The 144,179-nt window shown below is 39.0% G+C and overlaps 3 protein-coding genes across 4 annotated transcripts in view; 1 reads left to right on the top strand and 2 right to left on the bottom strand.

Annotated features, from left to right (window-relative positions):
• Nucleotides 1-55,115: 55,115 nt before the first annotated feature.
• znrf2b (zinc and ring finger 2b) lies at nt 55,116-119,639 on the top strand. The gene is made up of 5 exons (XM_042489765.2): nt 55,116-56,126; nt 91,013-91,108; nt 108,575-108,680; nt 113,344-113,416; nt 114,250-119,639. Exons 1-4 carry the CDS (start codon nt 55,706-55,708, stop codon nt 113,399-113,401), a joined length of 681 nt encoding a protein of 226 aa, XP_042345699.1. The 5' UTR covers nt 55,116-55,705; the 3' UTR covers nt 113,402-113,416; nt 114,250-119,639.
• Nucleotides 119,640-122,464: 2,825 nt separating this feature from the next.
• Nucleotides 122,465-124,928, bottom strand: LOC148188184 (uncharacterized). Its single transcript, XM_088084956.1, has 3 exons — nt 124,678-124,928; nt 124,420-124,486; nt 122,465-124,102 (listed from the first exon to the last, which is right to left on the bottom strand). The coding sequence occupies exons 1-3, from the start codon at nt 124,704-124,706 to the stop codon at nt 123,704-123,706; spliced, it is 495 nt and encodes a 164-aa protein (XP_087941082.1). The 5' UTR covers nt 124,707-124,928; the 3' UTR covers nt 122,465-123,703.
• Nucleotides 124,929-129,709: 4,781 nt separating this feature from the next.
• Nucleotides 129,710-144,179, bottom strand: part of cyb5r4 (cytochrome b5 reductase 4) — a 17,085-nt gene continuing 2,615 nt past the window's right edge. The window contains exons 3-17 of one of the 2 annotated variants that reach the window (XR_015778077.1): nt 141,191-141,344; nt 140,697-140,797; nt 140,222-140,306; nt 139,290-139,371; nt 139,119-139,176; nt 138,665-138,758; nt 137,917-137,949; nt 137,689-137,811; nt 136,792-136,932; nt 136,266-136,412; nt 133,547-133,697; nt 132,057-132,143; nt 130,508-130,669; nt 130,039-130,147; nt 129,710-129,951 (exon numbers count right to left, since the gene is read on the bottom strand). Coding sequence is in view for 1 of the 2 variants with exons in the window: in XM_042490280.2 (XP_042346214.2) it covers nt 130,093-130,147; nt 130,508-130,669; nt 132,057-132,143; nt 133,547-133,697; nt 136,266-136,412; nt 136,792-136,932; nt 137,689-137,811; nt 137,917-137,949; nt 138,665-138,758; nt 139,119-139,176; nt 139,290-139,371; nt 140,222-140,306; nt 140,697-140,797; nt 141,191-141,344 (1,473 nt within the window). In the remaining variant the exon portion in view is untranslated. Of the gene's footprint in view, nt 130,148-130,507; nt 130,670-132,056; nt 132,144-133,546; nt 133,698-136,265; nt 136,413-136,791; nt 136,933-137,688; nt 137,812-137,916; nt 137,950-138,664; nt 138,759-139,118; nt 139,177-139,289; nt 139,372-140,221; nt 140,307-140,696; nt 140,798-141,190; nt 141,345-144,179 lie in introns of both variants that reach the window. The other variant, XM_042490280.2, reaches the window with a different exon arrangement.

Genomic DNA, 144,179 nt, shown 5'->3' with positions numbered 1-144,179 from the left:
TTTACATCAGGTGTTAAATTTTCATCCACACTTTTGGTACATTTATTCGGATTCAATGAAATTATGTAACAAAACTTAGTTTAAAACAACTTAAGCTGCAAAGTGCCAGATATTGGAAGTGATTTGGATGTTTGAAACCAGGCTTCCTTCATTGTTTTCCAATTTGTGTTATTAGCCAAGGTGATGTTTTTGTTGACCAGTTGGGATGTGATTGGTATTAAGGTCCGTTTGAATAATTGCAATGTTCAGCTGAGACACTGCACAGTAATTGTTTTTACCTTTTGAATCTTTGTGTGCACCATCATGGAAAAATGTGGTCCAGGTGACACTTACTGTAGCGGGAACTACAACAGAAGCAGTTCAGAGTGTATTTTTCCTGGTGTCTTTATGTCTGTTTGTAGACATATTTTGTCACTGTGCAAGATGAAATTACAAAACTTTACAGGTCTGCAGTTGAGATCCAAATTAAGGCCAAATTGAAGATAGGCGTTGTCCAAGCAAAGGTGCCAGAAGTAGAGGGGTAGGAAGAATAGAAGGGGCCATTGGCCACCCACTTTACGCCCATGCTGCCAGTCGTTTTAAGTAGCGGATTTCTGCAGTTGGAGTGATCACATTGGTCTCTGGTTACACATTGTCATCAGTCATGACATAAAAGTGATTTCGGCAGTCAGTGCTAACCCATGAAAACAATGCAACACTTGAAACCTTCACATCTGATTGTTATTACAAAACTTTAGCCTTTAACAGTCTGAAAATAAAACATTGTTCATACCTGTTTTCTTTGGCAAGTTATAAAGCCAGTGTGCTGAAGGCCTGTCATATTTACACCCGAGGCCATCAACACCAACACTTCCTCACAGACACATGGATACATGCAACCACAGTGCAGCTTTGTGTTAAGTCACCTCTAGCTGTATTGCAACTGGTGTGATCCCAGTGCAAGACACGCTTGCTAACTTAAAGGCCTGGAACACACTGACTGTGTAAGCAGCGTGTGAGTGTTGCCAAACTTTTTTTTTTTTTTTTGTCAGGGGGAGGGTTCTGCTCCCATGTTAGCAGCTACACTGCCTGCATGTGCAGCGATCCTCAGGTGCATCTCAGTTGCCTGCCAGCCACTGCACATCTAGAGAAACGGTGGCTTATCGATTTTTTCCACTTGCTGTGCATGGTTGTCAGTAGAAATAGACAGTGAAAATAGTGTTTTGACAATTATATTAACTTTATACCAACTTGTATTACAGTTTCAGTGTCTTTATCTGTAATATTTGCAGGACTGTGTTGTTGATATTGCAGGAACTTGCTTCATAAATGAGTGGAACATTTTATTTTAAATGTGGAAACACAGTACTCATAGCAGCAGGCAGCCCTGTAGAAGTGTCACAGCAACAACGCTGTGTTTGTGAACACCGCGAAGGTGCAAGATGCTGCAGTTTGGCGAGGTTACCATAACGCGCTGCTCAGGCATGCAGTTTGTGCCGGGCGTGAGGAAATTGGCTGGATTTCTTTCAACAACACAAAAAGTTATTTTCAAGACATCTTCTTATCACCTTTTCCAAATTTCTTGCAATTTGTGGGACATCTCTTTGTCAGTGCATATTTAGCCAAGTTTTCAAAAGAAATCAAACCAGGTTGCTGAGGTTTCAAAGGTTTAAATGCATGTGAAAGGTGAACACAGCACAAGAAAACAGATCCAGTCGGTTGTTGTTCACGGTTTCAGATGCTTTACAGGAGCGCTGCCCCCCGTGGAGAAAACACAACAGTGCCATACAGTGCCCTGCGCTATAGAAGACCTCCTGCTCACACTGGTGGCCCCCTACATGCAGCTGGTGCCTTTTTTTAACACCCTGATCCCACCACTGACAGTTGCAAGAAAACTGGGTTCACAGAACAATTGATCCCAATTCAATTACTTTTGGTTAGTATAATGTGTATGGACTATGTTTGTGTATGAGGTTGGGATATGTGTGTATGTGCACATGTATATTGTCATGGTTCCCGCTAATGATAACGAAACAATCAATCACCGATGGAGGCTTCTGCTTCTAATCTATAATTCATAGGCATCCTCACAACATTTTGACTTGCGTGCAGATTTTTGTGCACGTGTTGCTGTGGCAGCACACACTTTCCAGTCGAACTCATCAGTCAACAGATCAGAGGAAAACAATGCCCGTTTGAGCTACTGTAACCATTTCCTCTACCGAAATGAAAATAAGTGGCTGGAAAATACTCAGCACATTATTGAATATGATTGAAAATGCCATTCTCACTATGACTCTCCTGTCTGGCAAACACACAATGAAGCTATTACTATTGACCCAGACTGTAAAATCTGACAAGTTGATTTTACTTTAAAAAGAAACCGATTGCCTTGAAAAATGTCAATAAACAACCCATTCTGCAAACTGTAATGTAACTAAACCAAAGAAATCAACACTTTATTTGTTTTCATGTCTATTATTTGTTTTACTTCTTGTTTTTTTTTTAAGTATCTTTATATTCATTATTGTTATTGCTGTCACACTTTTTTCTAATACCCAATCCCATACTATCACTTTGTTCACTCACTTTGTTGATTTTGTATTTGTATGTACTTCATACTTCAGATTTTACAGTGCACGATCATTTTAATCCCACAATCCCTCACAACAGTGCATGTTCACTGTTATTGTACAAATCAAGTTTCATTACACCCTCCATTTGTCCCAATCAAATCTCCCTTTGATCCTTAAGGAGATGAATGTGTGTTCACCTGTAATCGATCCCATTTTGGAAATCTGACCACATGATGCAACGCTTGAAAAATTAATGATGCGATTTGTATACAATCCAAGACTTTTCTCTCCAGGCCTTCTTTGATCAAACTCACCGACAAAAGGAAACATTTACTCCTCTGCACTGAGTCCAAACGTTTCTGGGTCCTCCCAGGCCCAGCTGCATATGTAAAGACAATGCTGACTTAATGATCCGGCCTTCCTGTCTGTCTGGCAGCAGATCTGTTAGTTCAGCTGCTCGGTTGACTTGGATGGATGACATGCTGGCTCCCCTCTCCACCTTTGAGCCTTTCTCATTCTGTACAGACATCAGGACATCTGGAAGCAGCCTTGAACCAGGGCTACAACAGACACCTGACCTCAACATTGGACAGGAAAGACATGTCTAATAAAGGCATATAATTGCGACTATGAGATGAGAAAGAGTATATATGACAGGGGATTATATGCAGTGACTGTATGTTTCAACCCGAGAACTATAATGGAAGTCAATCTTGGCTGTCACTCAACGTTAACCTTGAGGTATGTATGCATAGGTCACCTTCTGTCAGAGATACTTCAGACTAATATGACATTAATAGTAAAAGATAAGAAGAAGGGCCACAGAATAAAAATCTTAAAGCCCCAACTGAGCCCCATAGAGGCTGCACTGTTCACTGCTGGCCAGTCATGATACAACAGTTTTGATGTTACTATCAACATATTACTTGGTTATTCTTTTGGCATACCAGCTGTAAGGCTAAAAATGTAATGTTTATCCAAAAAATCTAGGAGCATGACTCAGATACTCAGAATCAATTATTTTTCCTTTTTTCTCAAATTGTTTGCAGTGTGTCTGTGCAAGCTATTGTTCAGCTGCATGAAAACAAAGTTCACAGTCAACTTGCACTCGAGGAAATCTTAAGAGAAAGGGAAAACTTCAAAGGGCTCATCCTCTGGGGAGTATTCATAATACAATTCTAAGTAGTCTGCCCATTAGCTTCTGCTATTTCTTGTGGAAATTTAGAAGAAACTTTGTCCTAATAGTTTAGTTTGAGGAAATGTCAACACCACTAGGATTCATCCTCATGGCACCATGATCCAAAGAGGGCTTAAGGGCCATTTCCACTGCAACATTTCTTACATGAGACTAATGAGCAACAGTTCTTGCATCAGATGAGAGGCACTAGATAAAAATCTCTAGGGAAAAAGAGAATGTTGCAATATTATTATAATTTGTTGAGCACCATTTCTAGGTATTTTCTGTTTATCAAATAATGTTTTATTTATTTATTTATTTATTTTACAATTTTTTTTGCTATTTTTGGGTAATTTCCAGGCTGTCGTTTCTTCTTCCATTTCTCATTGCCCTCTCCCTATGTTTTTTGAACGATTTAAAGCCAATGTGCTCAGGTTTTAAAGGGTTAAGACAGAGCTGAAGAGCAAAGTTTTTGTGGTTTTCACTTTACAAGCGCAGTCAAACCCACTTAAGGACATCAGTCCTAAAATCATATTTGCTTGATGGTTTTCATCTCTCTTTTATATGAACACAAGAAAAAGAATTCAGTTCCTTTGAGTGAACCATCTGGTGCCTTCTGTGTGAACTCTGGCGTGGCTTGCTATTCATTTCTTTAAGAGACAGTCTATATTTATATCTCTTATCAGCAACTCTGAAAAGAATCACATGCTCGTGAGATTTTATCAGCCCGCCGCAAACTCTGGAGTAACCTAAGTACATACACAATGAATCCGATATGATTTATCACGACAGCAATCGAAATTTTCACAAACAATGATAAGGAACTTGAGTTCCACATATCTGAATTGATTTTAGTATTTAAATATGTCTTTTCACTGTTTTAACAAAAGGAGCTCCATAAGTAGAGTGACTCATCATTTTATTTTTCATACAATAAATTTATGGCATTGGGAGAAAAAAAAACAATGTAATGCCACAGCTCGGACATGAAAATTCTATGCTGCAAACCTGAGCACCATGATTTATTTACCAGTTTTCTCAGCTCAGGTCTCATTAGTGTTATTCAAATTGTCAGTCACTGAGTTCATGTTAGGTTGAAGTGAAGCAGATTAGCCAACAGTAAAAAATACTCTGTTCTCGCAGAGTTCCCTGGAGTTTGCAGTATTTCTTCAAGGAGAAATACACTATATAACATGAAAACATAACTGGTATATATTACATGCTGTGTTGGTCCTGGGTTGCATTGTGAAGAGGAGGGGGACTAATTAGCTGTTAGTTACTTAGTTAGTTTTTTTTTTCATGGTTGCAGTTGTGTTGATGTCAAATGAACCAACTGTCAAAACTCAAAGTGGGGGGTATATCAGTGTGGTGTTATGGGTAATAAGCACTATCAAAATTGTTCTTTCCTTAATGAAATTCTTTTTAGATAATGTGGAAAACTTCATCAGATCAAATTAGCTTTTACAGGTTATCAACTTAAAAGCTTGTTTTCATAATTCTGATAAGTATTTAATCACCATATTTATGAACACACTTTTTTTAGTTGTAGTAGTTTTTCATATTATTTAAAAGGAGTTGGAAGTGTTAAGTGCTTCTACCACAATTATAAACACAGGTTTTTAAGTTGATTACTAGCAAAAATTGAATTGTTCCATCAAATTTTTCCACCTTGTTTAAAAATTTCAAAGTCTGTTTTTACTTTTAAAACAAGTTAATTAAATTATGTATTTGTTCTTTGAATTTGTTCCTCTGTTTCATGTAAGCATCTTTCATTATTTATTAGTTTGTATTTTCTTTGAGTACTTAGAAAAGCACTATATTTAAGTCTTATCAATAATAATAATAATAATAATAATAATAATAATACAACTAATACTATTATTATCATTCATGCTATCCTTTAATGGTGGATGAATATAATGATGAATTCAGAATAGTGTTCCAGAGTTTGATGTGATAAAATGTTAGGTGTGATAGTTTTGATATTTCCGCTGTCAGCCTGTCACTGTGTGTGCTCCTGTTTTCAAAGCGTCCTTGTGACAATGGCAGCAGTGCACAGTACTGGAAATAGCATTGAGGCCATGACTGGTATCCTTGTGGAGCTGACAGGTATGTGCTAATTCATCCGACCTTCGCAGGGCAGCAGAAGGACAAAAACAGAGTCGGTGGAGGGGCAAGGGTGCCAAACTGATCTGGCAGCAGTTCAGAGAGACTCAATCCCTGCTACAAAGCAGGCCAACGGAAACCAATTTAGCCCACCCAAGGTCATGGCTCCTGGGCAGCTGGAGCAAAGACAGCTTTGGGGCTTTCTTCTGCTATGAAACCTCCATTAACATCGATATTAATCCCCACCAGCCACCATACCATGGAGGAAAAAGATCGCTGACTGTACATTTTTACATAACATACAACGCTGCACAGTATATACTCGAAAAGGAACTGTAACACCTGCAAACGTAACAACAGCCCACAAATATAATAAAACATGTAGTAGTAATAAACATAATCAATTTCCACAGCACGTAATAGCAGTCGCCTACAACAAACGTAAAACGAAATTTCCTGCAAATATCCAGAAAAAACATCTACTGTATTTTCATACAGAAAAGACATCTATGTCCAGAGAAGACATATATACTATATCCAGAAAAAACGTGTGATATCCAGAAAAGACATCTATATGACGTCCAGAAAAGACATCTACATGACATCCAGAAAAGACATCTATATGACGTCCAGATAAATATTTTATACTACGTCCAGAAAAAACATCTATATGAGGTCCACAAAAAAACATCTATATGAGGTCCACAAAAAAACATCTATATGAGGTCCACAAAAAAACATCTATATGACGTCAAGAAAAAAATATGTATATGACGTCAAGAAAAAAACATCTATATGACGTCCAGAGAGAACATCTATACTATGTCCAGAAAAAACATCTATATGAGGTCCAGAAAAAACATGTATACTTTATGTATACTTTTCTGGACGTAGTATAGATGTCTTTTCTGGACATTTGCAGGAAATTTTGTACTGTTTGTTCTAGGCAACTGCTATTAGCAGCACAATGGTTACTCATTAGTCTCAGTTTCTGCTTCCATATGCTCTGACTTGTATGCTGGGCAGTGGAGCTGCTGGTCAGTGGAGATGGTCTTTGATGTGCGCTATGGCTCATGAGTGATGATGTGAGATGGAGAGTGAAGCAGCAGTTTCCCAGACATACATACACCACATCAGACCTACTGGGATTAGCAGACAGCAGGGTGACATGTAACTGATGGCCCAGTCAGTCAGCTGAAAGCCCTGCAAGCTGCTGTGAGTGCTCTTCTCAGGGTGGCTGGAGAAAAATGAGGTCATTATTATAAACCAACTTACCAAACAGAGACTTGATACTGGTTAGAGGGTAACTTTAGTATTTTTTCAACCTGGTGCATATTTCACCATTTTTTTTGTGTCTATTTTGATATCAGTCTAGTATTGAGCAAGAGTGCTGCAGAAAGCAGCAGCAAATTAGGCTGCAATGTAACTTGGGGCATTTTCAAACACACACACACACACACACACACACACACACACACACACACACACACACACGCACATTAGAAAATTATTGTTCGTTTATTCACTTCCCTTCTTGTTTTTTTTTGTTTTTGTTTTGCTAGTTTTGTTTTTGCTTTGTTTTGGGTTTTTTTGTCAGGTTTTGTTTGTGTATTTTAACTAATTTTTACATAATTTTCTTTTTACTAATTTCTTGCAAACATTTGTGTTTTTTCTTCTGATTGCCTTTCTTCCATGTTTTTAAAGAAATCAAGCCAATATGCAATTTCAGATGGCTAAAGCCTTCGAGCCAGGTTGTGACTGCAGTATCCAAGCTAGCAGGTAACGTTCTCACAACATTGGCTTATGTTACCAACAAGTTGCAATCATGTTTTAAAGAAAACATTGCAATCTACTGTTCAAAGAACATTTTAGGGATGTTTAACATTTCCATTAATGTTCCTTTAAGGTTAAATGCTGACTAAGATGTAACATTACAACTGATGTTTGAGAGGTGACAGATCATAGAATGTTCTTTTTTAAAAAGTTCTCAAAATGTTACCTTTTCTATAAAATGAAAATGTAATGTAATGTGATATCTTAATAACAAAACAAAAAAAGAATAACATTCTGGGAATATAAAGAAAACTTGCCACTGAAAAGGTTACTAAAACATTTAGTGATTGCTTTTAAATGTTCTCAGAACATTTTTAGAAAAAAAAAATGCTAGCTGAGATGGTTGAGATTAGCAAACTGAGCTAAAGGCAGAGTAAGACTGTTAGTTGTTGAATAGTTGACCAATGACAAAAAGCCAACATTAATTGTTGTTCTGAGATGTAAATAAAAATTAGTAAAAGCTGAGAAGCTGTTAATGGTCCAGATGGAAATGAATGGTGGAAACTGCAGCTAAAAAACAATGTTGTATGAATATAAACATTCAAAAACTAATTTGGAGTTTTCAAGACGTTTGTTTTTTTTATGTACAGTGTAAATTCTGGCTTGACAATGTTAGAAGAGAGTGTCACTAAAATAAAGTGAAAAACTCTTCTGCAGACAATCTATATCCATACCACATTTCAGGGTAATATGATACGACTGCTTGTGGAGCCAAAACATGCATTTTTGCTTCACTGCCTGTGTGGTATACTGGGCACTGGGAACAGAACTGTCTTTAGTTGTTCATGCTTCCAAGTCAAAGCACAATCTACTTAAATCCCTGGTTTAAAAAAAATAATCTTGGCCACATACATGCTTGCTTGTGAATGTTTGGAGGGTAATATGTTTTAATATGACATTACTAAAATACCCATTGGGGATAGGGTGGAAAATGCCAAATTAGGTGTGTTTGCTATTGCTAAGTTTGGCTCTGCTATTAAGGAAAAGATAATGAATTGACAAGAACAATGTGGTTAGATGATGTTAGAAAAAGTCAAATTATAGTCTTAGTCTGACTAAAACTGGACTAAAATACATGTTTAAAATAAACATCACAATCTGACTGAAATGGGACTAAATTGAATTTCTCTAATTCAGACAAACACACCCAGAAAATTCAATTGGAAGTTGAGCAATACCGTCATGTAAACATCTCAGTCGGACCTTGACTGGACTCAGGGTTTTGTGGGTGCTCATAGTCACTGCACCGGCCTCCCTCAGTGTTTACGGATAGAGACTGCTTGTTACTTATAAGGAGGGAAGGGGTGCTGCGAAACAGGTCAGGCATTTGTAAAAAATGTAATCGCTGAAAAGAGACTAATTTTGGCTCAGGTGAGGGACATACAACAAAAAAGGTAGCATTTTATATTTGCTTTAAATAAATAAAAGTCACATCCCAGCCCAAGTACAGTCCTACAACGCCGGCATAAAAGCTTAGCGATGTCCCCCTGTAGATGGGGCAGCAAAGCATATTTTAGCCACCTAAAAAACTTCAATATCAGTGTAAGTGTTCACTATATTTGAATCTTGCCTCCTCTTTACCTTCCACAACAGCTGGTGGAGACAGTGGCAGAGCAGCAGCTTTGCCATTCGGTGGAGTGAAATGGAGTCTGGTGTTTTGTAAATCAACTGTTGTAATTGTGATTGGGCCATAAATAATATAGGTCTATTAGCTGAAAGAGGGTATATCTCCACCTGCTGTGGAGGTGACTGTCAGTAAATCCATTCTGCCCTGCTGCTTGTATACAGGGACAAGGACAGTAGTCCAAATAAGTGAGCTATAACTGTAGCCCCACTAAACTGTGCATGTAAATGAGCGAGTTTGACGAACAACTGCAGTGGTGGATGGAAACTTTACCACAGACATGCAAGATGTTAGGAAGACAGATTTTTTTTAGGACTTCAGGCATTCCCAGTAAAACAAAGGTCATATTACATAGATCAGAATCAGAATCAGAATACTTTATTGATCCCCGAGGGGAAATTGCTATGATATATATCTCATCTATAAATACAAACAAGAAAACCCCCTCTGCTACCAAACTACTCACTAAATCATGTTTGGCAACTTTTGTGAAAGACACTATACAGAGGAATCGGGGCCAGACGGATCCGCTGTTGTTCGGTTTCCTTTGAAGTGAAAACTGATACAGCCATTATTCTGTTTCAGTATTAAAATTAAAAATAGGCACTGTCCAGCTTGTTGAATCAGCGAAATTGGGAAACACCAGGAGCATATTAAATGTATAATTAATTTGTGGCAGAATATTCATTCCAACTGCTGCAATGGGACCCAAAAGAGAGAGGGGCGGTCTGTTCCAGTTGTCCAATCTGAGAAGCTGCTAGCTATCAGACTGATAATGATTTAGCTTCTGAGGGAAACAGTCGATATTTCAGGAGTTCTGGTGCAGCCAGGAATGGATATCTCAATGAAGGATAACAGAAATCCAGACCAAGACTTTCTGTTCTGTGCACAAGCCATTGTTTGTAATCCAATCGGCAGCTTGAAATGCAAGAATGGAGTTAATTTTAGAAAAGCTAAATTGTCTCCAGATGACAATCAGTGGGTTCTGAGATTACACTTCAGCCAGTGCATTGCACCTTTTCTGCTTTCCACCGATCTGAATTTGCATTAAACCAAAGCCTGCTCATACAAGATTTGTCAATACTCCTCAGACTACAAGCAGACGGAAAACAGAGACCAGAGGGCTGAATACCAGATTAAGCCAGCGCTTTCCAGGAATCCAGGCTGAATTTAGCTGTGACTTGGTTGCACGTTTAGACAACAACAGCCCTTCTGAAAACATAAAAGTCTTCCCTTTGCTTTTTAAAAAATAAATCTGCTTTTATATGTTTACATTGTGAAAACAGTTCTCGTGTACATGGATCTGCAAAAACAACCAAAACTACTATAGTATGCCAGTAGGTAGCGCTGTAACTTTGTAATGACACACCATAGAAGATCACCGCGCGCATGTGTAAAGCGCAGTTGTGACGTCACCGTTCTCACAGGATCCACGCATGGCCAGTTTATACGGCAACAGAAGAAGAACAGAAGAACTCTGGAACCTGATTTCAAAAGTTTGCATTTTCAGGCCCTCAAAACTCTGCTGTCGTGCGAACGAACAAAAGTTTAACGCATCACGCAAGAACTTTCGCTGTGTAAACAGCCCTGAACTTTACGGTGCAGACCCACTATAAGCAATCAATTCGCCTTAATTCGCATCCGCCCTGCCCCACTGGTCGCTTGTATCCATCTACAATTGGCAGACCCCCCCCCACTTCTCTACCACAGAAAGTTTCACAGAAGTTATTTCCTGAATTTATGCAGAGCTGTTCAGAAAGTCACTGGAGCTGCAGCTTGAGTGGCCGTTTTGATGTGAGATACATTAGAATTTTTGAAATTGTCATGCCCTCTAGTCACGCCACCAGCTTTCTCCACGTTGCAGGTATCTAAGCATGCTTTGTACAGGAAAGCAGTCGCTTTCCCAATGAATAGGAGTGGATTTCTGAACACATGAAGTGGTGTATAGTGGGGCTGTACCGTTAGGTGTCCACCTTAAAACTCTGTTGATTGGATAGATCATCTGTGTGGCCCTGCAAACCATCTCTGTGGCTCTGTACAAGCTTTTCCACAGAACTATAAATTATACTTTATTCTTGTTTCCTGTAAATCTTACACATGGAATTGTGCTACAAAGGGATTTTCAGTGTATAAAGAGCAGCAATGATTACTGAAAATTCTTTTGACATGCATATGGACATATGAGTATTGTACTGGGGGAGATAAACTCCAGCTGATTCAGAGCAGCAACATTAGCCATTCCTTGAGCACAGATTTTCCATGCCAGCTAATTACAAACAGCATAATAGGAAACAGGTGACATTACAGGTTACACAGCAAGCTATTAGAAAGACTGGTCACCAGATGGCTACAGTGCTGAAGGTTATAAATGTACTCCACCTGGAAAAGATAACTACATATACTGACTCATAGTTTTTAACATAAACACATAAACAACAGGCTTGTTTTTATTTTAAAATAATGACCAAGATACACTCTGAGCAAGATATTCTACATTGTAAAAATCTCTTTTTCAGTGCTTTCTGCTGGAGAAACTATGTGCAGGACTCACACAGACAGGGTCAAGTCACATAAAAAAATACATTCAAGGTCTTTTTCAAGCGCTCATTTTCAAATTCAAAATTTTCTCCACAACCATCAATCTCACTGTAAGAGGCAGAAAAAGAACTTATTCCAGCCTGAATTATTTCTAAATCTGCAGCATGTTAATCTAGAGGTTTGAACTCATGTCTTCTCACAGAGGACATGGTTAAGAATGGAATTTTTGGTTTATTAGAGACAACTTTGTCAGGTGTTTACCTGCATTTACCAACCTGTTGGCACTCTGAGTCCATACCACCAACAGTATTTTGAAATTACCGCATGCATGGTTCTCCATTGTTTAAAACATTTTTTCTAATATGTTTTCATAAAAAAAAATCATTCTGCTCTCCCCTCAGTCTAATTCAATATTGTTTTCAAGGAACAAGGATAGAAAAGTCTGATTTATAGGGTATTAAAGTTGCCACATTCAGGAACTTCAAGCACCTAGTATGTAATGATGTCACTGATTCTAAATAACGTCAAACTTTATACACCAATACCAGTGGTGGACAGTAACAAAGTACATCTATATAATATATACATTTATATTTTTTGTTTAACTGTGAAGTTAAGTTAAGTTTCAACAGTCTCTTCAGTTAGTGTTGCAGATTTATTCTTTACATTTGGGACTTCTTGTCTTTCTTCAACATATATAACTTGTACAGTATGAATAGTACGCAGCCTGACCTCGTAAACATTTTCACGTTTGGCATGTACTCAGCCTGCTGCATGTACCCCGAGCTGGAAAAAGTCATAAAGTGCACCACACAAGGAGGTCAAGCTTTGTGCTTGTTGTTGTTCCAGCTCTAACTTCAACACACAAATGCACGTTTTCACAGTTTTTCCTTTGACAACATTTTTTCCTTTGATATGATTCGGGGTCACCCCCCCACCCCACCCCCCACCCCCCGCTGCTATTAAGACCCTATAAAGCAGCGGTGCTGGTGCCAGTTTGGCACGCCATATCCCCCTGAAACCAAAGCCTGAGCGCCGCGGCCTCAGTTGCAGCAATGCTCACTAGTGAAGCGCGTGATTATGCAAAGCAGGCTGTTTACCTTGGATTACAATCAATATCGAGGTGCCCTGTGAGATTTGTATTAAAGCGAGCGGCAGCAGGCGGCTTTACCCTGTGAAGTGGGCAACGGCTGTGTGGAACAGCGAGCAGGACTGTGAGTGCCAGATAAAAGATGAATTATAGATATCCAGCCCCAGGGCTAAACGTGGAGGTAGGTGGGGTGGAGCGGGGAGGAGAGGGGAGGCGGGGGGGAGGCAGTGCATGTCTTGAGTAATGACTCTCAGTGGTAGCGCTGGAAAAGGTGAAAAGGTGGGCATATGTGTAGAAGGCAGATAAATTACAGGATGTATTTTGTTGGTGAGAGGGAGAAATGCAGGCACATGGCTCACTTCTCATGCTGTGAATTATAAAAAAAAAGGTTCAAGAGACTGTTAAAGATGTGTCAGGGACAAGGATTTTCTCCGGTAGAACAGAATTACAATTTGGAGCTGCTCAACTTCAAACACATCGCAATACCTCCGAGAGTGACGGGCATGTAATTTCAACACTGTGTTAGATGTGCTGGCTCCAGCTCTGATGCTGCAGCTGTGCAAAAGTTGTTAAATGTATACCAGCTATTAGAATGACACGAGTTTCAGTGAGCTCTGCACAGGATGGTGCAGGCCAAATTCCCAGGTGAGCTTCCAGAGCTGCTCTATGAGGCTTTGATTTTTCCAGCAGCCTCACATAAGAGATAGTCATTTAGTCAGAGTCGTCAGAAAGCCTCAGTACTGATGTGTTACCACTGCAGGATCAGAGTTCATGCAATAATACTACAGATAACTGCTGTTAGATTAGTAATAGTGTTGTTTGTGAGAGTATCTTTCGGATTTGAATGCTGTTGGTTTTGTTGGAAGGGTAATGACCACCGACTGAGTAAAACAAGTGCAAGTAGCCATCCTGACGTCACCCACTGCTTTGTAAACTACAGTTTTCAAGGCTCAAGTCTGGCCATTTTTTTTGGGGGGGGGGGCAAGAAAGTGAGGTGTAGAGGAGCGAGAGGTGGACTGGACTTAGAACCACAGGGCACCACTGAGGTAGCAACTTGTCAATGCTCTCAAGCAAACTCTGCTTTGTTTTCTAAATGGGGCCATCATTTACAGAATAAACATCATGCTTTATTTAACCCTTTGAAACCTGAAAATGGCTTGATTTCTTTCAAAAACATAGGCAATAAACAACTTAAACTCTCTCTCTCTCTCTCTCTCTCTCTCTATATATATATATATATATATATATATATATATATTTATATATATATATATATATATATGGACATTAATATGGCGTTGGCCCCCCCTTTGCAGCTAAAGCAGCTTCCACTCTTCTGAGAAGGAAGGTGAGAATTTTTGCCCACCCATCCAGAAAAGCATTTGTGAGGTCAGACACTGATGTTTGACGAGAGGGCCTGGCTCGCAATCACCTGAATTCAGTGAGGCCCAATACTTTTGTCCATGTAGTTTATATATATATATATATATATATATATATATATACTATATATAAACCTTTATTTAATCAGAAAAATATTTTGAAAACGAAAGAAAAAGAAAGAAAAAACACAAAATTTAAGAAATTAAGGAATTTTTAACATTGAAATTTTTGTTTATTCACTGTTCATTCACTAAGTAAAAAGATACATTGAATAAAACTTTCTATTTTCAATCATGTTTATTTGTGCCAAAAGCAAAACTTATTTATGTCTTTGTACAAGATGGGCTTGGATTTTTTGCCTTTATTATGAGTGTACAGGTGAGAGAGACATGGGTGACATGTTCTTTTTTCTTTCTTTTGAATGCATTAGTGTCCCTTTGTATCAGTCTGTGTCCCCTCTCTTTCTGGGTCTGTGAATGCAGCACAGGTTGAGCTCTCTTAAAATGCTAAATGACAGTTACTATTTGAGTTCCAAAAAATGCTATGTTCATTCGTTGATCTTAAGCAAAATCATGCCTTTAACTCGCCACTTGGCAATGTTTCTAGATTAATCACGCTAGTTTCATTAAAAACCTCCTGTGGCCATCTTTTTTCGAATAGCCTGTAGATGGATATATCACCTCACCCCCAGTCATGCATTTTTCTCTAACACAAATATATCTCACTGTTACAAATATATCCCTCTCACTCTTTTTTTCTCTTTGGATTTGAACACTCACATCTATATGTTGCTCTATTCCCTGTGTCACCATACACTTGTGCAAGCGTTCCCTTTATAACTACATATTTGCATGTTATCCTTCCTTCAACCTCCCCATCTGTATTTGCATATTCACCTTACATCAACATCAAACATGCATTCATTCATTTAACTCCATACGTCACTGTAAATATGCACAAGCCTCTTCCCCACGGTCTCCTTACATTACTGATTATTTATATGCATAAGGTCCCAACATCACTATAAATCTGAATCTCATGTCTCATTCTTCTAACACCATACTGTATAGCTTTTACATATATTAAGAAAATTGTGGATATTTCATGAAACCTCCCTGTCACCTTTAAATTGCAAATTAATGGCGTCACTATACATTTGCACAAATTCCACCACATCACCATACTTGTAAGACAACTTTGTAAAGTATTAGTCATGTTTCCCTGCATGCACAAGCTCAACGTGTCTCATCTTTGCATGCTACACCATACAGAGAAAACAAAAGCTAATGTCAGAGTGTTTCTTCATGTTAGCGAACCATTGCATAGCAACCCAATAGTTTGGAGTGTACCTTGTGACTCTGTTAGTGGTAAAGAAAGCACTTTACAGTTGAAAGGGAGAACATGATGTCCTATTTGATCATGTCAATTTCTGTTAGGTATTTTAGGTGTTTCACTGTTTAAACAATATACTGCTGAATATTTCAAACTCTGACAATGCATCATGATTTTTTTTAACTCATATCTTTTTATGTAAAACCTGTGAGCATTTTAACATATGCATTAGCTGCTATAGATGTGTTATTTCAAAAACCTTGAGGAAAACTGTTTATGACGAGTTGACTTTCTGCTTCTGAGGCTGCCTGGTGTGACATATATATCACCTCTACGGAATATATGTACAGTCATTTTTAAAGAAGTATTTCACCACTGGAAAAGTTGTTTTTTTTTTTTTCTCTCCACAAAACCAGGCTGTCTAAGCAACAGAGAGACAAAATACTTGTCTGTGAGACTCCTCAACTCCTTCAACGCCAAAAAGATGTAGCAAGATTTAGGGTCAACTATAATTTAATTTCTTCTCAATACACGTTTAAGAAAAATGACAAAATAAATCTGTACCTTGTACATTTGCGACTCGTGATAACATTCCAAGAAGCATGGCAATAGATGTTGAAAACATTAGCAGCTTTATTTCTATTACAACCACCACACTAGCTGCCATTATTTCCAATCGAAGGTGACGTAGGCGTGTTATGCAAGTGATAATGGAAAGGCGAGCCCCTTATATGTGGGAGTGGCCTCGTGCAAAGGATTTCTGGGAGATGATAGTCCACGATTTCACAAAGGAATTGTGGATTCAAAACTTCCGGATGATCCGCTCAACTTTTGAAGAGTTATGCGATGCAATAACACCTCTTGTAGCTCCTGCTGCATCTTGTTAAAAGCCAAAAAAGTGTTTCCATTGCAGTTTTGTGAAACAATGGCTTTTTCAAATTGCATGAAATACTACCTCATGCTAGCTTAAAAACATTTTTGCAATAAATGGGAGTTTTTTAGAAATTGACATGTTTCGATTAGGCATATTTCATATTTGCAATTTCAATTTGTGCACTTTGAGGGTTAATGGAAACTTGCCTAATGAGGCTGCATCTGTCAGGTTGTTCAATCCCCAGGAGCATGCACATCAAGTTTATGCTGGTTCCCTCACTTGGTCTGAATCCTGCTGTCTTCATGTGAACACAGAGTAGATATTAATCCACCACTCACTGCTGCTATTAATTCTGAGGCAGACAAACACCACAAAATAACTGGAGTCTTTAGATAAATGGAGCAGTGCTGAAGCTCTGACTGGAGACGCCGTGTTGTAGATGGATAATAACACGCAATGATTAAACATGCACAGCAGAGTGAGCCGCTGCAGGATTAATGTGTCTCACATGTGCAGAGCAACACTCATCGCTGTTTCACTTCCCACTACGCCTTTGTGAGGCCTGCATGGGGAGACAGTGTGATGATTGCTGCTGTGTTCTGCTGCGCACAGATGAGATATGATGTGTGTGTGTGTGTGTGTGTGTGTGTGTGTGTGTGTGTGTGTGAGAGAGAGAGAGAGAGAGAGAGAGAGAGAGGCTGGGATATTTTCCAGTAGTGAGGAAAGAGCTGAGCTCAGACTTCAAAGTTGTGTCAGGGCATGCAGCGCTCCACCAGCTCTGTGTGGCCATTTAAATTTCATGACAAGAATCTATCAAGCTATCTACTTATCAATCTAGCTGCTTGCACATGCATCATTTTTTTACTCTTGCATGCAACCCTCTCTGAGTTTGTTGTAACAAACACTGGCTCACAAGCACAAACACTCATTAAAGTGCACTTCACACCCGTACATGTGCATTCACACGTTCCTTTCCCTCTGTGGTCTTCTTGTCGGTGTATTGTGTTTCTCCTCAGCTTGCCAGCTGTCAAATGCGAGCCAAAGCTTTCCTACACCTCTTTATTTTACCCCTCCTCTCCGACTCCTTCACCCTGTTGGCCCAGTGTCTTCCACACCTCTGAAACGTTCGCCTCTCCAGCTCTCTGAACCCAGATCCTCTCTCTGGGGCCGGGCTGTCAAGGTGAACTGAGCCCCGGCTCCACTTCTTTTTGCTTGAGAAAGCTGGAAGCTCACTGAACACAGACAGCAGGGCCAGGGAAGTCTAAAAACATTGTTAGTGAAATGCAAGTCCTGCTTTATGTTCACTGAAGTAGAAGTCAAACTAAGCTCAAAGAAGATGCAAGCACAACGAACCCTTTAAATGTGTTTTATCCTAAATTTTTACTCTTTTTTTCACAAGCTTTTGTCTTCCAAACAACATTTTTTTGCAATGATGGGTTTCACTCTAAATGCACTCAGAAATTACTAGCTTTTTTTGTTGATTGGGATGGGATGTGATTTTTCAGCTGCAGGATCTTGATTGAATGTTCCATTGTGTATTTTTTAATCAAATAGTGAATGAACTAAGAACCAGGTGCAATAGGGATATATATACACATATTTACATATGTATTTCGTGAGTGATTATGTAGTTTTTGTGATTGGTCATATGACTATTAACATACGTATTTAACATATGTTAGCGTCTCACAGTGTAAATCTAGTCTGATCGAGAGCGGTTGTGAATAAGTGATAACTTGAGCCCTGCAGCATGTGAGCCATTTTCTGCCTTTTTACTTTTCACTCATGCTTCAGCACCTGCTCCAAGGTTGGATTGGATGTGCGTGCATACTTTTGCCTCTGTATGCCTTTTTTATGTCCAGATTTGGGTGTATGTAAACTGGAAGGAAAATAATGTTGTAAAGTGAGTTAACTGTAGGCTTGAGTGAAGCTGCGTAAGTGATTAGCAGTACACCTTTCACTGTAAGCATGGATGCACACAAGCAAACAGTGGATTACATTGAAGAGAAAGTCCAAATTTGTTTGTTCTTAAGTTGGGTTTATTTATCTTTGACGGACATACTTATATCCCTGGAGAGAAAAATCATGTCAGTCAAAATCTTGTTTTGATTCCACACAGTGCTCAGTCTGTGTATTTTCAGGGGTAAATCCATAACATCTGCTGTTACTTTTTCTGTATGTATGAACATAAACACAGTACTTGTCAACAGTACTGTGGTTTCATGGTAAGCTTAGCTATTTAAAGTGCAGTTATTACTCTGTCCTATCAGATGGAATTACATTTCTGGATGCACTTCAGCATTTGCCCTTGTTGTTTGCAGCAGATTATATAAACTGAAACAAAGCACAGTTATAGGAATGGTTATAATATTAGTGGTCTTGTGGCATACATGTGCAGGGTGGTCTGAGCCACAGAGTTCCCATATTGAGCCCTTTGGAGAGCCCGCAAAATATGTGCCGTTTAATGGAAGAAATTCTTAATGTCAGTGTTACATTATTATTATTATTATTATTATTATTATTATTATTATTATTATTATTATTTATTTTTATTTATTTTATTTGCCTATGTAGCAGTAGTGCAAAATAAAGGTAGTATTTGTTTAGTCAATGTGTTTATCCCGTAGTCTTTCTGTCCAACCCATTGGTTTACAGCTTGACAGGCCCATAATTTGCACTAGATATTTACAGTCTTGAGTGGATGATCCCTTATGATTTAGGTTAATACTTTAATTCAACCTGGTCTTACTCCTAATTCATCAAATACCGATGCTTGGGAAGTGATCCTCATATATATAAGGTATAGGTATAAGACGTACCAGCCGGTATCATTTTTTGATGCTTTGAGCAATTGCCAAAGTGGGTAGGTGATATGGGAACCAGATGGGTCAAAAAAACTCAGGACTTTCACCTAATGTTTTTGAAACCAAAAGACAGTGCCTTAAATTAACATTAATTATATCTCAATTAATGACAATGTAGCATAATAATAAATCCATATTAGTGAATGGACATAGGCCAAACTAAAAACTCCAAGTACATGCCAAACATTTTTCGCAAAGATTGTGTCTGTCATTGAAGGTGATTCTCATCACTCTGATGTGAATGAAAAGTTTGGTTTTATTGAGTTATTAAATTATACAAAATGGGGCTTTTCCGCCATGATTATTGACAGCTGTGGCAGCCAGTCCATGCACTTGCACTCAATGAAACTGTTTGCGATTGGTCGGACAGGTGTTTTGGTGGGAACCCCCCCGCCACGGATATCGCTACTGCACAGAATCTGGTTGTCAATGACATCACCCTAGCAAGATGGCAACGCCCGTATCTCGGATATTTTAACCTACCTTCAGTATAGCAGGGGTAAGTGGGGGCGTATCGTCTATCTATGGTGCATCTATGTCCACATCTCATTACCTATGCTAATGCTAAGTTAGCAGTTCGCTAGCTTTTACATTGAAAGAAATGCAGTTAAGGTTAGGGTAAGAGTATTGGGAAGGCTACATTGCTACATTTGGTCTCATATTTATGCATTACTGTGGAGCGCTGTTGCAAGGTCCACAATCGTGTTGGAGGATTTGTCTTTTACTCATGGTGGACATGGTTTGTAGGGCGTGTCTTGTATACTACAAATGGAATGTGTCTGCATCGTTGCATGTCTCCTACATAGAGTCAGCTGCTTCTAGTTTAAGCTAAGATGCTAGGTCACTGCTGGCCATGCATCCATGATGACAGACAGCTGATGTTAGCAACTGACTAATCTTAATTGCTTTTGCAGAGAGGCGAGGGGGGAAAGATCACCTCACCACATTGATGTCAAGCGTGTCAGTTTAGTGTTCTTCCGTCAGCAGTGTCTCTCCTGAGGTCTTGGGCTGAGCAATCATGGTCTGATAATTAGAAATGACTGCATAGCAACATTTGCAAATTTACACCCATGGTACAGATATTCCTGTGAAACTACTTAGAATGTGTTTTATCATTGTGTTGCCATAAATCCCTTTGCCCTATAATGTGCAGTCTGACTATCCCTACAGCCTTTATGAGGCTTTACAGTTGAACAATAAAACACAGCAGGTTTCCAGACACATTGCTTCATGCTTCTAATAGGTAGCCTTTAGAGGGGAGTCAGAGTGTATGTGTGTCGCTCCATATATTTAGTATTAGCACCATATCCACATGTCTGCTCATTAGCAGGCTGTGAGAGCACTCTCGGCCAGTTCTCATATAAACAAAGTTGGAGGGTTTTCAAGAAGTGTGTAATTACATGCAGAGCCAGGGACTGAGATGTTATGTTCCTGTCAACACAGTCTACTGAGCGTGTGTGTCTGCCTTATCAGTGATGTTAAAGATGCTATGTCTAGCATTTTAGGTTTCTCAAAAGATACTGTGTTCCCTGTAAACAAAGCTGTGACCTGCCATGGTGACGGGTTGTGAATAAACTGTTCCTTACACCGAATGTACAGTGTGATGCTGCGTTAATGCACTGAAGCACAGTGTTCCCGACTGAAAGCCCAGTGCCTCCTGTTTCAAAGAGGATGCTGAAATCTGCTAACAGCATTTGATAACAGACGATATGCATTCAGATTATTTCATCAAGTTGATCTGCAGTTAGAAAGGGAAAAGTGTAATAAAGTTTGTGAATTACCTGGAATGTCAAAATCGTTTCAGCTTTAAAGCAAAAGCTGGGACAGTCTGCCTTGCTTACAATATCCCATTGGCCAAAAAGTGATGCAGATGCTGCCAACTTTCATAGAAATTGTCACTTTTGTCTACACTGCAGCCTGGAGAAAAAAACAAAACTATTTTTCTAGGAGAATATAGCAAAGTCAAGTCAACTTTTTTGATATGGCGCCAAATCACAACAGAAGTTTTCTCAAGACACTTTTCATATAAAGCAGGTCAAGATCACACTCTTTAACAATCAGGGGCCCAACAATTGCCCCATGAGCAAGCAAGGCAACATCAACAAGGAAAACGTTTCATCTAACGGGAAGATACTGCAAGCAAAGGATACTATATAAGAATATATCTTGTGTTACAAGATCATCCTAACTCTGTGGTCACTTATTAGAAAAATATGTAATATTATAAAAATGCCAAAATATACTCTGAGTCATTTCCTGACAGTAATGTTGATTAGTCGACAAATAACTTCATTTTGTACTCAAAAAAAAAAAAGAAAAAAATGATTATTGCTAAAATAGGAAGATGACTTATGACTATAGAAGCTGCAAGTACATGGATGTATAAAGAGAATTGATACAGTGTTGGAGGTGGGATTTGATCATTCCTATGAAATCTGCTCAAGTACTCATGAAGTTAAAATGGTTTAATTGCCGCATACTACAGTACTTTGATCGTCACTCTGGTCTGGTCTGGTCCATACAAGAGGTGCACAAGAGACTTTCCTTGGCTGAGGTGACCATATCTGGTTTAGCACACTGTCAACTTGAATGGCGATGAAATCATTTTATCATGTGGCTCTTCTTGACTTTCTAATTGCAAATGGATCAGTTGGATGAAATCCCAAAAGTAAAACCAGACATTTTCAGGGGGCTGTGATGCTCAAAATATTGTAACCATTCATTTACAAACATATCTTGCCATGTAAGTCAATCGGAAAAAACAAAACTTATAAACATTGTGTGTTTGCTGGTCAACTTGTATTTCAGCTATGCTGAAGACATAACAGACCATTCACGAAGCAGATGTATTCCGAATTGTATCATTTTACTGGCTACACTTAATGTGCACATAAAATGTAGCTGTGTATGAGTCACGGGGAAAACAAGGCCTTTCATTTTGGCATCATGTGGGGTTGTTTCTTCAGTTTTTGGACCCAGCAGGGCATCGTGAAACTTCAACTCTTTATCACTGAGTTTGTATAATATGGATAAGTTCACATCTGCAGACTATAGGCTACATAGTTGTTGCTTGATACAAAGTCAAGTCAAGTCAAGTCAATTTTATTTATAGAGCCCATTATCACAAAACATGGTTTGCCTCAGAGGGCTTTACAGTGTACGACATCCCTCTGCCCTTAGACCCTCACATCACCCAAGGAAAAACTCCCGAAAAAGAACCCCTGTAATGGGGAAAAAAAGGAAGAAACCTCAGGAAGAGCGGTAGAGGATGATGAGGGATCCTCTTCCAGGACGGACAGACGTGCATTAGATGTCGTAAATAACAAATGAAATACAATCATGGCAAAAAGGAAAGAGAAAGAGAGAGGGGGAGAGAGGCAAAGTAATAACAGAAACAGATGCATGTCATGTTACAATAACGATAGGTGTGAAATTATTAATTGCACTCTATGATGATGCTGAGGGTGATGATAAGAGTCTCATGCCCATATTGATAGGGAGGTGTCCAGAGGCAAGATCACAGCATTGGCGCAACCAGGACCAGACCACGATCAACCGAGTCACCAATATAAAGTATTGCTAACTTACTTATCAAAGACAAGTATAAATTGGCAAGGAATACTGACTTAAAATTGGGGTATTTAATTATTTTTTGGAACTTATTTTTGGAATTGACTGTCAGTTAAACAGTTTCATTAAGTAGTCATCATTCAGAAGTGAATTCCTTCACCCAGAGGACACAAATGTCAAATTTTCATTAGTTTTCTCTGGGTGAAGGAGGTGGAGAAAATGTTAGCTTGACCACTATCACTATCCATACTAATATCCATGCCATCAGTTTTTCACATACACTAGACAGATATCAGATTGCTATGGTTATGGATTTTGGTCGACTTTTACTTCATTCTTACATTCTTACTTTTTCTCTTGTAAGAAAGTAAATTAACTGAAAAACAAGGAAACTAAAAACAGGAAGTAACACTGGCTGGAGTGGTAAATGCAGGTATACAGGGTATACCCACCTCTTTCTATGGCCATTTACAGTATACCCATCTATTAACATAGGAGAGTATTCCCATTTCCTCCTTGCTAACTTACCCTTCTACCTAGTAGTACACCCACCTTATAAACTACCGCAACACCACTGCTTAATTGTGATTTTATTGAAAGAAAAAAACTCGAAAACCTGTTTCATACTGAGTTTGTTAGAACCCAAAGGAGAATTAAATTGTCTTTGCCAGAAAACAGGACCTTTAGTTTGTGTGAGCTGCTTGTTTTTCTGGCTCTATTACATTGCAGCTTCTACTTTCTCAAGTGTCTTCACTGACTTTGCAAGCTCGAAATCCTTCAAAACAATATGCACCTTTGAGTTGGTTTAAATTACTCTGCATGCAAAAGTCCTTGCAAGCAGATTTAAAGCTAAAGAGCGAATGAAACCACTGAGTCTAACTTTTCCCATATGAAATTTCAGTCCTCTGACATTGAGCTGAAACAGATCTGAGTTGGTAGCCTCAGCACATCCAGTTGAAGCAGCTCTCTTTTGACAGGAGTGAAAAGTAAAAGACAAGGAAATGGTAATATGATATGCAGACTCTCCAGCCCAGTAATCCCAGATGACTGCATCCCTCAGGGCGTTTCTCTGTCTTCTGAGTGTCACTTTCAGCTTGGGCTTTGTGTAACTCTGGACCTTTAGGGTTGCAAAACAAACCAACCTTGGTTGGCATTGAGGGCACTTAGAAGGAGGTCGTGTTTTTCCCATATGTTTTGACTCAGCGTTGCATAGTCTAACCCACTTCATGTCACAATCATACATGGGGTGCATTTCAGCTGTCCTCTTTTTGCAATCTATGGGAAATTCAATATCCTCTTTATCCATTTAAATACAATTTTCATGCGTAAAAGAAGAACTATGAGACAATTATTCATCTGATTTGTGCAGAACTGTTCACACAAATCCTGACCTTGAGAAAATATCATCTGAATTAGTGGTATACCCAGGTTACTCATTCAGAACTGGGGTCATATATGGGCTCCATACAAGTGATACAAATTGGTCATTTTCTTTAGGTTGAATATTGTAGTATGTAGGTAAAGAGGTATAAATCGCTTAAAAGGGGCCCCAGCCCATTTAGTTTTGTGTGTATACAAAGCCCATTCTCATTTTGCAGTCGTAAAATACCACTGTTTTGACACTGACACCAAAAGTCCCCTTACACATTGGTATGATATGCTGCCAGGCAACATAAATTTGTAATGCTGCACCTTTCACAGTGCAATGACATGACGACAGCTGGCTGGATTATACACAGAAAGTTCATTGGTCACCAACCTGGACTTTCACTTGGAAGCCCGGTGGTCGCTTACCATAAGAATGTAGAGCCAAACCATGATAGTTTTTTCTCTAAACCTAACTACCACACTTTTATGTTGGCATTCCAGTTTTGGTTGCTGCCTGCTTTTATTTTTTTATGTTCTGGCGTTGGTTGCTACATTCTTTTGTTTCCTGAATCTAACCACCTGCTTTTGTTGCTTAAACCTAATTACATGCTTTTGTCAACAGTCATTGGTTGTGGTGTCCCAGAAGGTCAACAGCAAATGTGAATACCGGCCCATTCCCATTCCAAACTCATAAAATAGTGTCACTTCGACAGTGCTTTTGGCTTAAGTTTGCAACGCCACCTTTCGTGTGCACATGAAACGCCGCTGGATGGCGTCAAGTGAGAACAGAGCCGGGAAGAACTGGTTGCATTGTTATTATACACCAGCGTACACTACCTGCTGCATCCACATGATAAATGCATGGGTGAGAACACTGGAACAGATGGAACCTGTTGCATGAGACACCGCAGGACAGCATCAGGTTGAAACGGTGCTGGTAAAAAGGTAATATATGAAGTGCAAGGGTGCCTATAGGGCATGCAAGAGGGGTGGTGGATGGGTCCCACACACAATGTCCCACAAACAAAGGATTTCCATGGGGGAGTGCTTCCCATCTGAATGCGATGTTTTTGTTTTTTTTTCTACACCTTACCATGTGCTTCCCTCCTCTAAACCTAAACATTCATGCCCTTGTTACGTTCTGTGTCAGGATGTGCATTTCTTGACATTCTGGTATTGTTTGCCATGTGCTTGTGTTGTCTTAACAACCATGTGCCACATTATTCCACCAGGTGCATTTGTTGACATCACTATAGTGGCATCCTGGAACATAAAAAGCAGATGCAGGATACCTAAAATGTAATATGTAGATGCAGGAGTCCACTGCAAAGTAGCAGTATGTGGCAAGTTAGTATATATTATTTAAATAATGATGATACATATGTCAATTTGTAATAGCACAAAGATAATCATCACATACATGTCCTTTTTAAATATCCACTTATGAATCTATATAAAATACTAACATCCAGCACTTACTGTAATTGTGTATTCGGTACAACCTACACATACACGCAGCACTCTGTATGCACAGGTTTGTGTGTGCGCACATACATATACAGAAGATTACAACAGAGTGGAAAATAGATCTACAGTTGCAATCCATACTGTAAATTACAGCTTGCTGTGATGAGGTGCAACAGGCCTAAGGAAAACAAGGAGACACTCTTAGAAACAGATGGAAGCTCCCTTGGCTCTCTCTCTCTCACACACACACACTTCTCCAAAGACTCAGCTTTAATCCCTTGAAGATCATGAACTCATGATTTCCTTCTCCGCAGGCCGACCGCAGCCGGACCTTCGTCTCCCGGCTAATTGTGAACATGTGACAGTGAGATGCCAAAGCCCAGCATTAGATAAAAATATGGTCTGTTCCTAATCATTCAGCAATCTCGAAACAGCAGTGGAAGACCAAATATCTTATTGTTTATTTAACTGACATGTTTTCATGTGAGACAGGCTGAAAGAGCAATGCAGAAATTTACTGGAAAATACATTTAACCAATTCAAGGGATCTGTATCTTTCTGTCTCAATATAAATTTGTTGAGCATTTGTGTCTTAGTTGCCTACTATAGTATCTAAGAGTGCAGAACAAAAAAAACATTTTTTTTTCAACTATTTCTTTTCTATACACTCTTTCCAGTGTTTGAGAGATGGCAATCAAGACTAGTTATTGATATCAGAATGCACTGATCCACACATTCTATCCAGTCCGGTCCTTAGAAGAAAATGTTGGCATAGTGTGTTTCCGCAAAACCATAGATACATTAAATTTGTACATTTCATACGCAACATACATATCAGTATTTCTGAAGTGATGTATTATATGAGCTGACTTTGTCATTGAGAGGTTAAGATGATGGTAGAGGCCTTATTACTTCGTAAAATCAGCGCATGTAGATGCAGCAACCTGTAGCTCCACAAATCCTTGCTACTTTTTTGCTGCACGTTTCTATTTTTTTTGACTCCATGCCCCCTTCCGCTGAAGCACGACTTTTCTATGATAGAGAGGCACTTATCGACATCAGGAAAAGTTGTGTGTTGTGGACTGAATGCAGCAGACCACGACAGGATCCCCACCAATGGCATACGCCAAGCAGCCAGTCAGACCAGAGAGGAGAAATGAAACCGCAAAGAGACGGACAAAGAGAGGAAGGAGAGCCGGCATCAGGGTGAGGCTGACCCGACTTGGACTGATAGCTGTTTCTCTACCAAGACTTATTCTGGCTAATGTCCAATCACAGGAGGGGAAGTGGGAACCGGTGGCTTTGTCATCAGATGCGTCCACATGCATCACGCATGGGTGGCCAGAATGCAGTTGCACGGAACCGGTGGTGTGCGCATGAAAAGAGACAGCGGACAGCGTCAGGTAATAACACTGCCAGTAACCACATAATATAAGGAGAATATAACTGCGCTTATATGACAGGTGGGTGGAAAGGTGGATGGGTCCCACAAGCAACCGACTTTTAATGCAGGAGTGCGAACTTCGCTTCCCATGTGAATGTGTGGGTATTTTTTTTTCTCTACACCTTACCATGCACCTCTTTTGCCTAAAGCTAACTGTTCTTGACTTTGTTGCCTAATCCAAACCATCGTGACGGTCCATGCTGTTGAGTAAGCATAAGGACTGTGCTGCTTCAACCCACCATGATTATTTGTTGATGTCATGGTAACAGGCTGCGTCATCCTACCATGTCGTCATCCCACTAATTGGCACTAATCAAAAAGTACAGCTGTAGCTGAGGGGATCATCTTTGCAGGTGTTTGGTTATAAATAAAGATAATGGACAAAAATTAATGAATTACATCATGCTGGTGATGATTCTAGGTGGGAGATGCAGAACGGGTAAGCGGCCTCTTGTTGTTCTAAGCCAGAGCTGCATTTGTGCCTCTGGCCACCAGAATTGTGAAAATGAAGCGCGCCATGAGCTTGCACTTGCCTTGCACTTGCTCTCAGTTTCATTAAAACAGAGCCGTAAGTCTGAATACCACTCAATACTTTTTTTTTCTCCAGTCTTTTGTTCCAGCTTTCTCTTTCTAGGTCAGTTTGATGTTGCCTGTGGGTGATGGTGTGTAAATAGAAGCAGTTGTCTGTTTTGGTATTGACCTGCGCTCCTGTGGGAGCTTCTCTCTCTGTTCTTCACTGAGATCCCAGGTGACTCAATCATCTCTCTCCTCACTGCAGCTGCAGGGCCTCCTCTTGTTGTTCAAATGAAGATGGAGAAGATGCCGCATGTGACTCGGCCCAGAAGAGCTGATTCCCACTAACCCCACAGCATAGCCGTGTGTTGAAAAAGACCACCCTGCTGCTCCGGGTTCCTCTCATGTTGCTACACCTCCCATTTTCCAACAAGCAGAGAAATGTAAAGCCGGGCGCCAGGGAGATGGAGCGGAGCTTTTATTTATGTAATTGGCAGAGTCTCATATCAAACTATGCACCAGTCAATATGTTGCCCTTGGCTCAGCAAGGTTGCGTTACTCAGCAGCTGTGTGTGGACTGAGCGGGGTATAGGACTGCGTGAGATGAGGTCTGAATTGAATTTCGGGATGTAAGAGATGTCAGAGGTGAAGAGTTCATACCAACATAGTTTAATGATGGGAGGAACGTTGAGGCTCATCAACAGAAAAGACAAAAAAGAAAGTTTTGGAAAGGCTGTGAAAGGGTCATAGTACGCTGCAACAAGCTTGTTTTTCATCCAAACAAAAACCGACATTTAGTCCTCAACAACACAAAAACATGAAAATAAATGTATACAGTAATCAATCAAAAATAAATACATTATCTTATAATCGATATTTTTCAAGGCAATTAGGCTTGTTCTTCTTTTAAGCTCTAGTAACTAAAAACAGTGAAGATTTGCCCACAAATATGAAATACTGACACATTCTCAGTCCGAACTACATTTAAATACAAACAGTTGATCAGTGGCCCCACACATCAAAGTATGCAAACAAATGCTATAAAAATATAATACAAATTACCCTAAAAAGCAACCATTTGCTGTGCTTTTGGCATCAGATCCTGACGCTGCTAGTGATGATGTTATAAGAAGCACAAATGTCCCTATATGGCGGGCAGAAGGGGTGGTGAATGGATCGAACAAACCCAGATTTTCAATCTTAAATCTGAGTCTAATGTTGATTTTTCTACAGGTGCCTATTTTGCCTAAAACCTACTATCTATACCAGCATGTTTTTGTTACCCAGCATGTGTTCTTGTTAAATCATATATTATAATTAATATCCCTCAAAATAAATCAAAGAAAATACAAACAGAAACATAGGCCTTTTTAGTTTAATTTGTTAGTCCCAGAATAGATGGATTCACTTCAGTTTTCTCTTTTCAGTTAATTCAAGTTCAGTTCATTGGAGTTACTCCAGAGCACGTTTGCTCCTACCACACACTGTAGGAGGAGGGGACTCCAGTGTTTGATTGGTAGCTCGCCATCAAATGTTGCTTCGTCCTCGAAAGTCCATCTAAAAACTTGACCACTGAAACAGAGGGTTAAAAGGTGCATGTGAGCTCAGGACAAGTTCTGCTCACCATGCCAAACAGCAAGATGGGATCAGGAAAGAGGAAGTGACCTCGCCTCACCTGGATATATATTATCTGGGTGTGGTCTAGGATTGGCTATGAGGTTGTTGGGCTTAGTGGTGTCAATTCCATTTTAAATTTACACTTAACTTGTGTTGAGTAGACTACTGATACAGGGTGCATGGTTCACTGAGATTAACACTATTAACAGTTAAAATGTACATTTTTGAGTGTAACCATCACAATACCCACTGCACCATCACAGCAAAAAGTACTTCAATGAATTTTCTTTTTTTTTCACTTCGACAAGGGCTGTACAGTGACCTTGACAATACAATACCGTCCAAAACATGAGGTAGGAGTTCGGACTGATTGTTACCTTATACAATACAGCTGTCTGGCACAACACAGAAAAATGAGTCTGTACCGTAAGACATTTGGGCATCAGAGTGTCTCAAGTCATGAGATGTAACAACTGTAATATAATGCATGCTGTCATCAGCATAAAATGCATGGAAGTAGTCTCCATTTCTGATACCAAAAAAAAAAAAAAAATAGACATTTCTTAGAAAGATGCAAACAGTCATATTAAATACTGGCACCTCATCAACAAAATCTGTCCAAACAAGACCTGCATGATATTCAGCAACATTATGTATAACCCAAGTTGTGAAACTTATTTGACAAGACTGAACTGGAATAGAACCCAAATGCACGACACCAGGTTACAAAAAGTCAAAAACACTTTATTTTTTCAGGCAGCAGTAAAGTCTTTACAAAAGCAGTTGCAAAACTCAAAATCACTCGGAAGAGGAAAAGTAACAACAAAAATCTCTCAGATAAGGAAACAAAGTATCAACAAAAAAATCACTCAAATGAGGTGTATGAAAAAACTGGAGTCCAACAAAGTATCAAATGAAAATAGGTTTCAAACCTGAACAATGCAAATGAGCAAGTAAAAACAAAAACTTGACTTGGGCATGAGTACGACGCTGGTTCACTGGCAGACGAGACAAGACGAACTGGCACAGGACAAAGGGAGACGCAGACTATATATACACACAAGGTAAGGGGAAACAGGTGGAGACAATCAGGGTGGGGCCGACAATCACACTGGCGGGAAAACACACAAAGGGAGGAAGTAGGTGACCTGAAACGAGAGGAGAGTTAGGATTTCAAAATAAAACAGGAAATCACAAGACAACATAGACACAAGACAAAAAACAACTTAACACAGTTTCCTTGACATGACATTATTTCACTTGACATATCTATTTGACAATGCCCTGAAATCAAATCACCATTTTCAACATCAGTCAGTACTTTTGGGGCCAGACTCAATACCGTTGGCACACAATGATTGCTGATAATAAGCAACAGCTATTTGGTGTTTCTTAGGAAGAGACTTAGCTATGTTCTTTAACTTTTTTTATGCTAGACTTAAAGAATTTGTGTTTGGCTTTATTTTTCATACTCTAGAGATGGCAAATTTGATTCATTACTTAATGTTTATGTTGAAAACTCCCTTTTCCTGAGCCCAAAAGGCTACATGAATAGGTGTCATGCAAATACAATCAAATCATCAGTAATTATTATCATAATTATTTAGTTCTAATTTAATAGTAAAATGAAATAAAACATGACACCCAGATATAAAACAACACATGTTTTTATGCTTCGAAAGCTGTGAGATCAAAAATGCAGTTTGATTGGGTTTCAATGGCATTTTTTTGCACTTAACAGTATGACTGTAACAGTTTGATTCCATAGTGTACTTTAGACTTATTGTCAGAGCTGAGCTGGAAATTCCAAGATTAAATAGGAATACACAATCCTGCAAAATTCATGCCATATGCATGACGTTACAAAACCCAAATTGATCATGCAAATTTGAGTAGATTTTATAGGTCTTGTGGACCAATCACATTGTTTGGTTGGAACCACTTGTATAATTACTGATACTGCTGTCTCTTGCCCAAAAATGGCACAGTAATCATATGATTTCTCCGACAGTGGTGAATCACAAACGGCAGAGTAATTCTCTTAGTGATGACGAAGGTGTCATGCAAATTTGAGCACGTTCTAAATTTCTTGTGAACCAGTCAGATCACTCGGTCGGAACTACTTATTGCATAATGTGCATTGATCATCTGTGATTAGACTATTCATTTTTAACATTGATTAATAGTTTAAAAACAGGTTAACTAAAGTCAGGCTTTTAGCAAGTTTCATCTATTCTTAGCCTCCTCCTTGGAAACACCTTCCAGGTCCTCAGCCTGCCCGTTTAGTCAGAATATGAAAAGCTTATTTACATTCCTTCATCCTGCGGGAAGAGCTGCAGAGGCGAGGCAGCAAGAGAGGATTCTAGCTGTCTGTGTCCCTGTCCTCATTAGTGCAGAGCTGGTCTGTTTCCCCTCCCTCTCTCTCTCTTTCTCTCTCTCTCCCTCTCTCTCTCACACACACACACACACACACACACACACACACACCAATCTCCAGCTCTAAACAGGCTGACAGTTTGAAGATAGGCCCACTGTGCCGAGCAGAGCAGAGCAGAGGGCTGTGAGATGAGAAAGCCCCTGAGTAAAGGAGAATGCAGGCGAACACTTGTAATTGGGCCCTGAGTATCAGCTGCCAAATATCTCCTGTTAGTTCTCCGCAATTTTTCCCCCCACTATTACTATGCTAATACTATGCCATCTATGAATGCAAATGAGACAGGGTACACTTGGCAGAGTTCCTGCCCTCAGCTGGTCTCTGCCATGGGGGGAAAGCAGCGCTCACTTTTCTCCCACTGATCCCTGACACCAAAGTACACACACGCACTTTACCTTCAGCACGTGTTTCTCTCTGCAGCCGTGATATGTTGCACAACTTTCAGCCAGCAGGAAACTGTCATGTAATTTCATCTTCGAGGTGAAGCTGTGATATCCAACCATTTCTATACATCAACAATGTGCTCCGACTGCTGAATGTGGGTTGAGAATATATATTTTTGACTGAATATCTCTATCGATATTGCAACAATATTGTAAGATGGACTATTGATGCTTTCTCAAAATATTTACCCAATTGAGGGGCGCCTGGTGGCTCAGTGGATAGAGCGGCGCCCCATGTACAAAGGCTGTGTCCTCGCTGCAGCTGCCGTGGGTTTGAATCTGGCCTCGGCCCTTTGCTGCATGTGTCCCCCTCTCCCTCTCCCCCTAGGTCAGGGTATGAAGGTATAATTCATTTTCAGACGGGATTGAACTGCATGAAAAATGAGAAAACGGGTCGTTTATTCATTTTAAATCAGTAAACAAGACAATAAAAGTTAAGAGCCATTTCTCCATGATCCAATGTTTGGTTAGAAACCAAAATCGAAAAAACAAATTTCAAAATAATGGTCGAATTTTGTTTATGTTCAATTCTTTTTGTGATTTAATGGAAAATAGTGAAAAAATGAATTGGCACAGTCACGCGACGTAAAAGTAAAAGTAACAATGTCGAAAAAAAGCCGAGAGAACTAAACCAGATAGATAGATAGATAGATAGATAGATAGATAGATAGATAGATACCCTAGGGCCTAATGAATTAATTTTTAAAAAATTTTTATACTCATGTGATATGTGATAACTCGGAGAAGACTCGCTGCAGGTTTGGCGTAGATCAGACCATGCCATGTCATTATAGGCCATGAATGTATAAATATCAGAATCATAATTCGTAAGTCTTTAAGGGTAATGAGCAGAGATCTGTATATATTTATTGTGAACTCGTATAAAGGAGAGGAACACATGCTGACAGTTTGACGCCAGTGCATTTGTGCATAACTTACAGTAATATGTACAGTAAGATGTGTGTGTCTTGCAAATCTCTGCCCAGGAAAGTCGCGCAGCGCTGAATTTTTGTGTGTCAGTTCCTTACATGAATATCAATCATCTCTGGCGTTTTGGTTGAGATCCACTGAGGCATTATGATTTGATGAATTATTACAATTTTATGACCACAAGTGCATCTTGGGCTTTGAAGGACCTGATCAGCTGATCTTTTCAGGTCAGCTCGCGCTCACCAGTGGGAAGACTCGCTGGGAGTTTGGTGCAAATCGGACCATGCTAAATGATAATGATGTTAATTAACACACACTCACACACACACACACACACACACACAAATGAGTAGTCACAATTTTTTGATATAAGTTATTTTATGTTAGAAGGGACAAATTTAGGTGAATTTAGTTACTGAGTTTAGGCCACGAGAGGAAGTATGCCCTGAAGTGAGCGCTACTCGTGGTGACCGCAGCATTTTCGTCATTATTCCCAATTATTCACTGTAAAGGTTTCTATCAAAGCACATTGTAAAACTATGTTTTTAAAGGTTCTATATAATAATTATTATTATTATTATAATTATAATAATAAAATTATCGTTTTCATCATCATTAGGTCATCATTTGGACAGCCTAATAAGAATGATAATAAAGTTTATTTAAGAACAACACAAGACAGGTTAATATCATTCCTATTGGAATTAAAAGTACATGCCCTTATCATTTCATTTAAGCTTTAGTGACTCATTTTACCCCAGATATACAGTATATGGTGTGTAATAATGGACAGGCACTAGAAAGTAAGCCTACATGTAGTTTACACATGTATACACAGTATACACTTTATACAAGTACAGGAGCATATTTGGCCGCACTGCTTTGGTGCGTCATGTACCCTATGTGCTCTCAACATACAGCTATATATATCAATAACAGAATAATGATAAAAAGTATGTATCATGAAAGCCTATTCAAACTGCCAGAATTAGAGATGTTACAGAGTTCTCATTGCAGCCACACAGAACCTTTTGTAATTTTTCAAAACAAAAACACTGAAAACAGACTTTAACGTTTACTGTGCCCATCCCATTCACCTTGCATGTTGGACAGGATCCTCTCCATCTGATTCATATGCTGCTCTCAGGTGAAGGAAAGAAAATGTTACTCTGCGACACAGTCTTCTGTTGCTGTGGCCCATTTCACCAGTGTTATTCAGGAATAACTAAATAAGACCAAGTTTTCCAACGAACAAAACCATGGTAAATACTGTAGTTAAACTGAAAATCTAATTTCTTATCCAGTGAAATTCTATTTATGAGACAATTATGTGTTTGGGAATTTCGTTACGTAACAGTGTGTACCAACTTTAAAGAAAAAACAAAAAAACTAAACCTTATTGTGGCTGCACTAAATGTATTTTTTACTCACCAAAAACAACAACAAAAATGGGTTTGGTGAGTTTGTGTTCTGATGACTTAAAAAATAATGTTCATCTGAAGGTCTTTAAACAGAAAGCAGTTACCCTCTGACTATCAATATGTTACTGCTCACAGAAGTAACAGGGTATAGTCAGTATAAGCCAACACTCATGGTCTGGCCAATAGATCTTACATAAAAACTAACCATGTATTCAAAAAGGGTAACATGTGGGAGAGAGCTTTAAAATGTGACATTTTAACTCATGAATTGCTGGAGGGGTCAGGAAGTTTGACACTCCACTTCAGAGCTCCCAGAGCCATGAAATCAGGGACAGCTATGTGGTACGCTGAAATTGGGCCATTTATATCTCTCTAATTTTTCACTGACCTTAAGCTCGCCCAAAGAATGATGAGAAAAGAATAAATATTTCTTCAAAGAATTTTCATAGTTTAATCAAACAAAACTTTTTCTTTCAGAACGAAGAACAACATTGTTAAAAAAAGAACTCAACATTAAAAAGTTCTGTTTGATTAAACTATGAAAATCCAAAACGAAAAATACAGTTTTAGAAAATGTGAATTAAATAAACTCGCTAATGTTTTGAACATCCATTGCCATGCTCCTTGGAATGTTATCATGAGAGGAGAAGTCGCATAACATTACTCAAAGGAAACGCAGTCATCTCGCCATTGTGCTTTGACGACATTTTGAAAATATCAATTTTTAGTTTTGCAAAACTATAATGGAAACCCGTCTACTGATGTTTACCTGTAACCTTTTCCACATAGAAATTATGCTATAGAACTTGCTTCTTTACGCCACCTTTGCATTTTTACACACAATCATGGCGTGCCATCATCACAGCAGCAAAAGAGGCATGATGGCCATGACAGCACAACAGCACTGACTACTAGTCTGACATCGAAATACGCATCGGCAGCACTTTCTAAACAATTAATATGGCAACACTAATCATTTACTGTCACACGGACAATGGCAGCTGATCTTGTCCTCTGCTTTGAGGTTGAGGAGCCCCTAAATCTCATTGATTACCCAGTTTGCAGACATTTATGACCACTCTTCCTCTTCGAATTGGCCGCTAACTGCTGCATTTTACCACAAGAACTGCCAATATTCCAACACCCCCTAAAACTGCCAAGTGGGCTCATTTTAACCCCCTGCCAGAACAGCCTAAATATGTCATTTCTTGAGGCAGGTAAGTTGTTCATTGTCATCTATTTTTAAAATAATAAATAAGGCTTGACAAAATGATAAAATTCAGTTTTTGGAGGTTTAATAATATTACAATTGCTTTAAATCATTGCAGATAGAAAGAAAAAAAATCAATAAACTACAACAAACAAACATACAACAAATTCAAACATTTTAATCAGTGTAGAAGAGCATTTAATACAAGTTACAAATGAATTTGGGATAGTAAATATATATATATATATATATATTTCTTATTTCTTATTTTACAATGTATTTCTTTCTTTTTGTCCCACAGTGTCCAAAATTCTAGCGGAAAAGTCAGGCATAGAGAAATCATTCCATGATTGTACTTTTTATACAGAACAGCAAGGTGGCATTATGGTGTCAAATTCCTACCTTGAAAAGTCAGTGTAAACAGTGCTAACCAGACCAAGGTGTAAGTACAAAGTTCACATGTGATCATCAATGGCTTTTTACTAATATAAGGTAAAATTAAGGCACAGTAATCCCACTCCGTTGTACTCAGACAGCCAGGTTGCACATGTAGAAATGTGATCAGTTGTTTCGAGTCATTGTTCAGCCCGGAGCAGTGCACTGTTGATATGGTCACCAGTGTGCTGTGTCACAAAAGCTCTTTGTTGCTCCTCCTCATGTTTCAAACAACGAGAATGGCTCTTAAAAAACAGGAGTGCAGTTTCCGATCCCATCTCTGGTGTTACATTGTATCTGTATACATCCTGAGGATGAACCTGCAGTCTCCCCCACCTCCTCCTGTGTGTGTGTGAGTGCGTGTGTGCGTGTGTGTGTGTGTGTGCAGGGCCAGGGGGTGAAGCTGAGCCCACACTGGGAGAACTTCTCTGCAGAGGTTGGGCCGGCTGGAGCGCTCTTGTCTTAAGTAAATTATGACACGATGTGTTGACAGACCAAACAAAGGTAAAGAGATCTTCCCATGGTGTAGGATGCCTGGCCTCCGGGCGGAACACGCCACACACTGCGTGTTCCCATACAGACGAGCCTCAGCTAATTGCAAGTTAGCCGAGTTAGGATTACAGAAATTAAAGTAAGGGCTGTTTACTTTGGCTCCGTGTTGATTCCACCTGTAATTTGGTCTGATAAATACACGTTGTACATGTTCAGTACTGCAGCATATTAAATAACTGATTGTTATGAGGTCGATTATTTTCTGAAAGGCAACTATATTTGTCTGTTTGACTTATAGTTACATTTTGTTCTTAAACATTAAAGGGAAAGCTCACTTCTGTTTCAAAAATACATATTTTTCCTCTTACCTGTAGTGTTATTTATTAATATAAACTGTTTTGGTCTAGTTGCTGAGTGTTGTGTCAGTGACCACACAGTTAATTTGATAAAACACATTAAATAAAAATAAACAGATTGATATATAATGAAAATAGTAATTTCTTGCAGCTGTTAACTGAATGTGTCTCATCATGTGTGCACTGTATGGGACCTTTGTGTATTTGTTACTGTCTTCTTCTCTTTGATTTTAGGACAGTGTTCAGACAATAAAATAGTCAACTCATTAGCTAGACCTCATGTGACCGTTTCATTAATATTTAATATTGGTCATTTGGGTGTTAACTGTAACACACAAATAGTGTCATAGCAGATTGTTCTGAATAAAAAAACAAAACAGTGCATCATGACGGCACAATACCCTCTGTGTACAATACACTATAAATATGACTGTGTGTTTGTGTAAAAAATAAAAATGCATTTTTTTTTGTTCTGTACAGTTACAAACTGCCAATTAGTTAAAGTCTGATATATTTTCTTTTTGATTCTGTTTTTTTTTTTTTAAATAATTGAGATGTTTTTTCCCAGATACACTGGAGAGAAGTGCACTTCTAATATCGGTTTGCTGGTATGCTGCAGCACACTAAACATCTTAAAAAAATTAAAAAAATAAAACCTGCCCGCAGGTTTTAGCTTCACTCGGTCTAAAAGAAAAAAAGACTTTTTTCTACTTTTAAATAATATAAATATGTTGTGAATAAGAAAAAACTCTTTGACATGATTGTTTTTGCACAAAAAGGGACGGCTAATTGTGATTTCAATTGGATTTTAAAATCCCTAATATTCGGCAGAGACGTTTCATACTTTCATCTTACGGATGGACCACCATTTGATTTTTCTTTATTTTATTTATTGAGAGATTTTTACATCCCATCACTAAAGAAAACAAGCTCTCTGCTGTGATATCTGGCTCATTGACCTTCAGAAATGTTATGGTGCAACAGTGAAGCAATGAATGAAGACATGCTGAGGCCATAGCGGTAAGACATTGAGTCAGGTCAGATAAACACTGGAAAATATGTCTGTGCTTCAGAGTTTCATCCAACACAGCACAGGGTGGAGAAAAAAACAATAAAGCAAAAAATAATGATATACTTTGAGATCATTACTCTTCACGAAGCAGAGCTTAAAAAACAAAATAAGGATAAAGAAATTCTCACAAGTGAGCAGCAGAACTTCTGGACAGATTCATTCACAAATCACACATCAACGGGAAAAACTGGACCAATTCCAAATGAATGTGTGTGTGTGTGTGTGTGTGGACATCTCACTGACATAACAGCGGCAGTGTCATGGCAACCACTCATATACAGTACAACTAATTAGTACTTAATATGATCTCTCTGCTGCAACCCATATGATCACACGTCACGTTCCTCCCTTCGAACACACATCGTTTGATACTCTATCATTTCAAAATAAAATGAAACCAACTTCACCTTTCTTCCTCTCTGTGGATGACTATTATTAATATTATTATTATTATTAGTAGTAGTAGTAGTAGTAGCTATGCTTATCATCAAATGTGTATTATTGTTATTATTATTATTATTTAATTCATTTACTTATTAATATGTTTATTTTTATTTTTTATTTCTTTATTATTTAAATTCATATTACTGTGGTTCTGTCTATGTCGGCTCCCCCTGCACTGTAGGTATTTTCATGTGTGGACTCATAATTAACCCCACCTGCAGAATGCGCATGCTGTAGAAGGGTGTCTGGCCCAAAACTTCCATGTGGCAATAAAAAGATCTTGACTGCTCTGTGGACGATGCAGTACTGTGTTTGACCACACATACTGGCAGAGCGGTTACAGCGGTTACAGGCACTGTTTCATCAGTTTCATTAACATCAGAGAAAACACAGTGACAAATGGGGCAAAACAAAAATGTATATTATTTGACACTTGACAATAGTCAAATAATAGGGGGCACAAGAGGGCCAGGCTCATACACCTCCCAACTACCTTCTGTTGAAGCCTTTGGGTGCTATTTTCAGATATTTTTGAATTAATATTTCCCCCTCAGTTAAAGAAAAAAAAATGTCCACACAACCTTCATTTTACAAAAATCTCCGTTCACACCAGAACTTCAAAAATGATTTCAGAGGCTCGCCAGTGTTAGCTGTCTTGCTCAGTCTCCCCTGTAGCAAAGGTAGTGAAGTGCACTGGCTAATTTTTCAAAACACCTATTTGATATGTCATCATAAAATGGCTTTCCATTACAGATTTATGCAAAACTTTAGTGATATTTTCAAAATGTCAAAACAAGATGACTGCGTTTCCATTGAGTGATGTTGTGTGACTTCTCCTCTGGTGATAACATTCCAAGGTGCATTTGGCCCTTTTCACACAGTGAGCTCGTCAGGAGCGCCGAGCGTGTTGTTTTTTATTTTGGCGCCCATGTTATCAAGTTAGAGCGTGCAAACTGCCCGCCTGAGCAGCGCTTGTCAGGCGCGTCTCAGCTGCGTGTCAGCTGCAGCACATCAGCACATCTAGAGAAACAGAGGCTCACTGATTTTTTACCCATGATGCATGCGTTTGTCAGCAAAAATAGACAGAGAAGATGGTGTTTTGATGAATATATTGTGTCTATACCACTTTTTACTACAGTTTAAAAGTCTTTCTCCGTCACAGAGATGAGGAAATACAAAGAGGCTGTTACAAGGCTGTTTTATTCCTACTTCCCTGCCTCCCTTTCAAAACAAAAGCCCTCTGACAGCGTCTCTGTGGACAAAATCCCATCAGTTGTTGATACAATGCATTTTATTTTACATTTCGTCGACTGTGCAGGAGCTGCAAGACTTCATAAATGAATGGAATTTGAACTTATAAATATGAAAATACAGTACTAATATCTGCAGGCCGTGACGCAGCAGCGACATTGCAACAATGCGTGTGAATGTGTGAACACCATAACCATGAAACATGCTGCAGTTCGGCAAGGCTGAAGTCAGAGCAGAAGCCGTAGCAGTTCAGCAAGGAGGCCATCATGCCCTGTTCACACAGGCAGTGTGCCGGGTGTCAGAAGGCATTTTGTAAATATCTGTTTCAGTGTGGGTCAAAAGTTCCAGATCATAGAGGAAAAAAATATCCGTGTATGTGTAGACAGGGCTGTGGTTGAACTTTAGAATGCATCCGTTGCATGAATGACAGCTGAAGCTTAGTCTTTTAGTGCAAATCTTTTAAGCTACATTTTCTTAAGGACAGTCCAAGTTCATAGAGAGCCAGCTATTCCCTGACCTGTATAAATACCTTAATAAATCTTTCCGAGCAACAAATATTAATATACACTAGTCATACTTATTCACATTATTAGAATATTACTAAACCACATAACACTTTTTGAAATTTCGACAGTATTTCCCTGATTGATTAGAGTACTGCAGAGACTCTGTCTGACTGTTGATAGACTGCAGAGAAGGATCAGAAATGGGAGAAAATCCATGAACGTGTGTTGGTGTTTTTATCCCAGTCATACAAAGGATGTCTCCACAGCCCAATCGGAGCAGAGAATGCGGCGAGTTGGGGGGGAACTGCTCTGATATCTGGCTCATTTGAAGTGTTGATAGGCAAACAGCCACAAAAAGCTGAGTTAATAAGCAATTTAGAGCTTTAGACCCAGTCCATGATGAAAGTTTAATGATATCAACACAAATTTGCTGTCACATAATCTCCCCTTTTAATCATTTCCCACTGTCAGCACAGGGCTAACAGAAAAACAAGCCTAATCCACCTGATTGACATCTCCCACTAAATTGGCTGGGAGAACGACTGGAAAATATGTCAGGCAATTAATTAAGTGCTTTTTTTGTTTCTTTTCAAGTTTTTGTCTGGAATGCGGAGAGACGTAGGAGCAGTCAGAACACACAGAGGCAGTGTTGGTGTGTTCCTGGGGTCAGTCAGTGGTCACTCGTGTAATCGGATAATATGCGCCTGTAAACTGGAGCTGCACATCACAATCAGAATTCATATCAACCCCATGAGATGTAAAACCACAAAGCTGCCAGACCAGCACACATACACAAACAGACACACAGAAACTTGTACTTATATCTCTGTGAGGACCCTCACTGAAATAATGCATTCCCTAGCCCCTTACCCTAACCTTAATTTACACAACTAAATGCCTAACCCTAATCCCAACCCCTACCCTAACCTAACCCTAATTGCAACCTGAACCCTAAAACCAAGTGTTAACCCTCAAGTAGTCCTTTGAAGAGCTGAGGACCAGTCAAAATGTCCTCACTTTCCAAAAACGTCCTCACTCTGCTGCAAAAATACTCTTTGGTCCTCATTATGTAGCTTGTACAAGAAAACACACGCACACACAAACACACACACACACACACAGTGCAGACAAGCATAAACACACACATTCAGACAAGTAAGCAAATGCACATAAAAGGACATACACGGTCACACACAGACACACCAAATATACAGTAAAATCTGTAAACTTTAAAGTTTACAATTAACTTTAAAGAAATCTAGGATACCTAATGGCCTTAAAATGTAAGTAAATATTACTATTAATCTTAATTTCTGTTTACTATATAATTAATTGTTACATGTACCTAAAATTTAGTCATATGTTCTTAATTGTGTAAAGTTGTTGCAACTTAAAAAATGACAAGTTTAAATAAATCAGTCATTCTAAGTTTGCTGTGCTATATATTTGTATTCTGCTGGATGCAAACTAGTCAATCATATTTGTATTTTCTTTAACATGTTAAGAAAGCAGAACTGGCAGACATTGGATAAATCCTCTTTGTCGAGTCAGTTTAACTTGGTTTACTGAAGTTGCTAACACTCAGGCCGAACAAGGTAATTTTACTTGTCATTTTTAAGGTGCAACAACTTTACAAAATTCAGTAACTTCAAACGTCACAAAAATTTTCTAACACCAGAAGTACTGAAACTACTTTACAAGTTCAGAATAGGAACAGGCTGGCTCCAACCTTTCGTCCAAATATGTCCACCTCTGGCTTCAAAAAATACAAGATGGCAATGGCCAAAATGCCAAACTCGAGGCTTCAAAACAGCAGTCCACAAACCAATGGGTGACATCACGGTAGTTACATCCTATATTTATAAAGTCTATGATCATGACAAACATATTTTAGGGTAAAACACACACACACAAAAACAGAAAATTTTAAGCAGGCAACAACAGGCAAACTGACTGAAAAAAAATAATAATAAAAAGAGCCAGAAGATACGGCATTAAAATAGACATTATATTCATTCATTTATTTAAGTACTAAAATGTACAAAAGTACTCCCTTTTCTAACACTTATGATTGACACTGAAAAATCTCTTGTTAGTCCATGTGGAGAAGCTTACCAATCATGCTCCAATGTAAATCATAGTGCAACAACATTCACTTATAATATTTAACTATTTAAATGAGATGCTGTGAAAACAAGGAATCATTATAGAGCACACTTAAAATGAGATTTAGGAACAAATGTATTGTCCCACTGGATGCTGGGAGGAAAACTTTTCATATTTTTAAAACATGTGTAACCTGAGTCTGCTGTGACATATAACCTGACCACATCCTACATTTACCTGCTGCTGCATTAAGAGTTAAAGTAGAGAGTTAAATATATATAAACCTTTATTTAATCAGGTAAGTGTACAATATCAGCCACTGTAAATAAAATAGTATTCAATAAATTTAAAAAAAAATCATAAATTATAATAAAGCAATATAATACAACAAAGATTCAATTAAAACAAGGTAAAAACAATCACAGTTAAAATCAGTCAGGATTTTGACTAGATTTTTGGACCATAAATATAAACTATAAACTACTATAAATTACTCTGAAATGAAAATAAAAAATGAAAAGTCTGATCATTACTGTTTGTGTGTTGTAACAGCTTGTGTGACATAATGGACATAAGTAGCTGTGAATGCTGGGTATTGGTGACAGTCTCTTTTGTGCTGCATGTGCTGTCTAAGATTATTTTAATTAAAGCGACACTGCCACCCAGTGGTGTGTAGGAGTGAAGCATGCACATCTGCTCGGTGCACTCATGAGACATTACAAGTGCCTTGGGGGGGAATCTCTCCACAGTCACTGGATGAAACTTTGATGAGCTGCATTTAGGTGTGTCCTGCTCTCTGAAGTATTGCCTGTGGAACTATTGACCACTGCAGCTTGAAGAATGTTTGTTTCAGCTGTTTGCTTCATCTGAGAGTTCATCATCAGGATGGATCTGTCTGAGGGCACAGCTCAGTGGAGTTAAACAGCATTTACATAATAATGCATTGACACTCTCCTCTTAAGTCTTATTATATTTAAAGAAATTTTGAAGCTAGATGGATTGGTAACAGGAACATACCTGCCCTAAGCCCTCTTGTGCAAGATCATTAACAAAGCCTCATTGCTGTGAGTCACAATCTTCTCTATGGCTTCATGTTTGCCATTGCAGTTTTTTCTAATCTGTGGTTTGAAAATACAGGGGGAAAAAGAGCTGGAGGATTTTAACAATCATTAACATCTAACACAGTAAACCTTACCCTGAACTACCTCTGGAGCAGAGGCTTGAATTATGATGCCAGGAATTATTTTGTTGCTTTGGTTTACCCTGGATTCAACCTCTAGATATGCAGAAGTTTAATGGTTAGATTTAATAGTATGCAAGGTCAATACATCACATCAGCGATGTGTTGCCCATACATCAGTTACACAACCTTACCTGAAAACAAGGTTGACTTGGTTTCACACAGACACCAACAGCATTCTCCTGGTTGAGAGTCCTGTGTTTGTTTGACCATATAAAAATATCAGCTGTGGTCAAGTTAATGCAGCTTTGTCTGTGCTATCTGGTCCAATATGCTGGACCCGTCTTTACTGATCTACTTAAGATCTATATCTGCATAAATAGTTTTCAATCACAACACTTTAAATGTTAATTCAGGAAGACATCCCTTATAACTTTAACTTTTAAAACCCTTTGTTACCTATGTAACAAAAAAACATCAGCCTCCACCCATTTCTCTACTACTCTGCTGCCAAAACACTGATTCACGCTTTCATTACATCCAGACTCAACTACTGAAAAAGCATCCTATATGGTACACCATCCAAAGTCCTCAATAAATTACAATACATCCAGAACTCTGCTGCCCGCCTCCTCACCCACACCCGCGACCACATCACCCCTGTCCTCCAAAATCTCCATTGGCTCCCTGTCCCATGCCACGTCCAATTTAAAATCCTACTCCTCACCCACAAAGCCCTCAACCACCAAGCCCACCCCCCACCTCACCAACTTCCTCCATCACCACACTCCTCCCTGCAGCCTTCGTTCCTCTGATGCCAACTTCCTCTCTCCGCCACTCAGAACCAAGAACCGAACCTGTGGGGACAGTGCATTCTCCATTGTGACCCCCTCCCTCTGGAACTCACTCCCCAAAAATATTTGAGTCTGCATTGACCCATCCATGTTCAAATCACTGCTCAAGACTCATCTTTTTAAACAAGCTTTTAAAGTGTGACTGTGATGTGTGTTTTTTCATATGCTTGTGTTATGTTTGTCAGGGCTAGTGACTGGACCCAAATACAACACACGAACCGGACAGAGTCTTTCAGAGGCTTTATTAACAAAAGCGAGCAAAATCACAGTCCGAACAATGTTCAAAAGGTAGAACGTCCACTTCGGTGATTCACCGAGCCGAACCTCCGAACGGGCCGAACTGATGACGTGGTTCAGGCAGGGGACCCACCGGGAGAGCAGAGCTGGTGAGTCGAGCAGCACAGATGAATTCACTCCAGCAATGGCGGAACTCTCTGGAGAGCAGGCTCGCAGAATACCTCCTTTTCTCGGGAAGCAGGAAGGAGGAAGGTGCAGATCAAACTCAGAGTCAGGATTTAGAAGGCAGGTCGGATCACCGGGGCAGAGACAGAGCAGGTTAGTCGGGGACGGACAGAGTCGGCAACAGGCAGGCAGGAACAGAGTGCTGGATAGTCTCTCCTCAGGAAGAACAATCTGGCACTGAGGGTGAGACACAGGGCAGGTTATATAGGCGGAAACAGGAAATGAGCAACAGGTGGAGGTGATACTGCTGACGTGGGCGCAGCCAGGCAGAGGGAGAGAGAGAGGGAGACACCGCAGGTGGAGGAAAGCAGACTGATTAGGAGAGAGGTGAGTGAGGTAAAGCAGCAGTGGCGCAGACGTGACAATGTTGCTATGTTTTCTTTCTTTTTTTTGTTTCTTGTTGTCGTTTGAAACGCTCTGTCTATTGTAGAGTGTCTTTGAGTTTATGATAAGCACTTTATAACTAAAATGTTTTATTATTATTATTATTATTATTACTATTATTATTATTATTATTATTATTATTATTATTATTATTATTATTATTATTATTATCACTATTGTTATTATTATTATTATTATTATTATTATTACTATTATTATTATTATCACTATTGTTATTATTATTATCATTGTTATTATTATTATTATTATTGTTGTTGTTGTTGTTGTTGTTGTTGTGTGAGAAAATGTGTTTTTATACATATATTTGCACATATATAGTATACAGATTACTATATTGGATTGTTTAAGTTTTTTTAGTAGAATCATCTATACAAGATTTTATCATAGTAAATGTTTTTGTAAGCTGTAGTCTTAACTGCTAACAGCACTATAAAATGTGACGAGTTGATTTTACTACTAGCTAGAAAACCCACTGCCTTAAAAAATTTAACTAAATATAACTGTTCACCCTAATGTATGTTCAATTTATATGTAATTGTTAAAATTGCTTAATTTTGTGAAGCTGTTGCAACTTAAAAATGACAAGTTTAATTAAATCAATCTTTCTAAATTTTAGCAACTTCAGTTGTTTTTTTTTTCTGGGAATATATAAAGTAGCCTGGTAAATAAATCTTGAGACTGTGTTTTGAATCTCCTGAATGTCCTGAAGCAAGCAAAGCACAGCAGAGACACATCATAAGATTTGTGCTGTCTGGATGATGTAATGTTGTGCTGTGACTCAGGCTGGACGGAGCGTCCATGATGCAACCTGAAGTCCTCCTCAGTAAGTTAAAGGTGTGATCTATGGCTGATGAGGTGAGGGATTTGAAAAGCAGTCCGTGCTCGATTTATGGACTTTGAAGTCGCACGGCTCAATTTGGTCAAAGAATGGGATCAGTGTGGGAATCAGGATTCACAAAAACCTGAATTCACATCCTTCCAAATGATGAAATGCTCAGCTGTTTAATGTCTCCCTGACATCTTGATTATACTTTTCCGAACACTGCTTCATCTGCTTTAATGAGGACTGATAGATTAATAAGAGCAAAGACAGTATGTGTGTATCATAGCATATTAAACCAAAAGGCTTTATGACTTTAATGTTTTATTGTGTTGCTTTGTGAAGCACTGCATTACACGAATTTTGAAAAGTGTTCTAGAAATAGGGTCTAAAGATAAATCAGTCTTTAAAAACATAGGGCACATTTTTCATGTTTTTCATTTTTCATTTCTAATAATTTTGTCTGTGCCCATGCATATGGCATACATTTTGGCATGATTGTGTATTTTTTTAATCTTGGAATTTTCAGCTCAGCTCCTACAAAAGTCTAAAATACACATTGGAAACAAAATTGTTCCATTGAGACTGTTAAGTGCACCATTGAAACCCATTCAAACTAATTTTTGATCCCACAGCCATCAAAACATATGATAAATAAATAAATAAAAACATTATTTTTGGGTGTCATTCTGGGCTTTTGCCTTGGACTTTGACTTTTTTACCATTTTCATCATTTTTTTATATTTGGCATATGGAGAAACTTTCCACTAGGTGCACTGTCATAATCAATGTTGCTGATGTTGCTGCTAATCATTGAGATATCCCAGGCTGTAATTCTTTTTAAAAAAGAAAAAAAAACTACTTTGTGTTGGGAGGTCATCTAAAAACATATTGGAGTTATGGCTGATAATGGATAATGAATATTTGATATTTGTTATTAGGACTGATGCCAGTTTAAAAAATAAACTCTTGATTTTTTATAGCTGCATTTGTGTGCAGAGCTATATGGGTGTTTGTAATATTATAGTGGGCCCTAAGGGTTAATGGAAATCCCTTGTTAAGATATTTCAGTCTGGACCAAGCTGCTAAAGTTGCTAATACCAGCTTTTTAATTATTCTTTATAATAGTGTGATTGACATCAATGACCTGTATTTAATACCAAATAGTTGTTAATATCTGCTATTAAACTGCCCATGCTTAATAAAAACAGTGCACAGTGGCTGGGGTTAATACTACAGAAGCAGATTAGGGCCATTTATGATGGAGAAAAAAAATTTGGGTAAATAGAGATTAAAGTCAAAATGACGAGAACAAAGTTGAAATTTCAAGAAAAAAGTTGAAATTTAGAGAATAAAGTCGAAATACAATTTCGAGATTAAAGTCGAAATGACACAATTAAAGCCAAAATTTTGAGAAAAAAAAGTCGAAATGTCAAGAATAAAGTCGTAATATAATTTCGAGATTAAAGTTGAAATTTCGAGAATAAAGTCGAAAGGAGAACAGAGAGCTGTGCCGACCTCTGTGTACTTGCCCGGCGAGGGCTGCTCATGGCCGGGGTGATGGCGGCAGGAAGGTACCCCCTCCTATCTCCCAGGGGAAGCTCCGGAGAGCCGCACTGACCTCTGTTTATTTGCCCTGGGAGGGCTGCCTGGAATGAATTTCCAACATTTTCCCCTCCTCCTCGTAACCAGGCCCTTCAGGCCCTTCAGCCTGACTCTGCAGAGTCGCAGAGTCAGGCTCACCCTGACCCCGGCCTAGCCTCTGGGACTCCCGCCTCGATCCCAGCCCACCCGAGGGGTCTAATCTCACCCCCAGAACCAGCCGTGGCTACCTTAAGAGTCAAAGTTACTCCCGCCCTTTACCCGCGACAGCACTGAGGGACCCCTGCCCGCCCTGTGTACCCCCCCAAGCCGGGCCAGGTCCCCCAAGCCTGGCCTCCAGGACCCCCGCCTCGATCCCACCACACCTTGGGGCTCTCACCTCTAAACCATTCTGTGGTGGCTGGTGCTGGTGGTGGTGAGGAGGAGGGGAAAACGTTGGAAATTCATCCCGGGGAGCCTTGGTAGTAGCACCCCCGCCACAAGCAGCCCTCCCCGGGCAAGTACACAGAGCTCTCCGCTCTCCTTTCGACTTTATTCTCAAAATTTCGATTTTATTCTTGAAATTTCAATTTAGTTCTCGTCATTTTCGACTTTAATCTCGAATTGTCCCAAATTTTTTTCTCCATCATGAATGGCCCTAATCCGCTTCCCTATAATACAGAATGGCACTTATGTGAGGAAAAGTGTCTGACAGTATACATGCACAGTAATGCATAATATTGTGGCTCCAAGTTCTCGTTATTTAGTCAGAAAAGTATTTTACTTTTGACTCATGATCTGCTGAATTAAATTTGACTTTATCGTGAAAATCAAGTACACATATAAGTCCAGGAGGCGGGAAAACTGATTTGGATATGGATTATGTTGTGTCCTGAATGCAAATCTTATTCCAGGCCAAAAAGTGGCACCATGCAATTTCTGCAACACAACTTGAGGAGAGAAAAAGACAGGAAGCACGACAGTGTGTGTGTTGTTGTGAAGGTGCATCCCACAGAAAAGTAAAAACATTATCCTCTGTGTTGTAGGTCACTTCTGTTTCAGTGCTTTAATACAAAAACAAATCAAGTTACAACAGAACAGAAGGTGAGTCTATCTTTCATGACACTGTTACTGGTTTAACTTTCTCACACAATATTACACACTTATACACTAGATTCAGAGTTTTGCAGATTTCTAGGATCTTATAGGCATCATGTTGTTCTTCACCTCTTACACCCACATGCACTAAAAACTGCCTTTAGCAGTAATGGAATGCAACTAAGTACATTTATTCAAGTACTGTTCTTAAGCACAGATATGTGGTACCTGTACTTTAATGGAATATTTTATTTTCATGCCACTTTGTACTTTTACTGCACTACATTATTGAGGCAAATATTTTACGTTCTACTCCAAAACATTTATCTGACTGCTTCAGTCACTAGTTACTTTACAAATGAAGATGCATTTAAAAAGAAAATGAGAGCAGTTTATAAAATATGATGTTCTGTTACAAAGTCAGTTAAGAGACAGAATATAATTCTACAGCTAAAACAATTATTTTAATACTCAGTTGGCCTATTGACAGAAAATAAATTTGTCAACTACTTTGATAAACGTTTTCTTTCGTATTTTGTAATTTGAAGGGCTTTGGCTGTTTTGTTTTTTGTTTGTTTGTGTGTCTTATTTTGTTTTATTTTAGATTTGTCTGCATTTTGGCACTTTTAATTCTTGAAGTACATTTTTCTGAGTAAACTTTTATTCAAGGGAACAGTTTCAATGCTGGACTTTTACTTGTAACCAAGTATTTTCACAGTGTGATTTTAGTATTTTTGCTTGAGTAAAGGATCTGAATACTTCCTCCACCACTGGCCTTAAGACACTATCACTTGTGGTAAATAAAGAAAATACACTTGTATTCTAGTATTTACAAACACAATAATAGCCAATAGAAACACAATTTAATTTCATTATCCATCTAATGTCAACCTATAATACCCTATTCAACAGAATTATAAAAAGCTGTATAAACTTGGCCCAATCTTGACACGACCTACTCAGAAACAAACAGCAGATACAGTTAGAGACCGGCTGGTGAACACAGTGAAGCATTTAGCTGCTGAAGAGACAAGAGTTATTTTATTATATTTTTTTCTGTAACATGGTATTTTAAAGATTATTTTTTGGGTGTTTTTGCTTAATAAAAACTAATTCTGCTCAGGGATAATGTTTTATACATATACACTTTGTCAGTATTTTTCTTACTTAGCACAATGAATGAATACTACATACAGTGAAAAGCACTGTCTTTATGTCTCCATCTGCTGGTGGGCCATCATGACATAATGATGATGTGCATAATATGATGTTAACTCCAGTACAGAAGAGACTTGATGATCACTAACGGTAAAAAGTGAATATATCAATATCAGTTGTCGGCTAAATGAGTTGTTGTATATTGGGATATTGTATATCATCCATCCCTAATATTTGACTGAATCTGTTTGGTGTTTGTGGGGGACTGTCTATGAACACTTTAGACATATTAGCTTAATGCCATAATATTTCCATATCATGTTTACAGCTTGTGTCTCTGTTAGGTGTTGACAAAGTCTGAAAGCTGGGGTGGGAAGAAATCTGGAAAAAATAAAGAATTTAAAAATATACCTAAGCTCCTAAGAACCTCCCACCAGACAACCACAATATATGCACATGTTTTTTTTATTAACCCAGCGTTTCCTATACATCGGTTTATTTAATCTTATTTCATTGTAGAGATTCCCAGGCAGCAGCTCCAGAGACGTCCCTTTAGTCTGTGGCTGGTTTCAAAGGGTTAAAGCAGTTTAATAATTGATTTGAGAATCATTTAAATGTTATTGACTACTTCTGACCTCTGCAGGGTGCAACTCCGCATCCTGCATCCCATAAATTTCTAAGAGGTTACAGGTCAGAGTCAGACTGATACTGAATACCTATGGCATAAAATGTTTCTTTAGATCTGATGAGTAGTTAGATTGGTCTTATTACTTATCTGTTGCAGGTTGAATTTGTTGTAATTACTGTTATTGGAGTCCTGTGTTTTATTTAAACCCTTAAAATCTGAGCACAGTTTCTTTCAAAAACGTGGAGAGAAGGTAATGAGTAACTTTACAAGATATTTCCCAGAAATTAACAAGAAATTAATAAAAAAGTCACAATTATTGAAATTAGCAAAAATGGGAAAAAGGATCATTTAAAAAAAATCAAAACAGTTTTTAATTTTCAGGTCTATTTTGTTACCTTACCTGTTTTTTTGTTCGTTTTTGTTTTGTTTTTGTTTTGTTATGTTTTTGCCCACATTTCAAAAGTTTACATTAGGTATCGGCCAACATTGATTTTTTTTACGGCTGATACTGATAACAATTAATGAGACTAACAAATGATATTTAGAACCGATGTGAATTTACAATAAGAATGAAAATCTTTCTGTCAGAATATGAAAGTTGGAATATAACAAACTCCAATAAAAAAACTGAAACTGTCAACATCATACAGCAATTTCCCGCATTTTTTTTATAAAGTCAAGTGAAAATTAAATTAAAAAATAAATAGATAAAAATAGCTCCCTAAAGTTTTGCAAAGTAAAAGTTCCTCCTATGCTGACACTTTCTTTGCATGTATTGCAGACTGCCTTCTGGTATTTGTTGAGTTTAAGACTCCCATAATGCACTTTTGGCACATCGTCCATTTTTATATACAGTGTCGTGGTGAAAACAGACCAGAGGGACAGAGACAACTGCAGTGGAGCCAAATTAGCACACTTTCTAATGAACTCATTTTATCACCGATTATTAAAATAAAATGTCCATACAGATAATCGGCAAAATGCCAAATATCGGCCCCGGTAATCGACCAATAATATGTTAACCCCTGGTTTAAATGCTTCTGAAAGGCGTCTGAATGCAGCACAAGTAAACTCCAGTTTTCAAAGGGTTAAAAAAAACCCTTGCACACATGGAAACCACACAGATCCCTGTCATCCAACACCTCCATAATGTGAGCGCACTGACAGTCCATTCAGACAAACACAGGCCATTAAGGCTGGTGTTATTGTGGTTTTTGTGGCTGCTGGATGTTGTGACCATCAATCGGCAGATAACTCAGGCTATTTCCAGCCAGAGGAGATTAGAGGGATTAACGCAGTGGAGGGTGAGAAAACCACTCACCTTCCACGCCGGCTCTGTGAACTCTGCTGTCCACACAATGCGCCTGCTGTTGTTGACAGAAAGTCTTTAAGCAGCCGGAGCCGTGAGAAACCCTCAGGGAGTCAGCACGGGAGGTTCCTGCAGCAATCAGTTTACACAAATTTTCCATCAATAAGTCTTAAATTATGAATACATAAAACTATTTGTTCAGTTACTCACAAGAAATCTTTACAGCCTGTCTTTGCTTCCACAGCCCTCGTCTAATCTGGGGTCTTCAAATAGGCTACTGTAACATGTGCAGCCACGTACTTTAGTTTCCTGCAGAGATGACTGAAATTCTATCAGATCAACAGTGTTTGTGATTGAATTTAAATCTTGAGTGACATTACTTTTTTTATGCTGCTTTTAGACACCTTTCATAGGTATTTTAAACTGTGGGCCTTGAGCAAATTAATATGATTTCTTTTAAAACATTGGAGAAAAGGCAATGAGCAATTTGGTCAGAAGTGTTCCACCAATAAAAACAAATGAGTAAATTTAAAATAGATATATATTTTTAAACAACTAGGGGAAAAAAGTAGAAAGCCAGGGCAAAACTAGTCAATATTTATAATGATTATAATTACATATTTAAGATTATGTCATACACTATTTTAGTTTTTAAGCATCCTCTTCCAAGTTTTGTTTTTAATTTATTTTGTTGGTGTTATTTGATGGATGTAATTGCACAAACACGTGTTTCCACCTTAAATGCTTCATGCTGTTTGCAACTTCCCAACATGAGTGTGAGGAGTTCAGAGGGAGACCATGCATGGAGCGTGAGACTCTTTGCGTTTTTGACGTTGCTGCGCTGGTGCTGACGTCACCCGACGTGTGGGTCCATATTATGAAGTTACCACAAATATACACCATCAGACCAACGATGATCCCTCTCGATTTCACAATAAGAGCAAGACTTCCGTTCTGGAAAATTGTATCAAAAATTAGTTTGCATGGCATAAACATTTTATCAAGTGTACTATTGACTGAAAATGAATGAATAATGACAGAATAAATAGTTTTATTTGAGTTATATGCATCATGAGAGACAGATTATTTCGTGCATTTATTTTTTAAAATCAATAACTGGAAAAGGAATAGGCTGAAGCCAAAGGCATATTTGTGCCTCCTAAATCAACCAAAGAATAACAGCAACACCAAAGAAACAAAATAAATGAATTAATAAAAAAGAAAAAACATTATACTCTGAATTGTAATCCTCTGTTATTTTACACGAAATCAGTCCTAAATTATTTTACACGAATAATTTGTAATTATTTTACATGTTAAGGCTTTTTATAAACTCAACAGAGAGCAACACAATTTTAATTCATCATTGAGCCCATTCCATAATTTGACTCCCAAAACTGAAATACATTCGTATTTTACATTCGCTTTCACTTTATTTGTTTAAAAAAAAAACTCTTAAATTGTGAATTCCTTCACTAAATTAACAAAAAAAAAAAAAAAAAAAATACAGACTGAGGCTTTTGTTTACAACTCAGAAATGTTTTTCCAGTGTTTTCAAATACATGTCTACAAATTTTACGGTATAGGATCTTTTAAAAATAACATTTGTAGAATCATAATAGCCAGCTTTATGTATTATCCTAAGAATTCTTTTCTGAAGTTTAATTATAGAGTATAGATTTGTTTTTTATGCATTTCCCCGAATTTCAGCACAGTAAGATATATATGGCATTAAACGTCAAGTCGAGTCAATTTTATTTATAAAGCCCATCATCACAAAACACGGTTTGCCTCAGAGGGCTTTACAGCATAGGACATCCCTGTGTCCTTAGACCCTCACATCACCTAAGGAAAAACTCCCCAAAAAGAACCCCTGAAATGGGGGGAAAAATGGAGGAAACCTCAGGAAGCGCGGCAGAGGGTGATGAGAGATCCCTCTTCCAGGACAGACGGATGTGCAATAGATGTTCTAAATAACAACTGAATTACAATAATGACAAAAAGTGAGCAGTGAAATATATACAGGCATTTCTTACTCAACAGCTCCTTTGTTTCTTAAAGAATAATTGATTCAGATGATTTCCATTTAATTTATTCTACGTGTGGCTTCCAACAATTTCTGATCTATAATCCCTCCCCAAAATGATTGTTTCATAAAAATGTTAGATAAAATATGAATTAAAGTGACCTCAGATGAAATTAAATGGCCTTTCACAACACAGACCTTATCCAGTCGTACTGAAAGAAAGAGTTCTGTTTCAAAACTTGACAAAGTTTTGAACAGTGTGTGTAAACTGAGAAGTAAGTTTACTAAACTTAATGAGAAGGCCTGTTCAGTCTTGATAAAGGGTGTTATTAAGTTGCTAGGCAATGCACGCTGCAGTTGAAATTAATCTTGTGTACTGTAACTTGGCAAACACAGTGTAAACACTGATATCCATTGTTTGGACAAAGCAGCAGATTCAGCCTGTGCCGGCTCGACCTTCATCTGCCAGCCACAGGTCATGGAAATATACGAGGCAACTTTAAATGGTGAAGAATATTATTCATTGCTTGTGTCCATGTGTAGCTTTTCTGATATGGAGATATGGCTGCTGCAGCGCATATTTTTCATAAAGGCAGTTTATTACAAGGTTAAACTGTATTTTCACTTAACCATTTTAAACCTGAATCTACATCAGTTTCTCATGTTACATTCAGACACCTTACACAAGGCTTACACAAGATTTTAGGACGTTTTTAGCATTTCAGGACTTTCCAAGGATTTTAGGATGTTTCTAGGATTTCAGAACATTTCTAGGATTTCAAGAGTTTTCTGGGATTTGAGGACATTTCTAGGATTATGGAATATTTCCACAATTTAGGGGTGTTTCTAGGATTTTAGGACATTTCCAGGATTTTAGTATGTTTCTAGGATTTGAGTACATTTACAGTTGAAGTGTTTCAGAATATTTCAAGGGTTTTAGACATTTCTCGGATTTCAGGATGTTTTCAAGCTCTATTTTGATGATATTTTATGCACCCTGGCAACCCATGTATACTAAAAGTACTAAAATAATTCCCAATGAGAATCACTTTATATTTATTGTGAATTCGACAATAGTTGTGGGCGGGATTTGGCCCGCGCGCAGTCTGTTGAAAAGCTGCTGTAAAGCACTGCAGTGGCTTTACTTTGAAACTTGTTAGCGGAAGTGCTGGTGAGCTCAGCTGGCTTGGCGGCTAGCCTGCGCACTGAGTCTCCTTGCTGCCGCTGATAAGAGGGTTTCGTGCAGGGCTTTCTCCTCCATCACTTCCTTCCTTTGAGCTATGCGTTGTGAGGCAGGGAGGCGTGAGGAGCCCGGCTCTTCACTCCTTCACGCTGCTCAGGAGCCATGGTGGAGCGGACACTGAGGAGGAAGCAGCCGGAGCTCAGCGGGTCCACAGCGGCGGCTCAGACCGGAGAAGGGTCCACGTTACCTACTGCACACACACACACACAACTATTACTGACGGACTACAATGGTGACGGCGTCTAAAGTTTACCCCTCGTCTTTAGCTCGTGTCACAGCTGGCCGCTTCAACTTTTCATTAACTGGCATTCCCTCCATGTCGAGGGGAGCGCAGCGACGCAGAGTTTGTTCCGCTTTTCTTCTCTTCGGCAGCGTTACGTGTGTCCTGTGAAGCCATCTGCCTCCGGCGTAAATCTGGCGCACTGTCCCGCAGTGGCTCACAGAGCGCCTCTTTAATATTGCAAAGCCGAGTCACTGGAGGTGAACATGGGGGCAAAGCAGAGCAGCCCGACTGCTAATCCAGCTGCTAACGGACGGACCAGAGCCTACTCCGGTTCGGACCTGCCCTCCAGCACGTCCAGCAGCAACGGCAGCAATGTGAGCAGGACTACCGCCGGGGGGGTCAGGTACCATGCGTACACTTCGTCCGCAGCCTCCGGAGCCTCGTCCAGCACTAGCCAGCACCTTGGAGCCAGGGCCAGGTCTGTGGGGGGCTCCGGAGGCTCCGGGACCAGACCTCAGTCCGGGATCAACATTCCGAACAGCAGCGGAGCCTACAGCTCCCAGGAGTCCGGCGGCAGCAGCCCGGAGGAGGCGGCGGACAGGGAGCGCTCAGGAGGAGGGCACGAAGGTCCCCGGCTGTTGATCGGATCGCTACCAGCTCACCTCTCGCCTCACTTGTTCGGAGGTAAGAGGGCACAGCCGCTGTGTTGTGTTGACACAGTTCAGCGGGTCACTGAACTGGAGTAGCACTCACACTTGCATGTTTACAGCAGGGCTCGGCTCATCGTTCAGCATGGACACCAAAATGTTAGTGTGCACATGCAAACTCAAACATTTTTTTATTGTTTTGCAAAGATCTTCACTGAGCACACTAACTGATCTGATTCCAAATCAGCAGAGTGAGCACTGGACTGAGAAACAGAACACATTTTTGGTTCTCACAAGTTTTACTCAAATTAAATAACATGCTACTTACATTATAATGAGGCAGATAGACAGATAGATAGATAGATAGATAGATACTTACTATATCAATCTTTTACACTAGGGGTCGACCAATATTGGTTTTGTAGGGCCAATACTGAATATTAGTGGTTAATGAGATCAATAACTGATACTTTGAACCGATATGCATTTACAATAAAAATGTAAATCTTTCTGTCAATATTTAGAATTTGCAGTATAACAAACTCCAACAAAAAACTTTGTTTACACGCCTTTAGCAAATGTTAAATCCGAACTGAAACTGTCAACATCATATACAGAAAGTCCCCTGCTACTTTTCTTATGAAGTTGAGTGAAAATTTGAACGAAAAATAATAAATAAAAATTACTCCCTGAGGTTTTACAAAGTAAAAGTTCCTCCCATGCTGACACTGTCTCTGCTCTTTTTAATTAATTAATTTCATCAATGATTATTGAAATAAAATGCTGATACAGATAATCAACAAAATGCCAAATATCGGCCACAATTATCAGCTAGGCTGGTAATCTGTCAAGCCATCAGAAATTCTATTTGTTAGAGCAGTTCAGTCACACACAACCACACATTGCATAAAAACACGTCTGTAATTATCCACGGGAAAAATAAAAATAAAATAAATAAAATGTCAGTGTGCACAAGTGCATAAGTTAAAAACAATGGTTATTTTAGAGCATTAAAAAGACTACTGACAGCAGGCATGAAAGTCTTTCTGCAGCATCAGTCATGCCTTATGGTGGAATCAAAATGTGGCTGAATGTGCTCTGCTGAAACACCTGCAGGATGTGGAGGAGGTTGCTGGAGTTGACCATGATCTTTAGTTTTGAGAGCATTCTGCTCTCTGCCACCTGCTGAATCAAATCCAGTTCAGAGCCAACAGTGGAGCTCACCTTTTCAGTCAGTTTGTTGACACTGTTCTTAATCAGAAGATGGGTCATGTGACTGCAGAGAAAAACACACCACATCTGAAAACCAGATCGTAGCTAAGTTGCCATGGTCATGACCCCGAGTTCACCCACAGCACACTTATTCCCCTTTTCCACCAAATTAGCTCTGGCTCTTGGACTGGTTCACTTTTGGAACTTAAGTGCTATTTAGTAAACCAGCACGTGTTTTTCTCACCAGTTTTGATCAGAAACATTTTAATCAAGGATGCAATCATCTGTGCAGTATGTATTATTTCATACCTTCATACCCTTCTGAAATTACACCGGGGTATATGATATATGATGTTATACATGTGTGCCCCCCATAGCCAGTATTTATTCTATTTGTTAGCTATTCTAATACAGCTAGACTTATAAATACACAATAGAAACCAACAAAATGTAAGAAAGTAATATTCTTACAACTATTTTCTGTATTAAACAGAGAAAAAAACTATACATCTTTTGAATTCAACTTTCTCTTGGTCATGGGAGACTGTCGAGGATTAATTGCCCTTTTAACACATCATAAAACATCATAAATCACACTTCATTCACACCTGATAGAAACAGAATAAAACTGTTTTGGTTACTTTTGCTAGTAATCTAGTTAGTAAGTCCAGTGTTCCAACAATCATCAGCTCCAATTTGGTTGAAATAAATCCTTAATTCACCAAGTTACATGTAAAACACATGCAACAGTCCCCACGGTCTCTCTCTGCTTAGTGGCTGCCGGCTGTTTACAGTCCTGTAACTTCTTCCTTTACCTCTAGGTGTTGTGTTGTGTTTCAGCTCAGCTGGCTATTCCACCAGCAGAGAGCGGAGGCTAAGCTCTATTGTTGCGTGCTGTGCACTACATACAATGACTTTAATAGAGAGAGGAGTGGGTGTATTTATGGCAGTATTGAAAAAAAACACCTTTGGGATTTCTAAAAACCCTAGTATACAGTAGTACCACGATACTGCCAAAGCCTAGTAGCAAGATGGTGGCGCGCCATATTTGCCTGCAAACTTTTGTTCTGCTATTACACATATTTGGTTTTATCCCCACCCAAAAAAAGCATGGACCAACCAGTAATGATAAAAAGATGTACCAGAAGACCATTATGTGCAAGACTCCTTCCAACCTGCAGAAAATGACTCACTTGCTGATGTTGTCAAGGTTTGTACTTAAGAAAGTTAAGAAAAAAAATAACTGTGATATTTTTTGATTCCAGCTGGGAACCAACTTTTTGGGTACTGAACCAATTTATTTTTGGTTTAAATGCTCTGAAGTTCAAAATTAGGTGTGGAACCAGGAACTGAACCAGTTCCATGTTGGTGGAAAATGATTATTAGAAAATTTTGATCAGACCCTAAAACTAAAAGGTAGATAGTCTATGAAATTGAAAATGTGTATTTATTTAAACTGTCATTTTCAGTTATTTTTGTTTCTTGGAGCTTGTCATTCAGGTTTTTCTCTGCATTGGCCAGGAATCAATTTCTGCCTATGCTGAAGTCTTCATTTATTTATTGTACTAAAAAATGGCCCAATTTAAATCTGTTGAGCTTAAAAACAGTGGAATCAGCCAGTAAAATACCCACTGTGTGTTATAAAACGGTCAAACTCCACCCAGGCTGCTAAACCTGTGAAACAAATTGATTTCCCATGTAAGTTGAGGTGTGACTTCCCGCTAGGCAGGTCTCCCCTCATGACAGCTCACTAAACCAAGTTCTTTCCCTTTGGGTAGTTCAAAGGGTTTCACTCACAGGAGTCCATCAATCAGTGAAGAGTCTGTCTCCACACAGAGCACACTGTCACACTGAGAAGCAGGCAGTTAATTCAGGTAGACAAAGACAATATCAAGATTAAGTAAAACCAAGGTACAGCTTTTTTTCAGTGTCTTTTACAAAACAAGCCTATATACTGCATGCAGAAATTTGGCGACTGCTTTGTGTGTTCTGAGCTCTTACTGCACCCCCAGTGTTATAATGGCAAGTTGCAATGTCTGCTAACAGTGGCTACCTTTACGTGCACATTAATATTACACTGTTATTTATATTCGGAATATGACAATAATCTGAATTTGATTTGGCTCATTAAAACAGCATTTAGATATTCAGAATTAGGCCTTTTTCTGAATTTAGCATTTTTTTGATTGGTTTTGATAACATTATGTGGGCATGTATACAGCACATTTGGAAAATGCGTCAATTGGGGTTTGTCGTAGTTTGCGTCACATGGCCTCTCGCTGATAACCTTCAGCTCTGTGTGTTGTCATGGATGCATTATACACAAACCAACTCTCCAACAGTTTGCATGGCATGCATGGTGGGAGAGAGAGGGGAAGACATGCAGCAAAGGGCTGAAGTTGGAATCCAACCTGCGGCTGCTGTGGCAAGGACATAGCCTTTGAACAAGGAGCGCCCGTTCTACCAGGTGAGCTACTGGGTGCTGCTTGCAGGCCTCCCTTCTTGTGATCCCTGGAGTGATGTCAACAAAGGACATCTCCTGCGAAGTCCAGGCCTTTTAGGAGTTTGCAGCCACATATTTGCTCCTCGTGGGCTGTGGCTTCACGTTGTCCTGGGCCACGGCCTGCACATCCCCATCCTCTGCCTGTTCTGTGTCCGTGTCCCTCTCATGGAAGATGAGGTTCAAGGGTTGTTTTGGAGGTGGCCCCATCCTGTACGGAAAGGAGTCATGGAGGCACCACACCGACATGTTGTACACTTTTGGCAGCAGGAAGTGGGACTTTATCTTCAGCTGCTGCAGCTGGGACTGGGGCATCTCCATGTCCCTCATCTCCTCCCCCAGCTCCTTGTAGGAGATGTCGTTCCCATTTATAATCATGCCCACACAGGACAAGAAGGTCAGTACTCATTGACTTGTCCTTGCCAAGGTTCCTGGGGAGTCTTGCGAGGCAGTGCTCCATCCACGGCTTGCCATACAGCTTATTGTGCTGCACATTGCGGGCGTGGCTAACAAAGCATCTCTTGATTTCGGTGGCTATGTCCCCGGACAGAGAACCAGCCAGAGCCTGCAGGGGCGGGGTGTTCGCTTTGGGACCTCAACAATATTCAAAAAAGTTCCAGGTTAGGATTTTATGCTTTTTGACATCAAGGTACATTATCGTAGGAAAGTACTTCAACTTCAGCACCTGAATCCTGAGTTGTAGGCACTAAACCAATAAATCCAGTTGACATATATTTGTCCAATATATGTGGTTGGAAGAATAAACACACCTACTTTTAAACATTATAAAAGACTTGGCTATAAACAGATTTTTGGATATGCGCAAACATAGTAACACCAAATTTTTAGAAGAAAGTGTTTTAAGGAATGAAAAAGGCTGCACCATACAGTCAAAAAAGTCTACCACTGGTGGGAAAACTTTGAGAATTAATATTAAACAAAAATATTCAGAGAATTATCTCAAGTACACCTCAGTAGTAGAGTCGCTGCTCTCTTGCTTTTAGCTGAGGAGTCCTCAGCATGAAAAACAATGAAGACCCCTGGTCTTTGAGTTTTTAACTTTTGGTTGGGCAAATCAAGCAACTTGAAGACATGACTTTGGGCTTTATGTTGAGGATTTTCTGAACATTTTTCTTGTTTTGAGCAAAATCTCCATGCATGAGTGTTCAGTTAACTAGAAAAAAGCTGTAGTTATATAAAGCAGGAATATCTTATTCAAAGATGGCATAGATTCTGAGAAAGCATTTTATACCACCCATTCAACTTGATCTATTCTCAAAAGGTACTGCGGTTTAATAATCAGACCCACTAGGAAGCTGAGTTGTTGCTGATATCACTTACACAGACACTGATGGAGAAGCTGGCCAGTGACTGAGTGGCCCCTGCTGATTTTAATAGCATTCATGTGTGAGGATGATGACTCACATGTGTGAGTTGAGCCAAATGTTGTTGAAATAAACAGTGTGAGCCTCCGTGTGAATGCCTTCTTGTCTGTCCATTGATCAACCGTGATGACCGTTTGTTAAGCTGTGCAGGATTTTTGTTTCGAGTAGACCAGAGATCAGGTTCGATATTCCTTTCGGCTGCTTGGTTTATTGGTTCTGTGTCTTTGGTTTCTTCTTGTCTTGCTGCGGGACAGTGGGAGAAGGTGTTTGCTTGCAGAGCAAAGGCAAAAACTCTCGAATTTTTCAAGGCACTTGAAGAAGACAATAGGCTTGTTTGAGATGAATTGAACGTCACCTGTTTGAGAGCAGGTGGTTGCAGCTGGGAGAAGTGACAAAAAGCTGCAGGCAGGTTGGACAGTTTCCAGCAGAATAAAGGATACACACAAAGTCATATAAACATTCATGAGATTCCTAGTGAATAAAATATAATTGATGGTACTAATCTATTCAGCTTTTACTGAATCACCAATAATTGTTTCTTAAATGATGTTCTGTGTAATATTGTAATAAAAGGCCTGCAATCTGTGATATTTCTGACAGCCTTTATTGTTTAGCCTTCATCTTTGTAAACTATTTTACATTCAAATTTAATATAAAGTCAACCTCATTCATGTCCCGAAATAAAGAAATTCAAAACACCTGTCAATAGTCAGAAAACCTTACAATTACTAATACACAGAGAGAGAGGAAAAGCAGCAGTGCAAGGTTCTTATTTCAATTGCTGATTTGCCAGGCACTCTCTGAACTTAACATCAGTGAGTACAAAAGAGTTCTCATGTCTTAGTGTTAACAAGAGTTTGAAAGAATTAAGTAAGTAGGGTTCTGAAATTGCAGTTTGAATTGATTTGTTCCGCCTCTAACAGAAATTACCAATAGAAATTACTTCTTACCATCTTCACTTTCTTATGCAAACATTTATCGTCTTTCCACGTGTCCTTTTCTCTCTATCTCTGTTGTATTTTGGTTCTTTTTTGGATATACTTACATTGTTGGCTGCTGCCTTATACTGTAGTTGTCCATGTTTCCAGATGGTTCTGGTAATCCATGGTTTCTGGTTGTGGAATGATTTAACTGTCCATACATGCACATCCCAACAAGACGGTCACATGGTTGCTCTGCCTGAACATTAGCAGTGATCCACAGCAGGAACAGGAAAGCACCTCACATTCTCACTAACACATCAGTCCTTATTCACCAGAAAGCACACGCCTCCTCCTCCTTCTCTTGTCAATAGGTGGTGTTTCATTACAGATTTACACAAAACACAAAGCAATATTTTCGAAATATCAATAACACACAATTGCGAGATAACTGTATCTCCACTGATGTTCTGCGACTTCTTCTCGGGCGATAACATTCCAAGAAGCACGGTGATGGATGTTCAAAACATAAGCAGGTTTATTTCTATTGCAGCCACCACACTAGTTGTGACTATTTCCAATCAAAGGTGACGTAGGCGTGTTATGCAAGCGATAATGGAAAGGCAAGGCCCTTATACGTGGGAGAGGCCATGTATGAGAGATTACTGGGAGCTGATAGATAGATTTCACAGAGAAACTGTGTACACCAAACATCTGGATGATCCACTCAACTTATGAGGAGTTTTGTGATGCAATAACATCTCTTGTAGCCCCTGCTGCATCACGCACGAGGGAACCAGTTGCTACTGACAAGCACATAGCCATAGCATCATGTGACCTAGAAAAGCCATAAAAGTTTCCATTTCAATTTAGCAAAATATGGCTTTTTCAAATCGCCTGAGAAAATCATCCCAAATGAGCATAAAACGTTTTTTGCAATGTTTTTTTTTCTTCTTGAATTTTGCATGTTTTCATTATGTGTATTCTATATTTGGAATTTCAGTTTGGGTAATTTGAGGGTTAATGGAAACCTGCATAGAGAGTCCTCTGCTTAATCACATTGGAAAATAGGATAAAAGAGTCATGTGGTTGAGTTGCACTGTCCAGAATTTAACCAAGATACAGTGGATCAAAGGATATTACGTTTCCTGATATCTTGTTGGAAACTGTTACAGGACGAAGGTCATCCAGTTTATTATCCAGCACCTGTTCAATGCCAAGTAGACTGCGAGTTCAACTGGTGGCCATTTCTTATCCATCTTTACCTCAATGCTATTGATATTTAGATTTGAAAACTTTGACCTGGCCAGCTTGCAGCCAGCTAGCAGAAGTGGGCAGGAGGAGAGTTTACAGACTGCCACATCCTGATGAGTGAATCGCACTCGCACTCACACTTGAACTCGCACTCGCCACATGCAACACGCAACACATCACCATCATCCAAAGCCTGCCACAGAAAGCGCCACTAACACTTCCGAAATAGACACAAGAGCCTACATTTAGCACAAATTTATCAGAGCTGACAGAGAGGCAGCTGGAAGCGTCCGCACCTACGTCACAGTCTTTAGTGTGTTTTTAAGAACTGAATATGTATGGTTCTGTTATTATATGTGAAACATTTGGAATTCATTTATTCTGACTTACCAGCAGTGTTAACTCTCTTCTCACCAATATCCTACCATCTTCACTTTCTTATGCATACATTTTTCATCTTTCCACATTCCATTCTCTCTCTTTATCTTGTCCAAATATTTAAATATTCAAATAAAGACAGTTTCTAGACATCAGCAGTGATATGCATGCACAAGGAGCAGGGTTTTCCATACATTTATGTATTTATTGCGGCCTGCCACAATTAAAATATCTGGGCTATGGCTGGGTGATAAAACGATAATGATAACAATCGAGAAATAACTTTTCCTTTATTGAAATATGAGACATCGTCAATAGAATGTTGATACGCTTTCCAGCCATGTTTTGACAGACAACACGAACAGCCAATGATAATAAGAATAGCACTACAACGAACCAAATGCAGTGAACATTTTTGACTCTAGAATACAACTGAGTGTTTGATAACCGAGTTGTATCTGCTTCCATAGTGTTTTATTATGGCGGATCAAACAGCTGATGGTTTGACAAACAGAGCGCAGCTTCTTCAGCACCAAAGTGTCTGAAACAATTAAATTTGCAGAGGTGGAAAGTGACTTCTTTAGACATCTACAGATTACTTGTTATATTCATGTTTAATCAGACTTTAGATGAATTATGATGAATGAATGAATTATTTAGAAACACCAAGAGCATCGGTCTGTGTCTCACAGCTGCTCGAACTGAGCTCTCATTTTACCAGGGGCAAATGTAATGTTTTGGCAGCTATAGGAGAACTAGGCCTATTCAAAAGGGTTTTATTTTTCCTGAGTAAAATGATTAATAGCACAGAAGATTCACAGAAGTTGAAGTCAGAGTTCTGCAGTCTGGAGAGGTTGCAGTATTAGCACAATGTGCTTAAATTTACCTGAAGTTTGTTTAAGATGGAGCTTTTCATTTTCATATAATGCTGGAAAGTTTTATAAATAGTAATAAATCATGTGTTCATTACACTTCAACCACCGTGGTCAAAATTAAACTGTGTCAGTGAACTATGATATCTTCATATCTCACTTAGTAGTAAAGTGGAACCTTTAAGCTTGACAGAAATAGTGATTTGATGTATATATTATGATATATATCGATATTGACTGATAAAATTGTTGTGATAAGACTTTTTTCCATATCGCCCAGCCCTAATCTGGGCCACAGATAGATTTTATGTTTGGAGCTGGACTGTTCATTAATAATAATAATAATAGTAATAATAATAACTTTATTCATATAGCACCTTTAAAAGAAAGTTTACAAAGTGCTTTGACAAAAAAATGACAAAAGCAGAGATGGGAAATATAGGAGGCAATACAACAACAGAAAGCCAATCATAAGCACAAGTAAGACAAAACTAGGTTGGGTTAAAATAGAATTAAAACAAAAAGACAAATAACGCAAGATGCAGGACGCAAAATGTCAATATAAAAAAAATAGGGTTGCAAATTATCAGCACTTTCCTTGATCGAATAATCTGTAAACTTAACGATCTATTAATTATTATTTGGAAAAAAAACATTGCTTATTTCAAACAATACCAAATGCATTTCATCCTCAATCAAACAACATATTGCATATATTTTGACAGCATTTCATAGCCTATTAATCAATCGATTGAATTTTACATGTTTGAATAAATTCTTAACAACGAATGAATTGATCATCGATTAATTGTTAATCATCCCTAAAAAAATACAAACAAATAGGCCGAAACCAACAAAAGCAATAAAATTTCAGTAGAAGTGCTGTTTGAACATATATACAGTTTGGTTATTCATCACATCACACTTTTGGAATCCAGAGCGTACTCTGGGCACAAATGGAGCAGCAGAATGTCAGGTGCATTGAAAGTGAAACCAGTCATTCTGCCGGGTCCAAAAGTTTGCATTCTCTCACAGATGCTGCTTCTCTCATCTATTGATCTGATCTGATCAACTGCTAATGGATCGACAGATCAATTTTCCACCCCGCGAGTCACAAACTGCTGCTGAGGAAAAAAGAAAATATCTTGATGTTAGCCTGTACTGCCTTCACAGACCTGCCAAAACATCCAAATTTAGGGAGGGGGAAGAAGAAAAAGAAGAATAAGAAAAACAAAAACAAAAACTTCTACTGCTCCAATGAGGGCTCTGGTTTTCATCATCCCACAGTTCCTTTACTCTTACTGTTTATTTTATCATATTACTTTATGCACTTCAAAAACTGCAGTAGGTTATTCATGTCAATGTGCATTCAAGTGAGTTTATTTACCAAAACAAACACACATGCACAGTAAACACACATTCAGCAGGTTGTGTACACAGGTTGTTAGTGAGTATGAGTCAGCAGACAGGCATCTAATAATTACCTCAAGTTGTTAAGTTCAACTTGTCTATAATGGTGCATGGATGAAATAGTGAGCACACACGCACACACACACACACACACACACACACACACACACACACACACACACGTACACACGTGTCTGCAGGTTGTGTGAACAGGTGGTGTGGTTTTCTCTCTCTTAATGGTGTTGGATGTTAATTTAAAGGATCCTAGATTCAGCAACCTTAAAAGTCTGATGAAAATGCAGCATAGCAGCTCCAGATTGTTCAAGACAACAAATAAGTGTTTGTCAGTTTGTTCACTGAAGCGTGCTGAATGCTGATGATGCATGAACGCCTGAGAAATACAGTTTAAGGTTAATCTGCACTGATCGATTCCACACAGCAACCTGATGAATGGCACAACACAGCCTGTATTTCATTCTCTGTGTGTGCCTGTGTGTGTGTGGGTGGGTGTGTGGGTGTATGTGTGTATGTTTAAAGGACGAGTGGGAGTGTGAGGGAGGAAGAGAGGTCTCCAGTGGTTTCTAGCCATGAGATCTAGATCATCAGTTTTCATTTTGAGATAAATGTCTCTGAAATGTTTGTCACTGTCCGAATACAGAGGATGTGAATAAAGTTTAATTTGTGGTCACAGGATTACAGGAAGATTTTCAAAAAAAATTGTAGTTTAAGTATCTCCAAGTTATTTCCACATTACTCTGCGTAATTTAAAGATGTTGTAACAAAAACTTGACTATATAGAATATTATTATGGGAATTTTTATTGTAGATTTTATAGATTATAGATTTAAATAATATCTAATAATCCCCCATTTAATTTCAATTCACTACCTTATAATAATAATAATAATAATAATAATAATTATTATTATTATTATTATTATTATTATTACTATTATTTTTTATTTATTTATTTTGTGATTGTGGGGCATTTCTTGCCAAGTTGCTCCTTATGGGTTTTTTTCCATGTGCAGCAACAACGAAGTGCAGCACAAGAAAACTGATCCCAATCCAGGTGTTAAAGGGTTAAGAAAGCCCTGCTGGTACCAGTGTATAGATATTGCAAAAAATAAGTATTGAAACAATTTCAAATGTTTAGAAGGGATATGTATCGCTAAATCTCAATTTTAAACAACATTAAGGAGAGCTTTTCCTTCCAGATAACTAATAATGTACATGCAGAGAGGAAATATCTGTGGGAAGGTACTCTGTGCCTGCAGGCTGCCACAATAAGTTCTGGGTCGAACTCTGGCTCTCTTCAAACCCTTGAATAAAAACTAATCATAGAATTTAAAAACCCTGGAAAGGTTATGTGCTGGCCATAAACTTCATTTCCTGTCTGTGTGTGTGGGGAGATGATGTCATAGGTTAAAGTCTGTATTATGTTTGAGTTGTCTGTAAACTCATGATGGAAATACTTTCCTGTTGTGTGATTGGAGTTCTTATCAAAGTGTGATAAAAGCTTAGTGATCTGGTTTTCCATGCAGATCCAGATCTCAACTTTTGATTTCATGGCAGTGTTCATGGTGGGCTGGGCCCACACTGACAAATTGGATTTAAGGACCTTTAGGGACTTTTTATTTGGGCAATCAAAGATTTTCTCTCTGCAGCTCGTCTATTCAGTTGCTGCTTCCTGTTTCCCTGCAAAAAGTAATTATAGCTGGGTCAAAGGTTTGATAAATCTGTGTTAAATGTCGTACAGAGCTATAGATTTTTTAAAAGCGTATTCCCTGCATATCTCTCTATAACAATAGCAACACCAGCTGTAGTAATCTTCTGTAAGATACACTCCATTAGCAATGCTGTTATCCATTTTATTCACTACCTCCTATACATTTTTATGTACATTTTTATCCTCCCATGGAGGGAGTGCGGTGTGGCAGTCTCACCTCTGCAGTGCTGCTATCCTGCTCTTATCGTTCTCATAGTGAAGCAGCGACAGCACATTAGTCATCTTTCTGTATATGCTCCCATGTGGATATGCCCTTTTGAATATTAAATCCTCTGGAAACATGGCGTGAAATAGTAAGAATGCACATATTATATCAAAGCTGAGTGTCTCATTAAGTATGTGCAAAAATCTGAGTGAAAATAAATGCTCACAACTATAAAAATAAAATGAGTTGGAAACACCTCTTGTGAGGATAATTGAATTTTTTCAGACTGTGTGGGCATGGCTGAGCACGTTTTGATTGACACATCCTTGGATCCTGATCTATTTTGTCTAACTACCACTAGTCTGGTTACATCAGCACCTACAGCAGGTCATTGTCTTACCCAGCAAGTAGCCACTACTTTAACAAGCATCTAGAACCAAATACTTAGCAAAAATGAGCAGATTAAATAATTGATTGATTTAATTTTATTTGCAGTTACGTAAAAAAGCAGAAATGCACCAACAAAAGAAGTTTTTTTCTGTTGAAATTAAAAGAAAAAAAAAAGACAGCGGTAATTTCACCTCAGTAAGCATCAGGATTGGAAATAAGTGACTGCTAGATTTGCGTCACTCACCAGCCAAAAAAATAAAAGTAATCTGTAGATTCTGAAATCCACCAGCCACAGTGGCAGGTGGACAAAAGTTAATTTCCAACACTGATAAGCATTATAAGCAAATACAAAAATAATGTAATCCACCAACGTATCCTAATACTTTAAATAAAAATTTCAAGTATTTAAATATTTAGGTTAAAATAGTGCCCCGCAAATGATGTTACTTATTCAATAAAGTTTAGAAAGGTTAGGTTTACTAAAAGAACAGGCAAGCGCAGTCACTGTTGTTAGGATCAGAAATATGTATTATTTCTTGCCAAGTTGCTCATTATATTTTTAGTGTCTTTGAAATAAATCAAACCAGTTTGTGTTAAAAGGTTTAAAAGAGGAAGAACAAAAAAAACAAAGTGTGAGTGTATTTACGTGTGTTGTGTGTGTGTGTGTGTGTGTGTGTGTGTGTGTGTGTGTGTGTGTGTGTGTGAGAGAGAGAGAGTCAGAGGTGTCCTCTGCAAAGCTGCCCTTGCAGCAGTTACATTCTCCACATTTTCAGGCATACAGTGATAAAAAGATTCATATAAGTCAGTTCAAATTTCCCATGGGATCAAGCTGAGATAATTTTATGCCATAACTGATGAAGGGCGTTTTAGACAAATGCTTTGGTAATTTCACTTTTGTGTTTTTTTTTCTCAACAGTAGCTGCCTTTTTTCATTCCTTTTGATGAAAATCAGCTCGAGTCTCTCTCTGCCCTGTGAGACTGCTCAAAGGAGCCGGCCAGTGTAGTTCGTCTGCAAAGCTAGGATGGGGTTTTTCGCTCGCCGGTTTTTGCAAATAGTCAATGAGGCTAGTGAGGAGACTACCACTGCTATCATTATTCATTAACCCTTTGAACCTGGAAGCTGTTTAACCCTCCAAAAACATGGAAAAGAATCAGTGAGCTACTTGACAAGAAATGTCCCACAAATTTAAATTAAAATTTAATTACATTTAATGTAAAATTACCTGAAAATTAAGGAAGAAAACAAACAAACAAAAGAATAGGAATAAACTAGATTTGTATATATTATAATAATTTATTAAAATTTCTGTTATTTTTTATACATATACCGTATATACACTTTTTCAGGTACTTGTTTGTTTTTAACTTAATTTTTTTGAAGCTTATTTTCAGGTAATTTTCTTTTAACATTTAACTAATATCTTTTTGGGCCATGTGTTGTTTAGTTGCTCTTTGCCTTCTGCTCACGTTTTTGCAGATCAAACCAATTCACTCAGGTCTCAAAGGGTTAATATGGATGCAGTGATCTGAAGTCTGCACACTCTGAGAACAATAATGTTGTGTCTTACTGGACAAATGTCCACAGGTCAGTGTGAGGTGTCGTGTGCCACAGAGCTGAGCCCTGGTGGTGTACGTGGGTGAGTCAGTCCAGGTTAGCTGAAATCTACCTTGATGAGATAAGCCAGTGGCTACCTGACCCGCTCCGCTAATCTCTGCTGCTGTGTCCCCTCATTGGAAGGCTGCAGCAGATGTTTGCTGGTGTCTCACTGCATGGACGCAGCAACTGTGACTCAAAGGTTTTGATGCTTTGGTTTGCTGCTTGCTTCCTCTTTTGTTTATCAGAGCATAGTTTCCTCTGCACACCTGGCCAGTTGTTGAGTAAATTGCACTTGATTGTGTGATTGTTTTGGAAAGTTACCTGAATTGTCACACCTTTTGCCATCAGTTTTGTCATCGAAAAGGTGTGGGGGTGGATGATTTTAGACACAGTTTGACAATCCGTCATGCACTCTTTCTGAACACACTGATACCTTAAAGGGACAGTTCACCTCCAAATCAAAAATACATATTTTTCCTCTTACCTGTAGTGCTGTTGATCAGTCTAGATTGTTTTGGTGTGAGTTGGCAAATGTTGGAGATATCGGCCATAAAGATGTCTGCCTTCTTTCCAGCATAATGGAACTAGATGGCACTTGGCCTTTGGTGCTCAAAGCGTTGAAAAAATAAATTTGAGAAACTCAAAAGCAATGTCTCTTTTCAAAAAGCATGACCTGGTTACTTGAGATAATCCACAAACCCTGTTGTGAGCAGTTTCATGGAGGAACTATTTTCTTTCTACTGAACTACACCCGCCAACCGCATCGCCGCACAGAAGGAAGTGTGCATCTGGCATTAAAGCTCAACCAAAGAGGATGCCATTAATGTTTATATCTCGTGCAGTCACAAGCTTCTCATCCATGAGGAGATGCACACTTCCTTCTGCTCAAAACAAGGTCTATGGATTATCTAATGATTTTATGCTATGATTATCTAAAAATTTTGAGCATCACAGATTGCCACCGCCATCTCGTTCCATCATATTGGAGAGAAGACACCAAAACAATCTAGACTGATAAACAGCACTACAGGAAGAAGAATATATTTTCTTGATGTTGGGGTTAACTGTCCCCTCAGATGGCTAGGTGTATACCATGTGTTGTCTAATCACATAGGGGCACACTGGACTGTGATGAATTAATTCATGTATTAGTCAGTGGCACGCAGTGTTGAATCAACATGAAAGTGTACTTTGCCTCTGCCATGAAATTCAATGATCGCAGTCTTGATATTCTGCTGTGGAGAATGCTGCAGTGAGCGAGCTGTTAGCAACTGTAAACTCCTCACTGTGTAAAGACACATCTTTTTGTACTTGTGAATGGATCTGTATTAAATTCTACAGGAAGTTTTATATATATACAGTATATATGTGGATGGGGAGTGAAACCTGGTTCTATTGAGGGCCGCCTTTTTGAAAAAACAAAAGTCAGTCACCTTTGACCCTGTTGTCCACTGCTGTGGAGTTCTGTCAGTCCTATAAGGTATCATAACATCTCGCATCTCACGTCATTAAAGTTCAATCACTGGTCTACATACATCATTTGCCTAATAGAGTTTTTTTTTTACAATTGAATTGCCAGCCAACAAGTATTAACCCAAGCAAAGAAGAAATCTTGCGTGGATGGCAGATGAGTGAAGAGGTCTAAAGGTTGGCTACATTTAACCAAAGCAAAAGATAAGGAGGATGCGAAATACAATTTATGTTGCAAAATAATTTCTTGCAGTGGAAGAACACAACCTCCATGGCCGAGCACATCAACACTGTGCATCAAATAAAACCTAAATGCAGTACGTTTGACTGTCTTTGGGTTGAAAAAACTTCTCCTTAGTGATTCCCATCAGTTATAAATAGTAATCCAATGTTGAAATCCCAGTTAAAATCTGCAGGATAAGAGCTAGTTAGCTGAATAAACGAGGTTCCATAAGGTTTCATTGTGATGGTCGATTCAGTAAAATGATGATTAGGCAAAGGTTAATAAAACATCTTCCCGATGTGTTCAAATGTAACATCAAGAAAAATAAAATTTGGCAAGAAACTTGAACAATACAGCTGTTTGGTTGAGAAATTAGCTTTCCCAGCAATATAAAATGGACAGAGGGGATGAAATTACAACCTGTTAAACGTCCTATCACGAGCTCTAATCATATAACACAACATTAAAACTACTGATGCCAGGGTTATTCAGAGTAAACATTTAAATTAAAATACAATGATTTTTTTCCTAATCACTAAAAACATGACTGAAAGTGACAGAAGACATTAACCAGCACTTGAGTGGGAAAGTGAAAGTAATTCCAGTTCTGTAAAATCGTTTTGTCTATGCACCAAATAATAGATAAGTATTGATAGTGGTATCGATAAAGACTTGCATTGTTAAGGAGTCTCGATAATGGTATCAATATCAGTTTTTAAAAAAAAATCTATCTTTCTATCTATCTATATGTATATATATATGTGTGTGTGCATTTTTAATGGTGGTGTTTATGAGAGTACAGTGGTGTTGCAAGAAAATGTATGATTTATGATCAGCGTAAACTCCCACAGTTTTCGATTATCATTCAGTCAGCTGCTATGAATTATCTCATTGTGTTCCGGTACAGACTCTGTCAGCGCAGCCCTCCTGCTGATAAGACCAGACCTGCCAGATGCACGTGCACGCATGCACACGCACGCACGCACACACACACACACGCACACATGCGCGCAGTCAAAGTAAAAACACTGAAAGCAGTGTATTTTCCAGACTAACTCGGCTGGATTTACAGAGTGTATTTAGTGCTTGTTGTGGCAACACTCATACAGTCATACAGTCATGCTCTGTCCACATGTACAGCATAAAGAGCCAATCAGCAGCCACTTAAAACCTTTGGTTTGTTTGCCAGCTGGCTGTTTTTTTAACCACCTCTTTCTGTTTTTCTTAAGTGTTATCCATCTGCTGAGTCTTACATAGCAGATGATTAACAGCACACACCACCTGGTGGAACCTTTACTGTCACTTTTACTGACCATAATGTGGAGAAGGAGAAGAAACACGCCGTACAATTTTTAGATGAACATAGTGCCTTTAACGTTATTGTGATTGAATACGTTTGCAGAAAAGTTTACACACTCTTGGTGCATCCATGTGTTGCTTTCAGTAGCTGTTTCAGCAGGATACGATATATTGTGGAAACTGCTTTTAGAGATCATGGTTGCAGTTATCAGCTGCTTACATGGATCAAGAAATTTGGGGATAGAATCACAGCTAGGCAAATGCTGTTGAAATACTTAAATTATAGAAATCAAGTATCAAGTTATGATATGTTAAAAAAGTTAAACTATTAACTACTACTAATTCTATTTACTCTGTTTTTGTTTACTTTCCTCCCATGATACTTTAGGGTTCCCCACACAGTAGCATCATGTCACCAATGTTTTCACTGCGGTGCCAATCCCTTAATCTACATTTCCCATCATCATGGAATCTTTGCATGTGGCATCATAACATCTTCAGCAATGAGGAAGGTGTGCTGTCATGCTGATTTGAGCACATTCAGAATTTCCCGTTGACCAATTAAATTGCTTGGTTGGAACTACTTGTTGTATAATAGGAGTTCAGCCTGCTCTGGAGAAATCTGAATCTTCTATCGGATGCTCAGAGCTGGATCTCTTGGAGGACAACATGAGCTAGTAGACTGCTCACAGATAGTTCACAGATAGGAGAGACAAGTTTTTTCAACCATTCTCATTTTCATGTCAGTCTGTATCAGACAAGCAATCTGTAATTTCAACACGAAGACGCATAATAAGATAGCAACATGAACTTTCTACTGAACTCCACAGACCCTAAATCTATGTAAAAATTCCATCTGTTGTTGCAGTCTAGAGCAGAGACTTTCAACATGGCCCCTCCAGTTAAGTGTAATATCCATATGCTTACTTATAAGAGCAGACTTGAGTGATGGATTTGTTGTGAATACCCATTGATTTTTTTTCCCAGAGGTCAGTGAAGTAAGCATATGTTGTCAGCTTAGATGCTGTGAAGCCTTTCTGTCATGTCAGCTACCTATGACAATGAACCATGGGAGTTAGCACACCTGTAATAGGCCGGGAGTTAAGGGAGGAATGTGTTGTCATCCTAAGGAGGAAGATGGGGCAGTTGGTCTTGGATGTGAGAGGCTAAGCGAGTGGCTGATGCAGAGTTAGGAGCAGTAGGCTACTTCTTTGTGTTGGCGTTATTTACAGCCTACAGTCACCTGTGTTTTGGGCGAAATAAAGAGACAACAAGAAAACTAAAAACGGCTTACTGCTTGCTCACAAAGGGATGTTGCTATGTAAAGACATAGTGGAGTACTGGCATCCAGAGTAGAGAATGAAGTCAGTCTCCCTCTGTGTGTCCTAATCTGAGCTCCTCTGTTGTTTGTTGTCAGTGGAATGTGGCATTGAAGAAAGCATAGATATTTTTCACTTTCAGTTCAGTTTCTTGTTGGAAAGGGCTGTCTGTTTACCACCATGTTGACAGTTGCCCTAAACCTATAACTTTCACTTTTACCTATCCAGAAGGATTAACTGATTATGAAATCTTGTAAGACCTTGTGTTCTCCTCAATGTTAATTTGCTCCCAGAGGTAACAAAATTGCCTTAAGCCATCAGAAGTTCACAATGACAAGAACAAATTCACAATAGGGCTGGGTGATAGTGGTTGAAAATTATATTGCAATATTTTTAGGGTACATCTCGATACATTTTTATATGTCCTCAGAGGCACTTTAATAATGCTAGAACTCAGAGACAGAATCAAACATTACTATATACATTACTATATATATATATATATATATATATATATATATATATATATATATATATATATATACAGTATTTTTATCCATTTTATAGTATTTTTCTCGTTCGTGCGACAATATTGTAGGAACGGATATTGGTAAAAAATATTAACACAATTCCATTTTTGACCAATAATCATTAGTAATGTATATATAATGACTAAGTGGGTAAAGGCAAGTATTACAACAAGTAGAACTGTCTGATAAGTTGAGAAAACTTCACTTTACTGTAATGCAACCTTTAAAATCAGGAAAAAATTAAAAAATAAATCTGTGATGATATGGTCTCATATCTTGATACAGTATGAAATCTTTATATTTCCCAGCCCTACTTCACAATACAATATAATGCAATATACTATACCTGAAATAAATACTTTTTCCTTTCTCTTTTTTTATTGCTGATGCTCATTTGCTCATTTTTTTTATTTTTTATTTGTTAGGGACAAAGCAAATTAACATAGTACAACTTCTACCTGTTACAAACAAGCGGTAGTTATTGATGTTTCACACATATATTATAGCTATTGCTTGTTTCCAACTCCTTTCCCTAGTTAGGCCTTTAGTTATGTATAATAGAAGAAAAAAAGAGAAGATGTCATCATTTTGAGGCGTGTTGGATTCCAGTAAAGGTGTATTTTTTCTTTTTTCTTAGAGTATTACCTTTGCCCTGAGTGGGATATTTTGGTCTTTGCACCACGGCCTCCTGTTGCTCTGTGTTTGTGTGTGATGCTAATATTTACTGAGGGAGAGATGGAGACACACAGTGACTGACGTAGGTAGAAGGCAGTGTTACATTTGCCTGACAGCAGTCAGGCTTATCGTCATTAACCCATTCTCCCAGAAACTGAAAGCGTATTTATTTATATTCCTCTTGGTCTCTCTCCCTCCTGTTCCTTTATCATTCCACTTCCTCTTTCTTGAGCCCTTCAAATCCCTCTGAGTGCAGGTGAGGCAAATATGACTTATGCATGCATCAAGAGGGAAACTTTTTTTCAGCTCAGCTATCAATAGGATGACCCCCAGTTGTCTCCTGCATTGGCTCAGCTCTGCTGCCTCCCAGCTTTCTGTCTGGTTCTCTGAGGATGGGGATCCATCACATCTTATCAAATCTGAGTCCAGTATGGAATCAGTTAATTCAAACCAAACCAATCAGAAACTCATATCAAATGTATTTGGCCCCAGCCATTGACAATTCTAAATAAGGTAGATTTATTTGTCATTTTTCAAACATAGATGAAAAATGAAATTAACATTTGTCCTTGATCCTGCTACATCTTTGGAGTTGCAGGATGAGTTGATTAAAAGTACCAGCTCCGGTTGCCGGGGAATGTTGCTGCTGATGGCATCATACAATTCCTGCAGTGCATTTTTTGAATTTGCATTGGAGGAACAGCTCTTGGTCCAAGCTGTGTCAGCCTCGCCCTAATGCCAGCTCTCCTCCCTCTCTTCATCCAGTGCTTTTGGTTTTGTTTCTGCCCTCTGGGCCGACTGACTGCTTGGTGTATGGCGTTGGTGGAAATCTTCTCATGGTGTGCTGCGTTCAGTCCAAAACCCACACAACTTTTCCCAATGTTGATAAGTGCTTCTCTATCGTAGAAAAGTTGTGCTTCAGTGAAAGTGGCCATGGTGTGAAAAAATAGCAAAATATAGCAAAAAAGTTGCAGGGATTTGAGGAGCTATTGGCTGCTACATCGACATGCGCTGCCGTCATCGTAACAAAAAATAAAAAATAAAATGAAAAAATCTAAAATGCTATTCCAATTCTATCTAATTCTAAAAAACTAAAGTTATAATCCTCTAGTTATTATACTGGTTAAACATGATTTATTCACATTTTAAGCATTTTTGCATCACAATCAAGTTTGCTGTGACGTGGTGCCAGGAACAAAAGAGCAAATGTGCCTCTGAGGTTTTGGTTTTTTTTGCCAGCACAATTTGATTATTTTCCGTAATATCAACATAAACCCTGAATACATACAGTAGACTTAACCAATAAATTCAACACAGCACAAATACAAGACAACCCAGTACAACATTGTCCAGCCCCCCGTCCTATTTATAACTGTCCCTAAGAGACTTTAGATTTTAGTCTCTTTAGTACCAGAGGGTTTCATTCTAGAGAACATTGTCCTTTCATTAGTGTATAATAAGTTTTGACAGGCAGGCAGTCCAGGAAAGGCTTCCACATGTCTATGCAACCCTGGACATTCCCTTTAAGTACAAAGTTAGTGTCTTCAAGTAGAAAAACATTTAAAACTTGTGTTTAACACATTATGACTGTTGGAGGTGTGTCCTTAATTTATTTTAAGAGAATAAATTTCCTTACCAAAAATAGCAATTTATCAGGTGGTGTGTGTTTCAGAGAATAAAGTGGCACACTTTTAGTGGATAGACACAGCAAGAAGAGGTCTTTCTTTCAATTGTTCCTTATCTGGGCTTCTGCAACTAAATGTGGTGGGGGTCGACCAATATTGCTTTTTCAGAGCCAATATCCAACCGATATTTGGAACCCATATGCATTTACAATAAAAATGAAAATCTGTCACAATTAGAATTTGGAATATAACAAACTCCAACACAAAACTTTGTTTAATTGCCTTCCGCAAATTTTTAATCAAAACTGAAATGTTCAACATCATATACAGCAAGCCCCAGCAACTTTTTTTTTTAACTGACTGTTAAGTAAAGTAAAAATTTAAATAAAAAATTAATAAATAAAAATACCTCCCTGAGGTTTTACAGAGTAAAAGTTCCTTCCATGCCGACATGCACTTTTTAATTAATTAAATATCAGACTCAATAATTGGCCATGCCAATAATGTAGACCCCTAGTATGCAGCTGCCTGGAATAAAAGCGCCAGGCTCAGCGTCCGTAGACTTTTGTAGCATTTATGCAGAGCATAAATTATCCAATCGAAACAAATGTAAAGTGTGAACAATTCAGTATAAATACTGGCCTCAAGAAAAAAGCTTTTATTCTTGTCGAGTCGGAGCTGTTGCTGTCGCTGTTGTTGTTCTGCTGTGCTGGTAGGCATTCTTCTCTTTTGGCATTTAACAGCAGACTAGAACACTTGTGGGCTTATATGCTGCCCCGTCAGGTCCGGAGGGATTGAGGTACCATCACGTTTTTAGCATTTTAGGATCAGCTTGGCACCAAAGTAATAGTTTTTATGAACTAACACTGACACTATGTGAACATAGTGCTCCACATGGTAATTACCCACAGCTGATAAGACATGCCAAGACTCATCAAACAAACAAACCAAATTAAACAAAAGTCAGCTTTGGCAAAAGTGTGAATTCTGCTACCTGAATGTCTTGTTCAATCCAAACACCAGGAAAAAAGCTTATATTTAAATTGAACTGGTTGTATCTAAATTTGAGTCAGAAAACCAAAGGAATAATTCACAGGAACTGCCTAGAAATGGTCATGTATTAACATTTTTCTGTAACAGTCTTTCCTGGACAAGACCCCTCAGCTGGCTCTTTCATGAAGAGCCTGCATGCCACCCTCATTTCCCAAAGTGTCAGCGCACACAGCAGAGAGGAGCACTGCAGAAAGAGAAAGAGAGGAGGTGATTTCATGGGTCCTGATTGATGTCTGCCCTCTGAAAGACCTTCCCTGCTCCTTTCATCCCCAGCAGTTTTCAACTTGAGAATTTGCCTGCCTGTGGAAAACGTTAAGTGTGAATTAAAGTGATTCTAATGGACTGTGTTGTGTGGTGGGGTGCAGTCGGCCTTGTCGATGATCAGCCAACTGATCGATAAAATGATGTTTCATAAATCCCATTTAATAGCACAGGATCCGGGATGTGCTGATTCAGGTGGAGGAGAGCTGAGTTAAGCGCAGTAGATAATGAACGTGGTACCCTGGGATGCTCTCCAGCAGATTGGATGGGGAGCAGTGATATGGTGCTTATACAATCCAAACTGTGAAGGATTGTGGTTAACAGTGTGCAAAGTTTTTAAACTGTGGCCAAGTAGCTGTTGGCTTGCTTCAGGCTCTTTCTGGTGAACTTTCACTGTATGTGTCACATTGTTCTTTGTCAGCACAGAGAGGAGAAAAGAATCGATTTTTAGGATCACTCAAGTGATTTGTCGTGGAGTTTCCTAAAGTAAAAAAGAATTTTGGCAAGCATTGAGCTATATACAGAATACAATTAACCTGTTCATGCACATCCAGATTCATGCACATTTATTATCTGTTAAGAGAAACAGAAAATAACACCTTGGCCTGATAATCTTATGAATGAAGATATGCAAAAAGCTCAGTGTAAGGACAGTGTTAGGCCATGTTTAGACAAAAAAAGTCTTTCCTTTGCATAAAAAAAACTGCATTCATATAAAAACATTGTGAAAACGACAACCGAAAACGCTGCAGTATGCATGCCAGGCCAGTAGTTGGCAGTATAACTTTGTAATGACATACCATAGAAAAACACCACGCGCCCGCACATAAAGGAGTCTTTCTATGAAGTGATGAGTATAAACAAACAAGACGACAGCGAACGCACGCATCTTATCCGACAGCATTAATAAACTCAGAGAGTCAGCAGCACAAACTCAGCTCAGGAGTCCGCTGTTGTTGCTGTGAGAACACTTGCGTGTCATGATGGCATAGCACTATCTTTGAGCAAGCCTGCCCAGCACCTACAATTTGAGAGTGCATAAAGACAGCATGTGTGCTGGCCATTAACCTGTAATTAAGCGTTTTGACATTTTTTCATTTTCACTGTTAAGCTGATGTATAATAGCATAATATCTGAAATACCCAAAATATATGATTACTAGGGATGGAGTTGTTAAATTTTATTGATATTGATACCATTATTAACACTCCTTTATTGATACCACTATCGATACTTTTCCATTATATTTTTTAAATATATTTTGATTGAACTATTTGCTTAAACATTTCTTTGGCATCAGTAGTTTTAAATATGCATTGTACAATGATTAGAGCTCACGATAGAACATTGAACATGTTGCAATTCCATCTCTGTCCATTTTATTGATTGCTGGGAAAACAACTTTCTCACCCAAACAACTGTATTATTCAAGTTTCTTTGCAAAAATTGAATTTTCTTTTTCTTGGTGTTACATTTGAACACATCATGATGACATTTTATTTACCTTTGCCTAATAGTAATTTCAACAAGCCAACCTTAAACACATCCCTATAAAACCATATGCACCTGCAATTATTCAGCTAACTAGCTCTTATCCTGCCGATTTCAACTTGGACTTCAAAATTACTCTTTTTCACTGACGGGACTTGCTATAAGTTTGGGAGTACTAACCACTGCTGCTTTGTGCAGATGATGAGGCAGACTGTGCCGGCTGTGCTGCAGCAGATGACGGAGTTTTTCCAACCTGCAAGGTTCTGCATTTAGGTTTAATTTGATGCACAATGTTGATGTGCTCAGCCATGGAGGTTGTGTCCCCTCCCCGTTTTGAGCACCACATTTTGTTTTCGCTTGGTTTTTAATACCGGTTGGCTGGCAATTCAGTTGTATTAAAATATTGATTGGACAATCGCTGTATGTGGACCAGTGATTGGATTTAAATGATGTGATTCGGCTGGAGATGTAATGTTACATGAAAGGACCCGTGGAACTGGATAGAAGTATCGATTTTAGGGTTTTGAAAAAAGCGGAACCGGGTCCTCAATAGAACCGGGTATCGATCCCCTTCCCTAATGATGACTAAAAATTGGTTACCATATTTTCTGTTTCGGCAACCAAAAGCCGATACCTTGTTGCCAGCCAAGCAACCACATTAAAAGTAAGTGTTGAGACCTGTAATTGTTGATGACATTGTGTTTTGAGGGTTTGATTCAACTCACTGGGGATTTTGGAGGCAGCTGGGGTGAACAGTTAAGTCAATTCAGCCCGTCCTTCCACCAGCTAGGGATTCCCTGGCACTCCCAGGCCAGCTATGTGACGTAGTCCCTCCAGTGTGTCCTTGGTCGACTTCTGGGATTTCCACTTGGCTTGGAGGACAAATACATCAACTATCAACAACAGGCTGAATCTATGGCAGGTGGATTTTTAGCCGTTCTTATATGATGACTCTAAGGATGGTTACGTCTGTCTGTCAGACGGTCCAACACTTTGGTCCAGACTAAAATATCGTAATGACTGTTGAATGGATTGCCATGCTGTGCTATTCAAGCTCCATAGAGGATTAATCCTAATGACTTTAGTGATCCCTTGGCTTCTCCTCTTGAGCCACCACAATGTTGACAGTTTGTATTTTTATTAAATAACTTGACATGTAATGAATTAATTGGTTATACATTTAGGACAGGCACTTATGTCCCGCTCAGGATGACTCGCACGAACTCTAATTCATGCAACTTTTCCTCAAGTGCCATCATCAGTTGGCACTTGGTCCAATACTATTTGTCCTATACTTTCCCATCTGCCTCAGCTATTTTATGTGCAAATGTTAGTATGCAAAGGCACTAAATAAGATGTAAACATTGATCATGGTCCAAAATTACATTTGTGGTGTATCTGCCAATGACTGGTAAACTGTAAAAAAAAAAAAAAAAAAATTACAAGCCAAAACACTTCAACCGGCATGAGATACAATGTCATTAAAATCACTACCACCCATGGTATTAGCAATGCCATTTTAAACCCAATTCTCCTCACACCCTTATCTGCGTAGTTCAACTTCTCAGGAAAATTTATTTTAGCCATACCCAGCCAACATTGGTTGGACTGTAAGGTTTTGTCCTTGGCCAAAAATGGTCCAAGTGGGATGCCAAGAACTGCAATGTGGTTGTGAGGCAGATGACCAGATGGTGACATGTCTACGTCCAATATTGGTCCATTCGGACTCTCTTTTACAAACCAGGGAATATTGATAAAATGGCTATGAGAAAAGCAATTTCACATTTTTTTTTTTCTTTTGTGAGTTTCTTTGGTTGTGATCAGACACTGTGACGTCCACTCCACTTTCAAAGACTGGTTTTACTTGATGCCCATTTTTGTAAATATAGGGACAAAGTCCACATAGATATAAAGTTGTGTCGGGTAAACGCATAAAGCACAGGACTTACACCCAAGACTTAGGAATTTATGTCTTGTGTGGGTCAATGTAAGTTTCGTATTTGGTCGTGTTAAACATGATATTTAGATGTGGCTCAAGAGCTCAGGAAGGACGTTCAGTTGACATTGGCACAACTTTCAACAATTTTTGAACATAACAGGATGTCTTGATTGGATGTTCAAACAATGGCCATTCAGCAGTTGATGTATTCCAGCAAAGTGTTGCCACAATCTCGCAGACTCTCTTTGCAGTACCAGTGGCAGTGGTACAGGTAATCAAGCCAGGTAGCTAAAGTAAGTGTAATTGTAGCAATGGTGGACAGTGAGGGTCAATCACAATTACAATACAATTATTGATGTGCAGATGTTGCATGCCTTCAGAGTCAATGCAGTCAATCAACTTAAGTGTTGTGCTGATGAGAGTTTATGGGGAAATAGTCCTATTTCAGCAACCGGCCAATGGCAGCTGACCTCATATACTTCATGAGGTTACCTTGATTTTTACTCTTAAAGGACATTTTCTAAATCTTGAACTAGAGCCAGACATATGAGAGAGCTTGCTGCATAGTGCAAAACCCTGTCTCTTCATTATTATCTAGCTTTCAATGCTTGCGTTGTTAAGTCAGTGTTATTTCAGTCTTTCTGTGGATTGGATCGACCACTCATTGCCAGCAACTGTCATACTTGGGTGTGGGATGTGAGAAAAGAGAATATGACTGTCATTAAGCAGGAGATGATCTGCTTGACAGCCTCATATTTTGTAACTTTGCCAGTTGAAGAGGAATCAGCAGCAGTCTGCACTGCCATGTACAACCATGTAAAAGGAAATGTTCCGAATTTCTAAAAAATGTATCCCTTCTTATGAGTTTCTTGATGGAATTATTCATCAGTGTGTAAGTGTTGGCTTGATTTTCTTCCTAAAGATCCCAGCTGGGGAGTCCCTCTCTCAGGCCGGCTGCAATGTTTTCACCCGTGTGGTCGTCCAGGAAGTAGGATGCTTGAAGGCAGCAAGCTTTGAGATTTAGGTCATCGTCAATGTAATGCACGGTGCGGCTCTGGTATGGCTATGCTGTACAGGTTGACCAAAGATCGGTTGTAGTTGCAAAAAACTCCACAGTTTTCAGCTCTGCTGCAACTTTCTGTCTGCATTTTTTATACAGCTCAGGTATAGCAACCTGGCTAAAATGTGTGCGGGAGGGCACTTTGTACTGCTTATCCATCGTATTCATTAAAGCCGTAAACCCAGCTTTTGTTACTATACTGATAGGCATCATTTCTTTCGCTATGAACTCCGTTATTGCTTTTGTTTTTTCCGCATGTCGTTTTGTGTGGAGTAACGCTTTCAAAGAGTTCGGTTAGTGATCCCTGATGGCTGGTACTTGGCTTTGATGAAGTTGAGGCACTGGTAGCTGGCGTTTTAGCCGTACTGTCGTACATGGCTTTGTGGTGTTTTTTCAAGTGTTGATACAGGTTTGTAGTGTTACCTCTTGAGGTGGCAATAGTTGCGAGGCAGGTTCTGCACAATACTTGGCGGTGCGCAGCATCTTCTTTTTTATAGCCAAAATAATTACAAACAACTAACGTGCTGCTCCTCTTTGGCACTAAACTTTCTGCAGTGTCAGCTTCTGTCTAGCCCGAGGCCATTGTGCAACAGGTTAAAGCGCAGTGTTTACTTCTTTCCCCACCTGTTCTGCTCGACTCCGCTCGCAAGTCACGTGACTACATCACATGACTGGTCAAAGGTCAAATCGCAGCCTTTGCGGTTAGAAAATCTTGTTTTCTCATATCGCTTTAATCGCAAATGCAATTAATTGTTCAGCCCTATTATGGAGCGCCATAAATTAGATCAAAACAGGCTTTCAGACAATGCATTTATTCCTACAGTATCTGTGTGTTTGCAAAGAGGCAAGATGAAGGCAAAATGCAATACATGAAGTTACGAAACTTGTCATTAACTGCCTCAATGCGATTTCAGCATACTCACTGTTCATTTGGCTGAATGTTAAGATAACTTATTTCCTTAAATTCTCTTCGTCTCCTGTGGCAGACAAGGCCACTTTAAGCTCCTTCCATTGATCCCTATCTTTGGCAACATGTTGAGCCTCAAGCCAACTTGAGTTGGGCACAGGTGTGTGCCAGGTCCACCAGTCCACTGACAGTCACTTATGCCCAGGATATCTAGATAGTATTTTGTTATCTCGCTGAGAACTTATTTTGCTTCAGGTGTCTCATAAAACTGGTTCTGACTCAAAAACAGTTTTTGGCCCAAATAAATTCTCATTTGCATCACTGGCTTCTATTGGGCTTTCCCCAGAGCTGGGATACATTTATTTGAGAGTTCTCTTGTGTGCTAAGAATCAGCTGAGAGCCTGATGCTTTTTAGTCAGCCTCCAGTATGTCTCTGTGCCTGCGATAGCCGTGGCTGGAAGCATTATATTTTCAGGTCATCCTTCCATCCATGCCATTCTTGTGATATCTCAAGAACGCCTTTAGGGAATTTCCTAAAATTTGGCACAAACGTCCCTGGACTCATGGATAAACTGATTTCGTTTTTTGTGGTCAAGCATTTGTGTCAAAATTTGACACAAATGTCTAACAGAATTTAATGATGAAGTCAGGACATTTATATCCAAAGGTCAACTTTACTGTGACATCATAATGTTGTGCAAAGACACTTTTTTTTTGCCGTTTTTCAACATCATAATAGAAGGGAAGATATTTGGTGATATACCGAATTGGCAACAGTAATCTTGAGTGCCTTTCTTACTTTAAGTCATTATTCTAGTTAGTTTCTGTTACAGAAATGTTTTACTTGTTGGCGTTGATAGCACCGTGCCCAGCAATCAAAGGCATATTGCAAGGCTCTAGCACAGTCATTTTTTTCAGTCTTGCATGTACACTAGCATATCTCTTCAATTACAAGCCTCTTAAAACGCAATAAACCAATTCTGCAGCAACACGAACTGCACACATCCTCCTGCTTATGACACCTGACCCAATCACTTCCTCATCCACTTCCTTCAAAAACACATCAGCAACAAGATAGCTGTTTTTAGGTCTTTTAAGTCAAGAGGAACAGGGAACCAGGTAGAAAAAATAGACAGCACACATGCAACATGCATCAAATGTAAAAGTTTTTAAGAAAATAATGTTCAGCTCGTCCTGCTTGAGCAGATTTCAACATCAAGACTTTCCATATGCCTGCTATAGATTTGTCCACAGAACCCTGTACCTTGTCAGACATCAATGGCAAGCGCACAAAGATGTAGAAATTAGTTGTCTTGGACAGTATGCACTTGGTCACAGAGCAGGTGATGCATGGTCTACAGCAGGAACCAGCACTTAACCCTTAACCTGGAGGGCTGTTGTGTTCCGAGAGTAAACTAAACTCTTTCAAGCCGAACAGTGCCCGTCTTTGAGACACACAACCCTCACCACCACTATAAGGTGATAGCATGTGTAGCAGTACTGCAGTGTGTTATGAGATATGCTGCATATCACTGCTGTTAAACAAAAATCATATGAATCCGAAATCCTGTTTTTTGCAGCAAAATGAAGAAGTATCTGAAATGAAACCACCTAAGCTGTCATTGTTGCTTTTCTTACGAAACACTGGCTTACTTTTGGCTCTTCCTCTTTTTCTCTTCCTCTTCTTACTGAAACCCAAAACAGCATGTAAATGATATTTTTGTCCATCATAATGTTTTGTCCACAGACTTTCAGAGTATAGTGGTGATGGTTTCCTCATCAGTTTTTTGCATAAAGTCAAAAAGTTATTTTAGAGAATTTTCTATTGCAGTATTACTGGCATGATCTCACTCTTTTTTAGTTTTTAGATTAAGTTTTTATTCCAATATTTTGCCGAAGTCTTCTAACTGTCATAACTGGTAACTGGACCCAAATGCAACACACGAACCGGTCTCAATCTTTCAGAGGCTTTATTAACAAAAGCAGGACAAATCACAGTCTCAACAAAGGGAGAATGTCCAATTCTGTGTTCCACCGGGTCGACCCAGGGAACGAGTCGAACTGATGACGAGGTTCTGGCAGGGAACCCACCGGGAGAGCAGAGCAGGTGAGTCGAAGAGACCAGCCGATCTCACTCCAGCAATGGTGGGTCTCTCAGAAGAGCAGGCTCGCTGAGTGCCTCCTCCTCTTGGGGAACAGGGATGAGGAAAGCGCAGATCAAACTCAGAGTCAGGATGCAGAAGACAGGTCGGATCACTAGGACAGAGACAGAGCGGGTTGGTCAGGGACGAGCAGATCTGGCAACAGGCAGGTAGACAGGAACAGAACGCTGGATAGTCTCGCATTGCAAAGAACAATCTGGCAGTGAGGATGAGACACAGGACAGGTTAAATGCAGGAGCAGGGAATGAGCAACAGGTGAATGTGATTACTGCTGACGAGGGTGCAGCCAGGCAGAGGGACAGAGAGAGGGAGACACCGCAGGTGGAGGAAATCAACATGATTAGGAGAGAGGTGAGTGAGGTGAAGCAGCAGTGAAGCAGACATGACACTCATAGATCAAAGTCTAATTCCCACTGCACAAAAAACCCACTAACACCCATTAACATCTGGCCTTTTCATGCCATGAGAATGCGTATGATCTGCATTCACACCTAGGTCAAATGGCTTTGCAGCAGACATGAGTTTTTATTGCCTCCAGCTTCAATCAGCTTTGATGGGAACACAACACCTGGGTGAACGCAATAATTTTTGCTCCTAAAAATGACCCCCCGTCTCCTCCTAAGCAGTTTGAAAATATTGTTCCAAATTAGTCTGCACCAGTTTGAAAGAGAGGCTGAACAAGTAAGAGATTTATAAATAGAAGAAACCACTAAAAAAAATTTGTCCCTGTTGCAGTCTGCTGTTTACCTGTTCTCCTGCCTGTCTATGATGTCACACGGACACACCTAAACACACATTAATAAAATTGAATTGAACTGAATTGAATTGAACCTTCACCACTTAGCAAAACTGGTAATGGTTAAACTGTGATAGCAAATAAAAACAGCAACAAGAAGCAGGCCTGCCTAGTTCCTGGATGAAGTGGGGAATAGGAGGAGACACTGTTGTTCATATGGACAGCTACCAGTGGAGATGAATAGACCACCTTTATCTAGGAGACAACCCTCGAACCAAAGCCAAATTGTTTGAGAATTTGAAAGATAATCCCACTCCAGTTGATCAAATGACTTCTTGGCGTCAAGCAAGATTATTATTTCTGTAATATTGTGTGGAGTGAGATCATGGAATATTAAAAATGCGTTGTAAATGTTAAATCGAATGGCAATTTTAATTGAAAATGTTTGTCTGTTGCATTTATTATGGAAATCAACATTTCCACCTTTCTTCAGTGTGCAAATGTTCAACTTTAAGCATGTGTGCCTCGAGGCAGCAGATGTCTCAGATCATGCTACTTTGTTGTCGTAGTTCATTCACTGTCCAACCACTGCAGAGTTTGCTGTTGGGTAAGAAAAAAAAATAAGAGGAAACTGAGAAATATACATTTCCCCAGGGTTATAAATAACACTTTTTTTCATTTATGTTTACATATTCCATTTTGTGTGAGTAATCCTCTGAAAAATATACTCCAAAAGGCTAGAATTGCAATGCTGCTGAGAGCAGGTATGACCTCAGACTGACATGCATTAGGACACACGCATCAATTTAATTTACTAGAGAGAGCATCCCATAGTTTACCAGATGAGTCATCACACTTTCACAGGGAGCGCGCAGCTTTGGATTTTAGCATTTTTCAGAATGACTCGTGGAGCCGTGCAGAGCTGGAATTCATCATTGTCCCTCTTTTAAACAAATACACCTAGACTACACATTCCTAATTGTCAGCAGATGGCCGGGAGATCATGAGAGATGGCATCCTGTGTGTGTGTGTGTGTTGTGATTCACTTAAATAGGTCAGACAAGCAGTGGATCGCCTGCTTCTGGCTGCACTAATCTATTTATCCCATCAGCATGGCAGCATGTGGACAGAGTTGAACCATTGTAGAGAGCTCCACACACATTATACAGTGCACACGTCGCCTGTCAGTGAAATGTGACTTCCTGCCCCCTGTTGCGGAGCTACATGCTAACAGCTGATGGCTGATGGATGAGGGTTGCTATGAGGGTAATCTTTGACAAATGGCACGCTGATGTCAGTGGAAAGTGCTGGACTAGCTGCCGTGTCTCAGATTGTGACAACATCATTGTGATGGAAATTGAAACAGAGGGATAATAATTACTACCAGCACTGGAAACATTTAGGGAGGGTAATGTTTGGATCATCATCAGTGACCTTTTATTTAAATTTGTCCACTTTTATAAACTATCACTGATTGATATAATGTAACAGTGAAGGAACCTACAACCAGATCGCAACACCTGTTGTGAACACTGGTGTCATTCCTATTCAGTGCACATGCTCCCTGTGGTAATTCTTATGACGTGTTTCTTTAAAGGGTCAGTTCACCCCTAAATCCAAAATGCATATTTTTCCTCTTACCTTCAGTGCATATTAATTAATATAGAATGCTTAGTGCAGAAAAAAAAAATAATTCAAAGGTCTTAATAGCGATGTGTCTTTCCAGAAATCATAACCTAACCACTCAAGTTAATCCAAAGAGCTTGTTGTGAACAGTTTCATGTAGGGACTATTTTCTTTCTGCCAACCGTATCACTGCACAGAAGGAAATGTGCATCTATGACAGATTATCTAGCACCACTGAGTTAGGAAGTGGAGGATGCAATAAATGATTACATCTTGATCTGTTATAAACTCCAGCCTCTGAGTAGATGCACTCTTCCTTCTGCGTGGTTGGAGGATGTAGTTCGGTTGAAAGAAAATAGTTCCTACATGAAACTGTTCGCAATAAGTTCTGTGGAGTATCTTGAGTTACTTGGTCTTGATTTCTGAAAAGAGACATTGCTGTTCAGTTTTTCAAATGTATTTTTTTTTTTTTGGTGCTTTAAGCACCACAAGCTGAGTGCCATCTAGTTGTAAAACTGGAGAGAAGGCAGACATCTCTACAGTCGATATTTCTAACACTCTGCAGGTCACACCAAAACAGTCTAGATTAAAGAATAGCACTGCCGCTAAGAGTAAAAATAACTATTTTTGATTGTTGTTTTAAACTATTGCTTTGATATAAACAAACATAGGGGTTTACTGGCTTGTTTCAAAGCTTCGGGTGCCAAATTGTCTTTTTATGTTCCTTTTACAGAACATCAACAAATTCATGTAGCTTCCAAACTGATCAAAGCTGCTGCACAGTTAAAATCCTTAAAGCTCCCTGTTGATATTTTAATATAAACAAGATGGAAGAAGTGGAAGAAGTCACTTGCAGACAAACTCATAGAGAATTAAAATCTAACAGTACTCTTCTCCTCTGCTCTACAGGATGTTTTAGTTTCTCTTAGCTCATTTTTTTACTGGTTTACCAGCTTGCAAACTGTCACAGACTCTCTCAACCTTGTTTCAACGGCATTAGGCAAAAGCCTCTGACAAACCCACTGTACTCTACTCGTCTATTAGTTTGTTGCATTTTTTCCCCACTGGCCAAACATAATACTGAAAATAAATAAATAAAATCTGACAATCAGACAAATCTGACAAAAAAATTCTTAAAAAAACTGTTTCCAGGATGATGTAAACTACAAACAGGACAATTAATACACTTTATATTATGCATTTTTAAATAATGAATCTTAAATGTTTGTAAAACTTAACCAGGGTTTATGCGTGATGTAATATGTGCAAGGCTGAGAGACTTTTATCAGACAGATAAATTTAGACAAAAGTTGAAGTGACTGTAGAGGTGGATGAAATAACAGCTCCCAAAAAGTGATGCCCCTGGTGGTGTCACATTCATTTTAGGTAATTTTTGTCACACTGTTGTGTGTTCATTGACTGTTTTTCTGATTCCTCTGGTTTTTGTTAGTCATTTGATGTTAAGGTGGGGTTGATGCCATGAGTGACAGCTGTGTGTGCCAGTTTGTGTGCGGGTTGTGATTGGCTGGATGGGTGTATGGGCGGGAACACCACTATAGGGGTTGGGATAGTTTGGCTTAATTTTTGTACAGGGGAAGGAAGGGGAGACTTGTCCGTCCTCATTTACCTTGCAACTCAAATTTACATGATTTGAATCCTTTGCAGGAATCGCGGACTCTGAATACATTAACTTTTCTTGTGCTGCTTTCAGAAGCCTTTCACAAGTATTTAAATCTTTGAGCCATGAGCAAATGTTTGATTTCTTAGAAAAAAACATGGAGAAAAAGGCAGTGAGCAATTTGGTAATAAATGTTTCACAAATTACAAAAACATTTACATTTAGAAAGTTATTTTAAAGGAGGCTATGGAGAAATGTGTACAAAAAAAATCCTTAGGAAAAAACTATATATATATATAATGTTCAGAATTACATATTTAAAATTCTGTTTCAAACTTATTCTGATTTTTTAAACACCTTTTCCAATTAATTTCCTTTTTATAATAATAATGATAACAATAATAGTAATTGTTGTCGTTGTTGTTGTTGTTGTTATTGTTAGTTGTAGTAGCAGTAGTAGTAGTAGTATAAGTAGTATTTAGTCTTTTTTAAAACATGTTATTTTTTTCCTTGTACTTTTTTTGACCAATTCATTGCAATTTCTTTTTGTCATTTCTTCTTTTGTTGCCTATTGCCGTCTTCCATTAGTTTTGAAAATCAAGCCCAGTTTCTTTAGGTTTCAAAGGGATTAAATGCCACTTCTGAAAAAAAAACAGCCATGAAACTATTTAAGAATGGGGTCTAATATAATAAAAATCTTAAGGATTACAATGTAATCACTGTTGATATAACACAGTAATCTATTCCAACAATATTAGCTGCAACTCATAATTTTGTCTGGTCAACAGATAATGATGTGTTATTTGTCCTATTTGTTTGCAATAATACAAGAACTGGGAGTGGCACCCTGACAAGACAAGACAAACTGACAAGTGATCAGTGGAAATGCAGTCCAAACAACCACCACAGTAATAGTGCTGCAGAGAAAGAAAAAGACTTGAGAACCCTGTGTGCCACTTTATTGCCTGAGATTCAGTTTAGCTCTGATAGGAAATAGAAAATTTCCCTCGCATTCTGCCTGTCCACCAAGTCTATAATCCTCTGATTCATGGTGTTTTTCTTTTCCCTTTCTTCCAGGCTTCAAGTGCCCAGTTTGCTCCAAGTTTGTGTCCTCAGATGAGATGGATCTGCACCTGGTCTTGTGCTTAACTAAACCCAGAGTGACATATAACGGTAGGTCCATGTTCCTGTTTAACCACACAAATATAGAGAATGGGAGGACATGCAAGTGTGGTCAGCATGTGAGAAAACTGCGTAGCTGCAGAGCAGTCAATGAACAAATTCAACTATAATTACATATAAATGTTTGAAACTAAATACAATAATTTATGTGCAGTGTATTATGTGGGTGTGAAAAACAAATAAATATAGAAATATACAAAATTTCAAAAAAAAAGAATAAATGCAGATAATGTTTAATAATGACACCTCCAGGGGCGGCGGGGTGAGTGGATAAAGCAGGCACCCCATGAATGAAGGCAGTGTCCTTGCCACTGCAGCCTCGGGTTTGACTCCCGCTCTTAGCTCTTGCTGCATGTCGTCCCCTCTCTCTCCCCCTTTCAAGCTATTGATCTGTCCTATCTAATAAAGGCTGAAATGCCAGAAAATAATCTCTAAAAAAACAATAATGACTCCTCCAATAGGCTTATAATTATCCTAGCGATAAGCATCGCTGCTCAAAAAATGACCAACTTTCTTCTGAAAGTAGACAATCACAGCTTTCTGGTTATGTAAGCTGATCTTCTGTTTGCAGTCTGCTTCCCTGTGAAATCTTGTGTAATCTTCTGTAATATTTCCAAAACTGTAGACTAACACAGTGGCTGCCTGGGGGGAGCTTCTTCATTATTTATCAATGATCTGCTATAGTCTAATGTATTAAATGACACCAATAATGTGGTTAATGTGACCTGGGGACATTTTCATCATTCTGCTAAGTGGGTTTTCTTTACTAAAGCCTTCTGCCCTTTGCTCCTCAGAGCCACCTTAAATATTGTATGTGCTGGTGGATCAGTTACAGGCACTGTCATACAGTCAGGGTTTATTGGAAATTTTATAGATTTCTGAGTCTCTTTTTACATCTGCAGAATGGATACCATTCAGAATTGTAAAATGATTTTCATACAGTAGCACCTATGTACAACATTTGAAAATGTTTTAGCACAACATTGACATTTTTGATAAGGATCCCTTAAACATACAAAACACAGTTTTTGTCACTAGGGGTCAATCAATGGAATCACAACAAAAGCAAACTTTTTTCTTATGTGACTCATGCAGAAATCATGCTTACAGATGAGGAGATGTATTACAGTTTTATTACAGCTCTGTGCTGGCGATGGCCGCAGCTGGGGGCATTATGTTTTTGGGTACATATGTCCATCCGGGACATTCTTATGAACGCGATATCTCAAGAACTCCTTGAGGGAATTTGTTCAAATTTGACTCAAACATTCACTTGAGCTCAGTGATTAGCTCATTAGATTTTGGTGATGATTAGTCGAAGGTCAAGATCCCTTGGACTCTTATCTGCTTCATTCTTGTAATTGCAATATCTCAATGAAACCTTTAGGATTTTTTTTTTTCAGATTTGACAAAAACAAAAAGTTGACTTAGAAGGTCACACTGACCTTGTCAGTCTCATTCTTGTGAAAGTGATAACTCAAACACCGTTATAGAATTTATTCTAATTACACACAAATATTCACTTGGACTGATTAAAATTTGGTGGTCAAAGGTAAAAAAAATGGTGACCTTGCATTTGTCTTATTCTGTTAAAAACGATATCTAAAGAACACCATGGGGGAATTTCTTCAATTTCGGCACAGACATCAAAAACAAAACTCAAAAATGAACCAATCAGAATTAGGTGGTTGAAGGTCAAAGGTCAAGGTCACAGTTTATTTTTGTTATGCTATATCACAAACATTTATATAATACCTAAAACTAACCTAACGTAAATTTGGTAAGTTACAATTTGCATTAGACAAGTCAACAAACCACACATCGGAAGCAAACATCATGTCGTGAATTTGATTGTGGGATTGTCCAGTGCTGATATCTGTTGTTTAAAAATAATTTTAAAAAAAGCTTAAAAAAAATAACTTTTTGAGTGGACAACAGTGTTTCCCACAGGATTAGATTCTGTTTGTGGAGAACGCTGTAGCAGTTTGAGTTTAGCTAGCGCAAATGCAGCACCGTTCCGTCATTCCACCAGATCAGCAAACTGTCTGTTGCTGCCCTGACACAGGATAGATTCACTGTGGCCACTGGCCACTAGCGCTTCACTGTTTGCGCTAACTGAATTTCGATTTCCAAAGCCAAGTTGAAGGTCCATCTGTGGAGTTGTGGTCCACTCTTCCCCTGGTGATACAGTCTAGGCAGGGAGTGAGGTAGGGGACCACAAGGTGTGCCAACAAGCTAATGTTAGCTCATCTCATTTAGCTCTTCTGTTAGCTTGTCATCTCATTTGTGTGCTCCTTAACAGAGAGAAAGCTTTGAAGCATAATGCTCTCTGGTGAACAACTATGAAGTGGTGGCTGTTTCCAAATTATGGACAAATGATGCCGTGCTGGCGGCTGTCTCTCTCCAGCTGGAAAAATAGCCAATCAGACATTTTAGGGGCGTATCAGTACATCAGCCTCCTGTATCAGAGCCTGGAAAACAGCTACAAGCATGGATGAGCTCAGTGCAGTTTTACAGATTTTTTATATAAGTGGACTTATAGAAAAAACAACTCATAAGTCTTTATATGGTCAACAGGAAAAACATTAAGTTAACGGCTCCAAAAAAACACTTCCACAGTTTCCATGTCAACTGTAAATAACACTGGCAGGAAGTCGCTTGCTATTGATTGCTCTGGCCAAAATAAGCCCTCTCAAAATAAAAATGAAACTGCTGACAGGAACTAGATTTAGAAGTGAAACATGGCCATTCAGTCTAATAAACTGACTAATCTTTGGCATGATAAATGGGCCTTGCAGATGCATTTTTCAGGCTGGATAAACACACTAAGGTAATCAGCAGTGTTCAGTTTCAGTTACTTTGTGCGTTTTCACTTAAAAGCTTGGCTGCTTTTGAAGGGGAACTCCACTGATTTGCACATCAAAGTCTGCGTGCAGGTGGAGTAGGCTACCACTGCATATGGGGAAAACAGCTGTTTAAACTCTTTAGTGTCTCCAGAGGATGGTGTGTGAAGTCTGAAGGCTGAAAACTACAAGTTTCAAAATGAAAAAAAACAAAAAACTCTTGAGGTATGGCATTTTATAGAAGTCAAGATTCAAATCTCCAGAATCACTGCACAATAAAGAGCATTCAGATTCTGACTTGCAGGCTCGTGGACTTTGCAGACGCGTTCACAAGAAGTGTGCGAGTGCTGAGGTCTATCCAAATCCACAATTCATCCAGTCCACAAGGGGCCTCAATCAGACTCTGCAGAGAGTCCACTGGTGGTGTTTGCTGGTTTAATTACCCACAGTTCATAGCAATATGGACATGACGCTTTATTTTTTTTCCCCAAATGTTGACTAAAAAAACAAAACAAACTTATGATGAACTGCTGTATTAAAATGATACCAAAATCTTGGCCAAAAATCATATTTACCCACATCATGTGAAGCCTGTATGTTGTAGCACTGAGTGATATGGCTTTAAAAATCAAGATGCATGTCCTTTAAACTAATGTTTACTACTAAAATACAAAATTATTGCATTTACAGTAAAGCTGCAACCCCCCTTAAGCATTGTTAATTATGCTAGGACAGTTAGCAGTGGCAGCACGACCAGGACCTTTGCAGATCAAATTGAAGTGCTTACTCACCAATGCAACCTGGGTAAGGAATAAAGGGTGGTCACCATGTTTCAGCGTTCACATTAGCAGACTATTTAAGACCAGATGGTGGGCAGTGTGCACTGTGTTTTCGCATGTTAACATGGCAAGCCGGCTGTCACAAATTCGACAAAAAATAAAATAAAAGGTAAGATATTTACAGCACAAAACATTCAAATTTCACCAGCCCTAAATGGATGAAATGCGGTGCGCACTTGAGTCAAGGGAGCACCGGACTTAAAAGGACAGGCTTTTTAAGTCCTTTTTGTATTTCCAGGGTTCCCACAGATCCTAAAAAAAGTCTTTAAAGGCACTGATATATTTATGTAATAATAAGCCCCTTACATGGTATTAAAATGACTTAAATTAATCTTTACGGAGTCTTAAGAAGTGCTCAGACATGTGAAGTAGGGGTTTATGAGTTGTTTATTTCTGACATTATGTTGTAAAATCTCAAAATAATTGGTAACAATGTTAAGAAAGCCGTCTAGAAATGCCAAATAATCCCTACTTCTTCTGTAATGTATAATGTAATATGTATATTGTCTTTCATGTGTTTAACTCTAAAAAGACATTTGACAGATGATCTCATTTCATTACTTGACAAAAAATGGCATGTTAAATGTTACAATAAACATTTGGGCAAAATAAAACTCAATTTTGGATGTTTGATTTATACAAAAAATTTAATTTATGTCCGAGTGGCAATAAAATGCCTTAAACATTACGTGCATTACATTTCTGCAGGAACTCTGATTTCACATAATTTTGGGGTTTTTTTCTTAAAAATTAGAAGTTTAGTCAGCGTCAGTTGATGAGTGTCTGGCTATTGAAAGCTAAATTAACAGGAACTGACGGCCCTAATTAATGCATATACAGAATATGTTGCTTGTGCATTTCCTCAGAAATCAGCACTGTGCAAGATGCAGTTAGGAAAATTAAAAGTGGGGACATCTGATGATGTGAAGTCAGGTCAGCAACAGACTGAACAAATGACAAGAAGAATGGAAAATTCTGCTCTGCCATGGCTTCTACTGCCCTGATTTGAACATTTACATCACAGTAACTTCCTCAGATGTTGCCATGTTTAGCTTCAGGAGGTTATTTTATATTGTGCAGAGCTGGAAATTCTCAAAGCAGATAGTCTCATGATGACCAGGAATTATTCTGCTCTCATCTGCCCCAAGGGCATACAAATGACAAATACTCCAGGTACAAAGAAAAATATGAAAGCAATGCTTCTCATGTTGCAGTTTTGTGTCTATGCATACATGCTGACAAAATCAAGTACACCACAAGGCTAACCTCTGGCTGTGGGTTGAATTTAAAGCTCTTTATTCTTCATTTGTCGTGTGCCCAACAGTCCCAATGAAGTCGTTGTTGGCAATGAAACTCTTTGTCCTCAGGCTCCCTCCAACAATGCTCATACAAAAATGAATAAAAGAAAAATCTCACACAAGTAAAGGTGAAGACAGACATACTGTAAACATGAAACAGTGCCAAACTTAAAATATACAAGAGAAAGAGAGAGAGAGATTAAGTAGGTTGCGACAATAAATCGAAGTAGTATCTGATGTGTGAATCTGACGGGACTTGCAGGGATTCTGTCTGTTTTAAGATCATTCATTACAAATCACCTCACCCTTCGCTTCCCTCTCAGCAGGGATGACCTACTTTTACTTCCTGTGTGTATACAGAAACATAGCAGCAGTGAAACCTTTTTCTTCACTGGAAACCATCAATGGGGCGGCATAGCTAACCTATCGTTCATTTTGTGATAAAAGCACCAAATTTGGTACAAATATAGCTCAATGTATTTAGAAGAAATCCGGATATCGGGCCATTGCAGATTGGTGTTCTCATGACCATGGCGGCCATTTTCCAAAATGGCTGCCTGCTGTTACTGATATATGGCACTTTAGCCATGCCTAAGCTGCTGTGTCCATGTTTTCAACACCATAAATACCATAACATACACCTCTGTATGTTATAATAATAACTGGATTTAGCTGCAGCAGTGGAGAGTACAGCTGCATATTAACACAGGCCATGTAACAATGCTCAGTAAATGTACTGCCACTGAATGTTGACATCAAGATAATGTCAGCGTTCTACATAATTATCTTTATGTCTCTAATGTACTTTAAATGACAATAATAACTAGAAAATTTTGGCAGAAATTTTGGAGGGTGCCTGCCGCTGAGGTGCCACAATGTATGTCAGGAGGTGCACACAGGGCCACAAGGGCCAATTAATGGCCATTAATTACCTACTGGCATCTCTAAGTCGGCCGCTTTCGGAGGGCCCACAAGTGGATCATTGATTACTAACTGGCATCATCAATTGGCCACAAGGGCCAATAAATGTTTAGAAGTTTAGACGCCCTTACATTGGAAGTATTTTTGTCAGAAGAATTCATCTTAAGCTGACTGCTCCCAAAATACAGTATATTTCCTACACAATTTAATTTAGAGAGCCCATAGTTATCAGTGGGAAAGTCTTAGGTCATTTTTGTTAAGAGATTAATAATCTGCTCCTCAGGACTCAAAATTACAATAATGAACTCAAGGTCATACTTAAACATGTGATACTAGCAGTGGTGTGCTGCTGCATGAAGTCAACGTTTTGCATTCCCTTGTGTGCATAATTGTTTAAATAGCACCTGCTTGACCAGATGTTTTGTCAGGTATGAGGAATCAGTAGGAGAATGGTAATAGTGCTTTACTTATACAGTAGTAGTATATGTAAAAAAAAAAAATAATTCCAATATTCCGACTTAACTGTTAAATTCCTATTCTAACTTAACTGTTAAATGGCTAATGAATGGCTATAAATGGCTCTTTCATTACTTCAACCACCTTCTTGTGTTGTGTGTTGTGTGTTGATGTTTCAATATTTTGCACATGTCCAAAAACCTGTTGATATCAAAGTCTTTCACAATGTTTAAAAGTAGGTATGTTTCTCCCTCCTTCCAGATAAGTTGGCTTTACTGTGTGAATGCATCTCTACCCAGGCCTTGCAAATTGTTGGCTAGTTGGTTTACAAATTCTAAACTAGACATGTTTGCCAAATGCAGTGTATTCATGTCCATACAATGCTCTGGAAACCAGAATATGCTGACAACAAAATCCATATCAAAATTTGAATGTGTAACCAAAAGAAAAGTGGAATATTTGTGTGAATGTAAATGTTGTCACTGTAGTAAATGTTAAAATAGAACTAAAATCACATGCGTGGTTGCCCATTGCTCAACTGGTTTTAATTTAACAGCCACATATATGAGGCAACCTTATGCATAACAAGAGACTGACTTATCATAATATGCTGATGATACACAGAATGTTTTTTTCCTCTTCAAATGTATGTAATGTGGGTTTATACATACCCACATTGAGCTCTATCCTATAGGCATCACCAACTGGCTGACCTATTCAACTAAAATTCACAGGTCCAGTTACTAAAATTTCCTCCAAAATAAAGTCCAAACCTCATACTTAGAATCTATATCACGATTAATTGATCATTTTACTACGCTTACAATTAATCAGTTTTTTTTTTTGTTTTTTTTTTGCTTTCTGCTTTTTTTGGGGTTTTTTGTAGTTTGTTTTTTGCCCTCATAATTCACTGACTTTCCAGCTTTATATAAAAAATAAAAGCTCCATCTTAAACAAACTTTGGGTAAATTTAAGCACATTGTGCTGAAAATAGGCCAACCTCTCCTGACTTCAGGACTATTACTTTTGTCAATCTTCAGTGAAACCTTGCTATTAATCGTGTTACTCAGGAAAAAAGAAAAATATTTGAGTAGCCCTATTTCTCCTAAAGCTGCCAACAGTTTGCTAACATTCCCAGTTAGAGAAAGGATGAAAACAAGGTAATAAGCATGTGGTTCCAGGTCCCCAAAACATTACATCTGCCCCTCGTAATAACAATGAGAGCTCAGCACAAGCAGCTGGATGAGACACAGAGCAATGTGTCCTGTTGTTTTAAAAAACTGATTAAACCTGAAACTATCACAAAGTAGTCTGTAGATGTCTAAAGAAGGCACGTTTGTCTGTCTCACTGCACTGCTGTCAAACCATCAGCTGTTTGCTCCGTGATAATGAAACACTGTGGAAGCACATAGGACTTGGTTGTCAAACACTCAGCTGTATTCTGTAGTCAAAGTTTTTCACTGCATTTGGTTCGCCACAGAGCTATTCTTATTATCATCGACTGTTCGTGTTGTTTGTCAAAACATGGCTGGAATGCGTTGTATCGACATTCTATCAACTACTTCTCGTATTTCAATCTTGGAAAAGTTATTTCACAATTGATATCATTATTTATCGTTAACGTTATTTGATTTGTTGCATTGCCCACCATTACCTGAAACTAAGAAACAAGAGGTTAATCGAGGTCAGGTCATCATTTTGATTGTATTTTTTTCTAATTAATATTTTTCTCTTTATTGTGTTTTCAAAATACTGTGACTCATTTCTTTGCCATAAAACTTTTGCAATTGAAGAAATTGCAACTATGTTCGAAAGACTCTGGATAAAGCTGCCTTTCCTTAAGATCTTTACCTTCTTCAGACAGATTAATTTTATTTGGATAACCAACATATAACCCTAGACAGAATAGCAGTATTTGACCAAAAACATACACAGATTATTTACCAACAAAGGCAGTCAATATAAAATATGACTGTAGTGAAGCTTTTCAACAACGGACATACAAATATGACATAATTTTTTTTGTTTTTAATTTTTTTAAAGAGGAAAAAGAAAAATTGTGAAGAAATAAAAACACTTGTGTTGCTGAAGGTGTTTTGCTGGGCCTGATAGACCCAGATCAGCAACAGGTGCCCAGCCCGTGCTCTCTAAGAAGATGAGGAAAAACTCCCAATGGCCATCAGAACAAGCTAATGGACATTGGAAGAAACCTCAGGAAAGGCAATTCAAAGAGAGATCCCCTCTCCTCGGATGGCTGGGTATGTGCATTAGTAATTTTTTAATTGTGAGGACCAAATGTCAAGATCCCCAAAAAGTCACATTCTGGGGGTTAAGAGTGGTCCTCACGAGTAATGAAAAACTAATGCACACAAAGGTGGGGGCGGCGGCAGGTGTGTGTGTGCGTATTAGTTATTGTGTGGCCCAATCTTACACCAGAAAGTCACTCTCTGGTGTTAAGTCGAGTCTTAACCCCCAAAAACTCACTTTCTGGGGCTTAAGAGTCATGACTGTGATTAATCTGCACAAGAACTAATGCGCATTAGAAGAAGAATTAGAAACACTTGAACCACTTCTTTCGCTTCTTCTTGTCAATCTAGCTCTGCAGTTCTGCCAGCTGGGAGGTCAGGGAGCCCTCGGCCTGCTCCTTCTCCTGCAGAGTCTCTTTCAGGCTTTTGGTGGCCTGGAGAAGGGAATTCTTCTCCTCCTGCCACATGTTGCGATGACTCAGCAACTCTTGCTCTGCTTTGGTCAGAGCGGCCTTGAGGGTGTTGTTCCCCTGCTCGTGGTCTCCCAGCTGAGCCTCATAGGTGGCTTTGGCTCTCTGTGTCTCCTGCAGCAGGGACATTTTCTCCTGCTGCCATTGGAGGTAGTCACTCTGCAGCTTGTCTCCAAATTTTGCCTTCAGAGTAGACACAAGGATGTTGTTGTTATTCTCTTGTGTCCGCAGTTCAGCAAAATGAGTTTCCCGCAGTTTTTCCATGTGTGCAGTGAGAGCAGACTTCTCTTGGTGCCACTGGAGCAGTTTACTGTTCAGCTCCTGCTCAGCCTCTTTCACAGCAGCCATCAGTTTGATCTTCTCTTCTTCTGCTCTGTCCACTTGAGTTTGACAGGAAGCTCTGATCTTTTCTGTCTCCTGCTGGAAGGAGAGGCGGTCCATCTCAAGTTCATCCTGAGCCTTTTTTAAGGCTGCAGCAACCTTTTTGGCCTCCTCCCTTTCTTTCCACAGAGCTTTGTCATCCCTACTTACTTCCTGCCGCAGGTTTTTAAGTAGAGTCCTCTCAAACGCTAGATCGTTTTCAAGTACTTCTATGATGTCTTTCTTGTGATTAAACATCAATGTAACTTCTGCGGTCTCGCACTTCATTTCTTCAATCTTGCTCTGTAGGGCCTCTTTCTCTTCCATGACCTTCTCTAGTTGGTCCTCTAGGAATCTGATGGTGGACATCGCCAACTCGTGACGTTCTTGAGTCTGGGCCCTTTCCAGCTCCAACTCTGCGTTGGTTCCAGCCAATGAAAGAAGCTCCTTGTTACGAGAGAGCTCAAACCTCACTGCCGCCAACTCTCTGTGAAAGGCCTGTTTCTCTTCTTCAGCCTGCCCCAATCTGAACTGCATGTGCCTTATAATGTTGGCCTGGTGCTCAAGGCATTGCCGAGCTTCAACCTGCCCAAACTTCAGTTGGTTTACCAAATCCATGTTTGTTTTAGCCTCAGCAAGAAGCTTGGTATTAGTCCGGAGATACGACCTCTTTTCATCCAGTTCCCTATCAAGAGCCTTTTTCTCGCCCTTCATGTGCTCTAACTGGATGTGAAGGTTGCTGATGGCTGTCAAAAGCTTCTGCTGCTCTTGAGCTTGAGCCGTCTTGCACTCCACCTGCGTTACTGCACTGAGCTCATTATGAAGGCCTTTGTAAGCTGCCTTCACCTGCTCGGGTTCAGCACGCAGGTCCTCGTTGATTTTGGTGTGCTGCTCAAGATCTTTTTTGGTGTCTCTGAGCAGCATGGAGGTCTTATCCAGTTGTGCCTTAAGGTCGCTGACTGGAGAGCTGCTTAGTTCAGCCTGAGCTAAACGTAGCTGGGCTTTAAGGCCACTTATCTCCTTCTGAAGGTTCTGTCTTCCCTGGGTCCAGTCAGTGTTCCCCCTCTTTTCTTGGAGCAGATCAAGAAAGTTGGCGAGAGCATCCTCCTGGATAACCAGGTGGAGTTTCCCCTCGGTGGAACTTTGTGTAAGTTTCACTTCATCACAAAACTCAATCCGAACCTGTTCTTCAAGTGAACTCAAGTAGAAGTTAACTGGAGTTTCCATCTTGAGTGAATGTTACATAACACATTAAATACACAGGTGTGCTTTACAATTCAATATACGTCACTACATTTGTGCATAATTTAATGTAATAAATATGTAATTAGTATGGAGCAAATCAATGTGACATGCATTTAAACCAACAGTCATTCCCAGGTTGTCATCTGGCAATTAATCCTTCAGGATTCTTGTAGCTGAAAACAGAAACTCAAATCCAAAATCATGTTTTCTGACCTGAATTAAGACAATGACAATCAGCTTTTCACTACAGCTAAAACATATTTTACTTGTAGGGGATTGTACTACTGTAATGGGCTTTTCTCAGTTCACACCATCTTCTAAACCCATTTTAGAAAGGTACTGCTCAGGTCATAACACAAAGTTATACGATGGCCAATGCACAGGTTTCACCCACCAATAAATGTTTTTATGCCTTTTCTTTGTTGTATTGATTGTATTAATTTCAAGCTATTTTTTTTTTTTTGCTCATGTGTTTATAAATTTGCCAACACATAGAAGTGCCTTGCATCTATAGCTTACAAATGTTGATCACAGTAGGCTAGAAAAAAAGAGGGGGTTTTTTTTGGGGTTTTTTTTAATCAAACTGACTCAGGTAGTGAGTTTTAATCGGTGACTCTTAAACATAATTCACTGACATCTCTATAATTTCTTCTGGTTGTCACTCTACTTCAATTTCTATTTTCAGAATTGATTGATTGATTGATTGTTTGTGACTGTAGGAGAACTAAAGTGACAGACACAAAAACCCTATCTAGAGTCAGTATTTGATGTCTACTCTGGGCTACCATAGAGGAGGACCCACTTAGTATGTATATATAAACAGCTCTTTCTCAGGTAACAAAAACACAAAGGTTCTTATTTCAGTTTATTATAAACAAAGAAAAACATACTTGTGAATATTATATACCATTTTTACCAATATGTCCCTGTAAAATCTACACACTGGAACTTTAATATTGAAATTAAGAAAGCATTGTGACATGTGTTTCATTGGAAACTATGATGAGGTTTAAGTGTTGATTATAAACACAAAAAGTTTTCTGGGTTTTCTCATTTGTACTGGGTGAACAATGTATTACTGAAAGGCCATTTTCCACAGTCTGCCATTTTCTACAACAACGATTTAACAAACAATAGAGCACAAGCAGCCAATCCAATCAATCCAACAGAGAAGCTGATTTACTCGCTGAAGACCAGACTGAAGATGAAAGTACATCACAATTAGTTGTAAGCTATCCAACTACCTAAAAATGTTAACTTGTAAGTTACTCATGTGATTTGGATGTTAACAACTTCAAATAAAAATGTGAAACTCAGTCATGGTGGATTTAAAATCAAAGTTCTGAGTGCAGAGCCATCACAACAAAAGCTGTCTTACAGCTGTAGCACTTTCTGAGTGAACTGTTCAATGAACTGTTGAATCTGTTATTTTCTCTAAACTTCCCAATTTCTCAACTTCCTTTTCTCTCATTGTACTTTAGCTTCTGAAGTCCTTGAGCACTGGCCTCCATTACATTTGTCTGCTGACCTTACAATTTCACAATGCTACCCTCAATGTTACTGCTAAAACTGTAATAGGATGTTTAACTAGAAAATTTCAGCAGAAATTTTGAAGGATGTCTGCTGCTGAGGTGCCACTAATGTACGTCAGGAGGTGGGCGGGGGGGGCGGGGTGGCCATACTTGCACACAGGGTCACAAGGGCCAATTGATGGCCATTAATTACTTACTTGCATCTCTAAGTCGCCACCAGTGCCAAATAAGAGCTTCCTCCACCTGACGGGCCACAATGGCCAATCAATGGCCCACTTGTGTGGACCCTTTCATTACCAACCAGCATCTTCAATTGGCCACAAGGGCCAATTAAGGGCACTCTCCACCTGAGGGGCCACAAGAGCCAATAAATAGCCCACTCTGAAGGAGGGAGCCACAGAGCCAAGGAGTCCTGACATTTTGGGGAATGTTCCGCACAGAATATTATTTTCAGCATTTTTTTGTACAGTTCAAGTTGTCAAGAAAATAAGAGGGAAAAAAACACAAAAAATCTAAAAATGAAATTGATTTTGCTCTAATGCTATTGTCTCAGCTTTTTGTCTGAAATGTCGTTTTTTTATGAAAATGCACAAATTCAGATGATAAAAAAGGAACGGAAGAAGCTAGAATTAAATGTTTTTGTGTGTATGAAAGCTGAAGATCTGTTCTGTATCTTGATGTATTCATTGTTTCTATCTTCAAAACACAAAATATTCCAGAGGTCACAACAGTCTATCTATCTATCTGTCAATCTATCTGTATTCGGCAGTGTTTTATCTACAGACTAGGCAGCTGTAGGCTTTTGGTTGTATAAAACCTTTTATATTTTTTTGAGTGATACAATTTAAACTTACTCTGATTTTCAGATTGTCAGAGCATTTCATTTGAAAACAAAATGTCCATTTTAAAGTCAAAACTGTTCTTGTTTTTATTGTGTTATCTGTAGTGATGTCAGTTATATTTGGTTATAATCATTTCAATAATTTTGATGATCAATAATCATTATTGTGCATCAGTAGTGATTGTAGTGATGCTTCTGTGTCATTGTAGTTAGAACAGATACAATGTTAGCAATGCCATCATGCTAGCATGCTAAAGAAAGATGTGGTAACATAGCATTTTGACCTATGTGTCCAGCATGTCTTTTGCTAATGCTATGAACATGCATCTATACAGTGTTAGCTATCATGCTATCATGCTTAACTGATGTGGTATCATCTAGCATATGACCCATGTCCAGCATGTCTTTTGTTAATGCTATAAACATGTCAAGTCAAGTCAAGTCAAGTCAGTTTTATTTATATAGCCCATTATCACAAAACATGGTTTGCCTCAGAGGGCTTTACAGTGTACGACATCCCTCTGCCCTTAGCCCCTCACATCACATGAGTATATGTCATTGGCAAATGTTAGCTAGCATGCTAATAGTGTTTACTTGAAAGGCTTCTTATGCGTCATTGTAATTAGTCAGAACAGATATGCTGTCATGCTAAGATGCTAAACAGAGATGTGGTAGCATTTGGCATTTGATCTGTGTGTCCTACATGTCTTTTGCTAATACTATAAACATGTCCTCTGATGACACTGAGTCCTGTAAACTGTCTTTAAATAGGTGGACATGGTGTAAAGACAAGACAGTTCATGCTAACTTGTTTACCAGAGAGAATTTGAGTGTGTCCACATAATGGTCACTTGGCCCAGCGATTACCGCTGATCTGTGGTGTTTGTGGCCATTCTAATAAGATAATCGCTTCCTACTGTCTGCCTGCATGCTTAACACACACACACACACACACACACACATTCACTGACTCATATGACCCTGAAGATCCGTAATCAGCGTGTTTATGTTTCTCTCAGTTGTTTGCCTTTAGCCATCCAAGGACTGCCCTCCACTATAACCCTCCCCTCCCCTCCACACTAACACACACACACGCACGCGCACACACACACACTCAGCTGCTTGTGCAATATATCAACGGTGTAGTCTTTTTTTGCAAAGTCAAATTGCGTAATGTTTCTTTGTCTAATCGGATATGTTAGTAAAGTGTTACCTGCGTCATTTTAATTAATCAGATCAAATACAGGATATAAGCATGCATATTTGCCGCCCAAGACCACATGCATATATGGGGCCATCTGCCACTGACATTGTCTGATGATGATCGACACAGCCAGTCAGACTGATACTGCTGGAAACCAGCGCAGCAGAAACAGGAAAAGATATCAGTGAAAATTCCCCTCACCTCACGTCGATACGACTTGTGGTTTGGCCTTGAAACACAGTTTATTTTCACACACACACACAAACCTGTGTTCCCTAAATATATCTGCTGCTGGTTCATGATACATCACAGCTCCCTGTGTGTGTGTGTGTGTCTGTGTGTGTCTGTGTGTGTGTCTGCAGGACGTCATTGTAGCGCCTGAGATTTTTCATGACCTTGTTTAAGATTTACAACCTGCTGTGAAACAGACTGATGACTCTGTCACAGCCAAGTTGTTGATTCCAGTCAACACCCTCAACAGAGAAACTGCAGCTCAGAGGTCAACGCGCTGCAGTAAAAGCTGCACGCTGCTGATCCCTGATCTTTCCTGCCGGGGTCATTACAGAGGTCAAAGGTCAGCGAGGCACTTTTTGACTCTTGTCTGGCTTTTTATTAGGGTTGTCAAAATATTTTTCATAAAGGATATATTTTTATATTTTTGGGCTGAATGCAGATACCTTTACAGCATTGTTAAGTGGTATGTGTGACCAATATCAAATAAGATGTTATATTGAAGTTAAAATTCCAATAAAACATCTGAAAGGAATAGGATAAACAGGAATAAAATTCAGGCACTCGAAAAGTGAGAAAAACATGAAAAAAAGCTGAATTACAAAAAAAAAGTCTTTGTTGTAGTGGCTTAATCATTTAAAAATCCAACATGTTTCAACCACTCTGGTCTTTGTCAGAGCTTTGAAAACAGTCATGTTTTCATGTTTTTAAAGCCCTGATGAAAATTAGAAGTGGTTTAAACATGTTTTTTTTTTAATGATTAAAATAAAAACTATTGAGGTTCCTTCATGTAATTCTTCCTTGTATTTTTCATGTTTTTCACACTTTTGGAGTGCCTGCATTTCCCTCCTGTTTATCCTTCTGGTTCCTGTTTTCCATAAGCACCAGATACAAGTTTTTGTACCTACATCTGATTATAGTCTACAGAGCAGGCAGTCTTAAAGGAATACTTCACCAGTTTTCAATCAGCTTTTTATTATACCAGTGTGGGTAGTATGTGTGAACTTGTCTGAACCTCCCTCTATCAACCTCCTTCTTTCTCTGAAACTCAGACCTAACTATGATCACAAGTCAAAACTAGGCAGTGCTGATCGAATATATATATTTCAGTTCTGTTACCATATTGCTGATTTCACACCTAAAATGTTTCCATAAACATATTTTAAATCAGTTTTTGTTCTTTAATAGCTATGGATGTTTCAAGAATCTGGATACAGTGTCGGATACAGGGCCTTGTTGTACCCAAGCAGGAAACTTCCAATGGCGGAGGGACTGACTTCCGGTTTAGCGCATCAATAGCTTTAATTGCAGTCTAAAATATGTAATCTTGCAGCTCTTTTAGACTTTCCAAATGTTATCGAACTGGATTGCTTAAATCTAGATAGTGAAATGAGTCGTTTCATGGGGGTTTGATGCTCACATAAAATAATTTATTGATTTACAGATTATAAATACTCCACAAATGATTAGCCTAGCTTATCATAAAGACTGGAAACGGGGGGAAATGACAGCAATAAAAACATCTATCATCATTCAGTCTTTGTGCTAAGCTAGGCTATGCTAACCACATCCTAACTCCTGGGCATCAGAATATTTGCTTACAGGGCACATACTGTACGCTCAAGTTTTTCTGATAAAAGCAGTTGATCACGTGTGTTAGAGGCTTTTTTTTTTCCAGCTGACCTCTTGCTGCCTCCCTGTACACATAAGTAGCATGCAAAAACAAACAAAAAAGTAGACTTTCCAGATTTTATTGGAAAAGATGATTCAGCTTTTGATAATACACAGACTCAATTTGGAGTGTGTGTGACTCTCAAACAAATGTATTTATAGTTTTACAGCAGTTCCTTTTAGCAATAAGTGGGAATAAGAAGAAATCTTCTTGTACTATTTTGCATCATGTGGACCAGCAGTAGTCTGTTGGATTTGAGACACTTCCTTTCTCACTGTGTCTTCCGTTGCATGTATTGACAGGGTGTGGAGGACAATAATGCTCAGCTCCAAAAACAAACATTTAGAACAATGCCAATATGTGCACCATGCGTCAGTATTATTATCATGTCTCTGTCTGTCTCTGACTGTGTGAACGACTGACTGGCCCCGTCAGGGGATGTTTTCCCCTCAGCTGAGCTGGATGCCATGTGCTGTAGTCCATAATAACTAGCTTTTCCAGGCCTATGTGGGTTAATCCAGTGTTACATAAGGCCAGTTCTAATGACTGTGTGTTTTGCTGCAGGTGATGGGTTTAATGGTGCGCACACTGACTTCCACTTTAGACCCAGACCAATGTTATGCACAACAGGGAAAGATGAATGAGCTGAGTGTACACACACACACACACACACACACAGATGGTAAACAGGGGCTGAGTTTTCCTGGTGGCCGTTCAGCCCAGACTGAGTGTATTAACACTGATAGGAATAGACTTAAATGTGAGCTAACAGATGAATGCTGCCTTCAGGGATATTTCTGAAACACCACAGTCACATCTTCAGCATGCATAAACAATATGAAGATCATGGTGGAGACGTAGGATTTTGATCTTGTGATCTTGATATGATCTTCTGTTACAACAATATGCCTGCAATATTATGTATACTGTATTTACTATTACTACTGGTCTGGTGACACATTGCTTTATATCATTTATACCACTATGTAACAATACTATATTATGACCACTCATAAGCATTATATTATTTTTACATTATTTTGATATATTGTGCTTATATACCATTATATAATTGTGTGTGTGTGTGTGTGTGTGTGTGTGTACACACACACACACAATGAGAGATGTTCATGAAAGATACCATGAATATCAGTATTTACAAGTAATGACAATCTGATCATTGATTTATTGGCCAAGTAAAAAAATACAGTATAACAATTTAACATGACAAAAAATGTTTTGTTATGAAAGGGCCCTATAATCTTTATTGATGTCTGTGATGTGTCTGTTGTCTTACAGAGGACGTCCTGCCCAAGGATGCAGGAGAATGTGCAATCTGCCTGGAGGAGCTGCTACAGGGAGACACCATTGCTCGCCTGCCCTGCCTCTGCATCTACCATAAAGGGTATGAAGCTCTGTTTAGGAAAATTATGTAGCTTATGTATTTCTTTCCCTTCATATGAGAAAGAAACTTGAGTGTTATTCCTCCAATTAGGGGTGGGTCAATGTATCACAGCCTGTTCCACATGCAATTTAAAATGACTATAGTTCATAATATTTATAACAACAGATAATCCAACAATCTCAAAGACCACTTTAGTGGCGTTAGTGGAAGCCTTGACTGTCTCTAGTGTTGCTGACTTTAGCTGCAAGATTCAATTCGAACATGGGTATTCGTCTCTTAGATGATAGATTCACTATTTTCTGACTGCACCCTTATGTACATTAAAACAGGTTTTACTTGCTTTAGTTATTCTACTGTATGGCAATTAGCATTCTGAGTAAGACAAATCAAGTGGGTATATTCTAAGTCATGGGCTGTGTTCGAAATCATCCACTCATTCACTCACTCCCTATCCACTACATCGTGTATATGATGTAGTGAACTACATCATATACACGATATAGGGAACGACGGGAGGAGAATTCGGACACTACACGTAATTTCCTGAACGTGGTTGCGTCAGCAGATGCGCCATGGTTATTCAACTATAAATACCTGTTGCAGCCCTAATTTCTGTACCCTCAAACACTAAAAAATACAAATGTAATGTTCAATCAGGAATGACAAATATGAATTCTGAAATTTCTTTTATTGATGAATATGCACCACTAGAATATATCCCATCCATGCAGAGCCGCATTTCTTCGGCCGGAGAACAGCTGGTTGTGCTTAACACGAAGCTTCTCAACATCTTCATCAGTCCCTTGGAACAAGAAACAGAAAAGCATACATTGAAAAAAAAACAGAAAAGCATTTATTTTTCTAACACACCGCCAATTGGGAAAAGAGAACAAAACGCTATGATCAGATGTGAGCGGGTGTGCGGGTGTCTGCTCCTAGCTAGAGCTGCAACTACCGGCAAGCCCTAGCATTAGCCTTAGCGTTAGCGTTAGCTCGCAGATACAAATAACAAACCGGATGCTTCTCCACCAACAAATCCGCTCGTTATGACAATTCGCAACCCTTAAAAGGCCTAAAACCACGCCACTAAAGTATTACACGCATCAAATGTGAATATTGTAATGTTACTTAAATTTATATGCAAAAGCGGCGGTTGGTGCGGCGGCCATCGTCTCCTTCTTCTCCTCTTCCAAAACACGACCGCATTGCATTGTGGGATACGGAGCACAAAGTAGTGTACATTGCTTGTTCACTCAATTTTGCGGTGCATTGATAGGGGGTCATTTCGAACACAGCCTTAGGCTGTGTTCGAAATCACCCCCTATCACGGATGTAGTGCACTATATAGTGTGTTCGCCATTTTGTAGTGTTGTTCGAATTCTCCGCGATTAATTTTATCCACTATGTAGTGGACGAGAAAACACCCACAATGCACCGCAAAATTGAGTGAACAAGCAATGTACACTACTTTGTGCTCCGTATCCCACAATGCAATGCGGTCGTGTTTTGGAAGAGGAGAAGAAGGAGACGATGGCCGCCGCACCAACCGCCGCTTTTGCATATAAATTTAAGTAACATTACAATATACACATTTGATGCGTGTAATACTTTAGTGGCGTGGTTTTAGGCCTTTTAAGGGTTGCGAATTGTCATAACGAGCGGATTTGTTGGTGGAGAAGCATCCGGTTTGTTATTTGTATCTGCGAGCTAACGCTAACGCTAAGGCTAATGCTAGGGCTTGCCGGTAGTTGCAGCTCTAGCTAGGAGCAGACACCCGCACACCCGCTCACATCTGATCATAGCGTTTTGTTCTCTTTTCCCAATTGGCAGTGTGTTAGAAAAATAAATGCTTTTCTGTTTCTTGTTCCAAGGGACTGATGAAGATGTTGAGAAGCTTATTAAGCTTCGTGTTAAGCACAACCAGCTGTTCTCCGGCCGAAGAAATGCGGCTCTGCATGGATGGGATACATGGATGGGATATATATGATGTAGTTCACTACATCATATACACGATGTAGTGGATAGGGAGTGAGTGAATGAGTGGATGATTTCGAACACAGCCTTAGTCTTTTTTGCATTACTTTCCCTCCATGATTTGACTGCACTTATCCCAACATGAGATGTTGGACCACCAGAACAGCTTCTTTCTTTCTTTCTAACTTTCTAAATAAAGTTTCTTATTTGGTGTTTTGATGACTCAGGTGGAGAGTGCTGTCAAACATGTCAGTCCAAAATCTCCCATAGGTGTTCAACAGATTGAGATTTGGTGACTTTTATGGCCATATGATTCATATCATTCCCCTACTCTTTAAAGCATTTAGAGCCTGCTTATACCTGGTATTATCATGTGTGTATCATGTGCTACATTCAGTGACCACCAAGACACACTATGATGCTATTTGTGTTTTTTTATTTAAAAGGGTCCATGTACAGTTTAAAACATAAATGTTAATGTTTGATGCACCATACCAGATTTTAACTTAGAGCTAATTTGCATCTGCAGTCCCTCAGCAAGTCAGAGCAAATACACAACACAATAATATGATAATATACAAGAAAAAAAAGACACACACACAACAAATAATACACACAAAAACAAATGATATAAAGTGATACAATGAAAACACAAGACAGACAATAACAGGAAACTACACAAAAAACAAATCACTTGCAAAAGACAATAAAATGTGACACACAGTAGAGCATCACTTGTGAATGCTTGTCTAATTAAAAACAAGTTATGAAGTCCATCGCTTCATCAATTTGCTGAGATTGTATGGGTCAAGCATTCAGCTCTGTACCGTTCTCTTGGTGTACGCCGCATATGCACGCACCTTCTTATCGTGAATACAGTGAGGGATGACTCATTTGATCATATCACTTCTTTCCACGTCTCTGTAGAGCTGTGCCTATGGTCTTTGCGCCACTGAACTCTCAAATGTGTAGTCATCTTTGTAATGAGGGGGTTATGCTCTGCAGCTGTGCTGTTAATATCCCTCTCTATGTAACTGCCGAGGGACTTTTCTGCTGACACAGTCTGATCACGTCCCGCACTGACATTCTCAGTCACCTGAGGAAGAGTTGTTCTACTGTTTGTTATGCATCCATGCCAGTGACAGCCGTGGCTGGAGGCATTATGTTTTCAGGTTGTCCGTATTGTTCGTCTGTCCCTCCAGCCGCCTCATTCTCGTCAGGCCATCCATCTTTTTCTGGTGAGCATGATATCTGAAGAGCACCTTGAGGGAATTCCTTCAAATTCGGTACAAACGTCCACTTGGACTCAACAACGAGCTGATTAGATTTTGGCAATCAAAGGTCAAAGTCATTGTGACCTCACATTGCTACCATTCTCATGAGGAGGAATTTTATCAAATTTGGCACAAACATCTGCTGATCTGAATGATAAACTGATTATTTTTTGATGGTCAAAGGTCACTGTTAGCTCTCCTGTCTCATTCTCTTAAATGTAATATATCAAAAAGGAAAATGAAAAATGGACTGCGCTTGTTTAGCACTTTTCTAGTCTTTTGACCACTCAAAGCGCTTTTACACTACACATTCACCCGTTCACACACACATTTTACACACCAGTGGCCAAGGCTACTGTACAAGGCGCCACCTGCCACTCAGTAACTAATCATATACTCACACTTCAGTGATGCAGCATTGGAAGCAATTTGGGGTTCAGTATTTTTCCCAAGGATACTTCCACATGTTGACTGGAAGAGCCGGGGTTCGAACTCACGACCTTCTGATAAGAGGACGACCCACCCTACCTCTGACCGCAGCCGCCTTGTGTTAATTTCCTTAAATTTGGCACAAACGTTCGCTTGGACTCAAAGACGAACTGATTAGAATTTGGTGGTTAAAGGTCAGTGTGACCTCACAGAACATGTTTTTGGTCAATAACTCTATGCTAATTATGAAAAAAAATTGTGTCTAAGTGTCTAATAGGATAAAAAATGATGAAATGATAACATTTTACATCCAGAAGGTCAACAAAAAGACACACACAACATAATGTTCTGCAAAAATATTCTTCTGGCCATGACTCAACATTGTAACTCAGGAAAAGAAAGGGAGACATTTGGTCAGATAATGAATTGGTGAAATTAATCTTGGGTGTCCACCTTGCAACTGTGTTGACTGTATAGATCTTTAGTGCTGCTGGGCCAAATTTGTAGCTTCTTTGCAGCAATATCCATATTTGAAGCATCTCCAGCTGTCATGGCTACATATAAGTCTGGACAGGCAAGGATGGAAATACAACTTAACTGGTTTGCATACATAAACCACTAATACATGAGCATCACAATCATTAAATGTGCAACAACAATTACTGCCCCTATACACTGATGTCTTTCCCAAGGTTTAAATGCAGATGTCACTTCAGTTACTGTTTCTATTAAAACACCAGACAGATGAGCAGTCTTTTGACTGATGCCCTGCTATCTGTGACGCAAAGTCACACAAAAGAACGAACAGACTAAAAACACAGCAAAAGTTAATTGACATACATTTAAAGTGACCTCCTTTCCCCACTTAGATGTCACCAGATCCACCAAAGCGTTTTTAGGATTTGATGATCACTTTAACGCTTAACTGTGTACTGTTTTCACACTCCGGTTTTACTCATCTCTTCTTCCTTGCTTTCTTTTTCCAGCTGTATCGATGAGTGGTTTGAAGTTAACAGATCCTGTCCGGAGCATCCATCAGATTAAACCTTTTTTGCACAGGTAAAATGTTTCCAAACATCCCAGTGTGATGATGGTGATGAAATTATATTTTCTACTCGTTTATTTTATTTTTTAAAATAATTATTATAGTTTAACCCTTAGAGTCTGCTTTAATATTGCACACACTCGTCTCACTATGTGTACAAAAAAATGCACTTTTTGAAATCAACCTTTTTATACATTGATATTATTTTCTACTTTTATTAAGTCATTTTTTAATCAACATCAGTCCTAATCATAAATATCAAATGTCCATTCATTTTCAGAATTTTAACCCTTTAATACTGAGGTTTTTGTCATGATGCCGCTATGTTTTTAGATTAAAAGAAAGAATAATTTCCATTTTGCAAAGTTGTTTTTTTGTTTTTTTGTCTTTTTATTATCACAGTCTGGGATATGTCAGTGATTTCCAGCAACACTGATTGTGACAGTGCACCTTGTGGAAATAGCATGTATTTTTTCTTCATATACCAAATAAAAATGGCATCATCAGGTGGAAAATTGTAAAAATTACAAAAAGGCAAAAGATCAGAATGACACCCAGAAATAGTACAATGCATGTTTTCACGCTTCATGTTTTTCAATAGTTGCAGTTTTAATGCATTTCAATGGTGCATTTTTTGCACTTAACAGTATAAATGTAACAATTTTGTCAACACAGTGTATTTTAGACTTATTGTAGGAGCTGAGCTGGAAATTCCAAGATTAAACAACAATATACAAGCTGGCCAAAATTACACCCATATGCATAAACACAGCCAAAAACATGAAAAATGCGTAAATTGCGCCAAACAGTTGTTAAGGGTTATTGTCTGTTGGTTGTGTGCTGACAGGTACTCAACAATGTGAAGGATCTACGAAAAGACATGTGGATCCAGGGAGACTGCTGGACACTGTGATCAGTTTAACCCCACCACACCCCACCCAATAATGTAGTACCACTGTGTGCCAAATCTCATTTAAGCAATCTTCAGGGATACAGACTTTTGTGTTTATGTTTGAGTTGCACATCCACGCTCAGTCTCAGAGTGGACGGACTGATGTCCACCTCACATCTCTCTCCAGCCCTGACATGCAAAGCCACGTGGGGGCGTAACGGCAGGCTAGGGCTCTTCTTCCTGAGTGACTATTGGACAGCACATGTCAGCTGATTGTACACCAGGACACTGAAGGAGGTGGTGGACATGGTCCTGGAGGTGGGGGCAGGGTGGAGGGGCGGTGGGATTATCCCTCCCCCTTTTACTCTGTCCCTCCCCTCCTCCTTCAGCATCAGTGTCTACCAGTGCCTTGTTGTTTTGACGCCCGGCAGCAGCAGGGCAGGACAAAGGAGTCCAGACTGTCACCAGAGCCAGCTGGACCAAGTGGACGGACTTGCGGGACCATCTCACCACAACTGCCATTCTACCAGTCCAGGAGAAAAAAGCCAGAGACAGGACAGCGGCAGAAATATCTGTCTGCATCAGCAGCTCGGACATTTTCAGAACTGACGCTGCTGCACAAAAGGTGCCAATCAACTGTGAATATTGTCAAACACACACACACACACACAACATCAACAGTGCTTTCTAATCATATACCAGGGAGTAGAGGTCTTCAGGTATTAAAATCTGCCCCTAATATTAAAAGGATCCTTAATGTACCAACCTGAACCTGTAGTAGAGTGTTGCAGCCACTACGACAAACATATTTTCTCATGATCGTAATAGAATGTAAACATTTTCTAGTTTAAACTAGACTTTTTCACATTGTAACAAGACACTTTTCTTGTTATAATAACATAGTAATGTAAGGACATTTCTCACAACTTATCATATCAAAGGGTGAAACTGTTCTTGTTTTAAGTAGTTTTATTGATTTTTTGTAATAACAGAAGATATTTGTGACATGAGATAAAATGACATGTTGTTTTAACAAGAAAAGCTTGTTCCTAAAAAGGAATAACACAGTGTGTAGTAATAACAAGAAATATAATTTTAAAACATGAAGAAAACATAATTTTATAATGCAAACAGGATCTCATACCAAGATGTTTTCACATCAACCAGAATTTTTTTTTTCTCTCCAGTGTGATTTGTGCTACTTCATGGAACCTCTTTTGTTTGCATAGTCTGTGATGTAATCTTTAGTAAAGGCTGTGAGAATTGATTATAACATTTGATCATATGTCAGTTGCAACAAATATGATGGAACTGGTTCACACTTAGAGTATTTAAAAAATAGCGTTTTGAATATTTCTATAATGCAGTAGAGTATTAAATACAAGTATTTCAGCTGATTCCTCACTCAGTTTGTAGGTCTAGTGCTTATCACAGTCCGGACTCTTTGAAACAGGTGAGCAGTGCGAGTTACTATACATCCAACAATGTCATAGAGATGGAGCACATAGAGCAGATTGTGGTAAAAATATGTTAATGAAAAATGAAAACAAGGTATACTTTAAATCCAAATTTCTCATGTCATTTGTTTTATTTTCAAATAATAATACTAATAATTACTTTAAAGTTTTCCATATTTCCTCATTTAAAGGTTCCCTGTGGAGTTTTTGACCTGTAGTAGTGCAGTGCAGCATTTTTTCCATGTTTTGTCTCTCTCGTGAAAGTGCACAACAATGTACATCTACACACAGACAGTCCTGCCAGTTATGTCACACCATTCTGCTGATCTACCGGTGGCAGTAACATGCAAACATAGGCAGCAATGCACCAGCAAATGCAGTAAACATTAATGTAAACAGTGCTGGCATTAGAAGAAAAATATATTCATCTTGTCTCAATCACAAGGATTTGCACAGTTTTGATGAATGTATGTAATTTTTTGCACACACACAGATAAACTCCACAGAGGGCACTTAAATGTAATCCCACAGTTTCCTTGCAGTGTTTGAATTGTTTAATTTTGCTTACTACTTACTGTACATGTTAAAAAGAGTATTGACCGTGATAATCACTGAGCCTCATTACTGAGGAACATCTGAAACATTTCTCCTGTCATATTTGTCTGAGAACACACCAGTTGGAATTGCAGATTTTGCTGTTTTGAACACACCAGGTGAACTAGATTGAGTGCACTGATCCCTGACTACAACATTTGTACCAACAACAAACTTTTGGTCCCCTAGTGACCATTTGTTCCTTTGAATGTCTGGTGAAAATCAGTTATGGGAGAAGTATCTTTGGTTATCATCATGCTGGAAGTCGTTGACTGGCTTGGCTGGTGATTGGTCAACTAAACGAGAGCCGACTGATCTCAGGTCCTTGCAGCATACAGACCCAACACCAAAAAAGTTGGCCAAGGACTGAGGGACAGTGGAATGAGGGACCTGACACTGATCCAATGTTAGTTAAAGCTTTCATGGGCTCAGGTTTGCCTGAAGACCTCTACTTTGGAGGAGCCAGAGTGTACAGACTTTTAATCCAGTGAAAAACTTCCACAGATGATTTCATAGACAAGCTCATCATCCAGCAGAGAACATGAACTCGTCGGTGAAATCACAGAGTGGATCCCAAAGCTGCAATGGAATCATTTTCTCCACAACCAACTCTTTTTCCATTACACAGGGCTCATCCCACCACCTTGAACAGTATTTCTATGCTGGAAAAACGAATGAGCTGCTTCAGTGTAACATTAACAGCAATTTTAAAGCTGTCCTGTGGAACACCGGCTTTGTGTGGAGGTTCTTAATGAGGGCATGATGACGTTCTCATTCAAAATGTTGGTAAATGAGCAACACAATTGCCAGCAAAAGTATTGACATTGTACATTCTGACAAACCACAGATATGTTCCATTTGCACATCATCATGTAGCTGATACATTTAAAACTTTGTTTCAACAGCGCTCTTGTTAACCTGTAGCTAGGTTTTGACACACTTAATTATGGTTAAGAAAAGATTATGTTTTAACCTAAAGCACCTGATTTTGGGGACACAATTCTGGCCAGTAATGCAGCATTATCTCTGTGTAAGGCAACCACTTTTTGTGGCACTATCCCAACTGGAAAAATAGCAACATCACTAAAAAACTACCAAAAAGCTGCTGGAAACACAGCAATGACTCACTAAATCACAACTGTTTTTTTTTTTCATTTGTTGGTCTCAAACAGTAGTCTGTAGTTTCGCAGGTGCCTCACTTAGGTGACACACTACCCACCATCCCTTCTCGCCTAGGTGATTCGCTATCCATCATTCCTTCTCTCTTAGGTGACACACGATCTGCCATCCCTTCTCTCCTAGGTGAAATGCCAACAACCTTCCCTTCTCACCTCAGAGAGAAGGGAAGGTTGTTGTCATTTACATCCACTATCCTCTCTCTTCTAGATGACAAGCTATCCACCATCCCCTCTCACTTAGGTGACACACTATCCACCACCCCTTTACTCCAAGGTGACACTATCCACCATCCCCTCTCACCTTGTTGAAATGCCAACTACCATCCCCTCTCTCCTAGGTGACACACTATCCACCATCCCCACTCACCTAGGTGACTCGCTATCCACTAACGCCTCTCTCCTAGTTGACACTCTATCCACCAACCCTTCTCTCCGAGATGACATGCCCACCTCCATCCACTCTCTTGGTGACTTGCTATCGACCATCACCTCTCACCTGATTGACACGCCAACCGCCACTCCCTCAAGGTGACTCACTTTCCACTATCCCCTCTCTCCTAGGTGACATGCCATACACTAGTGACAAAGTCAGCTCATATACTATGTCACTTTAGAAATGTTGATCTGATACATTTGAAAAGTGCAAATGTAATGTATTTGTGGTAAGCAGAAATGTACATTGCCAACATGTTTTTTGTGGCAACTTAGCTGAAATTAGAAATGAAGTGTCCCATATAGACTCCAGTTTTTCCTACCCTTTTTTATCGCCATTCCATTCCTCTTTATCTCATTAGGTTACCTCTAGGTAGATGCACATGGTAGTGGAGGAAAGGTAAGGAAAAATAAAGCTGGATTTTATCCGAAAAAGAAAATCCATCACCTTTTGGAATGCTCCTCTACACATGCCATAATAGAAATTTCATGAGCCACGTAATGAATATTTGAGATAAAGAATATGGTATATATTGGTGGTATCCACCCATCCAAATAGATGTGTGCATTTTTTTTCTCTTTCTCCAACCAGTAAAAATTAAGTGCAGTTGATTTTTCAGGTCAGTGCCCGTTGAGAGTTAGATGCTGAATCCCAAATCCACTTCTTTCTCCACTTCCTCACAACCACCTCTTTCCTATCAAACACGGACTTGGGCTGGGTTCAGTATACGACTTACTCTGCACCTTAGACATAAAATCAAACTCAATGCTACATGTAGAACATTACTAGTAAACAATAACATTGAAAGCTATCAGAAAATTATTAATTTGCCTAGAAATCCTCAAACATATCCACTACAATATTAAATGGACACAAGTTATTGTAAAGAACCAATAATTCTATCTGGAACCACTGGAGGAAGAATTGAGTGAACATTGGAGTTTTGGGATCCACCGTAACACAGTCATGACTAACTGTGTGATACTGTGTCTGTAAACCTGATGGCCACACAGAGATTAGCTGAGTCCTGTAATACCCTGTCCCAGCACACAGCGGCGCTACAGAGTCGTGTAGTCGTTCTCTGCAGTGTGCGGAGGCGTGAGCAGTGAGGACTCTCCTCATCATCTCTGTTTGTAGCAATAGTCTGAACATTTTGCTGACAGATCTCACAGGGCTTATACTCGACCTTCACCCTCATTTTAATGTGCAATCTAATTTTTTAAAAATCATTTTCACAACTGATTCCACAAAGGATTTGACACTGACTAGTAATCTGTCTTTTCTGTCTGTGAATTTTAGAGGAAAAGTGCAAACAAATCTGGCCTTAATAGATAATGATAATGACATTCAATCACCTGTTCTTGTGGTTCTTGATTGTTTTGTTGTTGTTCTTTGATTAGCCGCGGGCAATAACACAATGGGCTCTATTTTTTTTGCCAGGCGCAAAGCGGCGCACAGCGGAGCACAAGTGTCATTGCTAGTGTCAGACCGGCGCAGTTGTCATTTTCACGCCCGGCGCCCACATCGTTTAAAAACAAAAGTACTTGCGCCCATCTGTGCGCCCCTGGGCGTGTTGGTCTTAAAGTGAGGTGTGGTCAGACGCATTGTTGGCGGATTGCTATTTTGAGGCAACAGAAAGTGAATGTAACTATTGGCCAAATAAAAGCTGCTCTGAAGTCAAAAGTGCAGTATTTTTCCTGATATTTAAAGAGTGGAATATTCAGATAGCAGATGCGCCTGCACGAAGTTCAGATGTTTGAATAAATCAGGTGGGACATCACAATACAGCCCTCACCGTCGGAGCATTCCTTGTAGCATGTTGTGTGTTGCACAACATTAATATGCCTCATGGATGTCTCTTGGGCATAAATGTGGACACATTACAGGACGTAGGAAGGCGTGAGGCTGAACTGCGCGTGCCGATGCCAGTTAACCCTAATATGCCAGCAGCAACACGCGTACTGAGAGCTCAGCTGGCTCCTCCTGTTTCTGCTAGATTTATAGGCTGAGCGGTGAGTTTTGTTTACCCCTCCTCCTCACATCACTGTATACTTATCTGCATTGTAAGGCGGTTCAGGGGGTTCCAAAAAATGAAGGAACCTGCACCGCCACGTCCTCTCATCCCTGCTTTACCTCTGCTGCTTTTGGGGGATATCTGCTGCTACCGCAAATTATCTGCTCGCGCGCCTTCACCTCGCGCACAAGCAGATCGGTTTCTTGAGCAACTTCTCACATCTGTAATTCGCCAAATCCGTCATTTAGATTGCAATCCGCCAATTCCTGGCGCACCTGTTTTTTTAAAGGGAATGGGAGCTGACGCACGGTTAGGTTAATTCATGTTCCCTCCCAAAGCACACGCATGACTAATTCAGAGTCTAAATACAACCCCTCTGCGCCTTGCGCCGCACCTGGCTCCCAGATTTAATGGACTTGGGCACGCCCTAAACGCATTTGCGCCATGCGCTTTACACCATAGACTGTCTAAATAGGACCCATTGAATCATCCACCTAGGAAAAGAGAAAACGCAAAAAACTCTTAATTTAGGATCACAAATGATGAGGTCTGAGAAAAAGCTTGGTGTTAAAGGGTAAGTTGGTATTTCTCCCAGGTTTTCTGTGTAAGTGAATAATGAGAACAACATTTTAAATCGATCCAGTATGGAGTGAGAGCTGCAGACAGCAGCTGCCATTCAGGCTGTAATGTCACCACTCTGGACACGTTCACACTGTGCTTGTTTTTGCCAATGACTGTTTATTTTAATGTTCAGTTGGCTTGGTGATGGACATTTCGGTGCTGTCTCTGGTTAAGCACAAAGATCTAGTTTCCATAAACTTAAACACACTTAGAATAACAATCTGGGCAGTCAGTGTCATAAACAAACACTGTTAGTGCACTTTAAGGATGCTATCTAAATTTGTTTTGATATGCTTTACTATGACTTTTTTGTTTAAAATGCTATGCTATGACATTTTGTCCAGTCTTCACAATATGCTATACTATGACTTATTTTTTTTACATGTTATACTGTCATAGTTAACAATGTTGAAAAAAAGGCCCAAAACATCATAATTTAGCATGTCAAAAAAAGTATAATTTTGAGATGGCTAAAAAATAGCTTAAAACAAAATACTATGGCTTGTGGAGATACGTCATAGTAAAAAAAAAAAAAAGGCCAAAAATGTCATAATTTAGCATGTCCATTAGAATGGCAGAAAACGCCATAGAAAAGTATGTCAAAAAACATCAAATTGTGACATTGTGACAAAAATTTCAAAATATGACATGTCGAAAAAACGGCTGAAAACCACATAGTATAGCATGTCGAAATACGTCATAGTATATCATGTCGGAAAAACAGCCAAAAACGACATAGTATCGGATGTCAAAAAATGTCAATATATGACATGTCCAAAACACAGCTGAAAACCACATAGTATAGCATGTTGATATACATCGTACTATAGCAAGTAAAAAAAAACAGCCAAAAACATCATAATACAGCATGTCAAAAAACGACCTACCTCAACATAGTGGTATGTGGAAAAACCGAACCAAACCGTCATAATTTAGCAGGTGGAAAAAATGGCCAAAAACACTATAATATAATATGTGGAAAAACATCACATTTTCAATTGTCAAATAACAGATTGTAGAGATATGTCATTGTATACAATGTCGAAAAAATGTCAAAATTTAGCATATCGAAAAAAGCCCCCAAAAGTCATAATTTAGCACGTCAAAAAATGTCAGAAAACGCCATGGTATATAGTATGTCGAAAAATGTCAAATTTTTCCATGACTAAAAACTGGCTGAAAATGATATATTGTGGCTTATAGAGACAGGTCATAGTATACAATGTCGAAAAGGCCAAAAATGTCATAATTTAGCATTTCGAAAAAATGGCTGAGACAAACATTATGTCTTGTAGAGACACGTCAAAGTATACAATGTTGAAAAAATGGCCCAGAACATCATGCTTTAGTCTGTCGAAAAAATGGCTCAAAACGTCATTTTTTAGCATGTCAAAAATAAGGCCAAAAACGTCATAATTTAGCATGTAGAATAAAATGGCCAAAAATACCAAAAACGTCAAATTTTAACATGTCATGATTGAAAACAGCATGTCATGGCTTGTAGAGACATTATAGTATATAATGGCAAAAAAAGGCCAAAAACATGGTGAATTAGCATGTGGAAATTTTTGACATGGTGAAAAAATGGCTGAAAACTTCATATTGTAGCTTGCAAAAACACGTCATACTATAGCATGTCAAAAAAAACCAAACAATACGTCATATGTCGAAACACTATGATATATTGTGCAGAAAAATGTCAAATTTGACATGTCTAAAAAATGTCTGAAAACATGTCTTGTAGAGACATGTCATAGTATACAATGTTGAAAAAAAAGGCCATAAATGTCATAATTTAGTGTGTCAAAAAAATGGCCAAAATGCCATAGTATAGTATGTCGAAAAAAATGGCTGAAAACGTCATATTGCAGCTTTCACAGCACATCATAGTATACAGTGTAGGGCTGCAACAACAAATAGATAAAATTGATTAAAATCAATCATTAAATGTGTTGTCAACGAATAAAATTATCAGTTCACTGTGTTGCGAGATTGTTTACGTCACATGCAGACTGGAGAAGCCGGTGTTCGAAGAGGCATGGCGGAGACAGAGAAGAAGTTTTTTTCGAAGTCATTGTATTTCCTCATCTCTGTGACAGAGAGAGACTTTAAAACTGCAGTAAAAAGTGGTATAGAGTCAATATAATCATCAGAACCATCATATTCACTGTCTATTTCTGCTGACAAACGCATGCGTCACACGTAAGGTTTAAATTAAGGATACGCAACAGTATGTTGTAAAAGCTGTCAACATTTAGCCTTTGAATTGTTTCATATTTCATATTTTGTAGTTACTTATTGTTTATAATTTAATATTATTTTGACAGCTCAGGGATGATCAAGCAACCGCCTGTTTATGCACTGCACTTTTTGCACTGCTGTCAATGATAATCTATTTTTGAGCACACTGCATAGTATACAATGTTGAAAAAAAGGTGAAAAAACAACAGAAAAAGACATATTTGTTCATACAGTTTATTTGTTTAACATAATAGAAAGCAACAATGAGGATAAAACCTATATTGGCTTATTTAAAAACGACACCCAAAAAACATATGAATGATAAAATATAAATAGTCAAAACATCAATAAATTTAGTTTCTAAAAATAGAAAGTGTCATAGTATAAGTAAAGGGTTAACAAATAAAACTATGCATAATCACTGTGAACATGTGAACAGTCAAAGAGGGATCATTCTTGAATCAAGCAAGATATTTTGACAGCAGAGCTTTTTGAAGTCTTTTTCTGTGAACGGACAATGACACAGAAGAATCCAGTAAATCAACATTTTCTTTCCATAAGACCACTCCACGATATTTGACAGAAAAATGACCATGGGATGTGATATAGTATAGTATAGTATGTCGAGAAATATCAAAATATGTCATGTTTTGAAAATCACATTACAAAACATACCGAGACACATCATAGTATAGCATGACGGGTCTGGAGATGAAGGCTCTCACTCTGGATTGTTTCAGGATGTTAAAACAATGGGCAAAATCTTGTTTCAAGATCTCCGACTGTTGCTGATGAATATCGTTGGTGCCCACGTGAACCACCATCGTGTTCACCAAGGGGTGTGCCTTCAGTGCGCCACGGATCTCAGCAGCTATGTCAATGATGAGGGTAGTGGGACCAGGCTGAGAACCCAGACCAGGGCCGCAGTGTTGTGGAGGCAGCCGAGGCCTCTGGTTTGGCTGCGACTCTCCTGTGGTGGTAGCGGTGAGGCCTGGCCAGGTGGAGGTCCCGCTGGAAGGAGGAGATCCCCGAGGGCTGGACCCAGAGGAACTGGCTGTATGTGGGGCAGAGGTGCAAGCAGCCGAAGTGGAGTCTGCCCTGGCGCACAGGGGCGAAGGGGCTCACCCCAGGGAGGACCCCCTGAGTGTCTGTCGACGGCCTCCTGCAGCATCTGGCAGTTCTTCGTGGTGGTGGACTGAGCTGCGCGACGAGCGTTGGTCACAGTTGGAGCACGTGCAGCAGAGCTGGGATAGGCAGGAGCCATATCCACCTAAGAGGTGAGAATTACACACAAAATAGCCCGATCGTTAAAACGCAAATGAAACGCAAGTTAAATAGAGTTAAGAACAAGTTTTGTTTGTGTGTGTCATGGATCTATTATAAATATGGATACAGCCGTGGGGGCGGGGTCTCGTTCATTCCTATGAGAGCTGCTCAGTGGTGCATGACGCAGAGAAAACGACACCAAGATGGCGACCACGACATGTGCTGCTGACACCACTGAGGTTGACAGACCTCAATTTACGCCTGAAAACAGCAACCAGCTCAACAAGTAACTGAAGTACCGCTGCACAGGCACTGAATTACCGTGCACCTGCAGCTGGGACAACTGAAATGCCAGGTCCGTCTGGAGGCCGTGCTGCTACCACCATGGCTGAAAGAAGGAAGGACAAAGAAAAAGGGAAAAAGGTGATGAACAAACAAATCCCTCACGAAGAACACTCTCTTGACCAGAGGGATTTCCTTCGGCACCGGAAAAGGCTTGGAGGTGATTACCACTGCCGCTAACATGCACTACTATGCATGCCCGGACGGGGGGTGATTGACATGAAAAATCACACTCACATGATCGCACGGAGAGAGGATACATCCATGGATCATCAGGTTTACATCTAGATCAGTCAAAGAATTCATCTGGAAGAATGCAAAGGGATCAGAATACCAAGCGTTCAGGAAGCTGAGATTTGGAGAAGACTTGACAACTAAGGACAAGGAGACTCGAAACAGATTTTGGCCTCAGATTGAAGCAACACGCAAAGAAGGAAAGAAAGCCTTCTTTGTCGGAACCAAAGTCTTAATTGATGGGAGAGAGCTGTGGGTGTAGAAGGTATGCAGGTCGGCGTCATGCAAGGCCCAGCAATGCAGGACCTGGCTCAGCAGTATTTTGGTTGTATTTTGGACAGGTAGGCCTATATATGTATATGTCTTTATGGTCCATGTTTTTTCTTAGTTCTGAGGCAGAAAATTTTTGTTAATTAATTCTTCATTTGAAGGAAAGTGTCTTTATCAGTGTGCTCAATCAATGTTCAGGGTATCAGAGATATATTAAAAAGAAAAGCATTTTTTTGTTCTGTAAAAGATTTAAGGCTGATTTTTACTTTATACAAGAAACATGCATTAAAATCTGGCTATAATTTCTGGAAGAGTCAATGGGGTGATAACATATGGATGTCATACGGAACCAATGCATCCACAGGTGTTGCAATTTTGAGAGGACATTTTAGTGGTAATGTTTGAAAAGCAGAGCACATGACTGGAAGATGGTTAATTTTAGTGCTAGAGAAAAGGGGCACATTTGTGCTACAAATAACAGTTCACAGAACAGAATACTTTTTCGGGAGTTTGAAGAGGAGATATCCAGTTTAATAAATACATTTCCTAATGCAAAGCTAATTTTAGCTGATTATTAAGGGCTGTTGGAACAAAGCTAAAAGTCTGAATTCCTATGGTGGGCAATGGGAATATATGAAATATAGTATAAGTTAGACATGTCCTGTCCCAAACAGATGCTGAAAAATTAGTACATGCATTTGTCACCTCTAGACTGGATTACTGTAACTCCCTATTATTCGGTTGCCCTAATAAATCTCTCCAACTGGTGCAGAACGCTGCTGCTCGTGTTTTAACGGGAACCAAGAAAAGGGACCATATTTCTCCTGTTTTAGCTTCTCTGCACTGGCTCCTTGTGAAATCCAGGATTGAATTTAAAATCCTCCTCCTTACTTACAAAGCTCTATATGGTCAGGCTCTATCCTATCTGTCGCAGCTCATAGTTCCTTACCAACCCTCAAGATCACTGCGCTCTGAAAATGCAGGGTTACTTGTGGTTCCCAAAGTTTCCAAATGCAGGATAGGAACCAGAGCCTTCAGCTACCATGCTCCTCTCCTATGGAACCATCTTCCAGTTTCGGTAAAGGAGGCAGACACCATTTCAACTTTTAAGGGTAGACTTAAGACCTTCGTCTTTGATAAAGCTTATAATTATGGCTGGCTCAGGTTCCCTGGAGCAGCCCATAGTTAGGCTGACATAGGTTTAACCTGTCGGGGGACTTCATCTGATACGCTGAGCTCCTTTTCCTTCTCTTAATGCCACCATGGGAAAATCATGCATGACTGTTTATTGCTTTACTTACTGCTAAGCTTAGCCTAATATCTGTGACAGCCGTTTGTTAGCTTAGCTTAGCCTCAGTAGTTTAGCTTAGCCTAACATCTGTGACAGCCATGTGGTACTGTCACTACCTGGGGCTCGCAATTACGGAGCCTGGGTCTGTTGAACTGCACTACGCTAATCCCGTTGCCTCTCGGGAGCATTCCTGCTCCCTTGTTTCCTAGTTTTCGCGGATCCTGGCCGTAACCTTGACTGTGCCTGACCGTGGTGATAACTGTGCTGATGCTGTGACCCTGCCTTTGGTTGTGCTCCAGCTGTGGCTGCACTGATACTGTACCCACTGTCCTGGTTGCACTGATGCTGTGATCATGCCTATGAACCCCTCCCTATCAATATACGCATGAGACTCTTATCAACACCCACAATATCATCATAGAGTGCATTTAATAATTTCACACCTATCGTTATTGTAATATGACATGCGTATATTGTTATTGCTGTGCCTCTCGCCTTCTCTCCTTCCCTCTCTCTTTCTCTTTCCTTTTTGCCACAATTGTATTTCATTTGTTATTTACGACATCTATTGCACATCTGTCAATCCTGGAAGAGGGATCCCTAGTCATCCTCTGCCTGCTCTTCCTGAGGTTACTTATGAAATTTTTGTTGAAATGTGATTTTGATGTAAACAAAATTCCCATCCAGTTATCTAGTTTTCATAAACAAGTATTTTTTAGCATGGATGATAGCATACAAACACAACTCCAAGAAAAAATCCATATACTTTGATGGCTGGGCAAAGATGGATGTTTACTGTCTTATACAGAATTTTTTAAAAAAAGTATGGAATGTAAGTAAGTGTTGGATGCAAAGAGACATTTTTGTTAAGCCTCGTCATATTACTTGGGAAGTACCACATACATAAATCCAAATGGACTGAAAAAAAAAAAAACACGGTTCCAACAATTCAAACTGGAAATCGAACATTACACTGGGACATTGGTATGACTTAATTAAAGAGTGATAATCAGATAATGGTGATAATCTATCTCTCTATACAATTCCTATTTTCACAATATTTTTGATGCTATTCTATTCTTTGACTTTTTTGTCATAATTTTGATTACAAACTATGGGTTGATTTTTTAGGATTATTTTGATGACATCCTTCCCTATGATTATTTCATAATATTTTTCATGATACACTGAGTGTTTAAAGTTATTGATGACACACTATTGTGTGTTTTGTATTATACTGTGATTCTTTTAGGATAAATATGATGACATACTATGACTTGTTCATGATATTTGTAATGACATACTATACTATGATTTTTTATGACATTTTGATGATATACAACTTTTTCATAACTTTAATGACATAGTACTTGCTTTTTTATATTTCTGATGATGTTTTATACAGTGACATAATATACTTTGACTTTTTTGTCATCATTTTGATGACGAAGTATACTATGATTTTTTATTATGTCTTTGATGAGATACTATATCATGACTTTTTCATGATAATTCTAATGACAAGCTATACTATGACTCCAAGCAGCAGCATGTGTTGCTGGAGCCTTATTGTTTTTGCTCACATTTTTCTTTTTCTTTCCTTTTTTTCTTTCATTCAGCTGTTTTTTTCTCCACTAAAAGTGTTTGTGCAGCCAAAACCATATGATAAAAACTCACCAAAATTGGCAGATGGGTTGCTAATTCCGCCCACTACTCTTAATAGCACTTAAGTACTATTATCTCCGTACTATTACAACTTCAGATGTCAATTATTATCTCAAAAGTGGCTTTGCTTAGATTCAACATTCTTTCATTATATTAATTTCTCAGTTCACGCGCTCTTTGCTGCAATGGTCCTCTGATTAAAAAAAAGTATTTTCCACAGTTTTTGCTACATCAAACTTATGCCATTTTGTCCCAGAACCTTGACAGATCATCTTTAGACATCGCTGATCTCAAATTATCAAATGAATTTTGTAACATCAATCTACTTTTAAGTTTTTTCATTTTCAAACATTCGTCTTTAGGTTCAATTTTATGTAAATACTCATAAATCAAAAATGGTGTAGGCACTTGTAACCAAATTTGGTATGTCTGCGGATGTTTTTTTCGAGCTTTGCTGAACAGTCTTGAAAATATTCTGCCTCTAAAGGGTTCCACAAATATAAAGAAGTTAATATCTCATAATGAGCTACAGGATTCATACCACCTCTATATGTATCATCTAGAGTCATGACTCAGCTGATGCACAAAATGTGGTAACGATTGCTTTAAGTGGGTGTGATTCATCACAACAAATATACATTGGTAGAGATATCTCATTCCAAATGTAATAAATCATGATAAATCACCTGTATGTCCTACAGAGCTGAAATCTTTTCAACACATCCACAAAATTGTGATGAAATTTTCTTCACTACAACCCGTGGTCTATTCTGAAGTCTATCCCTCTGTATTTTTAGGAATACATCTGCATTACTGATACCAAAATTCAACATGTAATCCTACAAAAACAAAGTCGTGGCCATGAGGTACGTCTTGTTGTTTTATTTTTATAATTTTTTTGGGGTGGGGGGTAATAATTTTGCATTATCACAACTCTGATAATTAGGCATTCAATATCTGTATCCTGATGGACACATTACCCAGATAAGGGTACAAAATAAGCAATAATCACTTACAGATAAACTTTTTTTTCTTTTTACAGATTATCATTAATGTACAGTGGCTCTGAATACTTATGACCATGTGATGTTTCTTTTTTAATAAATCTGCAAAAATGTCAACAATTCTGTGTTTTTTCTGTCAATATGGGGTGCTGTGTGTACATTAATGAGGAAAAAAATGAACTTGAATGATTTTAGCAAATGGCTGCAATATAACAAAGAGTGAAAAATTTAAGGGGGTCTGAATACTTTCCGTACCCACTGTAAAGGTGTGAAATATTGTTTCTTATTTTTTTTTATTATTGTCAGGTTTTGAGGCTGTTTCACCAATTTGGGTCATTGCACCAGATAAATTATCCACTCCACTCACCATGACTCTCTAGGATATTAACAATGTCGGTGCACCACTGTGAAGATCACAGTATAAAAGCAGGAATTCAATGTTTTGTTGCTAAATGTAAATAGATCGTTGTTCATTCAAAGATTAGATTTGTTTTTAAGCTATCAAAACATACTGTTAAGTAATAACAAATGTTGAGGGTGTTTTTTTCCCAACTTTTTAAAAATTTGTATGCAAAACATACCAGGAAGTAGCTAATTAATTATTTGATTAATTGTTCATAAAAAGTTGGCACATAAACTATTAAATTAAGGAGAAAGTGTTAAATATATTGCCAGGGAGTTACCTTTAAACATGTCACCATGATGCTTTTTTTTACACTGCAGTGGTTTTAACTCCTGAAACTGCATCCATGTAACTCAACATAAAGACTCATAAATATTGTGTAATCAGAAGGTCCTCTGCAGCTCAAGTTCATTCTATTTTATTATTGCATAAACACCATCATTTCACAATATCTCAATCACTTCTGTGCATCTCATTGTACAGCATTTATTCTACACACCTTAAAAAAAAGCTTTTTCTAAACTCTGTTTTTTGTTGCAGGTACTGACCAAACTGTCCAGATTCAGAGGGATTTTACTGCACTGATTTTCTTTAGAGTCCATCAAAGCCTGAGGTGTGTTGCCTGCCGTCACCATCATCAGCTCCTTGGTGCATAGAAATACAGTGTTGCATTCATTTCTCACAATCATGAGTTCATAAATTAAATCGACTTTTGACTCTCGCTCACTCACACAGTCACAGGCACACAGTCTCTGCGGGGGGCAGTTGGATCGAGGCAGAGCTCATCAGCCCTGGAAGGCGTGGAGCTCCTCCTCACTGAAGCCCTGCTGCTTCAACAACCTGAGAAACAAACAAGCAGGTGAGGACAACAAGGCGAAAAAATGCTGAGTGAAAGAAAGTGACTTAGTACATTCTCACTAAGAATATCACTGCTACAGAGTATTAAATTATGCATATTCATATATTTTCAGTCTTGGAGGTTGCTGTTTAGTTTGTTTACAACTTGTCTGATCAGGTTGTAAACACAAAAGAGCTCCCTTACTTACTTTGGAGGACAATGAGGACTAATAGAGATTGTTGCTTAATCTTCAGAAATAAGACTTAAATTGTAGTAAAATGGAAATAACTCATTAAGATGCACTCTTTTCTCAGAGCACCGGGACAGTGAGGTAAAGGTTATGTAAAGGTGATATTACACACCCTATTGTGAGCTCTGTGAAGGCAGTGGGGCCGCACACACACACATAGCATTTGGAGCCCTCTGGCCTGTTGAGGAAATCCTTGAGCATGGACTCATCCACCCGACCCTTCAGACCTGTCCAGCTTTCACACGGATCAGAGAGGACGTACTCCACTTGAAACCTGACACACACAGACACACACAGACACACACACACACAGTGTTAAGATGTACAGAGACGTTGAGGTCTAGATATAGCAGAAAAAACTTGTTAAGCTGAAAATATTTCCATTAAATGCACAATTATTTATCTCTCCTTCCTATTAAATTTTGTTGCAACATGTGTAATGGTGTACACACATGTACACACCAGTGTGTGTTTCAGGGCTGCTGTGGCTCAGAGGTACAGTGGATTTTCCACTAATCCGATCATCGGCAGCTCAATCCCCAGCTCATGTCGAACATGTCGAAGTATCCTTGGGCATGATACTGAACCCCAACTCGGTCCTGATGCTGCATCATCACAACATGGTGCAGCTAACCACTGTAGGGTCTACCTGCAAGCTAACATTAGCTACTGGATTGCTTGCTGTTAACCTGCAAGCTAACTGTATGGATAAACTGAAGATTGCTAGCTTTAAAATTATTATTATATTATATTGTATATCACATCATTATGTATATTTGAACCAAGCAATCTTCAACTAAAACATACAGTTAGCTTGTTAGCTAATGGCAAACATTCCAGAGGCTAACTTAGCTTGCTAATAGTCTGTTTGGGATGGGGTCAGTAGTTAGCTAGCTAGCTACAGCATACAGCATACTCAGTGTGGATTTCAAGGGTGCAACAGTTTGCCACTCATGACGCCGCATAGATTCTTATAAATGCATGAAAATGATAACACTTTACTTAACACCAACAATGATACATTATGATTAAGCATAAATTGTTATGAATGCATCCATATGTACCTCACTTTACTCAACACACACAATGATAACTTATAACACTACATAGACTGTTACAGCACACTGAGTCATCACTACAGTTAATTGTTGATGTGTGTATAGATGTTTATCATGTATTATAAGCCCCATAATTCAGCCTTTAGTGCATAACTAGTCAAAAGCATCCATAAGACCCTTGATACTTAAAAATCACATCTATAATGCTTTATGCCTATTGATATAGTGCAGTAAGCATTATGTGTGTATATGACTGTAACCATAAAATATTATAAATGCATTATAATTCACTATGACTGCCTTCATCATGCACTATAGATGTGGTCTTCATACTAAGTGTTACCACTACAAAATTTGAATTAATAAAGGGTAGACTGTTTACCACTCATCATTTCTCTTGCCCTCTGTGCCTATGAATGGGCTTCTCTTCAGCGAACGTCTCAAAAATCTCTTCTTCAAAAGGACACACTGAGCTGACCTCACACCGCTCCCTTACATGCTCTACAAATTTAATTTCTAACAAATAACATTTGCAGGCCTGGGTGTGACAGGAACAGTGTGCAACAGTGTCTTTGTTTAAAAACAAACACTCAGCGACCGTACCTCTCACTGTTAGCAGCCAGCTCATCCAGCTCACAGCGCCACAGAATGTCCTCCTCTCGCCGGTTAAAAAAGAGCAGCTTGGTTTTCCTGAGGACACACAAACAGGATTTTGATTTACAAGCGGGTCAGTGGGACAAACAGAAGAATAGAACACACTCGGCCTGTTTCTGAATATCCTACTTTGCATTGAAAAAGTTGTTGATGACGACAGGGACAAGGAATCTTTTTTTCCAACTAAAGAACAGATTCTCAATGCAGGAAATACACTTTTTTATGTTTCTTGTTATTGTCATTAAATGTTATTAAACTACTTTAAATTTCACAACAGAAATATTTCACCTCACAACACTTTCGACAGTTCGAAAACTTGTCATTTAAATCCAGTGTAATATTATAAAATGTAATATTAAGAAAAATACATTTAGATCATCTGCATGTTTAATCCTGTGCTGTTGTGGTCTTTAAGTTTATCCGATCTCCAAAAATTGCCATTGTTACTTTTATGTAGAAGTGTTAAATTACCATCAGATTAACACTGATGGTTACGTGTCTATAGGCAATATAGTGAAAGAGAATTGCAGAAAAATGAATGAAACTGCATTTCTTTGGACATCTCTGGCCACACACTCAGACAATAAATACCCTTTTTCCACACACGTAGGTTGACTGGGCTTGCTAATGACGTTCTGTAAATTTGTTATTGAACACATTTTATTTCCTATACATTCTTTATGATAAAAATCCCCTGTTATTTTGTTATTTAACCCTTTGAAACCTGAGCAAATTGGCCTGATTTCTCACAAAAACATGGAAAAAGGCAGGGGTCACTTTACAACAAATGACCCAAAAATTGGCAAGAAAATAGTAAAAATCTACAGAAAGTTGCCTTAAATTAGCACAAAAAAGAAGAGACCAAACACAGGAAATGAACTGAAAAAATAAAATATAAATAGTAATAATTATAATATTTTTATTAAGCTTTAATCTAATTGTAAATATATATATTTACAATGATTATAGTTTTCTTAATGTTTTTCCCTTTTCTCTGTTTTTTTAAAGCTAATTTTCGGGTCACCGTCTCATCACCTTTCACAATTTTTTAAATTTAATTTCTGAGACATTTCATGCCAGGATGCTGAATAAAGCAGATATCTAAAGTGAAACGGGATGCAGAAGAGAGCCCAAAGTCCAAAGCACAGAGAGGCAGTTAGGAGCTACAAAAGCACTGAGAGCTGAACACACAGAGACTTTAAAAACGTCGCTCCCTCTGCTCTCCTGCACAGACAGAGGTGAGTGCGGCTAGCTGCAGTTGGTAATAACTTCACCACTATTTTTAATGGTGGCAGTCAGGTTTACTTTTGGTCCTACTCCAGAAGGCTTTCCGCATCTTAGCTGATCATGGAAAAACAAATTGGCGTGGCACCACTTGTTTGACTTGCCGCCGCCAAAAGTGTAAATGGAAAAAGGGTAAGTGTTGTGATAGTTCTTACCTGATGGTGTCGCTGTTGTGTAGCGCCAGCTGGATGAGGCGAGCCATGGGCGTGAACCCGGTGCCTGCTGCTAACAGGTAGAGGTCTGTGACATCACGGAGGGGCCGGACACTGAAGGTACCCTCTGGACCACTAACGGATATACTGTCACCTGGAGAGGAACAAGAGAGAAGTGAACAAAAGCATAATCACGGATCACACAGTGCTGCAAGAGAAAAAGATCTGGACAGTGAAAACATCACACGGAAGGGTGGAGTGATCATTTTACGTGTGTAAAGTGACAATATATAAAGTTTAAGAGCAGTCCACAACAAGCACTATATCTACAAACATAACTATAACGATAACAATGTGAGCATCCACACTGATGAACAATAACGAACTGTAAACAGCAGCTCAGACCACACGCCACACGGGAGGAACACTTTATTGAGACAACTGTCGTCTTTTGAAGACAAGTTTCATTCATACTTTGGTATAAGTCATCATCAGTTTGCAGACATTGTGGCAATGGTAAGAGAGGACATCAGTAAAAACAAAACCACCTTCAGAGACCCCATCGGTGCCAGAGAGCGTTTAGCTGCATGTCTCAGGGAAAAATGACTTTTTTTGTGTCATTTTCAGCCCAATAATAAATCACATGGCCTTTAACAGCCTTGATCAAGTGAATATACCATGTTAAAGGTTATAGCAAAACCTCAATAAGAGAGATAAAAGCTGCAATTAAGAAGGCAATATTGTAAGCACTTTTATTTTGTAGAAAAATGTCCCTGAAATGTGCTGATGACACCTGAATTGAACACTTTAAATTCAGGAATTAATTATGTAGCCTATAAATCATCCTATTAAGGCGATGTTTTTAATCAACACTATGGACTTGTGTCTTTCATCTTCTTCTCCTGATAGCACTCGACAACACCATCTACTGGCCAGAATATGCTATAGTCAGAGACTGATGAATTATTAATGACTAAATTCACAAGAATAAAAACACAAAGAAAACAAACAGTAAAACAGTTCACAGCCTTGTACATCTTTTTCAATAGCAAACAGACATTTTTGGGCCCAGATTAGATGTTACGATCTATGTAGTATTTCTATCCTTCATGAAGTCGCTCTAGGAGTGATCCAGACTTTTGAAGTTTTATCATAACCTCACAGAAAAAAATTGCATTATCTCTTGAATGTAAAAAAAATAACCACCACAGTTCCTGATAGAGAGCATATGAAGGTACAGCAGGAGCAGGAGACGAGCATTACATAACATCTCCAGGAGAGTGGTAATGTAAAATAAATACCATTAGAGCCGTTATTGTGGCGGTATTTAAAAAAGCTTGAGGACAGCAGCATAATAGGACTGTTTAAGAAAGGGTGGACTGAGGGACAATTCAGCCAGGATGAATGGCAGAAAGAGACAGATCATTTTACAAATATTTCATCTGTTTCAGCGTAGCGGAGCCAGTGCACCATCTCCTCCCAGCCAGCAGTGTCCTGGCTAAGTGAGGTGGAGGGACTTCTCTTCATATCATGACATTAACAATTGTCACTTCATGACAGCGTAAATGTAACGTACATTTAATTCTTAGGGCCCGCTTTAACATTACAAACACTGATATTGCTCTGCGCACAAAATACGCTTTTAAAATTAAGCTTTAAAAAATATGATACATTAATATTTTTTTTACTTTCACTGAGTTGACTTTTTGAACAAACATCAGTCTTACTAATAAATATTAAATATCCATTAATTTTCAAAATTTTAACCCTTTAAATGCCAGGTTTTTGTCATGTTACCTATGTTTTTAAATTAAAAACCACAAACAAAAAATAATTATATTTAATATACTACATGCTAAGTAGATTTTCTGTTTTTTTATTATGTCCTGGGATATGTTAATGATTAGCAGCAACATTGATTTTTATCCTTTTTTTAACTCATACCTCTCTGCACACAAATACACTTTTAAAAATCAAGCTATAAAAATATTATCCATTAATATTATTTTCTACTTTTACTGAGTTCATTTTTTTAACCACCATCAGTCCTTATGAAATATTTTAAATATTTATTTATTTTCAGAATTTTAACCCTTTAAATCCTTTAATGCCAGGCTTTTGTCATGATGCCATCATGTTCTTAGATTAAAAAAAATATATATATTTTCAAAATACTGCATGCAGTGTTTTTTTTTTTTTTTGAATTATCACAGGCTGGGATATGTCAGTGATTAGCTGCAACATTGATTGTGACAGTGCACTTTGTTGAAACAGCATTTTCTCCATATGCCCAATATGATAAAAATTGTGTCATCAGGTAGAAAATGGTAAAAATAACACATTCCAAGGCGAAAGCCCAGAATTACACCCAGAAATAATACAACACATGTTTTTATGCTTTGATGGCTGTAAGATCAAAAATGTCAGTTTGAATGGGTTTCAATGATGCATTTTTTGCACTTAACAGTCTGAATGTAACAATTTATTTTCCACAGTGTATTTTAGCCTTATTGTAGGAGCTGAGCTGGAAATCAAGAAATTGAACAAAAACACACTGTCTTGGCAAAATGTATTCCATTTGCATGAACACAGCCAAAATGACCAAAAAAAATAAACAGTCCCTTAGGGAGACGTAGTGCTCATGTATGTACATCTGACTCAGAGTCTCTCTGTCACATTACCCTCCTCCCTGTCCTCACATGACACACTGGCTGTCACTTACCGATGTGGAGGCTGTTGAAGTGTGGCGTGAACACTCCGTCAGGGTAAACTTTGATCATGAGGTAGAGGTCTGATTCCTGTGAGGAGTGGTCAGAGGCAGCTGCCAGGTTCTGATCTACTGGAGTGTATGGCCTCACTACCTCTGTGTCTGGATATGGACAAAAATAAGTCAGTGAAATGGCTTATATTATGTATGGCAGGACATTCTCGACTTCTGAACCGTAACTAACTAATGTACATAGATCATTTCATCATATTTGTGTTAAAGCCAACGTGTTAATCACTGCATAAAATATATATTTTTAAATAAAAGGATCAACTACAACTACAATTAAGTACATTTTAGAATCCTTTCATTTTTATAAAATATTTACTTGAGCGCCTTGGTGGACAAGTGCTTTCAGCTCGTGCCTCGTGACCACGAGTTTATTCCAGTTTGTTTGAAAAACAGCTGTTTTTGAGTGTAGCAGACACAGAAGACACTCGGCGTGTTCTGTACAGTTTAGTGCATCTACGTGGTTCCTTACCTTGAATGAGGGTTTTGAGGTAGACATGTTTTCCGACAGGCACGTGCATGACAGACCCACGTGGAAGCTGCAGTCTGAACACTTGGGTGTTGTGGTTCACTTCAGTCTTTGACACCAACACACAATCCCTATAGTAGAGAGCTGGACAAAGGAGAACACTGTAGACTCATTGTGAGCTTTAACCTTTTCTTGCATTCCTGATGAGCTAAATGTGCTTGTATTCACTGCAAATGCAGCAACCACCACTGTTTATTTTTTGTGTGATTCTGCAACTTAATTTCTCGCACCTTTAACGCTTTTTTAACACTGAAAAACCCACTAAGAATAGGTGATAGACTCCATTCCCATTGCCAGTGAACCAGTGGCGTGTGCATGGCTTTGCAGTAGGTGCATCTGCCTGTCTGTTTTTTTTTATGTTTTTACTGGTGTGTCACACTTGATGTCATGAAGGCGGAGGTTAGGTTATGTTTATGGCTTTAATTTGCTTACTTGACATCACACATCTTTCAAAGCAACCCAAGTCGACGTGTCTCAGAGCTACATTATGTCAATACCTAATTACATAAAATAAATTAGCAGAAGTTACATTATGTGGAAGGTTATCTCTGGAAGATTACAGTTACAATTATGTTCATTACACAATAAAAAACCACCTGACTTTTCAAAAACTTCTAATGATTAAGGAAAATGAGATTGTCAAATTCCATGACTTTTCCAGGTTTTCCATGACCACAGGAACCTTTTATCACTCCTGATCAGAGCTAGAGCCGATAAATACCTGTGAGTACTAGGATTTGTCCCATAAAAGGATGCCAACTGTATCTTCTCCCACTAAAAACAAAGCCAGATTTTAGAGGGTGTTAGTGTATTTTTGTCCAGTGGGAAAGGGGATCTCACCTCTGTCTTTTTTGCGTAGAAATGTGTTGTGAAATTCCAGTGGTTGACCAAGACTGGTCCATTTTCCTTTAGCCTGTTTGCGTATGCTGACCTGGATCTTTCCCACTGAGAAGGCAGTGTGGACTGTTGAAGAAATGACCGTTTAAAAATAAGAACGTGGCAGTAACACACACTTTACAAATGTATCTACACCTTTTCTTCTGTTATTGAATCAAGCTGTTGTCTTACCAGCAACGTGTTCCTCAACTTCATCAGCGAGACCTGAAAGAGAATGGAAATGCAACTGATTTTATAACCACAGTCATGAGCAAATCAGCACGATACTGTATACAGTGTATCCATGTCTAATCTTGCATGCAAATCATGGTTGGTACTTTGGTGTCAGCATCTTGTCTAATAGCGTACTATACATAATGCAACATTCTAAGAAAGTTCAGCTCATCTCTGGGTTCAGCATCTGTATTTCAGGAAAACAGACACTGAAACAAAGAGTCTTTCTCAATTTCTCATGTGCATTTAAACCTCTAAAAACATGAGCAAATTTGATTTCATTTGAAAACATGCCGAAAAAGGCAATGAGCAACTTGGCAAGAGACGTTCTGTAAATTGCAGGAAATAAGGAAAAGAAAAAGACTTAAAACATTTTTTAAGGGGGGGGGGGGTGTTAGAAATGTCCAGAAAACCATATTTCTAATTGTTATTATTAAAATATCATTCTTAACTATTTTGTCTATACATTTATTTATCATTTTTTTTATTGTTGGGCTGTTTGTTTGTTTTTTTCTTTCATTTTTTCTGGTCTTTTTTTTTTTTTGCTAAATTTCAGGGCAATTTTCTTGTAACATGAAACTTTTGACGTCTTCCCTGAATTTTGGAAAGAAATCAAGGCATTTTGCTCAAGTTCAAAGGATTAAATTTTTTAGCAGAAGACAGCATATTTAAATATTTAAACATACAAAGTCATGTCTGTACTCACTTAAATGTATCATGTAGGACATTTTCCCCAGCAGCACTTCCAGCCGTAATACACCCGCCTTCAGGTCAACGACGGTGCAGCCTGAGCTGGCGATCTGACAGAAGAAATAATCTGCATCTATATTTCATCTTCAAACACTGATCCAGGCAACTCTTTGGCCAGGCGACAACTTCAGTGTTCAAACATTTATTAAAATAGACTGCTGAGTAGTGGTTACAGACTCAAAGCTTTCTTTAGAAATTCTGACTGAAACTCTGTGCGATGATGAGACGGCAGCTCAATCATTGTCCCCTAAGCTCTCCAAACTCTCACATGGTTTGTGGCCAAAGGTGAAGTTAAAAGGGGGGCATTACTGCCTACTTGCATTTTCCACTGCAGTTTGCACAGTATGCTAACAGAGCTTAGTGACTTATATGATGCCTTGTGGAAGTGTGTATGGTTGACGAATTGTTACCTTTCTTTTAGCATAAATGACCAGATGAACAGTCCCATCGGTTTGGAACCAGTCGAATCTACACAAACAACAGACAGCAGACAATAATAATGTCACTGAGTTTGTACAAATGTGTTTAACTTCGAGACCTGTCTTATATATGTTTTTAAGATGTGTTATGTTCTTTCATACCGTGGTCGAGCATCTTTGTCTGGGGGAGGAGCCACTGATGTAGGCGGGGCGAGGCTAGTTGGTGGTGAAGGTGGGATGATAGCTGAAAAAAATAAAACAGAACTATATGCAAACCACTTCTGTTACATATTATAAATCTTCAGATAGATTTCCATGCAACCACTGGGTTTCACTCCTGTTAATACTTCACATTAAACAACTGCCAAAAACACAACAGTTAGTTGTGTGTTTTTTAAAGTCCCTTTTCACCCTTCATTACTCATATTTACGTGTACAGCATGTCAGAGCAGCATCAGAGCTAATACTTATCGAGTGTCTGAGAGAAGGAAACAAACTTGTTACAAGCTCTCAGAGTGACACTGATCAGTTCTACTTTTGGGACAAGAGGGACTTTGTTTACATGAACACGTGACACATTTTTCTTGTTTTGCACAATGAATTGATATTACATGCATTAAAAAGCACTGTATTATATGTCACCATCTGCTGGTGGGTCATCATAATAAGACTATGCAGAATATGATGTTGATTCTTCCATAGAGGAGACTTGATCACCAAAATTAAAAAGTGGATGAGCTGATATCGGTATCTGTTATTGGCAAAATGAGTCGTTTATATATTTGCGCATAGGTTATCGGCAACAAATCCAATATCATACATCCCTAAATTTGGCATATTTTTTATATATAGGCAAGTTAGTTACCTATATCATGCAGCTACAGTGTGGTGTATACATAAGTGAGATTTTTGTTGCCTTTGATGTGTACAGTACCTCCGACTGCAACTGTCAGATGAGCCACAATACATCACTATACATACATCACACTGAAAATATTGCAATATATTGATATTAAACTTGCCCCATTTGTTTAATTAAAGAAAGAGAGCCTACAGTAACTTCATCAATGAGAATGGGGCACTGAGAGTTTTACCTTTAATAGCTGTGGTGGCCTTAGTGGCCATCCTGCCCACCAGGCACTCTTTTAGCATGGACTCATAGTTCACCCAGCGATGGACCTGTGCACAAACACATGCATGTCATCATGGGAACACATGTAAACCCAGGAAGTCACCCATAACCCTGCAGCACTCACAAGGCTGCCAATACAAATTATTTTCAAGTCTTTTCAAGTCCCAAGGTCTTTAGGCTTGTTTTTACAACTGCTGAGCTTTTTCAGGACAAGTTACATTCACTGCTCCTTTAGTTTGGCCTCAAAAGGTTACAAAGAGCAAGCAGGAATCAGTCTTTCAACAGTAGCAAATTCTGTATAAAATGTATTTTGTAAAAGGTCAACATGAAACCAGAAGATTCTAAAATGCAGAACTGCATCATTACCATTTATCCCTTGAGGTTAAAAAAATTACACGAAAATGACAGAACTCCACTGGCTCCATCCCCTTCCATACCTGGTCAAACAGGTCAGTGCCATCGATCCCAGCTGCCTTCATCAGCTCGTCCTCTCCACCAGGGTGGTAGTCCATGTAGGGGGTCACATTGTAAACCATACCTGAAAACACACAGAGCTATATAACATCCTATGCCAGTGTCCTCTGCTGACAGAAAGTAATAACAGCACACACACTAATATGATGAATAATGATGAAATAAAAAATACATAGAAATGAAATGTTTTTTTATTGGAGGGGGGGTTTGCGCCAATCACATAAAAGTTGAAAAACCCACATAACTGTCAATTTAGGGTGTGACATCTGTATCTAAAGATCACTGAGCCCCGTAAACAGTGTCAGTGCTAGTAAAGCAGACCATTACATAGACCATTACTGCAAGAATTCTCTAACTTGCTTAATACTACAACTAACATGCAAATGACTTTATTCCTGTGTTTCCCTTAACTATGAAGTAGCCCCCAGATCCATGTCAGACCACCACGCAGGCTCACCCCGTATGCACGTCCAGCAGTCATCTCTTTTGTTGTGTTTCTGCAGCTCTTCCTGGGTAACTTCAATCAGTCGTCCTCTGAGCCCTGTCAGGTCTTTGCCGCTCTTGGCAAACCGAATCCAGTCCATTAGACTGTGGCCGGGCTTCAAGGCCACCTTGAATAGACAAAGGAGAGTCATGGAACAGAGGAGAACCGTGTTATTATTTTTTCTCTTCCTGAGATGTGTGAAGGCACATCAGACCAAATTAAAGATACTGCAATGTCATGTTGAGTCTGTGTGGTGACACAGTACTAAGCTAGGTTTATGCTTGCTGTACTGTGTTTACAGTGTTACAGGTTTTCCTTCATTATGGCCTTATTCACCAGACCCCCCCCCAATATGATATTATCACAAAACTTAGGTCATGATACAATATTATTGCGATTTTAAATGTTTTGCAATGAGCTACTTATTATGATATTGGGATTTACTACCTATTTCAACTGTAAATTAAACAAAAACTTTGTGAACATCTGTTTTTTTATGTTGTTGGATTAAGCTTTTATTGCAGCATCATGTATCTAGATGACTGAAAAAACAAATGATTTTATTAATCTAATACGCTGCCAGACATTTAATTTGTATCTGCAAAATTAATATATGTAACAAAAATAAATACTTGGTGTTAATGTATCGATAAAATATCGCCATGCAAAATATCATGATGCTGTATCAATTTTTTTCCCACCACTCGTGGAGAAAAACACCAGACCAATATGATTCTACAGTAAAACTGATTTGATATAATAATAATAATAATAATAATAATAATAATAATAATAATAATAATAATAATAATAATAATAATAAGTATTATTATTATTATTATTATTATTATTATAGTGAACACAAGCAAGACAAAACTAGGGTAGTTAGGATAAAATTAAAACCAGAGGACAAATAATGCAAGAAGCAGGACATAAAATGCCCATATGAAATAATAGATAGATATAGGAGAGACTGCAAGCTCAATTTGCGGCAGCGGCACCTAACTGTGGCACCTCTTGTGGCACTCCCAGATGCCGCAGCTAGGTGCCGCTAGCAGTCGCAGCAGTCGCAGCAGATGCCACTGGTTGCCGAGAGGTGCCGGGAGGTGCCAGGAGGTGCCGGGAGGTGCCAGTGCTTGTGCCACTGATTGCCACGAGGTGCCGCAAGCAGTTCCTTTTTCTCCTCTTCATCCATGGAAAGGACAGCAGGAAGTTTTAGTGCCCCCTCAAACTGTGTCTTGCGGCACCAGTCAGCTCCTGTGTTTAGCACCTCCGCTCCTCTCATTTCTCTCACTCCTCTCCACTCTACTCTACAACAACAGTCTCCTATTTCCGTTTGCAAAAACTCTCACAGGCAGGGCAGCACTAGACTTTTTAAAAGCTCTGAAATACAGATGCATTACACAGCATTAACTTTCTCTTTGTCAGCTGCAGGAAGCTATAGTGGAAAATAAGAAAGCTGCCTTTGTAAAAAATGTGATTAAATGAAACAAAGTAGTGCAGAACTACAGCCTGGTGCGGGGCTTTACGTAGGGTCTGTCAAACACCGGTCACTTGTCTTCAGGCTGTCACATACAGGGGACGTGGACTCACTTCTGTGCTCGTTGTGACTGAGAAAACGCAGCTGCTTACCGCTCGTGGCCGTGCTGAAATCTGACAACGCGTGTGTGTGTGTGTGCGCGCGCTGACAGCCTGTGAATACACACACAGCGGAGAGACAGTGAGATGAGAGGAAGCTGATATCATCCTCATGTCCCCTTTTCGGCGGATTTTTCCGCTGCTGCAGATAATTTTGTCACCTTGTAATATATTAATTTTGTGAGTAGGCTATATTAAAAACCGCCAAACCGCGGCACACGCACTGGCACCTCGCGGCACCTCCTGGCAAGCAGTGGCACAAGCACTGGCACCTCCTGGCACCTCCGCCAAACCGCAGCACAAGCACTGGCACCTCCCGGCACCTCCTGGCACCTCCCGGCACGTCTCGGCAACCAGTGGCATCTGCTGCGACTGCTAGCGGCACCTAGCTGCGGCATCTGGGGGTGCCACACGAGGTGCCGCAGTTAGGTGCCGCTGCCGCAAATTGAGCCAGCCCCTGCTGGAGATATAGACCAAAAACAACAACAACAGAAGCAATTAAACCACAAATACAAGGAAATAAAATAAATGTAAAAAATAATTAAATAAATTAAATTAAATTAATTTAAAAAAGGTAAACTTAAAAGAAATAAAAGGACAATGGAGCTAGCAGGAAGTGTAATCCCTCACACCCTTGTGTTTGTGGATGAGGCTGGTTTCAATCTAGCCAAAGGAAGAAGTGGTGGCCAAAATCTAATAGGCCACCGCACCACAGTGGATGTGCCATATCACTATGTATGCTGCAATGAAAGAGTATGGTGTGGGTACACATTTACTCACTACTGGCCAAATCAACCACCAAAAACTCGTGGACACCCTCTACAGAGAGCCCTGAGAATGACAGTTCAGGGAAGTCCAACTGCAGTGACTGTGGGGGGGATGGAACGTTTCACCCTGCATATATCATCAGAGAATAGTTTGCAGTCATCTAATGTTGATGGTGTTCTTGACACCTGAATTCAATAGATGTTTTTCTGCATGGAGGATGAGGGTGTGATCAATTGTCTCGTGACAACATATCTCTGCTTGCTGCAATGGGTGCTGTTTGCGATGACATCACAGCTGAACATTGCAGGAAGACATGCAAGGGGATTTTACCCCCATTGCATCACAAAGGAAAAATTTATAAGGTGTGATGTTGTAAAAATTTGTGGACAGGACGTCCAGTGAGGTGTAGTCCTCACGGTAGCATTTTAGCTTTACTGTGTTACAGTATTACACATAAATTATTTTTTTGTATTTTATTGTCCTGTATAAGCTGTCTGTTTATTGTGGTGTAGGTAGGGTTGCAGCAATATTGGACATAACTTGACAGAGAATTTTG

This window comes from Plectropomus leopardus, chromosome 11 (genome assembly GCF_026936395.1).
Source record: "Plectropomus leopardus strain MGB_pleo_1.0 chromosome 11, ASM2693639v1, whole genome shotgun sequence".
NCBI lineage: Eukaryota > Metazoa > Chordata > Actinopteri > Perciformes > Serranidae > Plectropomus > Plectropomus leopardus.
The sequence above is the reverse complement of the archived record's forward strand: the minus strand, read 5'-3'. Positions and strand labels throughout refer to the sequence as shown.

What these genes read in the sequence shown, in the direction of transcription:
- znrf2b (XM_042489765.2), top strand. Translation starts at nt 55,706, where the DNA reads ATGGGGGCAAAGCAGAGCAGCCCGACTGCTAATCCAGCTGCTAACGGA. An exon ending in CTCGCCTCACTTGTTCGGAG is followed by an intron (nt 56,127 to 91,012) that starts GTAAGAGGGCAC and finishes CCTTTCTTCCAG; the next exon opens with GCTTCAAGTGCCCAGTTTGC. An exon ending in ACCCAGAGTGACATATAACG is followed by an intron (nt 91,109 to 108,574) that starts GTAGGTCCATGT and finishes GTTGTCTTACAG; the next exon opens with AGGACGTCCTGCCCAAGGAT.
- LOC148188184 (XM_088084956.1), bottom strand. Translation starts at nt 124,706, where the DNA reads ATGGATGTATCCTCTCTCCGTGCGATCAT. An exon ending in TCCTCTCTCCGTGCGATCAT is followed by an intron (nt 124,487 to 124,677) that starts GTGAGTGTGATT and finishes TCCTTCTTTCAG; the next exon opens with CCATGGTGGTAGCAGCACGG. An exon ending in GTCCCAGCTGCAGGTGCACG is followed by an intron (nt 124,103 to 124,419) that starts GTAATTCAGTGC and finishes CTCACCTCTTAG; the next exon opens with GTGGATATGGCTCCTGCCTA.